This window comes from Clytia hemisphaerica, unplaced genomic scaffold (assembly GCF_902728285.1).
Source record: "Clytia hemisphaerica strain Z4C2 unplaced genomic scaffold, Clytia hemisphaerica genome assembly, whole genome shotgun sequence".
Taxonomy (NCBI): Eukaryota; Metazoa; Cnidaria; class Hydrozoa; order Leptothecata; family Clytiidae; genus Clytia; species Clytia hemisphaerica.
This window is the reverse complement of record NW_027103836.1, coordinates 2,271,921-2,386,028: the sequence shown is the minus strand read 5'-3', so window position 1 is coordinate 2,386,028 and position 114,108 is coordinate 2,271,921. Positions and strand designations below refer to the sequence as shown.

At 35.5% G+C, this 114,108-nt stretch overlaps 4 protein-coding genes and 1 long non-coding RNA gene across 5 annotated transcripts; 1 reads left to right on the top strand and 4 right to left on the bottom strand.

The window, feature by feature from the left end:
* Window positions 1-1,421: 1,421 nt before the first annotated feature.
* Window positions 1,422-3,258, bottom strand: LOC136807316 (uncharacterized). Its single transcript, XR_010846666.1, has 3 exons — window positions 3,128-3,258; window positions 2,138-2,346; window positions 1,422-1,562 (listed from the first exon to the last, which is right to left on the bottom strand). It is a non-coding gene; the product is annotated as an uncharacterized lncRNA (long non-coding RNA).
* Window positions 3,259-3,568: 310 nt separating this feature from the next.
* LOC136807291 (nucleolar and coiled-body phosphoprotein 1-like) lies at window positions 3,569-7,639 on the bottom strand. The gene is made up of 6 exons (XM_067063902.1): window positions 7,579-7,639; window positions 7,092-7,403; window positions 5,526-6,808; window positions 4,903-5,230; window positions 4,276-4,470; window positions 3,569-3,753 (listed from the first exon to the last, which is right to left on the bottom strand). Exons 1-6 carry the CDS (start codon window positions 7,637-7,639, stop codon window positions 3,569-3,571), a joined length of 2,364 nt encoding a protein of 787 aa, XP_066920003.1.
* A 1,003-nt stretch (window positions 7,640-8,642) lies between these two features.
* LOC136807221 (speckle-type POZ protein-like) lies at window positions 8,643-18,069 on the bottom strand. Its single transcript, XM_067063817.1, has 6 exons — window positions 17,792-18,069; window positions 17,118-17,269; window positions 16,705-16,832; window positions 11,674-12,030; window positions 11,159-11,301; window positions 8,643-10,802 (listed from the first exon to the last, which is right to left on the bottom strand). Exons 1-6 carry the CDS (start codon window positions 17,968-17,970, stop codon window positions 10,640-10,642), a joined length of 1,122 nt encoding a protein of 373 aa, XP_066919918.1. The 5' UTR covers window positions 17,971-18,069; the 3' UTR covers window positions 8,643-10,639.
* A 10,508-nt stretch (window positions 18,070-28,577) lies between these two features.
* Window positions 28,578-76,639, bottom strand: LOC136807229 (coiled-coil and C2 domain-containing protein 2A-like). The gene is made up of 42 exons (XM_067063824.1): window positions 76,555-76,639; window positions 76,383-76,415; window positions 76,087-76,158; window positions 75,838-75,898; window positions 75,408-75,586; window positions 74,833-74,904; window positions 74,393-74,587; window positions 73,973-74,120; window positions 73,167-73,306; window positions 66,339-66,470; window positions 65,849-65,891; window positions 65,134-65,294; window positions 62,028-62,152; window positions 60,958-61,098; window positions 55,758-55,829; window positions 55,211-55,295; window positions 54,765-54,816; window positions 53,837-53,926; window positions 52,652-52,718; window positions 51,965-52,057; window positions 51,451-51,535; window positions 50,656-50,809; window positions 50,123-50,294; window positions 49,200-49,279; window positions 48,183-48,241; window positions 47,435-47,647; window positions 46,697-46,786; window positions 45,426-45,517; window positions 44,643-44,730; window positions 44,265-44,447; window positions 43,613-43,722; window positions 43,066-43,162; window positions 42,366-42,464; window positions 34,314-34,624; window positions 33,548-33,698; window positions 33,219-33,333; window positions 32,729-32,862; window positions 31,914-32,095; window positions 31,212-31,277; window positions 30,532-30,567; window positions 29,754-29,835; window positions 28,578-29,272 (listed from the first exon to the last, which is right to left on the bottom strand). Exons 1-42 carry the CDS (start codon window positions 76,600-76,602, stop codon window positions 29,084-29,086), a joined length of 4,797 nt encoding a protein of 1,598 aa, XP_066919925.1. The 5' UTR covers window positions 76,603-76,639; the 3' UTR covers window positions 28,578-29,083.
* Window positions 76,640-97,790: 21,151 nt separating this feature from the next.
* LOC136807220 (uncharacterized) lies at window positions 97,791-99,130 on the top strand. Its single transcript, XM_067063816.1, has 2 exons — window positions 97,791-98,358; window positions 98,904-99,130. Exons 1-2 carry the CDS (start codon window positions 97,815-97,817, stop codon window positions 98,948-98,950), a joined length of 591 nt encoding a protein of 196 aa, XP_066919917.1. The 5' UTR covers window positions 97,791-97,814; the 3' UTR covers window positions 98,951-99,130.
* The last annotated feature ends 14,978 nt before the right edge of the window (window positions 99,131-114,108 follow it).

Here is a 114,108-nt window from a genome sequence, read left to right as displayed (position 1 = left end):
TGGGCATTAATGGCAAGTAGAGTCAAAGGCTGCTGGCATCAACTAATGGATCCGTGCTCCTACACTACCTGCACTGGTTTTTTAGAGGTCTGTGGATAACTATAGGTCTACTTAACCTTTGGGGAAGAAATTCTCGAAAACTGTTTTCCTTATTTTCAAGTTACTTCCAAAAACATTTTTTCATAAACAAAATATTTCATCCAAAACTATTCATCGTTCTCTGGAACCAACAGCTCATGGTAAGGATATCCCTCCTCGAATTCGTTCTCGATTTTTCTCAATTTCTGAATGATGTAATCCATGGACTTCATCGTCTTGAGCTGGTAAAATGTAAAGTAAGAAAATTTTTTTGCAGATAAACAGAGATAGCAAACTCATTGTCATTTCTTCAACCTTAATTGCGATGCTCAGAAAATATTGTTTATATCTAAACGGTTCGATTAGTTTTACGGTCATAACCAGAGAGAACAAAGTAGAAATTCGGATCCAGAGGAATTTCAGAATCTGGCTCCGCTCCGGAACTACCACGCTTTCAGTGTGCTCTTCCACTCGAACCCATTCCCCCATGTCGAGTAAATGACGTAAATAATTTTGATTACCTCTTGTTGGAATTCTTTGTTGTTTGTGATAAGATAAATGTACTTGTGAAATCAAGTGCGTATTACTAATAGGTAATGAATCAGTTGATTCATTACCTATAAATGTACTTCTTCAATCGTTTGTTGTATGCTGTGTTTTCAAAGACGAAAGAAAGGAAATGTGTGTGAGTCAGGTACTGGCTTTCAATGAAAGGAAGACGAAAGAAAGGAAATGTGTGTGAGTCAGGTACTGGCTTTCGATGAAAGGAAGAGGAAGGGAGGAAGGAAGGAAGGAAAAGGAAGTTTTAGGTCAAGTTGGTCCCTATAGTACAATACAATTCTATTTTCTTTATTTCAAAAAAGAAAATTAATACCTGTGCCATAATCTTGGAAAATATTAAGAAAAACAGAAAACTTAAACTAGATATTCTGTATTTGAAATACTTACTTATTTGGACGACATCGAACCCCTCCTCATTCAGAAACTTACATTTTTATCCTGTCAACGAATGAATACAACAAATCAATAACGAAGGAAGAACAAAAAATCAGGCTCAACATCAAATGCATGCAAAGTAGTCAAAGTCGCTCTCCATTCAGATTTTCATTCTGAGTTGATGAAGGTGGACTAAACTTTTTTTTCATCCAGGATATTGCTAATTACAAATTTCAGCCAAACATTTCGGATTCTACGTGTCCCTTAATTCAAGTGATACAAAGAAAACCATGAGCTTGAACATAAACATTCCCAGCTTATTTATCTGTCCAGAAGACTGAATGCATGAATGTATGAAAATCCCATTACCTTGTTCTTTACAAATGAGATTAATTTACCTCGGTGACTTCCACGTGGCAATCGAAAGCATGTCCAATAGACGTAGGGTTGACGTAGCCTAGCTTTTTGTGTAAAGCGTATGAAAGGTTTTTGGGAGTCAACACTTGCTCAATGCTACACACAATGCTTTGTGCTTCTGAAAATGATCACTAAGAATTGGAAATGATAGAAATATTTGAATTCTTTGGAAAATAACTGGCTGCATTTGCTCTATTCATATTTCTTGTAATGGTTAGAGGAGTAGGTAGTATTCGTTAACATAGCCTACAGAACAAATCTCAAACTCGGGAAATGGTGTCTTTTTTAAAAATATTTTATCGGACAATATTTCTGCTACTTCTACTTTTTGAAACCCTTGCTTGGACTAGGTAAAGAGTCTAGCACTCTATATTTTGTGTAATACATGTTTTTTCATAAGCATAACGCTTATAAGCATATGAATAGGTGTCATTTTTTATCAGTTTAAAAAGGTTTGGTAGAGGTCAAGTAAATAAAAGACATTCCACGGCTACCACTGCTCCCAAATCTGAGCAAATTTTTAAAGATTTTTTAAAATCTTGCTAAAACTTGGCTCGGGGTGAATTATAAGTATGATTCATAAGCATATAATAAGCATAAGCTATGCCTGGATGCTTTGATAACTTAAGCATACACGAGCCTGACCAAGGGGCATACACTTGTTTATAAAAAAAACATGTACACAACAATCATAAATAATACTTACCTTCAGATCGCCTTTTCTTGTAGACACAATGACGCGATAATGTTCGATATAATTCAACAACACAAGAACGCGACCGCCCTGTCCTTTATAAGTTGTTGAGTAAGCTGTTTCTTCACTCTGCTCTTCAGGTTTGATGACGCCTTTCCTCAACAAGTCTGCAAGATGCTCATCGTGGAACGTCAACGGGGAAGATTGTCCCTTGAAACGATCTGAAGTTCCGCAAAACAAAAATTAATTTTACCATGTTATAGAGAGAAGAGAGAATCTAACCCTCCGATATCATCGGACCGGGCCCTATCCCGGGATAGTTTCCTACCCCTAGATAGGGAAATCACAGCGCTTACCAGACATTGTACTCTGTGCTCGCGACACATCAGAATCGTGCTGTATCGATGATGATACTCGAACAGTACGGGAGAACCTTGCGTTCTTTCAGGTACTGAACATATGAGTACCATCACCACACCACATTCAATGTCCAGCATATCTCCCCATACTGGTATCAGAGTGATGGTACCCTATTCCCCTCACATGGTATGGGTTGACACGGGCCAAGGTACATTCACTTGCCAAGTGAATTGCAGCACCGAGTGGGAATCGAACCCTGACCTCCAGCACGGAAGTCAAGAACGATGACCACTCCTTACCATGTTATAGATATTATTTAAAACTGTTCTTCAAGCTGCTTCAGGCAATTTGGAGCACTGGTGTGGCAAACCTTCCAAAAAGTTTTGTACAGCCTAGGTGTAGGCGGGGGTGTAGGCAACACTAAATCACTAAGCCAATAAAATAATTGTTTTTGAAAAAATGAGATGTATTGGTAAACCCTATGGCTCTGATGGGTTAATCTTACTTTTTTAGTGAAGAAAACACAGCATAACCTGATTAACGAAGACTCGTGTCCGTGACTTGAACATGAATCGATTTCTGACTTTATAAAAAGTTCTTTATACACCACACGAGCTTAAACGATTACACCGTTTTACTTACCATTGAGCACCTTACAGCTCTTCTTGAGAATGTTGAGAAGTCCAACTCGTTCAGACTTTGCATCTGTACATAATTGAGGGAAATTGTGATTCGCCAAACATCGTCGAATGGTGATGTGGAAACTCTGCACTTCAGGGATTGATTTCTCTGTAAAATTATGGATCACGAAGCTTGTTAACCTCAAAAATTATTATTGTACACAACAAAAATGTTCTTGGGAATCTATACATCCTTACATCGTCTGTTAGCATACACTCATGCAAGCTGGCATACAGTATAAACTACAGCGCAAGACGGTGTTAACCAGACGACTCCCATACCGCTCAATACAGAACTGCGCATCCTCTGTGAAGAGAAGCCTGTCATCATCAAACTCTCCATCTCAGACGAAGATTTGATAAGTTTCAGATTGAAATAATACAGAAATGAAAGATGTTGAACTCACTTGACAGACTGATGAATGTCTGTCCGATTTCCTTTCATCAGACAAGTATTGAAATTCATGATCGTATCAGGATGTTTTTCTTGGAAAATAGCAGCTACTTCGTTTGCATGTTCATTATATTTGGGACCTCGGAGTGTTGAAAGTCTCCCCAGCCTCCTCTTCATGTCAGATTCTTCGTTTCCTGGAAGAAAATCAGTATTTTTCTTACTCTAATAACATGGATTTCACACATCACTAAATTCCTGTGCACCAATATAATTATAAGTTTAAGTTTCGCGCTGTAGATTACCAAACTGAAATTTATAACCTCTGGGACAGCATGATGGGTTTATTTGATACATGATCTTTTTCATAAGAATGGTGTTTTTTCATTTCATTCTTAACTTTTTGGGGAAAATCATCCTTAAATATTCTTACGGTATTCTCGGGTATTCTTAGGTTTGGATCCAAACCCTGTCTAAACCTAGCATGCATTACATACCTAAGGTAAGAATTTGGTATTTTTGTGAAACTTTTTTAGCATTGCTTGGGTATAATTGGCAATTAAAATACTCTAAAAATGGCATTCTTAGGTTCATTTGCCAAATTTAATGATGATGGTATTCTTAGCATATTCTTAATTTTTAGGCCAATTTCATCATGTTGCGTATATTCTTGTAAAAAAACGTGTAAACCGTCGCTTGAGTAGGGGAGGGTAACATACGTTTGTTTCGTGCAATGTCTAGTGAAGGTGAGAGCCAGTCTTGATCAGAAGGTTGTATAGGGCGCTTTGGGGTGATAACTGCAGGTTGGTCTTCATCAGTTTTGTGAGTTTTGACGGGTGTATTAAGCTCTTTCTCCTTTTTCTTTTGCTTCTTATTCTTTTTCTTCTTCTCCTCTTGGTCGGGTTTATTCGTTTCTAAAAGCAAAGAGAAGATTTTATTTCAAACAGCACAACAAAGCTTGACTCATTCGACTCTTCTTATTCCGCAGATAAAGTAGTGCCAAACTTTGATTGAGCAATCGCATGAGTTTCCTGAAGCTAAATGATGAAGTAGTTGGTATATTCTTAAAAGTTGGGAATGTAATATAGAATGGTTACTTACTTTTCTTTGGTGTGGTTTATGGTGGAAGTGATTCTGGAACTTGTTGTTGCTGATTTGAAGTTGACACATTCCCTTCTGTCTTTTCTTTTTCCTTCTTATTGGTGGTCAGATACAAGACCATGGCTCCTTTCTCATCCCCTCCTTTCGATAAGTTGCAGTATAAGGTATCCTGGTTGTGTTGTGGGATGGTGCAGCAGGAGGTAGCTTGACTGGTGATCCTTTCTTTTCGACTGGTAGAAAAAAACTGTCGATGTTCCCTCTCTTTTGTTCAACATTTTCGCCAGGAATATCTGATCTCGATTGTTCAATGTTTTCACCAGGAATATCTGATCTTGACTGGTCAATGTTTTCGACAGGAGATTCGGGTTTTGCTTGTTCTACGTTTTCAATTTCAAGAGTATTTGATCTTTCTTCTTCTTTATCATCAGAAGGGCGTTGTCCGACAGCACCGAAATCACCACCCTCCGGGCGGGAATCGTTCAAGGTGAGCGAAGAGTGTGACAAGAAATCAGACAAAAGGGTGAAAGACGCGATGCGTGGTAATTCTTCGGGTGAATTTACTTCTTGTGATGTCTGTGAAATGACTTAAAGCAGTTCGTTTGATAAGGCTTCCTTCGTCACGTCTCTTGATGTCCTGGAACTCTGTGAAACATGTCAACGGAGTGTTGACATCGATGCTGGGAAAGTGGACCAATTCTCTGGAAGGAGTCAATGCTTTCTATGGACATCCTGGGAGGTTGTATCGTTCAGGGATAACGCCATATTCTCTTAGGTTGTAGAAAGTTGTTTCAGGTGAAAAGGATTTTCTTTCCGGTCTTTTGACTAGAGATTCGTCCAGACATGGTTCGTCAGGTTAGCATGATGAGACGGTTTGATATTTGAATTGTATCTCTGGTAAAGAAGTAGGTTCCATGATGTGTCTACTTAAAGCCGCTGCTTCATCCAGATTTTTCTCAATGCTACCAGGTTGTCGATGAAACTGGTTGTCATATTCATTCATTTGGCAACGCATTTCTCGACGAATAGTATTCAACTGTTCAGAACCTGTTTCGTGTTGTTGTTCCTCGCGAACCTTTCTGTTCTCCAGGAGGATTTTATCCAAACGGCTGAGTGTTTGTTCTTCATGCACTGACGAGTCTGCCGACAACGAATCTTCGTCGTTCCCCATTTTCACTTCTTTTTCCTCATTTTGGTCATCTTCATAGTTTGCCATTATCGAATCCAAATCTTGAAGAACTGCTTCCAGGTTCTGAATATGCTCTTCGTTGTTTTTTAAATGTTCGCAAAACTTTTGTAGACCATCATTCTCATTTGATTGAGATTTATCTTTCGGTTTCTTCTTTTCTATTTTCACTGGAAGGGCTAAATCTTTTCTGAAAATCAGACACATTGGTTGGATGTCCTTAGGCTTTTCATCCTTACTCGGGAGCTCCGAGGACTGGGTAACAGGCCTTTTTGAAGGTGGTGCGTACTCTTCACAAAGCTGCTCACGCAAGTTGTCTTTATGTGATTGTAGAACATGTTCGTTATCTTTCGTAGAAAACAATATCTTATTTTTGAATTCTTCCCACTCTTTGTTTTGAACTTTTTCTGTATTTTGTCTTTCATTCATTGTCGTCTTTTTGGTTTGACTGTTTGTTGTTTTCGCTTTCGATTCCGTCGGAGTAAGACTGGATATTGGTTTTCTAGATTTCTCGGTTGGTTCATTTGGAGCTGGTGCCTTTGGTATGTTTTCTTGACTATTCGGTGACATAAATGATGGGTGGTCATTTTGTCTGGTGGCTGCATTTGTTTGGGGTAATAAAGTTTGTGGTAACGTTCTTCTCTGCACCCTTTGTTGCGGTGACACAGCTGTTGTTTGTTGTGGTGCGGTAGGATTTTCTTGCGTTTGAACAAGTGGTCTTTTCAATAGCGTTTTAGCCGGACTGTTGACTGATGGACTTTGAGGAAGTGATGTTGGCGAAGTTTGTGGAAAAGGCTGTCTATCAGGTGTCGTTTGTGGCCATGGCATGAATTTTCGATGCTGTGACACAGGTAAATTTCGAGCTGCTGTAGGCGGTGTAGGTGTTTTTTGCGGGGAAGCAGTTGCATCGTGCGGTAAAACAGTAGCCCCTTGTTGTGGCGAGGCTTCTTGTGATGGTGCAGATAATACTGGTGGTGACGAAAATTTATAATTGAAATAATCTTCTTAAGTTGCTTATATCTTCTTCAGCAAGACTTTACTTTAATTACTTTGACGAAGACTTTACAGTGCACAGTATATTTTTGTAAACTTGAAACGAATTTTTTGTATAGAATTTTTGACTGAAGATCGTGACGAAAAGTTGCGTGAAACTTTGAGTATCAAACAATTCTTATCTCAACTTCAATTTATTGTGTAATTGAAATAATCCAGGTTGCGCAGATAGTCTTTGTTGCGGTTGTATAGTTGAACCATATGGTGACAAAAATTCTCCTGGCGGTGGTGCAAACGCTCCATGAGGCATTCTTTGCGTCGCCCCCGAGGACCCTTGAGGTGGCTCGGTCGTATTTTGCGCCGATATAGATTCTATTTGTTGACGTTGTCGTAGAGCTGCACCAATTCTTTCTATTAATTCCGCAATGTTTTCGTCAGTAGATCGAATAGGTTTTTTGGCGGCTTGTTGGGTAGCTGTTTGAGTAGGTTGTTGGACGACTGGTTGAGTAGGTTGTTGGGTTGCTTTTTGGGAAGGTTGTTTGGCGGCTGGTTGAGTAGGTTGTTGGGTGGCTTTTGGGAAGGTTGTTGGGTGGTCGAAAAGTGCTAGAAAAGTGCTTCCCTTCCCAAAGATTTTGTATTTATTTGAATACTATACCCTATTATTTAAAAAAACATTTCCGTGTTTTATACCCATGCGTGCAACAAAAAGATTATTTATCAAATGTTCTGCTGATGAAAGATTTACATAAAGCTTTCGGTATTGTCCCTATGTCACTAAACACGATGGTGATATTATTGAGCTTCATAATTGTCGGTATGGCTACAAATAGTCTCAATATAGCTAGAAGTTAAACGTATTAACATGTTCTTATTCCTATACCAATATAGCCTCGGTGTAACCGATTTCACAAATAAATACATTTCGTCAATCTTCCTAATAAAGCTCATGGAAACTATGAATCCATTTATCAAGAATGTTTGATGATCGTGTGTATCTAATCAGGAAGAATAAAACAAATCTAGCTAAATACTACCCTCTTAAGGCCAAATCGCCGACGTTGAATATCTTTTGGCAAGGCATTTGAAAAGGGAAATCTTTAGTCATATTTCATGAAATTGCTGGAAGCTTCTCTCCCAATAGTCTAAGGAAGTTCAGTTAAAGGTGATGGTTGATATTGATTAAAGGAGGCCGACTATGTGTGGAGGGAACTATAACATAAACATCTTGAGACTTCATAACTTTCTTTGCTAGAGGATGCAATGTCAAAACTGTAGCAAGTAACATCCAAAAATAAGCTTCGATGTTTACCCTGGGATCGAGGGTGGAGGTCGGCTATACCAAGTTTTGGGAGGAATAAAACAAGGCTCAGGCGAATAGAATAATGCTCAAAAGCCTAAAAATCAGATTTCCAGAAAATCAGGATTTTGTCCCCACAGTGCACACACACTCCATCTAGGATGTCCTCACAGTGCAAAATTTTTAAATCTGGATTGTGTATAGTTCATGTCAAAAATACGATACACAACATTGTGGGGACATTTTTTCTTAGTACCAAAACGAGGCTCGCAGAGGGGTTAAAGGCTTTTTAACGTTATTTGCACTATGGGGACATTTTGTGTGTCCCCACAATGTAGGGAAAATACTTGCGTGTTTCCCCACAGTGTAGGTCGGGCAAGTACACACAGACACACATTCTCAGATTCTAACTCAACTGAAGTTGAGAAAACTGGGTGTAGTGGTATTGAATTTCAAAAAGTATATATAAATGAAACAATTTTTTCAAGGAAGTTCCATCTCAGGTCAAGGTATTTCTCATTGAAATTTTAAGTTCGTGATATTGAAAAAAAGTATAAATGATACAATTTTTATAAGGCGTTAGTATTACTACCAGTTTCGAAGGAAGGTAAGTATTTTCGGTGTAGCCTTGAAATTGAAAATCTGTACCGGATATATCCGGCTCCGGCGTACATATGCCCATTGACCTTTATATATATACCCTAGACAAAGTTTCCCAGCCAAGCGAAATCTTTAATCGGAGTTTTTTTGAAAGTGGTACCCTAATGGTATCATTACTCAATAGCGGTGTAAATGCATCGAGAGCGGTAGGTCTACTTCCGATCAAAGATGGCGGATATAGGTTGGTCCAGGGTATATAAAGGTCGGTGGATGCCTTGTTTTCAATACTGGTATTATTAAGGTTATATATACAACTATCAAAATAAAAAATGTTTCAATTTTCAAGGAAAGAAAAGCAATAGGCAAAGGAATTTACATGAAATAAATTTTCCTACTTGTGAGAGAATTAGAGATGTCCGTGTTGACTGTATTTTAAAAGCGTCTGATGTGAAAAGTTCGATAATTGTGAAAAGTACAAAATTGAAACACAGTAAAAAGGTAAAAGGCTAAAAATTTAAAGAGATTTTTCGAAAAACCATGAACATTTTGAAAAAGCGATATCAAGACAAAATTCAAATCAGGTCACCTTAAATGTTATTTTAAAGATATCTTGTTTTTTTATTGTCACATTTTGAAGGTTTTATCTTTTCATAAGTGTTCCCGTTTCATATCAGACACATATTTCATATCAGGACAATGTCTGCCCATTGTTATTTTGTGCTGATATAAACAAAAAAAAGCGTCATGTAACAAGAGAGTTCAATTCTATAAAAAAGAGCTTTTAAAGAAAGGACATAACAACCTTAACGTCGTTCGCCGACAGTCGTCGGAACGATGATCCGACTAAAGCTGCAATAACAATTATAAAGAACGAAGAGATTAAAATTCAGGCGAGGTAATGTAAAAAATCCTATAAATTTGAATAATATATATCTAAATAATTATTGTACATATATACTTTATTGCTATAATATCAATCAAACCTAAAAGAAGTCAATCAATCAATCAATCAATCAATCAATCAATCAATCAATCAATCAATCAATCAATCAATCAATCAATCAATCAATCAATCAATCAATCAATCAATCAATCAATCAATCAATCAATCAATATCTACTCACGTAAAAAGATTTCCTCTGTTATAGCGTGTCTGGAAAAAAGGATGAAAATCACTATGACAATTTACTATTTCAATATCGGTGCTTTTGATCCAGGCACGCTATATACCAAAAGATAATGTTAACATCTAAGAACTTTGGTAAGAAAAGAAAACAAAGCTTAAAAGGATTAAAACCATTCTAATAAAAGGCTAATAAAAATTCTTCTAATATAATACAATCTGCTCACACACAAGCGTCTAAAAAATACTGTCTGTCCGGATAAAGCACCCGTAATCTGCATGCAATTTTTTCCGGACACACTTTAAAGTTCAGTAACACAAAAATAAAACCTTTTCTCCCCATGTAATATACTTTCCATAAAATGTCAACACCATATACTTTGTAATTTTCGAAATCCAATTTGAAAATCGACACTTCTAACACACAATTTGTTCATTTTCGAAGTTCTTTGGTTATGTTACTCGTAAGACCATGACTTTCAGAGGGTGTCAAAGCAACATTTCGTAGTGTTGGTAAACGGATTCATCCAAATTTTCACTAGACCAGAACAAAATGACATTTCAAATTCTGGTATGACCCACTTCAAGTCCGGTTTCCAAAAAGTCAAAACAGATATTCCTTGAAGGATCTGATCAACTAAAAAGTAGCACTACATAACTTGTTGACCATCCATAACACCAACGACAATTTTCATTGGCTGAAAACCCTCCATACTGATACGTGATTGGTTATCGCGCTATCATAGTGACATATGATTGGTTCAGAACGCATCAACGAGTGCTCCATCAAACACACGGTTCCACACGAGCTGTTTTCTGTCTTTTCCTTGGTGGTGAGCAGGAGAAACTTTGGACACTGGCGAGAGCTCTAAATGCTTCTGCAATGATGTTAGCATGATTCTTCACCAATTTCTGCCATGAAGAATGTTCCATGACTTCCTGCGCATGACTGGTAAAGAAGAAAAAAAGAGGAAGGTCAGAATGGCAGGGAAAAACTGAAGACAAGTCTATACATAGAAAGATCCTTTATTGAACAATGTGCGTTTCTTTCTATAACTAATGCGTTATAGCATTCAAGCAGGCTCATTGGCGTCAGAAAAATAAGGTTTGGGTTTTCTCAAAAATGAAGGATATCGAATATTTATATTTTGTTAGGCTATTGGATATCCAAAGGGTTAATAAAAATATCTACAAGAGCGGAGATAACTCGAAAAATCAAAACATTCAAAAGACATTCGAAGTAGAAGATCTTAAAAGAAGAATTTAGAAAAAAACATTAGCAATACGAAATATGGTCACACTAACCTGTTAGTGAAGTCAATGGCAACAGATTTGAGTTGTTGAGCATTGTGAAGGTCAGCCAACACCAAGACATCACAAACATTGTCCACGTTCAAGTTAGATGCTAAAGCTTCCTCGCACATCACTTTCAACCGGTCCAGTGCATACTAAAAGTGGAAAAACAATGCCGCTACAGAGTACCTAATGCGATACGAAATAGAAGAGAGCAAGAGAGAGAGATTCTTCTTTTTATGGTTCTGAAAAGTGTATATCATGCATATTGATTTCTTGAGCACTATCGATTTGACCCGAAAATACACACGTGGTCTTTGACACTCTATAGCAATATGTCTCAATATTCCAATTGTTTCAACTATCCCTGGGGGTCCCTGGTTTATCTAGACGAAAATGTGTTTACGAGTATTCGAATTCTGCAAAATTCCTGATTTCAAGGCTTGTAATTGGGACAGAAATACAGGGTTGAAAATTCAATTGGACGAATTACCGTCTACACAGGGAAAAGTTGCAACACTGATTACCTTATCTGCAGCAGCGAGCAAGGAATCAGCCATCGCATCCAGTCTCGTCACTTTCCCCGTATAAATAAATTTCAACATTTCACGTAAAACGTCTATATCTAAATCAGTGATGGACACAAAACCCTGTTTATTCTCCTCCAAATCGTGTTGAAACATGGCAGCGAAAACCGGTGATCGTGCAGCTAATATCGCTTTATGTACCGGTATTGTCATGTTATTATTTTTCAAAGCCATGTCACTGAAATTACCAGTGTCTAATAAATTGTTCATGTTATCAGCCAGTTCTGAGTCAGGTACTTTCAAATTGGACATCAGCGATTGGCCGGAGACATTCACCGAGTCGGCAACAACACTAACCTGGGTATATGAAAAGGAAAAGATAAATTTATACCGAGTTTTTCGTTCTACATCTGCAATTTGAGTTTCACTAAGCTCATTTGACGTCAATCGATACTTCGATTATCAGCCGAATTGAGAGAGAGTGATATATAATAATAATAATAATGATATATTTCTGGCATTTCCAAAATTTACATTTGGCTCTTCACCTGAAAATTCTGTATATAATATATGTGCAATGTCTAGAAAAAAAATTGTAAAATAACCTGGTAGTATACTGAAGAAAAATTGGGGCCGTATGCGGACAAGCAGATAGGGACGAAGCGGTGGGCTAGTATGACGAATAAAATGATTAGGATTAAGAAGTATAAGGGGTAAAATGTGAATAGTGATAGAGCTAGACTAAAATCTAAACAAATCCGAGTATCTGAGTATGCTAGCTGAGGCCATCGCAATGTGTGCTATTATAAAAAATTAACGAATATATTTAAAAAAAAATACTAACATAATGTTATAAGCTAGACTAGACTAAGGTTCAAGTACTATTGGTGGCTAGAGGTAAAGTAAGCGACAAAATAGATCTAAGAACTCGGTGAGATAGAATCACGACAGAGCGTAAGATAGAATGAGTAAAACTTGCATAGATTGCAACACCGAAGGCTGTGTAAAAGTGTACTGGACCTTGCTAAACACGACCAGTATTTTGACATAAATAAGTGAGCTATCAACTATCTAAATTAAATTAATTGAAAATAATTAAACATCAAATGGAAAAAAAAAAACTTCATAGAACTAGAATATAATAAAGTCATATATATGCACTGAAGAAAATACAGACTAAGAAAATCAGAATGGAGACTAGGGAACCAAGGCTACGAGTAGGGATATTAGGAGAATTGAAATCAGAATTAATTTAAAACTAAAATGGCGCGTGAATCAAATAGAGAATTAGACTAAAACTAGGTATAAGAAATAATATAACATAGAAAGCACCAGCTAGGAAATAGCGAGTAGCAACGCAGGGACTACAGTTGGTAGAATATGGTACTACTGCAAGCTCCTAGCTAGGGCTTTGTCGAAAAAATATTTTTTTGTTTCTTGACAAAAGGCTTTGTAAGTTTCTGAGTCACGACAGTTAACAGGTAGTTCAACGGATTAGAATAGGTGGATTAAGAACTCATAGAAAACACTCCTCGTTAGGTTATCAAACTTTTTTACGAGTTTGCTAGCAATTAAAACTTGATAAGTTGTAAAAAAGTTGTAAAAAATCATTACTTTCAACATTTTCATTGGTCATTACGTATCACGTGGTACATTTTAAATAAGAAAATGCACTTTTTTAGCCCTTTCTATCCAATGCAGAAATTAGCCAAATAATTTGAAATTTATTTTCCTAATTCTAAATACAGTCTTCTTTCACCAGTATGCAACCCATTCGTGACCCATCGATAGTTTCTTAGTTATAGACCATACGTTAATTTTCACTTATCTGAAGATTGCCATTGACAAAAGATTAAAAATTTACATTAAAACTGGTCTAGCGTTTGTTGATGCTAAAACTTAAGTGCAGGATTTAAAATATTTGCAAAATCATCAAAATTGATCGAATCATAGGACAAATTCGTTTTCGAAACTGTATAAATTGGAAAATTGTTCTTATAAAAACAATGAAAAAACTAAACGAGGAGTGCGCAGAGTCATTTACAGATTTTTCTTGTAACAATGAGAAGACAATGGATCTCTCTTGGGAGCAACGAGAGAAGTTAATCCACCTATTCTAATCCGTTGGGTAGTTCATTAAAAATTTTAGAAGCTTCAGATTCAAAGGAACCACTAACATTACAGGTTTCACGCAATTTAATTCCACCAATTACATCCGTTCGAGTCTTGGCTTGCACATATTTCTCCATAGGGAGGAATTTGGGCCAGTCATTCATATTCACTGATTTCCACGCAAGTTTAGCCAAACTGTATTCGGTCCGTTCTTTGACAGGTAGCCATTTCATATCTATTACGTCAGACTTGCGAGAGTAGCTCTTCCGGACGAAGCTAGCTGTGGCATTTTGGACTCGTTGTAATTGGTTGAATAGATATTGTGGTGCGTTGTGAATTACGGTATTACCATAGTCTATTTTACTCAATACAAGAGATTCTGCCAATTGGCGTCGTACACGGTATGGTAAATATCGTTTGATGAGGGATAGACTCTTCAGCGTGCCATATGCTTTAGTGACGATTTTTTTGACATGTTCATTCCATGTTAGGTTTTCGGTGAAGATGATTCCTAACAGCTTGAATAGGGGAACACGCTCAATCACATTTTCGTTATTTGACTTGATTTCGAATTCAAAATTATGCCTCCTTGCATTTTGAGATGTGGCAAAGAGCATCGATTTAGTTTTTCTGGCGTTAAATATCAAGTTCGAATCCAGCGACCATTTCTCAATTACGCTAATATCAGAGTTCATTTCAGTGACACAATTTTCAAGCTCGTTTGGTTTGGTGTGGCGATATATAGTCGTGTCATCAGCATATTGAACACATTTTGCGGTGGTTTTTGTTGCCATGTCGTACACGTAAATGTTGAAGAGAATGGGTCCAAGTATGCTTCCTTGGGGGACGCCATTAGTAACTGTGAGAATGGATGACTTCTTGTCGTTGATCTGTACGTACTGAAGTCGATTGCTCAGATAGTTGGAGATAACATAGAGTGACTTTTTTGAGAATCGTAGTGTGTGAAGTTTTTTGATAAGAGTTTCAAAATCAACTGTATCAAATGCTTTTGAAAAGTCAGCGAGAACTGCAAGAGTGATTTCGCCTCGATTCATCGCTTTCAGGATGTCGTTTTTGATTTTGATGCAGGTGGTTATTGTGCAGTGACCCTTTCGAAAACCAGATTGATGTATTGATAGTAGTTCTTCACTTTCTAGATAGTTTGTCATTTGTGTCATAATCAGTCTCTCGTATACTTTTGAAAGGATCGGTAATATGGAGATTGGACGGTAGTCGCTCGGATCAGCGGGTGACTCAATTTTAGGAATAGGGCTGATTTTCGAGATCTTCCACTGGCTAGGAAAGACGGATTGTCGAATGGAAGAGTTGATAATATGGCAAATGGGACTACAGATTTCATCGATGGCGAGTTTAATGTATTTCGACGGTATCTGGTCATGGCCGGTTGAGCAGTCGTTTCGAAGATTACATAAGGCTTTACGAACGTCAGCGTAATTTAATATATGAGTGAAGGTAGAGAGTCACTATCACTATGTTTCCTTAACACCCTCTCTGGAAGTGCTTGGAATTCGAACACAGTTCATTGCGGTGCAAGTCTGTGATCGAAACCTTCACACTATAAATCGGCAGAATATCAGTGAAAAAAGTATAGTTTAACGTAATAACATTTAAAAAGCTATGTAGAAATCATTATGTAATGCTTTAGGTGGCACCTTAAACCTGCTGCCAAGCCATGGTTATGATGTGAATACTAACCTTCTTAAAGGAAACCATTTCTAAAATTGAGACACTCATGCAAGAAGGGTAGAATGGAGTTGTTAGGGTATGATAAATGTTTTCGATGATCAGAGATGTTTGGAGGACAGAACATTACTTTTTCATGAGAAACTTATTAAAATTCCTCTGAAAAAAGATTTTTCTTTTCAATCTCCACCATTTCATGTAATTTTCAGAAGATAGTTATTTTTTTTTACTTAGCAAATAGAGAAAGAACTTTATTTAAAAAGACCGATATGCTAAATATTTTTTTAAGTATCATTTGTGAATATAAAAATTCAGAGCTCCCTTATTAAAATGCAATCGAAAGAAATATTCGTAACATAAATTATATCACCTCCATTTTAAAGTTAAAAAAGAATTAAGGTTAATTTGCAGTGCTAAATCAGACAGTAAGGCTGTGACCATTCTACATTCTAAATGATGGTTTTTAAACACTTTTTATAAAAAACGAAAATGGGAGGAAAAATAAAGCACGCAAACATAACATACTGAAGTTTAGTAAACCAAACACATATATAAACAAGGAACTCGATACAAACAATTTTTTTTGTAAAATCGGTATAAATTCTGTTTGAATGAAGATTCGCATGAATGACAGTAAACTAATAAAATCTCAACAAAGTGATATTCATGAAATCATGAAGTGGAACCTTATTGTGATTTCGCACTATATTCTTTGAAAGATTTAATATTTATGCGAAGGAGTTTTACAAGCACATTTGACAGTGACAAAGCTTCAACTCAAAGCATTGTGTGCATAGTTTCTTTGACAAGCAATTTGTTTTTATAGGGGTATAACTTTTAGCTTCCACGAGAACGGAAACCCCTGGCTTATAGCGATTAAGCCTTCGAGTGAAATAACCGAATTCACCCCTCCGTCAAGACAAGTAAATATTCAAGCTTATACAACTACAATGACTGAGCAAAAAAAAAAACTAACACAAGCAACCAACCACCTGCTTAGAATATGCAAGCCAAATTTGTATAACTGACGTAAAATTCAAAAAAGTGCTGAATGCAGTGATTTTCAGAGCGGTATCATACTTAGAAAATACTTAGAAAACAACCAACAGATGAATAATTGAGAAAGCAGGAAACTATTGGAAAGTAGTATTGGATATAAGTATTGGAAAAAAGGTTTCTCCGTTTATTTTCAAAGCAAGATAAATTTGTACATACCTCGCAAAACATAGTTAACTTATCTTCAGGTAGTAAACCATTAGCTTCATCCATCAGAAAATCTCTCCTAATGAACTTCTTGAAACCCCAGTCTTTTCCCTGCACAAATCGGTATGCTCTTTGGCTCTCTATAGAAAACGAAATTGATTTTTGATTTTCAAGCCAAAAACTCTTAAAGAAACATAAATTAAAACTGAATGTATTTGCGAGGAAATAATAATTAAAACACGTGGGATAATTTTGAAAAAAGTCACATTGAAAATATGAGCAAAACACGTAGTTAGTTGGTGATTGTCATGCATAACGAGATAAAATATCTACAATGCGGAGTTTTTCCTGAATACTTTGCAAGCATGGTATAAGCCTAAATTTGTTTTGAAATCTACATTTCTTGAAGCTTTTATGAAACTTACCCATAGCTTTGGTTTCTTCACGTTTCGCATTCAGAATTGAAAATTTGAATTTAGCTCGAACTTCACTTTTGTTACATGCAAGCAACAATAAGTACAATGATAAATAATCTTTGCTTTCTTCATCTAATCCTTTAGGATTGATACGCAAACACCTGGGACAAAAGTGAGTAAAGTTAAAAAAGATATGCCCAGTAAAAAAAGTTTTTTCTCATTCCCCTGCACTTTCAGGCGTTCAAGATTCCTTGAAATAATCAACATTTTAACGAACATCAAAAGGGCTGGATATCCAAAGGGTCAGTTAAGATAATGACGTTGTTTTTCATTACACGCAGTATTTGTCGAGAACTTGTGAAAATACACAATTCGAAAAATTGAGGGAAAAAAACTGACGAAATCGACTTGGTATTTTGGACACCTTCAGTTTAACCAACTCCCTTAAAATATTTTCATTATTTCAATGAAATAAAAAAACAAGTATGGCTTTAGATATGCAATGGAATCCATTAAAAATTGTTTCTGAGCCGGAGGTACAGGATAAACAAGAAAGACAGGTCTCGTTAAATATCTCATTGAAAGAATTTTCTACTACATAACATACTATCCAAACTTATCTTCTTCTTATCAGCTTGGTAAAAGTCAGTATGGCTCAGGATTAGAATTACAAAGAAACATACCATTTTAATTTATCATTTGCACCAGCTGAAAAAGTTGAACTTTTCAATGTTTCACCCATTTCTTCACGACAGTAACTAAAATTATTGATTGTCCACATATAAGAGAATTTCACAACTTTGACATGTGTGTAACACCAGTTCTCTGCCACTGGTGCCGGCATTTTGGATGCACTTTCCATGCCTGCCACCACATTTTCACTTGTCACACCTACCACAGGATCCAGCTTGATTACTGATAGCTAACGACAGATACAATTTTTTTCAAGTTTAATTTATTTTGCTCTGTAAAAAAGGGGGTGTTCAAAATTAAAAAATTGATCACTCATTGTGTTTACCTCCTTTCAGATTTACTATGCATCCGTTAACATTAGACAATTATTGGTTAAAATTGCCCTGAAAACACCAAAGAATAGCAAATTAGAGTATTCTAGTCCACAATTTTAATTTCAAAAATGTTTGCATAATTTTAGGTTGGACCTACACCTACTTTAGGTAGATTGTACAACCACTTCATATAAATACTTTTTATTTTAGTTCATGAAAAATTCAGGGTTTGGCTACTTTTTATTTTAGAAAATTTTTTTCCTTATTGTGTTTATGTTTTTTGTGACCCTCAACCCAAAACCATTTTGTTTGAAACATGTTCACTGCCAAATATTTTTTTGAAATTGAGAATTTCGACCTCTTGGAATTTTATTGAGAGTTTGACATTCCAAGGGCTCCTGTAGCCTGAGTTTTGCTTCAAATACCTTCAAACTGTATACTGATTGACGCAGAACTTCATGTAAATTCCAGAAGTGCAATGAAAAAAGCAAGCAAAAACTTCTGTATCAAAAGTAATGGTTCTTTAAAGTACTACCAGTATTTTGGGTTGTACACTTTCTAGTCTGACAACAAAACAGTCCGAATCCAGACAAAATGGAATCAGCCCGGAAATATGTCTACTCTTGACTGCTTTTTTGTCCAACACTGATCGCAAAATTTTTTAATTATTTACGAGCCTCTTTTTTGTCTTGCAGCAGCCAACCCTATGTGGTACTATGTGCTAAATTTTAACTTTGTGTAATACCAAGACACATTATCTTTAAAATATTTATAGAAAAATCTTCTCTGAATAAGCTGTTTAAAAAATCACTCTAACTACGTGTAACTACTTTGCAGACCAGATAGTTGCTATGGCGGAATTAGACAAGGTATGTTGACATAACACAAAGCTAGGGAACATGCCCCTTGTTTGTCAGCATTTGTTTTAAAGTACCTCCCTTTTATTAGCCTGGAGATCCATGCTATGATTTCTTATTCTATATACTGATGGCAAAATATATAGCATGGTATGGGCTGAGAGTTTGAATTTCCCAGATCCTAATAACGGTTGAAAACATTGCCAATCAAATTTTTTAATTCTTTTACTGGTCACACTTTCTAAGAGAAACCGCAAGTTCCGAAATTTGGTTTTTATTTTAGTAAATGAGGACAGCACTAAATTTGAATTTCCTACTGTAAATCTTTTGAGGCAGAAATCTGCCTCACAGGTCATACCCGTCCTGTATACATCAGATTATAAAAATATGGGTCTCCTGTCTACCCTTTTATACCTTCGCTTTATCTCAAAGTTTTTATCCTCTCCAAATATTCCATCTCATCCGTAATCCTGTCTCTTATCACACCTTAAATTTCTGCTCTCTAATTATCTAATAATTGCTTAACATATAACATACACAATTATCTAATTAACAATTTTTTTTGGTTATCGATCTTCATAATAGACAGAGTTAAAAGTTACCCTCGTGACAAGTACCCCTACTGAAAGGCGAACGTACACAGATTGAATTGACCCCCCATTCGTTTTTGTTTGCTTTTTGGCTGACCCCCTTCCCCTTTGTCTCCCCCTTGGTGACGAACATACTTTTTGAATGCGCCTCTAAGGTATAAAGTATTATAGTAAGGCAGCTGAGGTCACAAAAAAATGGAGGGGGTGCGAACAATCCAAAACCAATTTCAATCGAAAATACACACCTCAAATATCTAGAAATCATCAACCGGACCTATCCTAATTATTTACCTGACATCTCTGGTAATATTTTAGGTCCCAGATGACATCATGTAGGCCTAAACATGATCATATTATATACCAAAAGAAGCGTCTTCAAACTTAGATTAAGAAAAATATCAGTAACCATAGGTGAAAATTTCTCTATAAAAAGTTACAAAGGTTTCTTTAACTACCGCAACGTCACTTTTACCTGGTCCGAGAGGCAAAAAGTCGGAAAATTCAAACTCTTCAAAATGAAAACCCAATACCACCATTCGAAAGCTCTCAAAAATCGATATAGAAGACTTTTATTAAGTGGATATATACGATTTCTCAACGTAACTCGAGAAAATTGATTCTGAAAAAAGGGTATATAATAATTGTGGCGCCATCAAAATTACACAGCGTTATAACGTTTTGTAAGCAAATTTTCAAATGTTGATCCTGACCTTTTTCTTAATCTATGTCAAAATCCGCGTTGATTGGGTTTGAAAAAAACCTGGCCCACCTCTCTGGCCCGGGCCATATAGCCTACCCTTGGCCTACCCTTTGGCCCACCTTCAAATTTTTTTTTCCCTGATTTTATTCTCGGACAAACAGGTTACAATGATATGTGAGCGTCGGGATGCGCTATGATTTCATTATGATTTCATCATAAAGCGCTTTGACGTTATTGCATCAGCCGTTTTACAACAAACAATTGGTCAAATCTTCTAAATGCTCTAAGAATTAAACGCTTTTTTTTATAAGAATAGTGTACTTTGGATGAGGGTCAAGTATTCTTAAGAAAGTGCCAAAATTGAGGGTGAAATATTCTTAACGTAGGTCTTGTCTAACCAAGGCATAAGACCCTTAAAATTTTAAATCATATTACCAGAAGTCAGCCTAATGGTAGGCATTGTGCTCTTGCATTAGGGATCCCGAGTTCGAGTCAGGTTCGGATCAACCTCAACCTTGCCAGGTTTTGATATTTTATGTTTTTTTGGGTGAAGATTCCGAAAAAAGGAGTCCGAAGTCCTGAAAAGTTGAAGAAACGACGCTACGGGGGGGGGGGGGTTTCGGCACCCATACAGAACTTTACCAAACCCTCTCCTCTTAATCTATGTCAGGTGTATAAAGTGGGGGGGGGGCGTACGGTTTTTCGGAATAGCGGAAATCAACCCTTTTTTCTTAGGAATTTCGGAAATCAGACAAAATTCCTTCAGTATTTTCTGAATTCTGAAATTGTTTCGGTATCGGAAATCCACAAATTTTTGCTTTGAAATTTTGGTATTATAAAGTTTTTATCCCCTTTTTTCAGAATTTGTATATCAAAAATCAAATTTGATGAAAAATTAGTCAGAACGAGGAAAAATACCCCAAAAATTGGTATTGAAATTGCAAGTATTTTTTAACGGAATTTCGGAAATTTTGGCAAAATTATTCGATATTTCGGAAATTGCAAACCCCTATAAATGCGGGAGCTGGTGGGCATTCTGTGAGCTCAATCCTCAGATCGTGCGCTAAAATAGTAGCTACATAGCTACAAAGTTGTTGGAATGTTTACAAGGCTCTTGACAGAATATCGTTTGTTTGATTGTCAATGATGACAGTGATGTTATTAATTTTGTTAGATCTGACAAATTGGTGTTTGTAAGTGGACTTATTTATAGTTTTGATTCCCATTGAAAAACCATATTCTGGTTTTCATGTTATTAGATGCTGTTTTAGAGCTTTAGAGCTAGCCTGCTCGGGCGTCGGGGAGTCTTCAAAAGGTCACACACTTTCTAGTGCGACAGCTAAAAATCCCAACAATGCAATCCAAGGTTAGGCCAGTTTTCCAAAATAAATTTTGTCCGACAACAAGTGATGAAAGAAATTAGTGTTTCCACAAGCACAACAACATTTAGTATTTAGCTATTAGTATTTATCCAATGAAAATGATGTTGACAAAATATGCACCGCATTGATTATGACATCATTAAATATGTCAATGTCGATTCAACGCCCGTTAAAGAAAATAATTTGTAAATATATAGTTCTTTTTATCGGGAAATTTAGAAATACGAACAAAAAAAGAATCAAATTTAATATTTGTTTCCTATCTAGATTATATTAGTGTTAGAATACGGTAAATTTTCACGAAAAATATTTCGCGATGGCGGTACGCCCAATCGCGCCCACGGGAAAGTTCCAAGTTTTAATTATCGGGAAATCGGGGAAACCGGTTCACCACATGGATAAAAAACGTACGGAATGAAACCTGACAGAAAGTTTTCAACCAGATTTATTCAGATAAAGCTATAAGAGGTTCATTACTTGTGGATTTTAAAACCTACATAAGCAAGAACGAAAGTTGTTGGGAAGGAAAGAGTAAACGCAAGACAGAAGGTTTGGTTGTGTTGATCAGGTATGTTTTTATTCTATACGAACTACTAATATTATAAAAGACCAATGAGGCCCTGACTGGCTGCGGTGGAGTGTATGACGTAACTCGCGTGGTAACTAATTCGCTTTTTGTTGGAAGATCATATTGGGCGTTTTGGCGAAGCTAACGGGCGCCCCTGTCTTTCCGCAACTCTTTCCACCATTTTAGATGGCCATAACAATGGATCTAAAAGGCCAGGGGATGTCAATCGAACGTTCGATTGCCAATCGAACCAATCAAATTAATCGAATTTACTCGAATCCAATTGAATGATTGATTTTCGATTAGCCGAATTGATCGAACACCAATCGAATTCTAATCGCCAGACGATCTCAATCGAACGGATTCGACGATCGAACCAGTCGAACCAAATCGAACGCAATCGACCGATTGAAATTCGATTGTCGAACGCAATCGAATCTCAATCGAATATTACCGCAATTTTCAGATTTGATTGATATTCGATTGCGTTCGATTGATGTTCGATTGCGTTCGATTGCGTTCGATCGTCGATTCATTGACCCCCGGTTTGTTCATCGCATAATTTCTACGGGAAATCGAAAGTAATTTCATTTGGCTTGTGATGTTTGAGAGCTTGGATGTTGGAAAGCTGCAAGAATAAAGCTAGACGATCTCAATCGAACGGAATCGACGATCGAACCAGTCGAACAACAATCGAACCAATCGAATATTCAGTGAGGCTGGAACTTCGATTTTTGAGGATTACGATTTTACCAGCTTTTTAGCGATTTGTGCCTCGCTAACCCAAATCTCGCAACCTCTTTACCTTTAAGGAAGATCGAAATTAGAGTTTTTCAGCGTTCCGAAAAAAACGCAAAGCAAAAAATTTTTCATCTTCACAGGATCGATTCTCAACAACAAAATACATCTTTTGGTCTTTGGGTTTGTTTCTGACGCTTTTCCTTCAAAGAATATCGATCACTTTCCTTTTCCCCTCGAGCGCGCGAGAAAAAAATGATTAGCTCACATTCTCGCGCAGGTGAATAAAGATGAGGCGGCAATCTTGCACTGAGGGTGCTACTTAGTTTCCGCCCTTTTTTGCGCCCACAATAGAATGATCCAAATACGGGGGTATTCCAAATGCTAAACGATGTCGTTTTGTAAGTGTTTATTTTCTAAGAGATACAAGTAGTATATTGAATATTATTAACTTATTTATTTAAGTATTTTTGAGCCCAAATTTAAATATCTGGTTAAATAAAAAACAAATGATAGCAGTTCCGTTTTTCCTCAAACCCCCGGGAAAAGTTTTTTTGCCGACTTAGCTATTTTACAAATTTCGGAAAAGAACTCCCATAGGAATTTCCGATACATAACCCGATTGGTTCATTTCGGAACGGCTTCAAGAAAGTCATAATGGCAGATGATTTTAAAAGTTTCTGAGGAAATGTGTGGAATTTATCGATGTTGATGGCTTGTTGATTCTTTAAAGAAAAAAGATAACAGGTATAGCTTTTTCTAATCCTGGAATATCGAGGTTCCAGCTACACTGATATTACCCAGAATTTTGACGTTCGATTGAGATTCGATTGCGTTCGATTGATGTTCGATTGCGTTCGATTGCGTTCGATCGTCGATTCATTGACCCCCGGTTTGTTCATCGCATAATTTCTACGGGAAATCGAAAGTAATTTCATTTGGCTTGTGATGTTTGAGAGCTTGGATGTTGGAAAGCTGCAAGAATAAAGCTAGACGATCTCAATCGAACGGAATCGACGATCGAACCAGTCGAACAACAATCGAACCAATTGAATATTACCCAGAATTTTGACGTTCGATCAACTTCGATTAGCGTTCGATCAACTTCGATTAACGTTCGATCAACTTTGATTAACGTTCGATCAACTTCGATTAACATTCGATCAACTTCGATTAACGTTCGATCAACTTCGATAACGTTCGATCAACTTCGATTAAGTTCGATCAACTTCGATTTTACTTTAAAAAGTTTAAATTTTGCGGGGCTATAAAATTTGGAAGATTTTTTGTAACACCACCATGAAATTCCCTTCCCACCAAAAGAAGTTAGCAGAAGAATGTTTGCTTTTAATTCCTGGTAAAATCAATCGAAACTAAATCGAAACTAATCGAACGTCAATCGAACACCAATCGAACAGTAATCGAATCCAATCAAAAAAAAGATGTGAAATTCGATTGACGTTTGATCAATTCCGCTAATCAAAAATCAATTATTCGATATTGGCTTCGATTAGGTTCGATTGATTCGGTAATCGAATTTTTCGATTGACATCCCCTGGAAAAGGGCTCCAGCTTTGGGAAGTAGCAATGTTTTTGGTTGTTTTTGATGGAAAATAGTGAGAAACTTACGTTTACAAGTGACATTTAGTTTTTGCTGGCTTATAGAATGGCAGGATCCTGGATGGTTTCCATCCCTAACTGCCAGTGGCAGTGGCGTGACAGTGTAGCTGGAACCTCGATATTCCAGGATTAGAAAAAGCTATACCTGTTATCTTTTTTCTTTAAAGAATCAACAAGCCATCAACATCGATAAAGTACACACATTCCCTCAGAAACTTTTAAAATTATCTGCCATTATGACTTTTATGAAGCCGTTCCGAAATTAACCAATCGGGTTAGGTATCGGAATTCCTATGGGAGTTCTTTTCCGAGATTTGTAAAATAGCTAAGTCAGCAAAAAATCTTTTCCCGGGGGTTTGAGGAATAAACAGAACTGTTATCATTCGTTTTTTATTTAACCGTATATTTAAATTTGCGCTCAAAAATACTTTAATAAATAAGTTAATAATATTCAAATATACTATTTATATCTCTCAGAAAATAAACACTTACAAAAGACATAGTTTATCATTTGAACTACCCCCGTGTTTGGACCATTCTATCGTGGGCGCAAAATAGGGCGGAAACTAAGTAGCACCCTCAGTGCAAGATTGCCGCCTCATCTTTATTCGCCCGCACGAAAACGAGCTAGTCATTTTTTTCTCGCGCGCTCAAGGGGAAAAGGAAAGTGATCGATATTCTTTGAAGAAAAAACGTCAGAAACAAACCCAAAGACCAAAAGATGTATTTTGTTGTTGAGAATCGATCCTGTGAAGATGAAAAAATTTCTTGCTTTGCGTTTTTTTTGGAACGGTGAAAAACTCTAATTTCGATCTTCCTTAAGGTAAAGAGGTTGCGAGATTTGGGCTAGCGAGGCAAAAATCGCTAAAAAACTGGTAAAATTGTAATCCTCAAAAATCGAAGTTCCAGCCTCACTGCGTGAAGTAGCATGGGAATCCAAGCTCATAATTTTAGAAAAAACAAAAAAAACCTCACCTCACAAAGTTCTAAAATTATAGAGCTTGGTGCAGGTAGATTAGTCTGACACAGAATGTTATAAACAGTCTGTGTGTGAACCCTTGTTGACAGAGTTTCTGAACTTTGGAAACCCAGGCAAACACACATAATCAACTTACCATAAAAACTCTTTCACAAGCTCTAAAGACAGCGAAGTCAAGTTTGAATATATTCTTTATTAGAAAAACAGTTAAAAGCAGTCAAAACGCAATTTACCTTACCTCCTGAGTTTGTCTTTGTTATGCTAAAATATAACAAACCTTTGTCATGCTGTCTAATTACAAAAACCTCAAATCACTACTTCCCCGCCATCTTGTTTCACTTTAAATGCCGTGTTTTAAAATTCCTTAGCTACATTATATGTAGGGAAAAGGTTTTCTCCAGGTTTTTTCAATCCCAGGATTAAACTACGAGGGCGGTTCCGCCCGCTTATTTTTCTTTCGGCGTTGAGCGCCCCGGGGATACTTAACAATAAAAGAGATTTTAAGATTAATGTTGAAAAGCATATTTTTTCGATAAATTTGGGCGATACTCAACAAAAAATAAGGTGGTTTTAAACAAATCTTTGACAAATTGGCGTTTCTTTCTGTTCTAATATATGCAAATCACGTCGAAAAAAGAATATATTTCCGCCTTTACTTTCACTTTCGCTTTCGTGTTACGCGATTCCAATTGGATGAATACCGCTCGCTAACAAATTCTGATTGGCTGTAAGTCTTTAGCTTCGGGATTCTGATTGGATCATTTCCCGCGTCACGGTTGAATTTTGATTGTTGAAAGTTTCTGAGCGTGAATTCTGATTGGATGAATACCTGAAAAGTAAACAATAGTATGTAAGTATTTTGCTTATCAAAACCTAAAGATTTCCAGGGGGTTTTATTTACTTTGCATGACGATAATTAAGCCTACAAAACACCGAGAAAAAAACCCAGCATAGAACAGGTGTATTTTGTGATGTAGAATATGATAGCGTGAATCTTTTTGAAATTCTATGTCAGGATTTTTTCTCAATGCCCCGTAACTATGCCCGGGGTACCTGTTGCTAAGACCTTATGTTAAAAACGAAAGCGATTACGGCAAAAAGTAGCGATTTTCGTAATACCTCAAATATTGATACTTGACTGTACTGAAAGACTTTCAAAACTACTAAAAACCACATCAAAACATCAGCCACATGTATTTAGACTTCCAGTCAACAGCCATTTTGTTTCTAAATGAATCTATGTTTTCATTTTCTATTTCTATTTCTATTCGATAATTTACAGGAGGTTACAAAACCTATTCTCACAAATATTATCTAGAAAAGAATATAAATATAAGGTAAATAAATAGTGATAAAAAATATATGTATCTGGCTTAAAAAAAAAATAAACTTAAAATTAAAAATTGCATATAAAAACAAGATTTATTTACTAAAAATAAATATAAAAACATCTTAAAAGGTATATAAAGCTTAGTGAGTAGAGAGATTCATTTGTTTTCCTTTTTTCTGCAAAGTCAGCTTTTTCCATAAATTATGCGCGCGCATCGAAATTATCAAAATGCGCGCGAAAGTACTGCTAAGTAATACGCCGAAAGCTGGCCAATCAGGCCAAACCTGCATTGCAGGGAAAAATGTCCCTGCAGGCGAGTTACCTGCACCAAGCGTTAAACCAGCAGCAAAAATATCATAAACTAGACTGTGAAAAAAGTTTAACGCTTGGATTCCCAGGCTATGCGTGAAGAATTGTTGATTTCTTAGATAGATGCCTTAGTTTTTGAGGTTGGTCATCAGGCAAAATATGACCCATAAAAGATTGTGCGACTGTTTTCGGACAAAAAGCAGTCGGAGTAGACAAACTTCTGCACTGATTCCATTTTGTCTGAATTCACATTCGGAAAATGTTTTGTTGTCATCACATCCATCCCGTCTAGGAAAAGGTCTATTGCTTTGCAAGTATTCCTCCTATAACTGGACTTACTGTTACTGACTTGTAAATCGATGTTAAAACATACTTTTACCGCAAACTTGAAGAAATAGAAACATTTTGACAAATTCTTGAGGTCAAATCAATTTCGTCGAATGTAGCCATGTTGAATCTCCATTTTGATTTTCGATTTTGTTTTGTTTTTACAAATCGGGGAAAAGTTGGTCTAAAATCGGGATTTTTTGTGGCGGGAAAAGGCGGAGCTCGATGGCGGTGTAAAATTTTTGGTCCGCCTCAGATCCTTACACTTAAACTTTCCAAACAATCACCCTTTTTGGCTAGGGATTTCGGCGGGGAGAAATTTTTAGCAGAAGTCCGACACTTGCTAGTCCGACCGCAAAAAAGTCCGACAGTATATTTGACGGTTGCGCCAGCTCTCCGAAACAGATTTTGTCCGACGACGAGTGATAGAAAGAATAGTGTTTCAGCAAAAATTAAAAAGTAATATTTAAAAAGATAAAAATTTGAGTGACGAGGATTGGCAAAATAGTTCGTTTCTAAGACGTCTCAATTTGGGGTCAGTCGCTGCTATACAAAAGAAGAGGATCGTCAATGATAAAAAATGTGCGACTAATGTTGGACAAAAAAGCAGTCGGAGTAGACAAACTTCCGGGCTGATTCAATTTCGTCTGGATTCGGGCTAGTGAGATGTACCGCTCTAGGTAACTTGGGACCCTGTGTACTACCCACTACCTGAGAATCCGAACTTCATCTTTCCGCAGTAAGCCAAGGTTCGATTCCTACATTACAAATCCTCTGTAGATAAAAAACATTCCTAGTCATCACTTTAACATGGCTTTGGGCTTTCCTTTAAGGAGTAATGGCCAAGTGGTCAAGGGTCTCAGTGTCTCAAACCAGGCAGGGGTTCGCGGTTCGAATCCCCGCTCCTTCCTATGTTCCGTTCAGTTGAAAGATAGTCAAGGCAGCTGGCTGTGGACCACCCCGTGAAAACAATCGAAAGACTGGCTTAAAGTCCTAGATTACTGGGCTATTCACGTAAAATATCGACTCTATCTACCTAGAAAGAAAGATAAAGGAAAAATTGAATGGAAAAAGCCTTATTTTTAGTTCTGTATAGTATTTAGAATAAGATAGATGATAAAAACTATAAATAATCAGTCCTATGTACAAAAATATACACTTTTTGATAGGGTGTTCAATATATATAATACTAGTGGTTGTAAAATCACCTCCGATAAAAAAACTAACATATTTATTTACATGGTAAATGACAAATGATATGCTTTTCTATTTCCAGCAAATTTAAATTCAAATTTGATAAAAGTTTTTAAAAATTGTTTTTATAAATCCTGTTGGGAAGGTACTGTTTCTTAAAGTGAAACTTTTATACGGCACAAATACAGCTCCATCCTCTCAAAGAGTCACATCAGTAATTCTGTATTCTGTACTGCTTCGAAAGGGAATCTAAGCCAATCAAAATACGAACACTACCTCAGCCAATGAGCAGTAACAATGTCTTCGAAAAAGAAGATCAATGTCTCATGCAAACTCCTCGTTTCAAACCAACTTGATTTACACAGACCCTTTCCTCAACTTTTGCGAGTTAAACGACCAATATAAACCCATACAGCGAGTACACTGTTTGGATATGGGTGCACGTGAGCAGCTAATGCAAACTCAATGTCGGTGTCTTCAGCATTATGAACACCAGTGCTGTATACACGTTCGATAACTGATTCAATATCGGTGAAAGGCATATGGAGAGGAAATCCAGTTAACTAAAACAAGAAAAATTAAATACGAAATTAGAAACCGTTATTTCCCACATTAGTTGCGCGGCCAGCGCGGCCAACGTAGTTTTTACAAAAACGTTAGACTATACTTTCGTCCACTAACGGATTCCTGCTCCTTTTACTACCTATAATACCAACGGATTTGTAGACCTCTGTGATTCCGAATACAAAAACGTTGGATTAAAATTAATTAAGGCCCCTTTTTGAAAAAGAAACCACACAAAATCCCAAGATGTCCCAAGATGTGGTACAAAATTAAAGGTTTCGCTTTTTCTTGCCTGACAAAGATCGAAGATTAGACGTCACATTGTTTATAATTACAGTTGACGCTCTCTAATTCGATTTTCAAGGGGAATCGAATTTCCATCGAATAAGGGAGTGTATCTTGTTGACGGTGACTTTAAAGATTATCGAATAATGAAGCGTAGAACGTCGAATAAGAGAGTGTCAACTGTATTACTCTAACCTGATGTGAAGAGAGAACTTGTTTCAATTGTTCATGGTGATCTTCTGTTGTCATTGATGACATCACAACTTTCGATTCGATCCTAAAAATTTAACCAAGAAGAAAAAGAGATAAAGAAGATGAATTCAATTGGCTGGAAAAATTTTATTCTGTTGTCTTTTTTTTTTACTTCATGTTCCCTCCGATGATGACAATCAATTTTGTTGAATTCGACTTTTAAAATTTGTCAACTTTTTTACTCATTTTAGGGATTAGTAGTTTTGCCTAAAACGTCATTATTTGCTATAAAAACTTTTGTCAGGCCCAACTTGCGGTCCCCTCTCAAAAAAGTTTCAGAATTTGAATCAAGAAGAAAGAGATACAGTCGACGCGAAGCTCCAAGGGGGGTAAGAATTTACTTCAAATAACCAGGAGTTCGAATAACTGACAAATTCGTTTTCTTGCCAGATTTTCAACATAACCTTAATGGAATGGATTCTTTTTAAGTACTCGAGGCGTTGTGGTAATACTCTAGACCGAATGAGAATATTGAAGAACTTTTGAAGAAATTGCCTGAAAAGTGTAAATTGCCAATGGAGATGCACAAGGAATTTAATTGACTGGACAAATGTTATTCTACTGTTTTTTTTAAACTTTCGACAATTATCTTCGACTCATTCTCAAAACAGGACAAAAACATTGGCCATTGGGCTGTCGCAAGCTTTAAAGTTGTTCACATGGATTCTGAAAGCATAAATGCCGGATTGATTCAGGGAAGATTAAAGAAAACTATACTTACGTCATTAATAAATTTTTGAATGCTTGTGTGCAATATCTAAAAAAAATACGATGTAATGATATTGATAATGACTGACGTTCAATAGTTATCATTACTATGGATTAATTTCATTTTGGAAATAGTCATAGATTAGCTTAATTTTTTTTACACGCATTTTTAATATAAGAACATCTTCTATAAGAATATCAGGGTGAAAATTGGCCAAATCGTAAGAATACCCTGAGAAAACCCTCTAGGGTGAATTCCACAGATTTTAATAAAAATACAGAAATTTTGTATTTGGCTAACAGAAAAAACTGGGTTTTTTGTTACATTTAGTTTGAAACTTTAAGGTAGAAATATAATTTTAGCTCCCAATGTGCACTCAAAATTCCCAAACTGTCAAACTGATCATTTCTCATGTTTGTATTAAAGTCAAGACAGCGATGTCTTCTTTTATCTCCTGCGAATGTTTTTAGCTCTTAGGATTTTTATTTTATTTTAAATCGTTATCATTAATATTTCCATCATGTATATTTTTTAGGCAAAGTTATTATATTATCGCAAAGACTTATTATATAAAAAAAGAATTAAAAAAAGTAAGAATACGTTAAGAATATATCACCCTCAAATTTGGCAATTTCTTAAGAATACTTTACCCTCATGCAAAGTACATTATTCTTATTGGAAACTTCCCTTACCTGTTAAATTTGGTTATATGACGTGGCCTCCATTCCATGAGTCGGTCACGTAATGTTCGTTCAATTCTACAACAAATAGAGTGTGAATATTTTCATCGATTTCAAGCGTTTGACAATACTGGCTTCAATTTAGGTAGTTTATGTGCCTAATGAACGCCGCTTGTCAAATTTTTATTAAATTTTTGATTTTTTTTAACCAGACCTTACTACCTTAAGGGAACTTATTTTGGCGGGAACTAATTTTGACGAGCGGCGAAAATCTTAAAAAATTTTAATTTTGGCGGGAACTAATTTTGGCGATTGACAGCGTAAATCTGTTCTATTATGCCTTATTTTGAGCAATTTTGATGAATTTCAGGGGTTATTTTGGCGAGTGAGCAAAATATTTAATTTTGGCGGGAACTAATTTTGGCGAATTTTGCCTAAATTCGCCAAATTCGCCAAAATTAGTTCCCGCCAAAATAAGTTCCTTTAAGGTAGGACGGGAGGGGTCTTAATTGTGGGGGGGGGGGGGGTATTTTTGAAATCAGCTGTATTAAAATTAAAAGATTTTCCAACGCACCAGTTTATTAGGCTTCTGTGAGTAATCAGTTATGAAGGACATTGTTAAACGTTAAGTTTCGAAACTTTATTTTTCGAGCAGAAATATGACTGATCAATGATATGATCAAAACCAAAGAAAACGAATTTAAAACTACATACTGGTCTTGTAGGTTTAGTGCATATTGATTATCAATAGCCATATACTCCAGCTGATCTGTTTGTATAGAAGCTAACCCAGGGTTTGGAAAGCTTTTGGTAAAGAATGGTTTCCATGCTTTTGTATTTGACAAATCGAAATTCAGTTTAGATGGTTCTTCAAATGATTGCATGTTCGCCCAAATCTTGAAAATGAGAAAAATAAAGACACAATAGTTATATAGAAAATTGTTATGCATGAGCCAGTATGAACGGGAATAAGGAATTCGAATCCTAACTACACATAGCAAACTGATTTTCTGGTGAATGACAGAAGGAAAACGAAAGTAATGTAATGCTCGAAAACATATTCAACTTTAAGTAAACTTTTTGTTATTTGGATTTTAAACATTTTTTTCTTCAAAATGGCAACCTCGTCAAATGCTCATAGTATACTTCACTGGACTCAGCGTAATGAAAAATTATTAGAAAGCAAAGTTCAGCCAAAAGTAGACTCTAGTCTACATTCAATCTAGCTCAATTAAAGTGACGTTAAATTTATGCATCAAAGCAATGGTATCTTTCATTTTAAGAAGAGCATCCCTACGCTTCTGTTTTCTGGGACAAACTGAGACACAGAATCTCGCTAACCAAAACAGACCGACACAAGCAAGTTTATTTTCTCAAAAAACAACCGCGGGCGGGGTGGTACAGGCTAGAAAACATATAGACTGTAACAAATTCAATCTAAGGAGTGTCCTAGTTTTAGTTGTTTTGAAACAAATCAGAAGTTTGAAATAATGCATATATATACGAAAGGGGCAAAATAAAGTACCTACATTTTCATGATTAATGAGACAGCCGACAGTTTGCAAGGGAGAATGAATGTCTTGTAATTCGTAACTTTCACCAGAACTCGCATTCCAAAAACGAAAGCTGTTGCCCTCTTGGGTCATCACGTACGCTGTATCTCCTGAGAATACAAAAATGAAAAAATTATGATGGGAAAGTTAATATTTATTTATTTATTTATAGAAGTGTATTTCTCAGCTCTATTGACCTCTATGAAACAATCTTACACTTAATATAATTTCAACGTAAAGACCGACTAAGAGCCCGTTTTCCAGTGATTTCAAATCGTCATATCTCAAGATTGGAGGTTTAAATAGAAGAAATCGAAATCGAAATAATTGTGCAAACAACTTTGGAGATTTTGCTCAGGACCAGGAAAATATAATCAAAGGTTATGACTTGGTAGCCTCATTGGGAGGGTTATCACCCAGCAAGAGATGGAGGGTTCAAAATAATGCGCCGTGTATAGTAACGAACCTTCTGGAATGCCATCACCAAGAAGGAGATATGCTTTTTGGCCAAGCCATAAGAAGTAGTTACACAACAGAATAGCATGTTCTTCTTCATCTCCCGCTAACATCTTCAGAAATTGCTGATAAAGAAAATGGTTTAACAAATTAGGTTTCACCCACTATGCATTTAATAATATATTCATGTCACTCGGGTTAGCTCAATAGTAGTGCATATCCCTGTGAAAGTCATCACGACATAATGTTTTGAAATAGTAATAACAGTAGACATTTTATACAAGCAGAGTTGTTCAAGAAAACAAAATTGAAGAATAACTCCATGTGAAAGAAACTTACATCAGAAGCCGTCCATATATCACAAAGATCAGGGAATTGTACAGAATCTGCAATATACGGTATCATGGAGACGTAACGTGCCAATAATTTCATCTTTTGCAGGTCTGGTATATCGTTATCTACAATCAGCTCCTCAGGTGGATTTTGTGGTCTGGTATTCCAATGGAAAAAAAGTGAAAAATCATGATACTTTCAAGAGATTACGCTGCTTTAACGAAAATACTCACTTAAGAAATGAAGAACATTAAACTCGCAAATGAAAGAAAATACCAAACTAATCGTTTCAAATTTCAGGCTGGAAAAGTTTCTTTCAGAACTGTAAACTATGAACGGTACAATGTGAATATAATCCCTTGACAAAATTGGGAAGAGCAGTCGAAGATCTGTTAGTTAGACACTGACAATCGATACTTATAATGTAGTATCGAAGACCATTTATAATTTTAATGTAACGTTAAAATCCTCATATTAAAGTTTCAGTCCAGATAGATATTCTATGTTCATCTGATTGTGAGTGAAGCAAGAAGAAAGGGATTCTTCCCCCATCTGTGTTTTTCAGCGAAAGAGGTAGGTAGCTTCTAATTTGTCTAGATCCTGACCATCTGAGGAAGACTGTAAATCAGCACTTTTAGCGTCATCGATTTTGCGGGTGAAAACTACGGGTTGTTTTAATTGGCGCCTGTCACTCCACCATCCTCAAAAGTACAGAAAAAACATAAACTCCTTCTTATATTCTCCAAAACGGTAATAAATTCAAAATACTGACCTTATGTAACGTGTCACGAAAACCTTTTTTCCATCCAAATCGGATGCCATAGCTTTGAAAGTGCGATCGGGATGTTTCGATCGAACAGCATTCAACCAAACTTGCGAGTTATGAACCAAAAGATCAGATTCACTGGTCTCGAATTTCTCTGGCATTTGAGGTGCTGGTTGGAGTTGAGGCTCGATCGTTATGAACAGTTGGATTAATGTTTTGTCTTGAATGAGGTTTAGTGAATTTCGGTTGTCTCGTTGTTGCGAACGGTTGTACCCTAATAATACGGGTGGGGCATCGACGTGTAGGAAACCTTCCACCTAATAAATGATAGAACATATTGAAAGTAGATAGAAAGGAGGCTGAATTTTAGCCTAGTTAACTAAGCCCGTATTCACAAGGCTAGGACACACGGCTAATATGGCAATACAGCATTTTCGGCGCTTTAAAGATTTTTTATATTTACGGATTTTAAGTTTGCCTTGAGACACTGTTGTTATTCAGTCACAACTTACCATCAGATTTATCCTAGTGGCCGAATCAAACTAGCTTAGATTTCTAGGCTACCTGAATCTAGACCTTTAGAGAAGTCTTTAAAAAGGCTGAAAATAATAAGAACATTTGAGGCTGTTTTTTGTTTGCATAGAAAAGTGTAATATCGTGACAATAAAGAGTTTGCTTAGTGTACCTTAGTGTTTAGTTGATAAGGCTGTATTTACATTGGAAAACATAGGGCCAACAGGTTATAATTTTCACATGAACATGAGGCTCCAATAAAATTAATTTTTGTTTACAGTTCATTTCAAATTATTTGTATTTTTAATGAGTAAGACCCATAGGTGAATAAATATTTCAAAAAAGATATATCATATATTACTTTCGCCATATAGGCGAATATTTGATACTTTACGTGGGTAGCCTAACTAGTTCTTTTAAGAGTCCCTTGATTGTTTCACAGGGTCAACGGTTATATATGAACTGAACAGGAAGGAAGGAGTGTGGATTCGAGCAGAGAACCCTGGATTGTTGGTACTGGCGTCATAGACCACTTTGCCAAAAGCTGTATAGTGACCAGAAGGAAGAATGAAGTGTTTGTCACACAATGTCATTTCAGCTTTTTTTGAATTCCATCCAAATAGCAACACATCTTGGGGACAACAGTTCAAAGAATCTTGGGAGAGACACCGTACACAAGAGAATTGGCTTAATTTTATCCTATCAGTTTTCTTATTGGTTTCCAACTCTGTGATGTTTTACGGCATATATAAAACAAACTTGAAATTCTCAATCCATAAGAAAATGTTTTTGTTGACTTGCATTTGTGGAGTGGCTTGTGGCTTGATTTATTTGTTTGATAAGATTTGGAAACTTCTACCATTTTCTGATGAATGTTTGCAGGAATCCATTAAGGACACTGCCTTGAATTTCATCATCTTTTTTGATTTTGGTAATCTCCTATGTATTTGTATTGTGCGATTTATTGCAATTAAATATCCATTGAAACATATACAAGAAAAGACAATCTACATGACTTGGTTCATTCAGATACTTATTGCAGCATTGATGACGAAATTGTGTTACCTGGTTAGCTTCTCTATTGGTGAAGCTGAATCTAATTATCAAGTTTACTTTTCCACTTATGGATCCATGATTGCCTTGTGTATACTAATAAGTGTCGTCTTAAATTTGGTTCTAATTTGGACCTTAAGGACCTCAAGACTAGTTCACGACAGTCTCGTTTTCGAAAAGCATAAAAAAGCGTCAAACCGGCTTTTGATTATAAATCTGGTATACGTAATGTGCACTCTACCTTTGACTGTGGTTATTTTTATAATTGTAGTGAAAATATCTCACCAAACAGACAAAACAGAGTCAGCAATGACTTTAGTGAACTATTTCATAGCTGAGTCATGGTGTTTTAATGTTTATGTCTTGTACAGTGGACTGAATGCTGTTATATATGTTAGATTCGATCAGAAGATTGTGGCTTTTTATGAGATCTGTTACCAACGTTTTTGTTGTCCAACGAAGAAATAAAGTAAAACACAAGTAAATTTTGCTTCTTATTTCTATAGTATATTACCTTGAGCCAGGAATTTTTCCTATTCAAATTTCATGATCTATTGCTTTCTACTCTTTTTATTGTTATCATTTTTTTGTGTGATCTCGTGACAATAAAGAGTTTGCTTAGTGTACCTTAGTGTTTATTTGATAAGGCTGTATTTACATTGGAAAAACATAGAGCCAACAGGTTACAATTTTCACATGAACATGGGGCTCCGATAAAATTAATTTTTGTTTACAGTTCATTTCAAATTGTTTATATTTTTTATGAGTAGTACCCATAGGTGAATAAATATTTCAAAAAAGATAGATATAAACATATATTATTTTGAAAGATGAAGAGCCATATAGGCGGCGAATATTTGATATTTTACGTGAATAGACAAGTAAACTAGTATTTTTAGAGAGTCTCTTGATTTTTTCACGGGGTTATATATGAACTGAACAGGAAGGAGTGGGGATTCGAACAAGGAGCCCCTGGATTGTTGGTTCTGGCCTCATAGACTGGCCAAAGCTCCATACTGGAGTGACCAGAAGTAAGAATGAAGTGTTTGTCACAAAATGTCATTTCAGCTTTTTTTGATTTCCATCCAGATAGCAACACATCTTGGGGACAACAGTTCAAAGACTTCTTGGATAGACACTATGCACACGAAAATTGGCTTAACTTTATCCTATCAGTTTTCTTATTGGTTTCCAACTCTGTGATGTTTTACGGCATATATAAAACAAACTTGAAATTCTCAATCCATAAGAAAATGTTTTTGTTGACTTGCATTTGTGGAGTGGCTTGTGGCTTGATTTATTTATTTGATAATATTTGGAAACTTCTACCATTTTCTGATGAATGTCTGCAGGAATCGATTAAGGACACTGCCTTGAATTTCATCATATTTTTTCGATTTCGGTAATCTACTATGTATTTGTATTGTGCGATTTATTGCAATTAAATATCCATTAAAACAGATACAAGAAAAGACAATCTACACGACTTGGTTCATTCAGATATTTATTGCAGCATTGATGACAAAATTGTGTTACCTGGTTAGCTTCTCTATTGGTGAAGCTAATTATCAAGCTTACTTCTCCACTTATGGATCCATGGTTGCATCATGTATGCTTTTAAGTGTCGTCTTAAATGTGGTTCTAATTTGGACCTTAAGGACCTCAAGACTAGTTCACGAGAGTCTGGTTTTCGAAAAGCATAAAAAAGCGTCAAACCGGCTTTTGATTATAAATCTGGTATACGTAATGTGCACTCTACCTTTGACTGTGGTTATTTTTATAATTGTAGTGAAAATATCTCACCAAACAGATAAAACAGAAGAGTCAGCAATGACTTTAGTGAATTATTTCATAGCTGAGTCATGGTGTTTTAATTTTTATGTCTTGTACAGTGGACTGAATGCTGTTACATATGTTAGATTCGATCAGAAGATTGTGGCTTTTTATGAGAACTGTTACCAACGTTTTTGTTGTCCAACGAAGAAATAAAGTAAAACACAAGTAAATTTTGCTTCTTATTTCTATAGTATATTACCTTGAGCCAGGAATTTTTCCCATTCAAATTTCATGATCTATTGCTTTCTACTCTTTTTATTGTTATCTTTTCAACCTATAATTCGTCATTTAAAGTTGCGAGTTGCCTCTTTGGTCATACAAAAACGTTTTGCGATCATGACTCATGACCAAGAGAGCTTCGGAACTGATTGGTCAGTTTTGTTGAAATACTAAGGAAAGAGAAAGTCGCCTGGTGAATAAAGTAAAGCAATCGTTTCTCCTTATTTGGAGATATTCAATTGGGAAGGTAAAGGATTTGAACTAATTTAACAAAAAAATTTCAATTCTAGCTTGATAAGATAAAGATTTAAATTAAAAAAAGTAATGTTTTCATTTTTAATTTATTCAACAGCCCAAAAGTAATCTAACAACGTAGATGTAGAAAAAAGTGGAAAGGTTTCCCGTCTAGATTACAAGAATGCTGATCCCTTTAAACCAAATACACCAATTTTCTAGCCATTCTTTTTTGGAATTTTCGACCCTTGCAATGTGCACTTTACCTGAAACACACCTAAGTTAACGCACATACCCGTCAGCCTTTCTTGCCTGACAGCAAATGAGCCAAAAAAAATAACTTTGAGTAGCAATGCAAAAAATACCTTTTAACTGTTTAATTAAAATTTTCATTAGAATTAGAAATAAATTTTAAAAACGAAATAATACTTTTTCATTATAAATCAATTTTCATACTATGATCGCTATTATACTAGAAGTCTGAACATTTGGCGAAGTTAAAAAAACCGTTTTTCACAAATTTAAAAAAAGTGAAAACATGAAATGCTTCGAAAAAAGTTTTTTTGTACTTTCCTAAATTTAACACCTCAGCAAAATGCATCATGGGAAAGGGAATTAAATGAATTCTGGGATAAACAAACGTCAAGTTTGATGATCTTTGATTTCTTACATATTGATGCTTTACGGGATGTGTGAAAACCAACAAGAAATTCTCAATTCACAAGAAAATGTTTATTCTTACTTGGGTCTGTGGTTTAACTAATTTTATCATCTTATTTTACAACAATATCAACAAGCATTTTCGTAGCGCTGATTATTGCCAACAATCTTGGATACTGCATTATCCTTTGTCACGTTTGTAGACTTTTCCAACCTTTTGTGTATCGGAATTGTCCGTTTTATATCTATCAAATATCCGTTAACAAGAATTTTGACAAATCTATTTCATCTGGTTCATACAATTTTGTCTCGTAGCAGTTATATCAGTTGTCTGTACACATACCCGATATCTACGGCTAATTTAAAAATTCATTGTCGTAGAAGCGATAAACATGAGACACACTCTGGTACAGAGTATTATATCAGTATATACTTATCGTATCATCTTTAGGACTGATATTACTGTATCAAGCTATATAACCTATCAATCAGTTAATGTAACTGTGATTGCGTTCAGTATGCTTTTATGTGCAATCTCAAGTTCGATTCTATATCGAACAATAAGGACATCAAGCCTGAATCTGAATAGCATTATCTTCGAGAAACATAGAAAGACTTCGAATCGCTTTTTGATTATAAACTTAGTATATATAATTTGTACGGTACCTTGGACAATTGTGTCCCTTCTAATCGTGGTGAAACTTTCCAGACGAACAGACAAGACAAAAGAATCCGTGCAGACTTTGGCGAACTATGCTATGGCAATGTTATGGTGTTTTGATATTTATGTCTTGTGCAGTGGATTGAACGCCGTCATTTATATCGTTTTTGACCAGAAGATTGTTGCTTTTTATAAGAATATTTGTAATCGCGTTCGGCAAAAATAAAATGACTTTCAATACTAAAGTCTGTCTCGAAATAATTTGCAGCTGGAGAAAAAAATGGCTGTAACCTTTGATAGAATTCGAATCAAGTTGCGATTTTGTGCTCGTTAAAAAGATATTCGTGAGTGGGATATTATCAAGTAAAAAAATTGAGAAAAAAAAGGAATATGAAAATGAAAAATGAAGAAGAAAAAAATCAACTTTTTGTAGAAATGTGGTATAATTACCATTTTCACAGGAGTGACTCTTCAATCTTAGATCATCATCAATGTGAAAAAACTTTTCAAAAATATTCATTCAATCAAAAGATATCAAACAAAGTTTATTCCTGGTTGATCGATTATCTGATATTCCGATGGCGTATTGGCGGCCGCCCACGCTAAAGCTCTAAAGGAGCGGGCCAATTTACCATCGGAGAGAAATAGTAGTCATCCATTGATGTGCCGACATAAGTTTAGCCCTCATTTTCGGGGCCGTGCTGAACGCTCAAAAATTGTTTTTTTGAGATCTGGCGTCTCAAAAAGACCGTCAAATCACTGTCGTTAGTTACCACGTCATGAGTATGTCGGCAAAAATTACAAACAACATGGCTGATGTAATTTTCAAAAAATGTGTGCCGTTATGGTTGTTTTTGGTTTTTTTTGATGGATTTTTTGTAGTTTAACTGTACTTATCACTCCCTGAATATTAGTTTTAGTATCCAGTGTAATTTCTATATGTGCACCAACCCAAAAAATGTGTTTCTACCACCCACAGAAAAGTTGATAATCATAACTTTTGTTTTTGTTTGTTTTGATGGCTGATTTTTTCTGAACTTTCTCAGATTTTATACCATTCAAAGACCAAAGAAACTAAAGCAGGTATGTTCCTATGGGCTTAGGCTTTTATCAGTAACTTTCATGTTGTTATATCTTAGACCGTCCTCCAAATATAACTGTTATTGTCCACCGGCCGACAACCGACAAACCGACTTCAGTGTTCCAGAACTGAAGTTTTTTGGATAATAAAATCTTTATTAAACTTCACAAAAGTGTTCATTGAGGGTTAGTATTCATTTGCTGTAGCTTTAGTTTTTCTTTTAGTGTTATTATAGATGCTGATTACAGTATGACTTTTCTCTTCTTTCAGGCTTTTTTGTGTACAATGTTATTTCTATTTTGTTTTTGCTTCTGTGATCAGTTTAAAGAAGGAAAAATACTTATTTGAGTATTTTTACATGCCCTCCTTGTGAAAAGAATGATAATATTTTGCATGATCCCTTCTCCAAAAAGTTTTGTATTTGAATTTATTTCGTGAAACCTTTTGAAGTTTTTTCTGACCTAAATTTTGTCGGCCATGACACCTTCCCTGTCCAAATTGCACTCGGGCCCATTTTTCTAAAAAATTACGCGGTCAAGCGAAATTCCGTAATGTATTTCTTCCAGATGTTGAAAATTTTCCCGACCTTCAGAGCTTTAGCGTGTCGGAAGAAAATTTCTACATCGGGTGCCAGATAAGTTGATCGACAAAAGGCTGTTTTTTTGTCGTTTTTTACCAGTTTTTACTATTTTTTAGAGTCAACCAGCAATAAACTTTGTTTGATATCTTTTGATTGAATGAATATTTTTGAAAATTTTTTTGACAGTGATGATGTTCTAAGATTGAAGAATCACTCCTGTGAAAATGGTAATTATACCACATTTCTACAAAAAGTTGATTTTTTTCTTCTTCATTTTTCATTTTCATTTCCTTTTTTTTTCAATTTTTTTACTTGATAATATTCCACTCACGAATATCTTTTTAACAAGCACTTAATCGCAACTTGATTCGAATTCTATCAAAAGTTACAGCCATTTTTGTCTCCAGCTGCAAATTATTTCGAGACAGACTTTATAATTAGTGAGGTTAAGCACGGGTTTATTTTGACCGTAAAGTGAGATAACGTAGGCCTGTACATAACTTGCCAAAGCAAACCATGCAAGTGAAGTCTTATGTACAGGCCTACGATATCGCATTGAACGGTCTAAATAAACACTTGCTTCACCACGCTATTATGATCAACATGTCTTGGCTTTACATAAATATTCGACGTTTTTTTTTATTTAAAAAGTTTGGACGAAAATGGCGATTTCACCACTTCAAACTGAACTATTTCATCTAACACTTTTCCCATTTGGGAGGGGTTCATTGGCACCCTTGTTATATTCTAAACCTCATAGGAACATTTCTGAGCTTTTGAATCCTTAGATGTTATGGTCGTTGTAAGTTAAATTGTTAGAGATAAATTCTACACTGCGCTCTTCGAGAAAATGTTCGTACATGGGGATGGAGGTGTAGGATATAATGCCGGGGGTAGTGAAAAATCTTTGTCTGGGAGGTAAACGTGCTCTGTTTGGGGATAATTTTGCTCTGTTTGAGGGTAATTTTAAATGTCCAGGGGTCAACTGATGCTTGTCCGGAAGGAGGGGGGGTGGATTAGACCTGCTGGCCGGAGTTCAAAAGTCACAATGCGCAGGGGGTTAATTTCCAAAAAATGTTATATTCTCCACCTTAAATATTCAATTTTTTCCTGGAAAAGCCATTTCCTGAAGTAACTTGAGAGTGCGGCCACTAATTAAAAAAACACATCGTGTTTGTAATGAATATTTCGGTTACTGTGTATATGTATGTATTGTCTTACCTTTGAATTGAAATAGACTGTTGAAAAAGGCACTTCAATACTTCCCAGCCATCTTTTCTCGATGCGTTGTTGGATGTTCGTCTCTCGCAGTCTATCGTCCTACAGAATACATAAAAAACCAGTGAAGATCAAAATCTGCGTACAGTCTTCTTTTTAGGCTGGACTGAAAAATTCTTGGTTTGCTGTCAACCGACCCTAGATTTCGGAGGAGGGTCGGTAGGAAAATTTTTTTCATTTTGGTCATTTATGGAATTTTTGTCTACATTTTGTAATTAAAAAAAATAAAAAATTCTCTTCATTGAAATTGCAATAAAAGTTTTTAGTTCGGCAAATTTAGAGAAGAGTCGGTCGGCTGACGGCAAACCAACATTTTTTTTAAGTCCAGCCTTATCAGAAACTGGTTCTAATTAACTTAATTGCTGAGAGGGGGTGACAAAATTTCGAGGCAAATGGCGAAGTTTTTACTGACGAAAAGTTGGAATCGGGTTTTCAGCTTTGACTTAAAATTTACTTCATTACTCTTTGCGATAAAACTACCATCAAAAAATTAATTTTTACATCTTCTGGCTGGTACAATTCGTGTTTGCTTTTAAAAAGTTTCACGTTCCTGAATGATCGTTTGTGTCTAAACTAAAGCTTAATTTAATCAAGTTAAAATATAATTGTTCTAAAAGACTCAAGAATAAATGCTTGATCTTACGGCAAGCATATCAATGACAACTTCATCGAATAAGTTGATGTATATCTTGTCTTTGACCATCTGCAGCGAATCTGTATTGTAGTCATCATTCGGTGGCCTGAAAAAGAAGATTTTGTAATACTCTCAGGTGCCTTAATAAACGCTAGACTGGGGTCGTTTATAATCCGTACAATACAGTAATATTGTTGTTATATAATGATATAATAACTGTAACGAGATAATATCAGTTTGTACAAACAGACTATGATTTGTTTCCTTCATTATTTTTTTGCTTGTTCATCCTATGTCTGAAAATTATTTCTAGGCTGTCAAAATAGTAATAATCCCTTATTTTGGACTAAATTGCCCGACTTTTACATAAAATTAGCACCCTTTTTTTTTTTTTTTTGGGGGGGGTATATTCAGAAGCATAATTCTACCCCCTGGCAATGGACTTTTGCAGAAAAAGATTTTACCCCCACTGTTGAGGATGTTGATTCTTTAAAGTATCGAACCCCTTGGACATCCTACTTTATTAGTAAAGACACACAATCACTAAGATACATACTTGAACGGTATTATAAGATCTTCATTCCAATTGGGGAAAGCCCCATCGGCCACAGTTGTTTTCAGGAAATTCCCTTGAAACATAACTTCGACGTAGGGGCGTACCATGCTCTAAACAAAGATAACGAAGTACTTTTTAAGCTTACAAACTTTCACAAGAAACTTTCGCGAGGTCAAAAACGCGAAATTTACGACTTTTAAGAAATTTTTCCTGGTCATAGATATCAAACATTGCTACTTTCTTAAAGGGGTTACACAAAAAGATTGGGAAGTAACCATCTGATTGGCCCTTCAAAATTTCAATATTCATTTCAATAGACAGGTTACAAAATTAAAGTCTGAAGACAAACCACGCTTTTACTCAAAAATTTTATGTGCTTGTCACATGACATTTATTTCTGATTGGTTCGAATTTATTGACACAAATAAAGTTATCAGCTGTAAGTTGTAAAGCAAGTAACATATTAACCACGTGAACTTTTTCGAGTACTCACATGTTTTCATGTTTTGGCTGCACTGATATAATTTTGCAACCCGTGTATTTCTAAGTGATTCAATTGATCAGATAACAGTAATAAATTAGACTCAGTAAGGATAACACTATTACATGAGACTCGTTTTCAGTCCAAGTATAATCTAATAAACAGCATTACTTTAACTTCAGCCGTTGCCGGATTATAGCCCGTCCTATCATCCGTGGTCGTAGTAGTGTTACTTGCGCTCGGCCGTGCACCAAGTTGAGTGTTGCGCGGCACAGAGCCGTCATCGCGTACTGGAATGTTGAAGGCACGAACTATGTTTACTAGGATGTTAACATCTTTGATTGAATTCAAATTCTAAAATGGAATAAAGAGTGGTTCTCTCAAATCTACACCATTTGTGACCGTGGTGCAGTGGTAGAACATCAGGCTACGGTGCGCAAGGCTGTGGGTTAAACTTTTTTCACTGATCCCCCTGGAAATTTTGAATAACAAATTATCCCCTGGAAATTAGGGGCTAAACAAACTGTATTAAACTTTTAAGACATATACCTGTCCGTGGATTTTCTTTCTCTCCTTACGCACGGGTTTCAAAGGTCTTCTTGGTTCAAATATCTGCACTAAACGAGCGCCCAGTGTTCTAAAATCGGGAAAAACAAACAAACAAATCAATTCAACATTCTATTATATACGTAAGAATAAATCGAAACAGCCAAAGTCCTTCAGGACCAGGCAGGAAGTTTATTTATGTTATATATAAATCGATAAATAAACAACAGGGCGTGTCGAGAAAATTTTGCATATATCTAACTCACTGTAAACAAGTAAACAACAATGGAAGTTTTTATTAGGTTTGATAATACTGTTGAAGCTCATAGATATCTTACATAAAACACTAGATAGAGCTACTCTGTATTCTCCCAAGCAACGGCAGGTGAAGCAAAATAATGCGCCATCTTTGCTGAAAGTAGGTCACAGTTCGGTACCGGCAATTTGTTCAACCAAGCAAAAAAATACTGAATGGCGCGAAGCGACTAAGCAAAAGATAGGGCTTGATCGATCAAATTGTAGGCACCGAACTATAGTCTACTTATCATAGATGGCGGGTAATTTTGATTCAACTAAGGACGGAGTACCTCTATCTAGTGTTTTATATAATATATCTGTGGTTTAAGCTCTCTATTTCGATTCTGATAGTTAGTTAATTTCATTGAATAAGGGAGTTTATAGAAAAGTAGAGCGGCTTTTATGAGGGTTTCTTGCTGACGGCGACTTTTAATATCATCAAATCATGGAGAGTATTGAATTGTAGAACGCCGAATTTAAGAAACATACCCAATATCAGGGATGGCTTCCTCAGTGACCATATCTTCAAGATCAAGTTGTCGTTTGGCCAGCTGTGAACGTGAATGCACTTGTTGTCGTACCTGAAGAGAAAACATTCTACGTCACCGCTAACAAAGAACAATGTTTTAACGTTCATTTAAAGTGACATAAAAGTAGTAAACATTGCGCGAACGACGTGTCATTAAAGAGAACAATTAAAATCACGTGTCCAAAACAAACTTGTAAAACAATTGAAACAATCAAAATCAGCCATATTTGTTTTGATTTTTTATTTTGACATGTGAAGTTTGTTTTGTTTTTTTAGCCCGCTGCATACGGTTTGTTTACAAATTTCCTTAGTACTTTTATGTCCCTTTAACGTTCAGGATGTTAGTTGGACGTTGAAACAACAGTGTGTGCCAACTGGGGTGGAAGACATCTCAAATTTGAAGCCCTTGCATCTTCAGCTGGGTAAAAGATATTATAATTTCTGAGTCTTTCTTTGATAATAACTCATACAACTTTAAAAATTATGATATAGAAAGAAATGCTGACAAAGCAGAATTAGCAAAAGAATTCCTCAAAAGATGCGTCCGCGCGGCGAGCAAGGGGGGAAAAGTTGTTCTTTCCTCTGTTTAAAATGATCTGTAAGCATAGTCCGTTTCAAGATATAAGGAAAAAATAGACCATGTTAAGGTATCACTTTCCCCTAATTTTTAGGGACAAGCTGGAGTTTTTACAAGCTCTTATGTGATTTGGTTGGTCGTGAAGATGTAATAAAAACAATTTTATTACTTTTTCTAAAGAACAAAGAACGCGTCATCTCTATTACTTCAAATGACCAATTAGTGAAGTATCTTATAAAAACTCCAGCTCATCCCAATTTTTAACCAGCTATGAACAAACAATGAATCATCCTGTTGTTTTTACTTACTCACTGTCCAACGTTCCAGTAAAAATATGAGTTGCAAAAAAAGACCCAAATACTAAAATTCGACCAATTAAAAACATCATTCAAGAAAGAGTTTCAAACAAACACACCCTTCTCACAGACCCGGTTTGGTTTTTAACGGACCGAAACTCGATGGGGATTTGAATTATATTGTTTTCGCGGCAAAAAAATTCAGTGGTGAAGGAAAAAATAACTCAATATTTTGCAGTGAGGATTAGCTATCTGATTATTTTCAATGAGGACAAAAATTAGAGTATAATTTTTCCAGCGGCAAAGGGTCCTAGTGGGTCTGTGAAAAGGGATTTGTTTCAAAAAAGATATATAATACCTTTGCCAGGAACTTGGCGACAGCTTTTCGTTGGGTGTATTCTCCCTCTAGATCTTCTTCATCCATCTCTGCCATACGTTTATCATAGCCCTTCCAAATAAGTAAAAATATTCTTGAAGATTCGCTTATTGTTATAGTTCGTAGCGGAAGATGGGATCTGTTTGTTCAGGTAACTTAAGGGAAGAAATTTTCGCGGAGCAAATTTTCGCGGAATTTGATTTCCCGGTTTTTCGACAAATCCGCGAAATTAAATTCCGCGAAACGCAAATATTCTGAGGATTAAAAAAATCACCTATAAAATTGGTCTTTTTAGGGCGAAACAGGACATATTTTAAACAAAAAATCCTCCCAACTGCGAAATTAGATTCCGCGAAACTGCCGAATTTTGAGCTAAGAACCGCGAAATTAAATTCCAGGAAAATTTCTGCCCTTAAGGAAGCAAGTATTTCTTATTAACATTTGTAAAATAAAATCTGATAAGAAAATCAGATCAGAATAAAATCAGAAAATTTTTGTATATCGAGAAAATAACACTATACGTTGAAAAGACATTTCTAAGTGGATGAGTTGGTATTTTTAAATCAACAACTATAAAATTAACATATTTTCCAAACTTAGGTATAACGGAAGCAATCAAATTCTGGTAAGGCGAAATATAGTTTTGAGCTTGGTCATTTTGAGGTGTTTGAAGGCTAAGCACTTTTTGAAAAATTCTTAAACAGTGTTTCGAAAACAAACCTCGAATACTTTATCGCTTAACAAACTAGCATCGGTTGGGATCATTGCAAAGTTTTTTAATTCCGGAACACCTTCGTCCCGTAATCGAATCAACCGGAACCGTTTGTTTTCCTCGATTTCGTCAGTCGTCGCAAATTCCGTTTCCATTTCCAATTGATTCAAACGGAAATATTTTGGCCCCGTAAGTTCGTTTAAATGAGATAATTGTGCCATCTAGAAGGAAAAAAACAGATTAACCCTTCAAACCCGAATGACGTGTATACGCGTTCAAAATAAGTCCCAGACTTAAGGGAATAACCCCTGACCACTTCATTCAATAGGGTATAAACAGAATGCTTTCTAATCTCAACTTTTATCCCAAGTTTGAAATTGAAATAAGAAAAAAAGTTGAATATTTCCGCATTGGTAAGTGTGCACTAATTTATCAAATGAATGAAAAATTGATGATGACTGGACGACGGACTCTTCAAGAAATGTTTGTACTCGTGGGAAGGAAAAAAGGGAAAGATTTGTACTCCCCTGGGATAATTTTGGATGTCTAAGGGTAAATAACTGAAAATACAAAATTTTCCAATTTCCTTTCCGTCTTTTAAGGAAGAACCCATCTTCCGACGACCTTCTTAAGATGCTTGCTGTTGACTTAATTAATTTCTATGATTTACATATCTGTATTATCTAAAACGATGAAAAAGCCTGACTGAGAATTGCACCAAACAGTTCAACCAATAACTCAATTTGAATGTTTTACCTTGATTAGTTGAATGATGTCAGCATTAGCTGGGTCATTTGGATCTAATTTTGAATTTCCTGAAATAAAATCATGTCCAATACTTTATAAGTCACCACGATAATAAAAAGTAGTTGTGACAAGTTTTGATTAATTCTTTTTTCCCTAGCATTAACAGAGTCTATACTTTTAATATAATTAATACCGAGGCTAAGAAAATCGATCTCACGAAACTGGTATACAACGTTATTCCAATTATCTGGTACTCGATGTAGAAATTTTCTTCCGACACGCTAAAGCTCTGAAGGTCGGGAAAATTTTAACATCTGGAACCTTTGGGTTACCATTTTTCATTTTTCTGTAAGGTTTCTCAGGCAGCAGAGATTTTCATGCTAAATTCAGTCGGGTGCAACCGATAGTCAAGCAAAAAGTGTAAGGACAGCTAGACACGACTGTGATGCGGTACATCAAACGATGACTACTATAGGTCTCCGATGGTGATATTGGCCTGCTCCTTCAGAGCTTTAGCGTGGGCGGCCACCAATACACCATCGGAATATCAGATAATTATTCCAACGTTTAGCTAATGTCCACAATGTCCATATATCGTTAGATGAACGTCGAAGAATGTGTGCCGGCTAGGAGGGTCTCAAAATATTTTGTAATACACCCCGCAGATGGCGGAGTGGCGGCCGCCCACGCTTAAGCTTTAAAAGAGCGGGCCAATTTCCCATCGGAGGGGAATGATTGTCAGCCTTTGATGTTCCGCATCCCCAGTCGGGTTCAACTACTCTTGCGCGTAAAGATAACAATATATCGGTTGGACCCACAAATCCCCGAAAACGAGGGCTGGGTTACCAGACCTCCAGCTGCAAAATCCTTGACGTGGTCTTGCAAAATTCCGTAATCTAAACCTTCCAGATGTTGAAATTTTTTTCGACCTTTAGAGCTTTAACGCGTCGGAAGAAAATTTCTGCATCTGGGTGCCAGATAAAGCTCACAGCCAAATATAAAAAGTCGGATAATAAAATGTCAAACCTATCCATGACAGAAGCTTTTGTAAATCGATTAATCCTGAAGCACCGATGGCTGACATCGCGTCGTAATGTTTTGCTGAACTAGAAAGGGAAGAAAATTGAAAGAAAATAATTTGTATCGTATCTCCTTCCATTTTGCTTACACAGCATTTTTTAACAAAACAAAGAACAACTTTTTATCCCTTACAGATAGTCTAGATTAAATGATTTAAAATTCCGGGTCAATAATCAACTTCACCTAAGTATCAAACACTAAAAGGTGAACAGTACTGCGCTCGTCAAAAGAGGAAAAATTATTCAAAACACGCACGGTTTTTTTATGGCAGACATACTCCTATTTTTTACTTTGTAGGAGAATTGCCCCTATTGTGCATAATAAGAATAATGGTCTGGAAATCGATACTACCTTCCAGGCCGTGCGAGCACAAATTTTGAAAAAATTCTTCCGTTTATTTTTCTTTGAGATGGCGACGCGCCCGACCCGGTATAGTAAGTACTTTGCTTTGTCAGTATAGAGGCGCGTCTCCTTTCTATGTCGTAGAAAAGAGTATCTTTATTACGAGTTTATGCTAAACCAGGAGTTTGTAAAGGCACGTTACAATACATGTGACCAGACGGTCGTAATCGATAAAATCGATCATTGATTACAATCGATTGCTAATCGATATTAATCGATGAATTAGATATCGATTAAAATCGATAATGCTAAAAAAAAAAAATTGTGAATATCGATTAGTATCGATGAGCCATCGATTAATATCATTTAGCTATCGATTTTAATCGATGATCGCTTTTATCGATTTACTGGGCTCTCTCATACTAAAGTCAAGGGTAGTAACAACATATGACAACAAGCTACCCCGTTACGGTCACAAAAAACATTTCTTCAAATTCAAAACGTTTGTATTATCAACAATCACTCACTTTGAAATCGAATGTTGAGTTTCAGTTCTGACAGGTGGTGCCAGACTATTGCCTTTAGCATCAACGCCCCAACACGTGGACGTGTAGAGAACACCTGACGTCAGTGGAATAAACGTTCCAGTTCCGTCCGCACTTTCAGCTGTATGGTTTGGTTGTAAGTTGACAAGGCCACCTATGGAAGGAAATAGAAATGGGTTTGAAAAAGATATTCTTTATGAATTACGCTTACCACGCCCATTGGTTTATCCTTGGCAACGCAATATCAACTAACAACATCGACAAGCAACGAACTTACACAAGCAACTAGATTTTTAAGAAATATACAAAAACAGCACAATAAACGTAGACGACCTCAGATCCTTTTCATCGTCCAAGATATTCTTTATGAATTGAGGGGAAATTCTTTTGGGGAAGAAATAAAGTTTGGAAAAAGAATTCTGCAAACTTTACCATTTTAAAAAGAAAAGTATTGTTGGATGATGTAAGAAAATCATATGGAAATTTATTGAAATAAAAAATAATTGAAAACTCACCACTTCCGACCCCGTCATGTCTGTAAGCAACTATCTGATCACTGCTAAATTCAAGTGGTTCCAATGTATGACTTTCAGTAGATGACGTCATCGAGACTTCAGGTATGAGCGCAAACAGTTCAGCTAACAGGAGATTGTTTGATGAATTGAAAAGCTAAAGTGTGAAAAAAAATGTTCAACTGGTCAAGCTGTAACTTATATGAGACTATATTCTTGTCTTGACGTTTTTGACTCTCATTACCATTGAGTTTAAAGCCCGAAGGTCTAGAGTAGGATCTCTAACCTTTCTTAGGCAAGAAAATGTGAAGCCACTTATTTGCCATCTAGAACGCGCCGCAATCATGACGACGGATTGTATCTAGTGGTTCCTTTGTTTTTAAGGACTGCATTTTTGGAAGCGATAGACTTTACTTTCAATTCGGCGTGCGTGTAAAAACCGCGCGCTGGCGTTCTGGATGGGGAATTAAGTGGCTTCATTTCCCATCCAGGAGTCTCGTGTCTAGCCTTTCGGGCTTGGAAGTCAATGTTCATTACAGGTGGTCAAAACAAGGTTTTTCGTCTGAAAAGGATTTGGATTTTGGATGGATTTTACACAATAAATTAGCACCTAATTATTGAACTTACGAGTTCTGAGACAGCGGGAAAGCCTCTCACTGAAAGTTTTAGCGGTTCATTTTAGTACCTTTAAAGGTTTATTTTAGGTACTAAAATGAACCGCTAAAACTTTCAGTGCTTTTTATACTTCAATGAGATGGAAGAAATTATGAAAGAAAATATCAAAATATCTTTATTTACCTGTAGTTTGATACTTTCAGGCCATTGAAGGATTTTGATAGTTAAAAGTTCACCAAATTGAACTGTAAACTCGTTCGATAAAGTTCTAAAGAGAAAAATTTATCAAGCCATCTATATAGTCAAGAATGGTGTACGGAGAATGTCTTTTCAATATCTTTTTCTCAATATCGCGACCTTTTCAAGGCCAACTTTAAGCTTTTTGAAAATTTTCAGAAAATAGAAATCACATTAGATTCAAACCTCACTCATGGCTACGGCTCTGGATATGTTTACCTTATTGGAACTAATTTTCGCAGAAACTAATATTCGTGGTCGAAAAAAAATCGGAAAAATTGCATTTCGCGAGTTTTAAGTTTTCACGGTTTTGCCCTTTTTTGGACAATTTTTTTTTCTAGGGATTTTTCAAATTTTTCGATAAAATTGGAAAAAATGTACTTCGCTTAATTCCCACGAAAATTAGTCCCGATACGGAATTAAACACAGGGAACAAATGGTTTTAAAACATACAACATACTTAGGAGACGTTCTGGAGACTTCGACGTCATTGAATAACACTTTGATGATATATTTATCATTCTTTAGCGCCACACGTCGCGCTTGCTCACTCCTGAAATATAAAATAGGTACTAGACTGGAGAATTGAGTTTAAAGCCCGGAGGGCTAGAGTAAAAACTCTAACCTCTCACAGGCAAGAAAAAGTGAAGCCACTTATTTCCCATCCAGAACGCGCCTAGAACGCACCGCAATTATGACGACGGATTGTATCTAGCTCTAGGCGGTTCCTTTGTTTTTGACTTGAGCGTTGAGGACTGCTTTTTTTAATCTAGCGATAGATTTCACTTTGAATTCGGCGTTTGTATAAGAACCACGCGCGGGCGGATGGGAAATAGGTGGCTTCTCGAGTCTAGCCCTTCGGGTTTGGAAGTCAATGGACTGGAGTCGTTTACATTCTGCCTAACACGGTACTATAGGTGTTATATGGGAATGATCGAGTGATGACTGGCTTCTCTTTACAGAGGATGCTCGGCTCTGTACTGAGCATTCTAGGAATGTTCTCGTTAGAATCGTCTTACTGCAGTTTATACTGCCTGACAGCTTGCAAGACACTGACACACAATTTTCAAATCAAGTGCGTTAATCCGGCGTGAACCACTAGGGAACAAGGCTAGCGCACTCTCACCTGAAAACATGAATTTCTTACCTTGGACACGCCTCGTTAGCTGATATAACTGCTCCATTTTGTATTTCTGGCACCAGTAGAGGCTCCCCTGCACAGAAAATCAATCAAAAGAATTTGAGGGTGTGATATAATGAATTTTGGAAAGTATTCTAATGAATATTAAAAGCTTGGTTATTTATCACAGACAGTTGTAATTTTGGGAAACCACAGATTTTTGTTAAGCCCGAGGGGCTAGAGGGCGTGCTTTTCCAGGCAAAAAAAGGCAATATCGCAAAAAATTATTGTTGCCATTGTTTTCGAAAATCCGCGAATCTTCTAATTGGTCAAGCGTAGAAATTCCAATATAATGTCACGTGAGCCAAGATGGGATTTCCTAACGGCAGACTTTTCAGCCAAAGGTCTCTATTCAGCCCTTCCACAAATCTGTGGAAGCGACAATAAGGCTCAATTTTCCTATAGCTCTGTCTACCTGAATGAGACGTGGGACGCTACTCTTTTCCCAAGATTTCTCACTTATAGACTTGATCCTTCTCTTTCCTTACTGAGTGTTAAGAAGAGACCAATTTCGGCTTAAATAATTTAACACACAATCTACTCGTTCATCGTCATACTGTGTTACGACAAAAGGAAGTAACTGCAAATTTTTAAATTTGAGAAAAACGATTAAAAACGTTTTTCTTTAGTCTGAATCGCAGATTTCCACAGGATATAACACAGATTACAACTGTAGTTTTATTTGGTATCGAAAAGAAAAAGACTCTCTGAGACATAGTTAAGTCCGAATAAAGACATCATACCTTTTCATATGCCTGAAAGATGTAATTAGTGTAATACGAAATATAGCTTTAAAAAAAAACATTTTGTCTTTCTTTGAGAATCAAGGAACTAAGATGTCTTGCTTTCGTCTTATTTTATCTGAAGTTATCAGCTTATCATGATATCGTTATGTCTCGTAATAGCGAGTTTATGTATTTGCTCTTTTGATGACGGTAGAGTGACTGAAGCAATTTGAAATAACCCGCACTTCTGACCCACAAAATCGAGGACGATAAAAGTGCTGATTTGCCGTCGTCCTCAGCTGGTCAGGATATAGTCAAATTAAAACCTTACCGTCTCCGTCGCTGAAAAACACACATACATAAACTCGGTAATAATATGATATGAACATTCAAAGGGATCTTTCTTTATGGCACGGTTCACACTTACCAGGTTTTCGCCGCAATTGACCATGTGTTTGTCGTAATTCTGCGGAAACTTGCTCTTCGTCGAATCCCAAAGGACGTGTTGGCTTTTCAACTAGGAGAATAGTATTAGGAGTAATATTAAACAGCGCCTGAAACCAGAGGTTTCTGTTTTGAATCTCCGCTTCTTCAAATTGGCCGTTCCATTTAAAATCCATAAAACGGGTGGACGAAACTTTCAACGCAAAGAAATAATTCTTGAAGATGTGTGGATACCCCCTGGAAATGGTAAAATTTGCTAAAAACCCTTGGAAAAATTCTTCTTCACACCTTTAAAGTTAGGGTGGACGAACAAAAACCTGTTTTTTATTTAGCCCCTGTAAGTTTTTAGTTATTTTTTACCTCATGGAAAAATAGAAAATCTTTCTTTAAACCCCCTAGAAATTCTTCTTATGATTAACCTCTTGAAAAGTTCGTCCAGGATATGAAATGGAATGGCCCAATGTTCCGTAGACCCCGTTAAAACAGTTTTTGGTATCAAAGTCTTATGTTCTTATTATAAAAGAAAAACGAGTATTGCATTATAATATAACACCTATTACTGTATATATAACTGTAAAAGTGGTTCTCAGGTATTTTAGCATATTTTAGAATTGGTTACACTGTATTGTGTTGTATGTAGGAAGCAAAAAAAATTGATGAAAGGTTCACAGGTTTTTGTGTAAGAACAAACTCTAGAACATAAGGCTTCGATGGTTTTAAGAACACTTTTAAGGTTTTGCGGACCCTAATACACCTTTCTTCAGGAAAATGGACAAAGATATTCACAAAATGGTGAAAATAAAAAAACATTGTAAGAACATTCGAAGGCTTAAACAATTTTTGAATGTTCTTATAAAAAAGACCTGCACTGTACTGCGTTGCATGTAGGTAACAAAATAAAATTGGTTCACCTGGTACTAGTTGCCGCTTATCGCCTTTTACAGATCCCTGCGCCATTTTCTTCTAAAAATACGACAACAGAGGGTGATTTTAACCAGGGGACGTCAATTGAAAATTTCGATTGTTGAACCAATCAAATCTAATCGATCGAATCCAATCGAATTCGATTGAGCTCGATTGTTATCCCCTGGTTTTAAGATGACGTGAAAAATCAACTGAATTCATATGAATCCTTTCGTAATCGCAGTAATTATTTCAAATAAGAGTAGATTTGTTCGACTAGAGGGCCCAAATTTCATAACCCAAAGTAGTTCTGTATATTATAGTGTATTTATGACTCAAAATTGTCAAAAAAAAACAACAAATCAAAACCTAGCCCAAATTAAAAAGTTCTAACAAAAAAAATTGTTGCTTTTTTACTATGGACTGGAAAAGTAAAAATGGCGAAGGTACAAACCTTTTTTCGCATATATTTTTTCCATTTTAACAAATTTTCTTCGTATTCTGCAATCTCACTCGCATTCTGTTCTTGAAAAAGTATCCTAAAGCCGAAAAAGAAGATTAGAATTTTGAGAAAAAAACTTTTTTAGTAGTCATTTAGTACTCTGCATCAATCGGTAAAGTGAAAGTTAAAGGCCAAGGGAGCCTCTGAAAGTCAACCTCTCAATGAAAATTTTTCGATTTCTAAAATGGGCCAGAAATGAATGTGCTTAAAACTATTCCAATCTATATAAACCTTGAAAAAATTCAATTTTTCACGCATCGAGTCAAGTGGTAAAAACAATACAGTCTAATCTCTCTAATTCTCTTCGAGGGAAAAGGGATTTTTCTTTGAACTATAGAAAGATTCCGATTACAGGGAATATTTTATACGACTTTCCAGCAGAAGGGACCGATGTTATAGAAAGATTTGAATAAAAATAGAAGTGAGTTGACTGTATTTCATATTTATCAGTTCTTGTTTATGAGATCAAAAGTTTAGTAAGTATGAATAAAATGGCCACCTTTGTTCGTCAAGTTTTTCCATGATTTCTTTCTGTATTCTTTCTTCATCGTCAGCTTTATTCGTCAATACTCTAAAAAAAAGAAAAGGATTGGTTTCCACTGTATCTTGGAGTCGTCGATAGTTCTTTAGAGAGGCGTCCAGGGGTCACCGAAATACAAACGAATTTTTCTTGAACCACGAAGCTATGAGAGAGCTTTCCAGAAATGTGAAAGTCTAGTTGTTCAACAGTTTAAGATCTATGTCATTGCGCTAGAAGCCTGGAAGTGCATGCATGTAGGACCAAGAATGTCGTATAGTCAAATGATTATGCATTCAAATACTTTCCAGTTTGACATGGAACCCTGATATTCATGCTAATGCACCATTGCAATGCCTTCCACGGACCCAATAGCTGATTGGTTGTAAGTGACGTAAAATCAGTCGATACGTCACTTACAACCAATCAGCTGTTGGGTCTGTGATGTAATGTCAGAAGACATTGCAATGGTGCATGTCATGAATTTAAGCAAAATAATAAAGGTCAAACTGAGCAAAATGAAGCAATATCAGTTGCACTGGTTTAAGCCTTGATATCCAGGCTTAAGCCTTTTTTAGTTAGCCAGTACCTTTTCACCACACCAAATTTTTTATTTGTTAAAACGCAGTAAAAGATCGGTCGTTGTCTAACAGGCTAATGTGTACATTGATACTTCAAACACTTGAATACATATGACCGAAGTCAAACTTTAACAATGATGAACTTGACGAATGTTATCATGATTAACCTTTATTTGTTTCAATATCTTCTTTTTTGAGTCGCTGGGCCTTCACGCACTACGGGATTCTTGTTTAAAATTGAAGTCAAACTTTCATCCCCATATAACAACTGCTATACTTAATAATAATAATAATGTTTTACAGATTTCCAGGCCACCGTGCAAGCACATGGGCCTCTATAAATCGCTCATACATTGGTTTGGTTTATTACAAAGGTTAACTTCAAACAGATATGCAACAATAGTGACAGTTTCAATCATACTCAAACATTTTCTCTTTCCAAGCTAGACCGAGGTTTTCTTTAAACTCTTGTATTGTAGATGATTTAACTACTTTTTCAGGTAGGCTATTCCACTGTTGAATGCCCCGATAGTAAAGGGAGTTACTCTGGGGTCCACGGACACCATCGTTCCCGAAAATTCTTACCAGTTCAGAATTATGTGTTCTCATTGGTCTTATTCGTTGGTTAAATTTCTTAGGAACACACGATTTTTCATAGTGATTTAAATGTTTAAAGATCTCAACCATATCACTTACCGCACGCCTATATTTTAGACTTGGGATTCCAATTCTTTGTAGTCTGCTTTCATAACATAGTCGTCCACATGTTTCAACCGTTTTTGTAGCGCGCCGCTGAACACCTTCTATAAGTTTTTTGTGTTTTTTCAGTTTTGGTGACCAAATGACTTGTGCATATTCTAGGTGGGGCCTGACAAATGTTATGTAAAGTTTACGGAATAATTCAGGAGTGAGATACGTGAAGGTTCTTCTAATTAGACCAGCCATTGAGTTTGCCTTTTTTACTTGGTTTGATATATGTTGGTCGAATGAGAGATTTTGGTCAAAGATAACTCCGAGATCCTTTTCGAATTGTACATGTTTCAGTAAATTTCCTCCGAGTGTGTATTGATGTACATGTTTAATTATATTCGGCTTACCTAACGTTAGTACATGACATTTGTCGGGATGAAATTTTAAAAGCCACGTATCTGACCATTGCTGTAGTCGATCGATGTCCTCCTGGATTATAAGTGCATCTTCAATTGATTCTACTTTATTGACAAGTTTAGTGTCGTCAGCAAATAGAAAGAGTTGTGATTTAATTGAATCCGGTAAATCGTTGATATAGAACGAAAAGGGTAGGCCCTAGGACACTACCTTGGGGTACTCCACTAAGAACTAATTGTTTATCGGATTCAGCTCCATTTACTTTAACTATCTGAAATCGATCCTTCAGGAAGTATCTGATCCATTCAAGCAACTTATTTCTTATTCCGTAGGCTTCTAATTTGATTAAGAGCCTTTGGTGGGGAACTGAGTCGAATGCCTTTGCAAAGTCAAAGTATACTGCGTCAACAGCTTTACCGTTAGCAATGTCTTCGGTACACACATCTAGATAGTTTAGCAGTTGTGTTACTGTTGATCGGCGATTGATAAAACCATGTTGCTTGTTAGAAAGTAGTTTCTCTTGCTCTAGATGTGACATAATATGTGTTTTAAGAATCTTTTCCATCATTCGACACACAATGGATGTCAGGCTAATCGGACGGTAGTTTTCAGCTATATTTTTGTTTCCTTTTTTGTAAACAGGTGATACATTAGCATGCTTCCAGTCGTTTGGGAGACAACTTTCGTTGAGAGATTTTGTCATTATAAGGAAAAGCGGTTCTGCAATATATTCAGCGAGCTCCTTGATCATCCTTGGGTGAAGTTCATCTGGCCCCATGGATTTGTTTGGATTTAGCGCCTTGAGCTCCTTTTTAATAGTTTCAGTTAGTATGTTTATCTCTACTTCTTTATCCGTCCTGGAATGGAATTCAGGGAGTTGTTCAAGTGGCTCACGTGTAAAGACACTACAGAATTGGCTCTGGAGTATGTTGGCTTTACTTTTGTCATCATATTTGATCGAATTTTCATTATTAGGGTTTTCGAGGAGAGGATGTATTCCCGTTCTTGCTTTCAGATTGCTGCGTACATATTTCCAGAATCTTTTTGGATTTGTTTTTGATTGTTCGCTGATCTTTTTTTCGAACTCTCTCTTGAAGCGAGTCAGGGCACTATTAGCGGCGTTGCGCCATCTTACGTACTCCCTTCTACGTCTCTCAGTGTCGTCATTTTGAAGTGAGATGATCCATTTTCTATGCGCCTTACGTTTCTCTTTAATTATCTGACAAATTTTTGGATCTAAGGGATGCTTCCCTTTCCTTCTTTGATTTGACAGGTTGTTCTTATTGTGGGTAAGTGGCACATAGAGGTTTCGGAGCTCGATCATTTGTTTTAGGAATAGGTCCCAACTCTCATTCACATCTAATTCAATCGAATTTTGGATGAATTCGATAGACCAATTGATATGGCTTAGATGAGATCTCATAAACTGGTAGTTGGCTTTGCTGTATTGATATCTATCAAGCTCGTTTTTAATTGTGAAATAGCCATAGAATTTAAAGGAGAGGACACTGTGATCACTGAGATGGAGTGGGGCAAGGTATTTTATCTCGGAAATTTGATTTTCTTCCCCTGTAAGGATGAGATCGAGTATTGACGGTTTGTCGGTGCCTCGTCGCCGTGTCGGCTCAAGGACATGTTGGTATAAAAAACAGTCTCTTAAAGCATCAAGGAATTTCTCCTCGTCGCTATCTTCTTCACAAGGTGAGGACCAATGGACCCAATCGATTTTCTTATAGTTAAAGTCACCTATAAGACATATATGAGTGTATTTCGGATTTAAGCAGAGATCTTTTATGAGCTTATTCATGTTCTTGTTATTTTCATCGAAGATATTTGTTTCAGTTTTTGTCGGGCTTCTATAAAGACATCCGAGTAACATGGTGTCTTTGTTCTCCATTGCAATTTCTAACAGACAAGTCTCTTCAAATTTAACTTTCGTTTGTATTTGTAGGATGAGGTGATCAATAGACTTGTGGACTAGAATGATGATTCCTCTCTTTTTTTGTATTCCTATGTTAGTTTTATTTGGTGTAGAATAATTCTCAATTGAGTAGTCTTGATCTTTTCTCTCAGAGATCCGTTTGGTGTTGACTTCGGTGATCGCAATTATATGAGGTTGTTCAGTAGCGACGTGCTTTAAAAGTTCATTTTTCTTCTTAGATGTCATTTGGTCTGCATTTGTGTAGATGATAGTAAGTTCACTAATTGTTGTGGTTGTGTTTTTTGAATCGTTTTTGTTAGGTGGGTTTTCATTCAAGCTGTCGTTATCGTTATCGATCGGTTTTATTGATTGATTGGGTTGTTGTATCGTTTTTGTGTTTTGTTGTACACCTTCTTTATGTCGAAGCCGTTTTTTGACGATCCTCGAACCCGATAAATAAATTCATCGGTTTCTAGGTCATCATTTAGGTCTTTCGCCTGTTGTGATAGCTCTTTATACTTTTCACGTTGGGACCTACATAGGTCTTCTGTGATACTTATGCCTTTATAAGTATCGTTACCTTTAAGTGATGGGAGATTTCCCATGATCTTAAGTTTATCATCTTCACTATCGAGGCAAATTAACAGTGGACGATTTGGTTTCTTACCTATTCTAAATATTTTTTTGATCTTAGAAGAAACATGCAAATCCTTAATTAATTGATCAGCCCATTCACAGTCCCTAGTATGATTATTTTTGTCACTATTATCGCATACCTGTTCTTCTTCTTTTATTCCGTGAACGATGATGTTCGTGGCTCTTCTCCTCTTCTCCATCTCAAGAGCGATCTCTTCGTCTCTGGCTTGTTTAATCGCAAGTTTGATTCCGCTCGTGTCACTCGTCGGTTGTTGAGGGAGACCAGATTTTGTGGCTTCTGAATACGATTTCATAGCTTGTTGGCATTCGTTCTTTATTGTTGACAGGATACTGTCCTTGAATTCGTCAAGCTTTCGTTCGAATTTCTTTTCAGCAAACTCGAGTGTATGCAGGCCGGGGTCAGCTTTCAGAGTTGGAGATCTGCGTCTTTATCTTCAAGCTGTTTCTTGAGGTGATCCTCAAAGTCACGACTACTTTTTATAATTCCTTCGCATGCGTCGATTTCTCTGCGAAGGCGTTTGATTTCATTTTGGGTTTGAAGCGATGGTTGAGCCTTTTCCTTCTTGGGGACCAGTTCGAGCAGCTTGGGTTCAACTTCAACGCAGTTGATACAAATGTATTTCTGGGTTCTGTTGGCTTTGAGTGTTTGAATATGGAATGCAGGAAGCATACAACATCTGTAGTGAATCTCTTACATTTTGCACAGGTTAGCGAATCTGAATCCCTGTCGTCAACACATCGATTTTCGGTGCATATAATGATATCTTCTTTCATTAAGATTTTCTTAGAAGCAGTAGATTGTTTTGGCCTTACGGATGATGTAGCCGATGCCATTTGGTCAACTAGTTGGTTGTAGTAGTTGAATTTGTTGGAAAAAGCAGCTTTTTAAGTGTTTTTTTATGTTTTTTATACTTACTTTCGAACTTTCAATGTTGTGGACGTATTGATGTAACCTTGAAATTCTCGCAATTTTTTCAACATTTGCCAGGTCTGCAGAATATGCATCAGCAAAGAACGTTCTTTGATCTCATCATTTTCAATGTTTGTTCGCAGCTCCCTGTAAAAAGCAGATGGTACTGTTTAGCCTGAGAATTCAAGTTGTTTTCTACTCAACAGGCTAGTGAAAGCATTTTCATATTGAGGGGAGGCAAAATGAGTACAGTAACTGGCATGCGGAACGCAGTTCAAATTATAAATCTTTTTCAGAATTAATGATTTATGAAAAAATTCAACCCAAATGTTTGTAATACACCTCCCAAATGGTTTTTACATCAAACCTGCATTCTGGGGGCCACCAGCATTTTTGGGGCCAATTAGTGTAAAAAAGCATCGTTTTGAAACCATCACAGAGGTGATATAATCATTTAAGCTGTTATTTTCATAAAGAGAGTACTTCTTATGAACTCCTCTGAAAGTCAAAAGCCATAGCAGTATTTTGAAAACGAGGTAAGCGTTGCTTGTGACGTAATTTATGATAAAGTTTGACTGTAATTTAAAGTGCTTTGTCAACAGTATAAGTTAAACAGCCATAAAATATCAACACCACGAGAAATATACACCATCGCCTTCTTTCAACTTCCAATTTCCCGATAAAGAAACTTCAAGAAAATGGCGGTGGCCAGAATTAAACCAAGATGTACCTCCACAAGGACTAGAACTTAAGTTTTCCAATAATTCAATTTCTAAACAAGGGGATGTTTTTTGTTTGATTTGACTTCAAACAGATCCAAGAGGAAAGCCATCTTACTTTGAATAATAATATTTTCAAATTATGAGAGGTTCGAAACGGGAAGTCTACTGTTTTAGACTTTTTAAAAGATACAGTCAACAGTCTCTTTAATTATTTGAGTCCTTCTATAACTCGAACTTGTTTCCAGTCCCCGTTTAGGAGAAATCTTTTAAACTGCTTTATTTTAATTCGAATCTCTCTTTGTAATTCGAACAAATAAAGATTCTCCGCTCGAGAGTTAACTATAACATATATACCTGATATCATTTTGGAATTCACGCATTCTTTTGTTGTGTTGTTGTGTTAAAAGTTCACTGTTTCGTTTCTCAATCTCCCGCGTAGAGTCTTTCATTTGTTGGTAAGATACTCGCAAAGCTTCAAGCTGGAAAGTAAAAAAACAAAAAGAATAATAAAATACAATCATGGACAAAAGGTTGTAGACAAATGAAATTTCAGTGAAAAATGATGAGAAATAGAGCAAAATGACTCTTCAATGTGTCTGAAAGGGAAGGGAAGTTAAGAAAAACACTTTTGAAGTCGTTGCATTGCTTTAGAATTGCTTTTGAGGGAACCACAAGCAAAAAATCAGCGTTTTGATACTGGTGTAAGCCAGTTAATCCAGCCTCTTGGGAACTTGTTTTTGATCGATATTAAAGTACCTTAAAGGAAGAAATTTTGGCGGAAAGAAAATTTTGGCGGAAAGAAAATTTGGCGGATTTGGCGGATTTGGCCAGAATCCGCCAAATTAAGTTCCCGCCAAAATTTCTTTTTTCCGCCATCCGCCAAATTAAAATTTTTGAAAATATGATCTCTTTTAAGGTTTTGCATTTGTTTTGCTAATTTTACGCCATTTTAAGGATACATTTTTCAGCAAACGCCAAATTAAATTCCCGCCAAATTTAGTTTTTTTGTCCATCCGCCAAATTAAATTCCCGCCAAAATTTCTTCCTTTAAGGTATTTTGCAAAGATTGCAGAAGTCTACAAACCTTTTGTCCATGATTGTACATCATCTTTTTGTAAGAACAATTTTATAAGAACACAAGGCTCAATTTAGGCCAGAGCCTAAGGACAAATTAAATTGCATGATGTCCTTTTTTACTTTTTTTAAGACATTTTATGCTCAAATTGTGTTCTATTCTAATCCAGATCCCAATTTAAAAGCCAAAGAAGAGTTGTTTGTTGCATTACCTATATTCTTCGTTTATCAATATTCCGTTTGTATTTGGTTAACAAGCTGAAAACGGTTTTGTGTCAATACTCTTTGCCTTTGACGCTAGAAATCAGATCGCTAAGGTTCAAAAAACATGAAAAGCCGATGAAAAGGAGATATTTTATCTTTAACTCAAATCTAAAATGTGTACAAAATTCCAGAAAGCTTCACAAATTTTCTCAGTTGTTTTTCTAAGTGAACTGATGTCCGTTGTCCTCAATGTGTTCTTAGGAATTACAAGCAACATGCTGAATGGACCTACCTGATGATGAAAGTTAGTTAGCAATACGAAAAGAAAAATGAAAAAAATCAGTCAGAAAATATAGCATTTAGCAAAATACACAACACAATAAATTCATCATTGATTGTTGATGGGGGGAGAGAGAAGGGTTGTAGGGAAAAAATAAATAGGAAGTTCTGGTCGCAAAAATCAGTTTTATTGACAATTGAATCATGCTTGATGGTGAGCATTGTTATCAATAATGTTTTTGTGTGAAAAACATAGAAATACAAGGAAAAAATCCAATGAAAATCTGCAAAAACGGCGATTTCCGGCAATCGGAAAATTTTTTTTCTCAAAAATCGATACGCATATTTCTGCAAAAAGTCAGAAAAATCTGAAAATGAAAATTCGAGAAAAAGTCAAAAAAACGGGTTTTCCGGCATATTTCCGGCATTTTCGGCCGGAAAAAAATGTTTTTCGAAAATCGGGCTCCGTCACATTTTAGGTATTGTCCTATTGCATCAGTGTGCAAAATTTCATAAAAATATATAAAGTACAGCTCGAGAAATTCAAGAAATACTGTCTTTCCGGCGAAAATAGGTTGTTCCGGCGACTTTTAAAATAGTTCCGGCTTCAAAATTCAATTTTATTGAAAATTGAAACATGCTCGGTGGTGGGCATTGCTATTGATAATGTTTTTGAATGAAAAAACAACCAATTATATGGAAAAGTTCAATGAAAATCTAGAAAAACGGCGATTTCCGGCATATTTCAGGCATTTTCCGCCGGAAAAAAAATTTTCTTAAAAATCGGACTCGGCCATGTTTTGAACATTGTTAATACGCATCTTTGAGCAAAAAATCAGAAAAAACTAATAATAAAATCTCGAGAAAATACCAAAAAAACAGTTTTTCCGGCATATTTCCGGCATTTTCGGCCTGAAATGAATTTTTTCAAAAATCGGGCTCCGTCACAATTTAGGTATTGACATTTTGCATCAGTGTGCAAAATTTCATGAAAAATATGAAGTACAGCTCAAGAAATTCAAGAAATGCCGTTTTTCCGGCGGAAATCGGCTGTTCCGGCGATTTTTAGAAAGTTCCGGCTTCAAAAATCAATTTTATTGAAAATTGAAACATGCTTGATGGTGGGCATTGCTATTAATAATCTTTTTGAATGAAAAAACAACCAATTATATGGAAAAGTCCAATGAAAATCCAGAAAAACGGCGATTTCCGGCATATTTCCGGCATTTTCGGCCGGAAAAAATTTTTTCTCAAAAATCGGACTAGGCCATGTTTTGGGCATTGTTAATACGCATGTTTGAGCAAAAAATCAGAAAAAACTAATGATGAAATCTCGAGAAAATGCCGAAAACCAGTTTTTCCGGCATATTTCCGCCATTTTCGGCCGGAAAATTTTTTTTTTCGAAAATTGGGCTCCGTCACATTTTGGGCATAGCCATTTTGCATCATTGTGCAAAAAATTAGAAAAAACTAATGAGCCGATCCCGAGAAAAGCTGCCAACAGACGAACGGACGAACGAACGAACGAACGAACGGACGAACGAACGAACGGACGAACGAACGAACGAACGAACGGACAAGGGTTAATTTAAAGGACTACCTTAGGTAGGTCCAAAAAGAGTGCGTAGAGAATTAAAATGTGCACAAAATTCCAGAAAGCTTCATCACAAAATTCTCAATTCATGATATGCACCACTGCAATGTCTTCTGACATTACGTCATGGACCCAATAGCTGATTGGTTGGAAGTGACGTAAAAGCAGTCAATACGTCACTTTCAACCAATCAGCTATTGGGTGGAACGGAAGACATTGCAAAGGTGCATATCATGAATTGTTATTCCAAGCGTACTGATAACTTGATGTTCTAAATTTGTTCTTAAAAGGAGAATGGTAAGAACAAACCTTTGTGTTCAAATGTTCTTTGAGTCCACTTTTCTGTCGTAAAACGAATTGATTATACAATTGAAGGAGTCTGGATTCTAACACATGTTCCCTACTGAACAAAGGGTGATGTGTAAATTTGATCATTGATACGTCAACATCGAGTTGATAGTGAGAGTTGCCTGGAGTAGAGAAAAAAATAATTATGTCGGCCGTTTCAAAAAAAAGAAGTGTATGAAGTGTCTACTTGAGATTTTGAGACTAAATGTTTTGTAAAGGGTCATTCCAAGAAAATGTCAATCACGAATGTAGATTGAGCCACCTCTATGGTTGCTATAAAATGGTTCATGGGTCACGGCGCTAGTAGGTCCCTACTGACGGTATCCAATCAAAAATGAGTGTGACGTAACGTTTTTCATCATAAAAAGAAAGAAAGACTAGCTTTAATGTATAATTGTCAATAATGGCCCTTCCCAGCAGCATCCTTCAAAAGTCATAACGCTAAGTTTTTGCTCCAGCACGATCACACATTTCACTACGTTGATTGCGCAAAAATAGCGAAAGATAACCCTTTTCATGCTGGTTTTTCCTAACACTACCACGGGAGATTATCGGGTTTTAGAAAAATTTTAATTACAACATGATGCAAACGTCTGGGAGCCTCTTTTAGGTTACAAAACAAATCAATTAGGCTATAGTTTCGATATCGTAGATAAGTTAGAGAAACGATACGTACCATACTCGTCAATATATTTTGTATCAAATGAATTGATTTCAGCCTGAAATGTAAAATGAATAGTTTTTTGCTTAGCGTGAAAACTGATAGCGGTTCACTAATTGGCTCGATCTAGAAAAAGCATTAATTTGAGAAATGATGGTAGATTGAAAGTTTTGGGAAAATTGGATATTTAAAACTCAGAGACTTCAATGATTGAAAGGTGACTACCGTCGTTTTCCATAAGATTTTCCCGCCCTAAGATTCTCCTTACTTTTCCGGGGGTTTTCTGCTATTTTTTCCGAGATAACCGGCATGAGATTGGAAAGTGTTTTTTCTAAAGGTACGGAAAATCTTGTATTTACTTACATAACTACCTAACTTTCCGACATTCATCTTTCAACTACTCGGACTATAGAAAAGTGGCAGTCGAAGCTTTGTGCGGAAAGCGACGGTATGTCAATGATTGAAAGGATTGGGCTATGTCATAAAACGATAATCAAAATCAAACCTTCTGCCAGTCTAATTCAAGAAGTGGGTCAATATTTTCTTCATCTGTGATAAGTCTTCGAACAGATTGCTTTTTCAACGGGTTGGGTAAACATTTCAATCTTCCATCTTCGTTAAACCAACTGTGTGCTTTCTAAAATTTGATACAATAGTAGGGGAGGGTTGGGCTACCGTTCGTTTCAAGCGTTAAACTCCTACTCTTCGGAATAGGAGCACCATAGTATAAGAAAGCCGCGGCTGGAATATTTACAGCATTGTCTTTTAAGTTAATTGCTGTTCTATCTCTGTCTCCGAGCTTTATAAGAACGTCAAGATTCTCAGTTTATAATGGTAGATAGTTTTTGAAATGTTTCCCTTATTTTCCATTAAAAAAAGTTTTTTTATTGCTAGATATCTTTGAATATGTACCTAATAGAACACTTGAACTAATTTTGGACATATTTTAGGGGTATTTTGTGGAAGCAATAGTTTTTCGCCAAAATTGAAATTATAAGAACTATATTCAAGATGAAAACTTTCCTGTCAGTTTGAATGATGAATTTTGAAGTTGCTGGCTTGAAATTTTCACAGTATTATCTTGATGTACTTTTTCATTGATTTCTAAAAAGATTTTACTGAAATTTTGCGAAGGCATCCGAGGCACTTTATTAATTTTTGAGTTCTTTCAGCACAGCCATTTTGTGCTTGTTTAAATTTCTTATTGTTGATCTTTCCTTTACAATGATTTTATAATGCAAGTGTATTATCAAGGGCATATCATTAATGTCTAAAACGCGCTAAGAAGTAAGTATTAACGACAAACCAATAAAATCTACCATTAAAGATGCTACATTACTGATTTCTTGATCAACAAATAGTCATCAAATACGACAGAGATAGAACAAGAGAAGTTCAGATGTTATCATTCCAGCCGCGGCTTTCTTATACTATGGGAGCACTGATCTTGTTTTGAATATTGAATTTCTCCGGATACATCGAATGCGCACTGAGGTTTTGATGAAACAATAGAGTTTCCAAACCTAAGCCAATCAGCTGTGTTTTAAACATTCTTTTATTTTAAATCTCTATTGATAAACTTCTTTTTTATTGTGTTTAATCTTATTAATAGGTGGATTCACGGTGGGGGTCACTTTTGGCTGCCCATAGCAGTGTCTATAGACCAAGAGTAAGGCCTAAAAGCCTGGTGCTTTCTATTGTGTAGACTAGGGAGTGTAGGATGGCAACCTTTAGGATTCGTCATCTTTTTTAAGACACAACCTAGCACGATCATGAATTTTATTAACTGTTTTAAAGTAATTTCTCGTAAAAATGGGGAAAATTGCCAATGTTTAAAAAGCCCCAATATGTACAAAAGAAAGAAAGACATTTCGTGCTATTTCACATGAAAACATTATTGTAACAACGAACAGCAACAAAATAGCCCGTTTAAATCAATGCCGATTTTTTGTCGCATTTTTTAAGTCCAGCTAAATTTGCCATGCTCAAATGAACGAACTGAGTTTAAATTTGGATTTAAAGTCGCTTTGCTATATTCACTTCGACACGGCAAGAGATCGGTTGCATAAGTTAGGCCCAGATATAGATGACCTGAAATACACGATTTTTTATAAGAATACACTTTATAAGTATGTCCATGATGAAAATGGCCAAAAAATTAAGAATATAGTAAGAATATCACCATCATGGAATCTTGCTACTCAAGCTAAGAATGCCATTTTTAGAGCATTTTTAATTACAAACTCTCAATTACCCCCAAGTAATGCTCACTCCTTTCACAAAAATGCCATTTTATGCTTGAGACGTATGTACTAAATTGTAAATTTAGTCTGAGTTAGGATCCTAACCTAAGAGTGCTGTAAGAATATATTAGGATGATTTTCCCAAATGAATTAAGAATATCCATGATGAAATGGATTTACACCATTCTTATAAAAAAAAGCGTGTAACGGGTGCACCAAAAAAAAGTATACAACTTTGTCGAGATATTGTGAGCTTCAGGATTAAAATTTTTTGTTCATTCTTTTTTTATCGCATAGAGGATGTTCTAACTTGAATTTTGAGCTATCATGCATTAGGTTTGAAAAAGTAATTCGAAAATTATTTCAAACAAACGGACTTTTTTTTAATGTCGAAATTTCAAAAAATCATCAAAAACAGCGAGCAAACTTTTCTCTTGGCACTTACCTTCTTTACACATAAAAATACCAAAAAATGCAACTGTGTTCATCAAAACTCGTTACGGAATTTTCCATGTGGAAAAATATTTTTGGTAAAGCTGAAAATTTTTTTTGGAAATCTCCAAGAGAGGTGTGGTGTGAAAACGTTTAGAACATCCCACCGTTCTGCTCGCTACAATATAGCGAGTTGAACCTGATTGGTCGAAAAAAGCTGTGAAATATTTGTAATAATTATCGGAGCCGCGAACTCACTCACTAAACAATTATGCGCAATTATCTGATTTAGCCGCGGCTTTTTTATCTTAGTAAGAGTAACCACGGTAAAACATATCAAAATCAAAACATTCAAATCAAATCATTGATTCAATAAGTAGTAGACCTTTCTCAAAGCTATTCACAATTGCCTGTGTGTTATTTAAAGCTTTTGTAATCCTTGTAGTTCTTTTCATTCAAATGTCCTCGTAATGATCTTAAAAACTTAAATATCCACTAAAATGCTCCAAATAAAAATCATAAGTTATGTTTCGACCGATGAGTCCATGGGTATTGATGAAACAGCCCGATATAAGTCGAAATGCATCATTTTTAAAACCTAGCTTAATTTGGTAGAAAAGCTTGATCAATTCATGAGAGTAATTCGTATGATCAGTTGCTTTGAAATAAAGAAGTATGCTATCATTAATATTTCGCAAAATCATGTTGATTGATAACAAAGCCCCCTTTCAAGCTCTCTTCTTTGATCCTTGCAAACCTTTCAGTTCGTGATTGAGAGAGTGAGATATTTTTTACTTCTGTTTAGTTGATAAAAAGGTCTGACAAACGCTTCATCGGAGAGTCTTTAAATCGTGAGCTTCCCTTCAAACTTTAAAAAGGATAGAAAGAGAACGGAGAGTGTATTCTCCTCTCTCTGAGCTAATGGTTTGTTTGCTCTTTCCATTGTTGGCCAATTACCTTACGAATGGTTTATGTAAATCTAATAGCGAGAGATTGATCTCTCGCGTTCTCTTTCTCTTCAAAAACATGTAAAAAACCTAACAAACCGACACCCTGGACACTCACACTGCTACTCTGGATTCTAAGAGATTCTAAGTTCTGTAAAATGCAAAGAAAAATAAAAACATAACAGTAAAGATTGCTGTCAAAGTAGCGATATAACCTTTCAGATTAAAAACATTGCTGTAGGGCTGTATTTTTAGGAAGAAAACAGCTCTAAAACGCTTGAAATTGAGCTTTTTTATCGCGGTTTTTTTGTCGAATCGCCATCTTTGTTTATGCCAAAGGCGCCATTTTTAAAGGGACATTTTACGAATAATTAATACGGTTAATAAACAATAGAGAAGTTTCTGATTCGCCGATTCATTTTCTTGCAATTTTTGACTAAGTCTGGGATGTTCTAAACGTTTTAGCCAACAAAAATCATAAAAAAAGAAATAAGTTTATACCTAAACTTTGTGGTGTGCTACGTGAGAAAATTTTTGAAAAAATAAATCACCATTCCCCAACTAGTTGCTCAAAGAACTTGGGTCTACATTGAGTTTGTTGGTGTTGGAAATATTCTTGACGTGTAAATAAGATGGACAAATCGTTGGCAAAATATAAGATAGGACAAAAAAGAATCAAAAAGACAATGAAATTGTGTTTTTGTCATTTTGTCTTATTTATAGCGTGATTGCTGTTTTTAATGATTTTTTGAAATTTCGACATGTAAAAAAAGTCAGTTTTTTGGAAATGACTTTCGAACTACTTTTTCAAATTTAATGTATAATAGCTCAAAATTCAAGTTAGAGCATCCTCTATACAATAAAAAAAGAATGAACAAAAAATATAAATCCTGAAGCTCACAATATCTCGGCAAACCTGTATACTTTTTTTTGGTGCACCCGGTATATAAAAACTCAAGAAAAGAAATTGAATAACTCCGAGTAGAGCTAAAAAAAAAAATTTTTATAGGAATGATTGGGTTGGCTCGACTAGGGCTTTAAATTCGCAAACACGAGGCTTCGAAGACACAAAGAAGGTCTCGGGTACTCACAATAAATTATGTAATGTACGTCATAAATAGCCTAGACTGAAATAAGTATATTCAAATGGCGAGAGAAAAACCTTACAAAAGAATAAGATATCACAATTATAGATAGTGGTTTGAAATGTAATCAAGCTTTTTAAACAGCTTTCAAGTATTGTTCAAATTCATATCATTTTTGAGTGCAAAGCGTGCTTTTTTATCAAAGATTATGTGATCTTTATAATAACATAAATGATTTAATGGCGTGAGATTCTATTCAATTCGATCTGCCTATCCAAGATAGTTGCACAGAAAATTCTATGAATTTCTTCAAATAAAAAAGGGAATTGGCATGTCATGCCAGATATTTTTACCATGAACTTTCAGATATTCTTCATGAATTAATGGAAGCTAATTCAGTAATCGTAACAACTTCACTTTTCATCTATTGACAGGAAGAAAACATACACGAGGAGACATGTCTGTTTCATCAACAACAACAACAGAAGAGACATTAAACCTTCTGTCCACACTAAACCAAGATGACTATGAGGCCGAAGTAGCTTTCAGAACTCTGGATTTTTCAGAAACAGTTCCATTTACAGTGGAAGGTTATGAACCGTCCCATGTTTTATTTCCAACCCCGATACAGAGATATTTAACAGGAAGTCGAGCTGAATTTCTTTACACAAATCAATCAGACTATGATTATCTTTATGAAATAGGTCCTGGTTTGGTTCGTGATTTTCGTGAAAAGCAACACGATGTCCCACCTGGAGGGTTTTATTTTAAAGCGACAGAGAATCCTGGCTTCTATACTATCGAAGATGCGAATGGGAGATATTTGTATTCACATATTGTACAACAGAAACTAGCACCTTTGTTCCTAACAGGTCAAGAGCCTCATAAAAAACAACAGTATAATTTTGAGGACACCACAAAGATTAGAGCTGCGATAAGTTATTCCAACAAAGACTTCGTGATTGGATTGCGATTAGCAGAATGGCCTAAAGAGATACTGCAGGAGTTTCCAATACCAGAAGCTATGGACAAACTTAAGAATATACCATTATTCTTGATTGCCAAGAGTTTTCCTGGTAGTCCTCTTGCTAAACTAGAATGGAGGATTTCATTTTCGTTAGTTGAGTTAGAAATTCTACTTAATTTACCCTATTATCAAAGAAAAGCGTTTTTACATTTGAAACACGCTTTTGTAAAAGATGTAAAGGAGATACCATCATACTTTTTAAAGACAACGTTTTTAGCTGTATCTGCGTATTTTGAACAAGAACATCCACAAACAGAATGGACTACCCAAGTCTTTTTTAAAGAGCTCATCGATACCGTACATAGGGCAATAAATGAGAAATGTTTACCAAACTTTTTCATATCCACACAAAATCTATTCCAATTAACTGATATAACAAATATAGACTGTGTGGAAAATAAAATTCAGAATTTTATCTATCTGGAAACGCTAAATAGTAGAGGATCTGAATTTTCGATAAATTTGGAAAATCGATATACAAGCGATGACGAGGCTCTCCTTGGATGTCTTGCCGAAACATATTTTCAAGTGATACGACTCATTTATGACATGGCTGAATGGAAAAGAGGTGTCAAACTAACGTGTGAAATGATGCCCCATAAATTTACAGACCAGATTCGAGAGCCTTTCCAAAATTTAGCCAGAATTAATTTTTATTTTGAAGATTTGCATATTAGCGAGTACGATTTTTCAGCGTATATCACAGATTTGACTCTGGTGGATCTTAAGGAATGTAAAGGAACAGATGCTTGTTTAAAGTGCTGTTCCCGAGGATATTTTTCATTGAACGGTCATGTTGCAAAATCAATTGACACAATCAATGAACACCATCAAGAGGTTGTTGACTGGCTTGATCGAATAGCAACCCGAATAAGACGAGAAATCAAGCAAAACAAAACATCCCTCATTATTACGAAAAAGAAAAAGACAATGGAAAAGAAAGAGTCGCTGAATCAACTTTTGAAGAATCCTGGCGAGGCGTTAAGAGACTGTCATATTTCTCAAGAGGAGAAGTTGTTACGTAGATGGTGTCTGAGAAGGGCTTGTTGGATTTTATTTACTGTTATCTTAGGTACAATTATTTGGTTTTTTATGTTTTTCAGTTTAGGGCCCGGGTTTTAGGGTGAGAGTTAAAGTATTATAACATAGACATTTTTTATCTCCACAGGCACCTCTAACTATGTACATTTTACGGACCGTAAACCATCAATTATAACGTTTCAAAACATTTTTAAGATAGAGTTAACAAATTCCCCAATCTCTTCACTCTAAACTTCGAAGTCTTAAAAAACTCTCAAAAGATCTAGCCTTTGAAAAAGATATATCAAAACAAAATTGTTCTAATCAAATTATGAATGCGTAAGCAACAAAATTAAAGTATTGAGAAGAAATACACCGTTTTCTTTTATCTTTATCAAATAAACAATAAACATAAAGTAGACTTCTATTATTCGAATCTTTCTATAATTCAGACTAATTTCCAGTCCCTGTCATAGAGAAACTCTCAAAACATTTTCTATAATTCGAATCTCTTTACAATTTGAACAAATAAGATTCCTTGTCTGAGTCCGAATGAGTGAGAGCCAACTATATTTATACCTCTTTATCAGCAGCCAATATCCTGTTTTCCATTTTGCTCAATGTTGATAGTGGAATACGGGGTGGTTCACCGATGAAAAAACCTTCATCCTCCAAATTTCTTGGTATATTTCCAACAGGTACTTTTGTTTCAGCAGGAGCTAAAAAAGTGAAAAGGAGAATAAGTAAAGTAGTTAGTAAGTAAGTATATTCATCTGATGGCTTTCGGTGGAGCCAGGAGTCTATCATCTTTTTCATTTGTGCTAGACATGGGAGATCGAATGCTGAGGTGGAGCGCCACACCTACTCACAGCTTGCAGTAACTTACCGCCTAGATCAGATCAGCCATTCTTAAATGCTCAAAAGCTGAGCAATCGAAACAAAAGTGACTTTTGTTCGCGTCATATCTAGGCCGCCATCATGCAAAGTGCAATAAAGGTCACATGGTTTTTTTGGATTTTTTGACGGTAAAATTACCGTGAGTACTTTCAGAAAATCAAAAGAAACCCATATGACCTTATAGTTGCAACTTGAAATGTTACCTTAGTTGCAACTTGAAATGTTACCTTAGTTGTTGCGACTTGAAATGTTTTCTCTAAAAGTCAGAATTTTACACTTGGCAAAAAGCCAATACTTCACCTAGCCCTCAAGCTGCCATTATGGATTTTTTGGGCCCAGAGTTTTTCACTATTTTTTTTTCCAAATATCCAAAAACAAAATTTCGTACTAACAAAATTGTCCAAAACTTCCAGTTCTTAGAAAATATGATTCTTTAAAAGGTTGCTTTAAAAAACTCCAATTTGTAGTCAGAGAACATTTTTTCATACCTGGTACGGGTGAAGGATAGTGAAAAATTTCATCTTCGATTGTCAGTCGTTCTTTTTGTGAAACATATTTTGGCTTCACGTTATAAATAAGGTGGGCTTCTTCGACATCAATCAATATATCATGTGATTCGTGTGACTCTTTAACTACCTACACGTGTAAAAGATAATTGTTTTACATCAAACTTGAAGATCCTCATGGTCTAGGGTGTTTAAAATGACCTATATGACACAAAACTAAAAAGGAATTTTTGAGTGTAATCTTTTGAGGGCATCAAACTTCACAGTATGTGGTCGACCAGAGGCGATAGGATCATAAACTTGCCTTATTTGGAACATGCACAACTCTAAGAATCCTAAAGTGAAAGCCAAACTTTAAGCCAAAAATAAGACCTATGTAAACTAAAAAAAATCATAATTTACCAGTTCCTCTTTGATAATGCTTTTATCTTCATCATCTCGATTCTCATCAAATGCACCAACAAAAAACAGAAAAGCTTCTTCATCCGTAATGATTCCAGCATCTCTCTCCTTTTTCAGTTTCATTTTTTTCCATTGTTTGGTTGTAGCAAGACTCTCTTGTAGCTGTGGGTCCAATTCTTCGTTCAGAGAAAATTGCTAAAAAAAATAAAAAAAGCTTTCTTATTAACACCTTGTTGTTTTTAACCTTACTTTAAATGATCATCCAGTAAAACTACAAAGAGTCTATGCGCAACAATTTGTATTTTTCAAAGTTTCCATATACTTTGTAGAAAAATTCAAGGTTTGTGTACATAGGATACAAACTTCATATATATTTAATAGTTATACATAAGATCGACATATGCAATAGCTACAGAATGGTAGACAATAAAGTCCCTTACAGCCGATTCTTCAAATCTTGTAGGTAGCACTCTATCCCTCAACCCTCTCAGTTTTCGACTCGGTGCATTTTGCTGAAATAATAAAAAGAAATTTAACCAACATCGGGTAATTTTAGACCCAATATAATTTAGCTTCTTTAGATTCAGACGACCAAATATTCTTATTAACACTTGATTTGATAATTGTGACAGAACTGTCTTATAAAGTGTATATCTTTTAAAAAAGAAATCATGAACTTTCTAATAATATAACTTTTTAAATATCTAATATTTAATTTAATTTTCATGATAATAGCTGTTATCAATCAAATTAAAGTAAGTATATTCAACTGGTGGCTGTCAGCGGAAGTGAGGCTAGATCGTCCTGGAGATGAAATGCTGAGAAGGAGCGCCGCATCTAGTCTCAGCTCCAAGATACTTCCCACCTAGATCAGATTACTCAATCTAAGCTACTCATTTGCTAAGTTGCGGTGACCAGGGATCGAGCCCACAACCCTTGGATGGTAAGGCAAATGCTGTACCCACTAAGCTACCCGGTCACAGTTGCAAATTAACTTTATGTAAAATCTGCTTACATCAACAGCCTGTGATCTCACACGATTTCGTAACCGTTCCCTAATTGAATGATTTAGATTGCTACTACCAGGTGACAACATCTTTGTGGTATTGATTTCGTTTTCAGTAGCAGATGCTTTTCTCGGTGTCATTATTCTTGGTGATTCAATGGGTAAAGGTTTTAGAGCTTTCTCTTTTCCTTAAAAAAGGCATAATTTTATATGAATCAAATAACACTTAATAAAATTTTAATTTTTCACAATTTTTATTGTATACTTTAATAAACTTTTTCCATGTGATAAATGAAACCTATTTTGTTTAGAGCCGCACAATAGTTATTAACAGAGGCAGAAAATATCTATATTTTTATGAAGACTTCCACTGAATTCCATTGCTAACTGCGTAAAGTAAAAGTTCATAAAGTAAGAAGAAGGTAGTTATTAAAAAGACCTCTTGGTGTAACAGTTGTAGGTCTTTTTGCTTCCTCGTTTGTCTCTTCCTCTTTTTCCATCTAAAAAATAAAATAAGAGTCTTTCAATGTGTCAAAATTTGACTTGACCATTTGCTTTTTAGTTTCTATATCTACTGTACTGAAAACAATAAAAACATAAAATGTACTTTCTTAAAGTTGGTTGAGAGCTACACTCAATAAAAAATAAAAATGAATGGCAGTATCAATCATAATTAAGAAATTATTACCTGTTTCAAAGTTATTGTACGACGATTACGTAACTCAGTCATCATACCATCTTCATTTTTATCACCAATGACCTGAAAATTAAGCAATACCGTGGAATACTATTTTCTTTTTCAAGGCTTAGCAAACAAAGTCAAAATAAGCTGTATAGCCATATCTGTGAAAATTTTCAAGTACAATTCAAAAAAGCAAAAATTTTATCCTATGAAAAATCACAAATAGTAAAGTTAGATTGTAGTTAATCCAACTTTGCCTACACCAAGGCAAAAAGTTTTGTTAATTGTAAATCTTTATTTACCCCAATGTCATTTACTTCTTCGTTGAAGGGGATCTAAAATATATAATTGATAAAACTATATCAATAGAAGAACAAAATTTTTTATTCTTGGGTCCCACTGTTCATGGCAAGTATATAATATCCACAAAGTAATAACAGACATACACAAATAAAAATTGTACAAATTCATTACCATTGGTGTTTGTGAACTGGTTGAAAGTTCTTCAACATCTGAAGCCATCTTTCGTGTTTTTATTTCAGTTTTGGTTTTCTTACAAGCCACTATCAAATCAATGCAAAAAGGAAAGTTAAATTACATAATATAATAGTCGTAAGACAGTTGCAAGTACAATATGAGAAATCATTTACAAGTTCTATAGTATTTTCTGTATAATAATATTTTTGGAGCCTTTAAGCTGGGTGTCCACTGAAGAGCTGTCGTAAATAATTTGCGATGGATAAATTTCATGTTGCAAACTCTTTTGTTGCAAACACCTGTTTACAATGTCCACCAAAAAAATAAAAATTTATGCAGATTTATGAATTTTTCAAAAACAGAATTTGATTTTTCTAAACCAGGGTTATTAGATCAGGAAGTTAGTAATTTGGGGATAAAACCGTGAAAAGATTCAGTGCTGCAAATAAGGAAATTTCAGTTGGCCGGTAATTTTTTCGAGTGTAACGAGCAGGGGGTTTGGTGGAACCATCTTAGAAAATTTTGTAGTATGTGATGACCTAGATTGGTAAAACACCAATTTTAGTTTGAAAACTGTTCCTCTTTTAATTAGAAGCGCTATTAAGTATTTATCTAAGCCTCTAATCTTCAAATTTTAACCGGACAAAATGAAAAACTGAGCCTCAGAATGACCGGTAGAAACTACAAAATGACCGGTAATTACCGATCACCGGCCGTTATTTGCAGCACTGAGATTTAAAGGAAGTTTCTTTAGAATGATCCTTAATGTCTTTATTTCTAATCTATCCAGATTATTTTTGTATTTTCTTCTGTACTGGGAGTTTGGATACAAGCATTGATTTGAAGGTGTCACAATAATATTATGGCCATGCTAAATTTTCAGTTCTGTTTCAAACTTAAACCCATAAAGACCCAGTGCAGGTCAGAGTCACTTCTTCCATGCCTTATTGCTACATACAAAATATATTCCTATGTCTTAAGAAAGCTAACTCAACGTCATGGTAACACAAAACATGAATTTATTTAAATAGATCAAAAAACAAAGAAAATATTCACCAAGTTTTGTTTACTTAATCTTTTCTTTTGTTTTCTTTCTCATTTTTTTCTTCTCCCTCAAAAAATAAGTGATGAACTAAAAAAAATTTGTGACAGAAAATAAAAACGTTTTCATTTTTTTCGCAAATCTTTTAGAATTAATTTTGATTCTAGGACAAAAAATTTTTTGTGATGAACTGTGTCCACTGAATCTTTTTTGGCGACTGACAAATTTTTTTGCGATGATCATGATCAAAAAAAATTAGACGTCAAATATTTTTCTCGAGTTCAGACGTTCTTTTTGGAGCTCTGAGTTTTTTCAACAGAATTTTTGAAATTTTTCTCAAAAATTTATAATTTTTGACCAATCTTTCGAAAATTCTTTCACCATCAACCAAGATGAAGAAGATTCTTCGCAGTAGCCGAGTCAGTCCACCATCACCATCACCCTCTGCATCTGGCGAGCTCAATACAAGCATAGAAGAAATTCAAACATGCCGACCATCGCATTGCATCACAGATCGTAAAAAGGACCGTTTTAACTGTACCGAATGCATGAGAAGTGTACATTACTCTTGCACTGAACTTCCAGCTTATTATATACAGCTTATCAAAGATAAAAAGAAGGGCATCAAGTTTATTTGCATAAACTGTGTCGAAATGTCAAAGAATATTGCCAACAAGTATCCTTCTACAAGTCAACAAGTCAAATCATTAAAAAGAGACGTTACGAACTGTGAAAATATCATAAAGGTGAAAGCAGAAAAGGAGAAAGAAATTCTCAAGAAATGTGAAGCTAGCAAGACTGAAGCTGATTCAAAGAAAAAAGAACTTGCAGAACTGAAGAAAAAAATGGACAAGAATCCTGCACTCCATACTTTGGAGTACGTCGAACAAAAAATGGACGCGAACATGGAGAAGTTCAAAGAGGATGTAGAAACACTGATCAAAACTGAGCTAAAATCCATTTTAAATAAGTCGTACGCTGACGCTACTAAGATCTCGGGAACATCCGAATCAAAACAAACAACAATGAAGGAAGCAATTCGTGAAGCATGGCGAGAGGAGGACGCGGAAGAGAACGATAAATTCAAAAGGTCTTCCAACATCATTGTTCACGGATTAACTGAGCAAGAAACTAATGACGACCTCAAGTGGGCAAAAGATCTTGTTAGAGATACACACTCCCGGGTTGAAATCAAGCGTGTCACTCGTCTTGGAAGTCCATCACAAGAGAAGAAGCGACCTCTTTTGGTTTGTCTCTCAAACGAGAGAGAAAAGTCCACACTCTTTGGCAATCTTTGTCTTCTTAAGGGTATTGAAAAATATAGGGCAGTCAGTATCACTGAAGATCTAACACCCGATGAAAGAAACCAATTAAAAAAACTTTCGAACCAAGCTAAAGAACGTAACGCAAATAATAACTCTGAAAATGAAAAATGGAGAGTGCGGGGAAATTCAAAAAACGGATTCTTCCTCATCAAGATCAAGACGAAACCCCAAATAGAGAATGCAACCAAGAAAGTTGTGTTCAAAAATCTCACTCAAACACAAAAAACAAAAGAACAATAAATCAAAAAAGTCTGAATCAAGTCCCTCGCCATGATCTAACAATAAATGGTATCAAGTTTTATTACTGCAACGCTGATATTCTAACATCAGGCAAAAAGAAAGAACTTATACAAAACGTAGAGAAACAACAACCACACATTGTTGCCATATGTGAAGTAAAACCAAAACATGGAACACTAAGAGAACTACACGAGTACGAATTCAAAGATTATAAAGTTGTTTGTCATACGAATATGGATACCTACATTGGCCGTGGAGTTATCATTCTTGCCCACGCATCAGTTCAGCATTTGATTGTTAATGTGACCAAATCAATAAATCAAGTCAACTTTATTGAAGCTTGTATCATAGAAGTTCGCCTAAGTGGTAATGACTTACTGGTTTTTGCATGCATGTACCGCAGCCCTACCAGCAGTAACATGTCGAATGAAAACAACATCAGACTTAATAAGCTCATTTACGATATTTCATCCATCAAAAAATATTCCCATAAATGCTTTGTAGGGGATTTCAACTTTCCTACAATTAACTGGGAAAATTGGACGACAAAACATCAGGAAGAAAGCAAAGAAGAGAAGTTCTTAGATACTCTCCGCGACTCTTTCCTCCATCAGAACGTAGACGAACCAACACGATGCCGTGGAACCGATGAACCATCTTTGGTTGATCTCATTCTAACAGGAGAAGCCAACCAAACACAAAATCTGGAATATCTCAGTCCATTGGGTAAAAGCGATCACAGTTCCCTGACCTTTAGCATAAAGTGCAATGCATATGTAAAGCCCACATCGGAAAGGTACAATTATGATAATGCTGATTTTGAAGCAATGAAGCAAAATCTTGAAACAGGTAACTGGCAAAGGATTTTTCTAGATGCGGCTAATGACAAATCAGTCGAGGAACTTTGGCAAGTTTTCAAGAATAAAGTAAGCGAATTGCAAAACCGTTTCATCCCGCTCAAAACGATTGGAGGCGAGGGTTGGAGAAAGAGAGGAAGAATTCCTATTCCAAAAGATCTCAGAACTGAAATAGCAAAGAAAAAGCGTCTACATAGAAAATGGATGAAATCATCGCCGCGAGAGAAAGACGAGAATCGCGTGAAATACACCCGTGTACGCAACCGAGTGACGAAAATGATGACACAAGCCCATAGAAATTACGAACGGAAAATCTGCAACAATTCAAAAACAAAACCAAAAGTTTTCTGGTCACATGTCAGGAGCAAAATGAAATCTTCCAGTACGGTATCATCATTACTTGAGGCACCAAATGACAAAAATTCTTTGAAACATGAAGACCATGAAAAGGCGAATATACTTCAACGTCAATTCTGCAGTGTTTTCACAAGAGAGCCTCCTGGGGAGCTACCGGACTTCGAGAAAAGAACTGAGTCCGTAATCGATGAAATCCATATAACAAAAGAAATGATCCAGATCGAAATAAAACATCTAAATCAAAATAAATCATTTGGTCCTGATGGAATACATCCTAAGATGCTACTGTCGTTATCTGACTACGTCTCTGAACCTCTTGCAGTAATAATGAACACATCATTAAAGGAAGGGTCTCTACCAAAGGATTGGAAAGAAGCTCACGTAATACCCATATATAAGAACAAAGGTGCTCAAAATCTTGCAGTAAATTATCGACCTGTAAGCTTGACATCAATAGTATGCAAACTGATGGAGTCAATAGTGAGAAAGCATATTATGGAGCATCTTCTTGATCAACATCTTTTATCGAACAAGCAATATGGTTTTATCAAAAATCGATCCACCGTTACGCAACTGTTGTATTACTTGGATACGTGCTGTGAAAGTACATCGGAGGGAAAAGTGATTGATAGTATCTATTTTGATTTCGCAAAGGCCTTTGACACTGTACCTCATCGTCGTTTATGCCAGAAACTATTAGCATACGGCATAGATGGTCCGATAATGTCTTGGGTAAAATCATTTTTAAATGGACGAACCCAATCAGTGAAAGTAAATAAATCATTTTCGACAACGGATCACGTGGTTAGTGGTATCCCACAGGGTAGTGTCCTTGGACCGTTATTGTTCGTTCTTTACATCAACGATCTTCCTGAAAGAGTGATATCATCATTTATACTCCTTTTTGCTGATGACACCAAAATCTTCCAAGAGGTCAACACTATCGAAGACTCTATTTCCATCCAACAGGATATAGACGCGCTAGTTAAGTGGTCGAAAGAATGGTTATTAAATTTCCATCCCGACAAATGTCACGTACTAACTATTGGCAAATTCTCTGACATCAAACATGCCTATCCATATTGTTTGGATGGAAATCAGCTTGAACATGTTTTTGAAGAGAAAGATCTTGGGATTGTGATCGACTCAGAACTTACATTCGAGGAGCATATTGCAAAGCAGGTAAAGAAGGCAAATTCAATACTAGGAGTGATTAACAGGAGCTTTGAACATCTGAATCCATCCATCTTCCTAGTACTATATACTTCGTTTGTCCGTCCGCACTTGGAGTATGCTCAGTCGGTATGGTCACCTAAACTTCGAAAATATGTTAATTTGATCGAGGGTGTACAAAGACGCGCCACAAAACTCGTGCCTATCTGCAAAGATATGTCCTATGAAGAACGCTTGCGCATACTTGACCTCCCCACGCTTGAATTCAGGAGACTCTTTTGTGATATGGTCCAAGTATACAAACATCTCCACTACTACGATAAAAATACTCTTCCAAGTAAATTATCGACTCGAACACGTCCGAACAGGAGACACAAAGATGAGCTGATACCAAATTTTGGTAAAGATGGATTCCGAGGCGCACAAACCAACTCGTTCTTTTACAGGAGTATACCAAACTGGAATAGATTACCAAGATACGTTGTAGAGGCAAAGACTGTCAAAATCTTTAAAGAAAGACTCAACGAAGCTTGGAAAAAACATCCGAAAAGATTCGAGACAAGACAATTGTAATCAAGATCCGGTTCTCAGAGGCCCTCGTGTGCCTTGAACTTGTTATTATTATTATTATCTCATTTCTTTCCTTATATAAATTCAAAAGTACAATAGAGATTTCCTGTTTATAAATCATAAAGAGTACATCTCGTACTAAATAGTAGCAACATAAATTACCCTGAGGTGTATTTGATCGAGAAAAAAAAATCGTAGCTTAGGTTTTTACACATCAGTTTAAAAACGTAAATTGATAATTTGATTTGAAGAAGCTATGGTTGCTTCCCTGATGCTAAAATGCACACTGTGATTTGAAAAGCGAAGTGGGAATAATTCCGCTTCAGATCGTTAGATAGGTTTCGTTCCTAGATATAAATAAACTGATAGATATAAATAAACTAGAAGATATAATAAACAGTATATATTAAATAATATTTTCTTATTCAGGACTATAATTTCAGGATTTTGGGACAAAATTTATGTTCGAAAAGACGCTGTAAAACACTGAAAAGATTCACAGAACATTCATTGATGACTCGAAAATGATTCTGAACAAGCTTGATTGCGTCTCATGATTTATGATGTTTGTCTCATACGAATAGAATTAGTTTTAATAAATTCCTAATCAAATAATAATATAATTTTTTTTTTTTTTTTATTTTCTTAACCTATGAATCCTTCCTCAGGCAGGCTCTCAAACAAAAAGAAATTTTGCGTGATATGGGGTACTGTTAGCTAAACTTCTCCCATTCACTTTATTTCTTCTTGTTATAACTTCAATTTCACATTTGTCTCGCGCTTGTGGAGAGAATCGGAAATTGAAATTATATCAAGAAGAAATGAAAAAAATCGCATCTCAAAGAGAGTTCTAAGTGAATCCTGTACGTGGATTCTCCCAAAAACTCTGTATTCATGTTGCAATATCAATCTATTGGGCTCACGCTTGTGGAGCTGTTCAGAGATTGAAGTTACATCATGAAGCTGTGATATTTCTGAGAAATTAAGAAACTTTATTTAGGAGTATTGAATGTGGATAAGATTCTAATAGTAGTATAAAATTAGACTAAGTGAGAAAAATTTCGCACTATATGCGCTGTCCCTAACAAGGCTATTTTTTGAGCTTCAAATTTATCAAATTTATGTACCTCAAGATTTAGTTTTTCAATATCCTTATCAAAGCATTTAAACATACAACCCATAGCACCAATAATGACTGGAGTGATATTAACTTTTGACAATCGCCAGAGAGTTTTTATTTCGGTGGAGAGGTCTGAGTATTTTCTTAGCTTCTCTAGGCGTTTTTGGGCAACACGGTAATCGATTGGGATGGCAACGTCAATTATGTTGGCGGTTTTATTGATTTTGTCTATAACAACGATGTCCGGTTTGTTGTATTGGATACGGTGGTCAGTTTGGATCGGAAAATTCCACAGTATCCTAACATGATCGTTCTGTTCGACAATTTTTGGTTGATGTTGGTACCAGGGAATCACTTTATCGAGGATACCGTACTCGTTCAGGAGAAGCATGTGGATGTACTTGCATACATTGTCGTGGCGTTCAAGGTATTTGGTGGGTGCTAAGGATTCGCAGCTGCTTATGATATGGTGGATCGTTTCTTTTTCTTTTCGACAAACTCTACAAATGTCTGATTCTTCCGTGTGGAAGATGTGCTTTTTGATATAATTTGTCGTTATCGCTTGTTCTTGTATTGCACATATGGCTGACTCGGTCGCACATTTAAGTGAAGCTGCAGTTAGCCAATGCATCGAGGCTTGTTTGTCTATGTGTGGTTCGTCAAGAAGCTTAGCGTACTGCCCGTGGAGATTTTTCGACTTTAGGGTTTCAACTTTCATATCAGTTCGTTTATTTTTAATTTTGTTTTTCCGTTGTTGTTTGTTGAGGGTAGACATTTGTTCAATTTCAAACTCGAGCTCCTGGCAATAGATTTGCGCCCTTTCATGTATCGATTTTGCGTTTCTAGAGGTCTGCCAATCAGAAACCAAGTTGAGGAGGGCTTCATTGGTTGATAGCAAATAGGTACTGAAGTTGATGATCGAGTTTTTGAAGTGTTCAGTTAAGTTTATCAGACCTCTACCACCCTCCTTTCTTGGGATGTATAATCTCGTTATGTCGCTTTGGCTGTGCATTGCGTGGAACGATTGCAGCATCTTGCGTGTCTCGCGGTCGATGATTTCAAGTTCGGTTATGGACCAATCCAGTATTGGAAAGCCGTATGACAGTGCCGGTACTGCCCACATGTTGATGGCGTTGATTAGATGTTTACTGGAAAGTTCACTTTTTAATATCATTTTAAGTCGGGAGAAATATTCCTTTTTCAATGACGATTTCGTTTCTTTATCAGTCGTAAAATGTTCTTTGAACCCCAGATATCGATATTGTTGGTTCGGTTGAAGAGATGTTAGGAGCTCGCCGTTATTGAGAGTGATGTCTTCTGATGGTTTGATCTTTCCTCTGATGATGGTGGTTTTGTTGCATTTATCGATCCCAAACTGCATGCATATGTCATCACTAAAGGTTTTGACGATAGCAATCATTTGACGCAGTTGTTGGTCGTTTGATGCATACAGCTTGAGGTCGTCCATGAATAGCAGGTGGGATATGGTGTTGTTGGCGAATCGGTATCCGAGGTTCGATCGTTTTAACAACCATGACAATGGTAGCAGGGACATGATGAACAACATTCCGGACGGGCTGTCTCCCTGGAATATGCCTGTGTTGATTGAAAATTCGTTTGTCGTAATCGTGCTTTCGTGAAATGGAAGTGTGATTGAAGTTTTCCATTCTTTCATGGTTGTTTCGATAAAACTGATGGTTGTCGAGTCGAATTTATGCATCTTCAGGACATTGATGATCCAATCATGCGGGACGGAGTCGTACGCTTTTCGATAATCGATCCACGCCGTAGATATATTACGCTTCTTGACTTTGGCGCTCTCCATAATCATCTTGTTGATTATCAGTTGGTCGATTGTGCCGAAGGTATTGCTGGCGTTGCCTTTCTGCTCTTCAGGTATCAAGTTGTTAGCCGTGATGTGGTGATTCATACGGGTTGTTATGATACTTGAGATGATTTTATACATGATGGGTAGACAGGTAATTGGTCGATAGTTAGATGGGTTCTGGGTTGGTGGTTTCTTTGATATTAAGGTGGTTCTCCCGGTGGTCAACCATTTAGGGCACGTTGTTGGGTCGACAATTGTGTTGTTGGAAAGCTCAGCAAACTTGGCATGAATATTTGGAAGGTTGCACCACCAGAAATTTTGGATTTTATCAATTCCTGGGCTTTTCCAATTGGCGAATTTGTTTGTTGCAGACATGACTTCATCTGGCGTGATATCACTGTACTCGGACTGCGCGGCATCGATAGACTCTTCATACTGTTGTAGCCAGACGGATTCTTTGTTGTAGCACTTCCGTGTTTCGTACATCGGTTTCCAGAACTGTTCGATACTTTCTTTCGATGGTGGGTCTTTGACTTCGGTCTTATTTCCTCGAAGCTCGTCGAACAATTTCGAAGGTTTCTCGATGAAATCGTTGTTCTGGCGGAATTGTGTTTGGCGTTTTTGGTATCGTGACAGTCTGTTGTTTAGAGCTAGCATGCGTTGCTTCAAAGTTTCTAATATTACTTCTCTTTCGTATTCGTCAGTGATGTTGTATTTTTGCCGCATGGCGTTGTTGTTCTTTTTCATTTTCGTAGAGGGATTTGGGTCTCGCATCTGTGATACTCGGCTTACGTCTCCTCGGATGTTGTCAATTCTCATTTTCATATTGAACACCCAGTTATCCCCCTTTCGTTGTTTTTTATTTGTTTTTCGGTAGATACAACATTTCTGCGCACTGATCTCATTTATAGCTGTGATCGCGGCCGCGTACGTCAGATTGTTGAGTTGATTGACGTCAGAAATGTCAGTTAGCACTGTAGCGTCTTCGAGAACTTTGTTTACTTTTCCCAAAGATTTTTCCAATGTTTTTAGGGTCTTTTTGTTAGGTTTTTTGAAATTATACCTTTCTTCAAAGGGTGTGACGATACTATACGCATAGTTTTCGAGTAGTCTTTCCTTTAGTTGTAGGAGTTCGTCTTCCTCTGGTTGATTTTCGTCCAGAATCTCGATATTTTCCGGTTCTTCTTCGGGTTGTCGAGGCGGTTCGTTTTCAGGTGGTTGTTCGTGTTCTGGACCGGTTTCTGCCTCTGGTTGTTCGGTTAGTTGGTTTCGTGGCTGGTTTCTTTCGTTGTCGATCTCATCTTGAATCTCATTTCGAATTTGTTGGATTTCCAGCTCGGTTAACCAGCTTCCTCGTGTATTTTCTCTGGTGTTGACCTTCTTTGTGATGACTTGTTTCCGGTCACAAATCTTTTGTTCTGTACACCGGATTTCGGGGTGAAGGGCTTCCCATCTACGGTGGAACTCCTTTCGGTAAGGAGCGTCAGGGTAGCGCAGAATTGTGTTGAAGAAGCAACGGATAACATCTGAGTTTAGGTTTTTCGTCCATTTCATCCGTACCTCTCTTTGATGGTTTTGCGTGTTGTTTTCTTCTGAAATAACAGCAGGCTCGTCATCTCGGTTGTTCTGCAGTTGCTGTAGGTGTTGTTGGTTGTTTCTTAGTTCATTTTGTTGAAGAATCACGTTGCGTTCGTGACTTTCAAGAAAACTTTCGTTCATTTTCGTCAGAGCACAAATAGACACGTCTGCACTCTTTCGACGTCAATTATTATTACTAGTCATAGCTTTCACTAAATGCCCACGCAGAAGATCATGTCATGCACTTATAAAGTTTTTAATGCTTTAAAGATTAAAGCATTAAAAGTAATCAGGGATAATTGATTGATTTAATTATTGAATGGTTGATTAATTGATGAGGCATATGCTTGAAAAAAAAATTATATTCCATTAACACAATACTTGAAGAATTTGTGCAGCTTGATAATTTGATAAAATTTAAGGAAAAGCTTCTCAAAAATATATTTCAAAAATTATGGTACATTAGCTTACTGGTTTTCACATCTCCTGTTTGTTTTTTTCTCCCAGTTTCTTTCTTACAACAATACATGTCATGATTATTATTCACAATAGACCTTTCCTGATAATGCTGCAGACATCTTAGATTGTAGGCAAAATATATAGCGGTGAATAAATCAACAAGGCAACCAATCAGAAATAGCTTGCTTTTTTCATTGGCTGCTATATTTCAACAATTCTCTATTGCTACTTTGCATAATAAACAATAGTCAAGAAATTACTACGTATAAAATTTATCAAAAAGTTCGGCGCCATCTTAAATTGGGTCAAATAGAAACCAATCCTAGTTAAGGCTCGGGCTCCTCTTGTGTACGCTGTGATTTGCTACTTTGCCTAATAAACAATAGTCAAGAAAATACTACGTATAAAAGTTACCAAAAAGTTATGCGCCATCTTAAATTGGGTGAAATAGAAACCAATCCTAGTTAAGGCCCGGGCTCCTCTTGGGTACGCTGTGATTTGCTACTTTGCCTAATAAACATAGTCAAGAGGATACTGCGTATAAAATTTATCAAAAAGTTCTGCGCCATCTTAAATTGGGTGAAATAGAAACCAATCCTAGTCAAGGCCCGGGCTCCACTTGCGTACGCTGTGATTGCACTTCTCAAGCAAAATCTTCTATGTTGTTGGTCAAAAGAAAAATAAAGGAATGCCATTGTGGTCTATTCAGACTTAAAGTCGAGAAAAGTTGAAATGCGCTTTAATTTTTTTTCAAGTGCATAGTACTTTTTCATGATGTAATCTTTTCTCCGAGCTGAAAGGATCGAAGCCATTAAGATGATCGCAGCGCAGACAATGAAGAGACGTGCCTCCAGGAAGCTAGACTTTTTGAGTTTATAGCTATATACTTTCACTTTATTGTGTTTCCGTATGAATGTCTGTGTATCTAGTCTAACCACCGTTAAATGCCTTCGGGAAGGTCCCTCTTAACTTGGAAAGCCAGAATTGGAGCTATTTCACCAAACCACTGGAGCATAAGTTATTTAGAAAAAGTTGAATATGCGCATGTAAAGTTAAACGAATGTTAAAACAGTGAATACACTCTAAGTGAGGTAAATCTATTTTGAAGACCAAAAGAAAAAGTTTGTTTACGTTGATTGACATTCAACATTCATTCAACCACTTTTGGATTCAACTTTACATATGGCCATATGCATACATTCAACATTTTTTAACTTTGCCAGTACTGTATTTGTTTTACTAAGTTAAGAAGGACTTTCTCGAGTTACGACCATATGATGGTATTTAAAGCTCAAGAAGCTCTGTAAACAATAAAGCTAGTTATTAATATAATAACAGACAAAGATAAATTACAGTTTGAACAAAAATATCAAATGTACATACATTAAAAAACTTGAGCAAATTTCTTTAAAGATTCCAGAAAAAGAATTGAAATCATTGCTGAAATTAACTTCTGACTAAATTACAGTATTTAGTATTCAGTTTCAAAGACAAGAAACAAAATTTGACATACAAAACACTTTTTCCAGTCAATGATCATCATAACCAGTCTGCCATTTTGTTTGTTTTGATTTGCACAAGTAATATTGTAATTCGTGTTATACACTGTTATAATTTGCATTCATAACACTCGATTCAGCTTTTCAAAGCTAGATCAAAACTAATAAATTGTAATATGTAACAATGGTAATAGCATATAACGTAATATGAAAATATTCATACTACTGTCCCGAAAAAAAAACCGAACATTTATTACGGAAGAGACTAACTACGGGGATGCCTGCGCGACAAAAAACAACAAAAACAACAAAATTTCGAGATTCCAGTCCAATATCTATGCGTGAAACTATGAGTGCCTCCTCGTCGCTGCGCTCCTGCGGGGGCAATTATTAATTATTACTTACATAAACATCATTATGGATTTGTGAAAACTACCTAAAATCAATGGGATTACCCCCCTTTGATCTTGGAATAGGTTCCTAATTGATAATTCAGAACTGATTCGGAGGAACAAAGTATTCTCTGACAAATTATATTCTGCCATGCTCTCTCAAGGGAACAATTTGGCCAACAGTGCACGTGAATATGGTCCTTCAAAAGTATTCAATGAGTTCCCTTTGATTGAACAAATAGTGCTGGTATTGTTTGATTGGGAACTTTTCAAATTAGAACAAAATGTTCTTTTTCATTTAAAAGAGAACATAATATTCATTTGAAATTGAAGGAAAAAATTTAATATAAATAAGGAAATTCTTTTACGAGAGAACAAAGGGTAATGTTTGAAGATTATAACAATGATTTGAGGATTCTAACAATAAATAATGTTCTACAAGGGTATATTCATTTTTAAAAGGAACATGTCATACACTATATATACATATTCCTTTTTTTAAGGATCATATCATACTGTATATAAGTGTTGTTCCTTTAAAATTGAATATAAAGAGTAATTTTTAAAAGGAATGATTTAAAGATTATTACAATAAGTATTTTTATACAATGTTTTACTCAATTTTTAAAAGGAACATGTCATACACTATATATACATATTTCTTTTTTATAAGGATCATATCATACTGTATATAAGTGTCGTTCCTTTTTATAAGGAACAGATCATACACTATATCTATTTGCATATTCCTTTTTTATAAGGAATATCTCATACTGTATATAAGTGTTGTACCTTTAAAATTGAATATAAAGAGTAATTTTTAAAAGGAATGATTTAAAGATCATTACAATAAGTATTTTTATACAATGTCTTATTCAATTTTTAAAAGGAACATGTCATACACTATATATATACATATTTCTTTTTTATTAGGATCATATCATACTGTATATAAGTGTTGTTCCTTTTTATAAGGAACAAATGATACACTATATTTATATGCATATTCCTTTTTTATGAGGAATATCTTATGCTGTATATAAGTGGTGCTCCTTTAAAATTGAATATAAAGAGTAATTTTTAAAAGGAACGATTTAAAAATTATTACAATAAGTAAATTTATACAATGATATATTCCTTTTTATAAGAAACATATCATACACTATATATGTATATTATAAGGATCATATGATACTGTATATAAGTGTTGTTCCTTTGTAAAAGGAATATGAAGGGTAATTTTGAAAAGGAACAATTTAAAGATTATTACAATAAATAATTTTATACAATGATATATTCCTTTTATAAGGAACATATTATGCTGTATATAAGTGTTGTTCCTTTTTAAAAGGAATATAAAGGGTAAATTTAAAAAGGAACAATTAATTTTAAGATTTTTACAATAAATAATTTTATATGTTGTAATTATAAAGTAACTGTTTGTACTTTATATTTGTATTATTCATATTTAAAAAACTATAAACACTAAATAATTTTTTAGAGAGAATAATTTTAATATCATTGTCAAAAATAAGGAATATTATTAGGTTTATTCCTATTTTCCCAAAACAAAAAGAGAAATACAAAATTGGGTTCTGATTGGTCCGTTAAGAATCAGCGCTGGTGAAATTGTAGCTCTTGAAAAAGAACCAATGGAAAAAGGCAAATTTTGGCGGGGACTTAATAGTGCCAATTTAAAGTGGAACGATGTTAAATGGAACTAATGGTATCATTTAGACTTTGAACCCATTGAAAAGAACCAATGAAATCGTGCAATCAAACAAAAGGAATTTTGTGCATAAATAGAGGGATCATTCGTTCTTTCTAATCATTAGACTCAGTCAATATGAAGAGGACGTTTCATAAAAAAGAGTGGAAAAATGTTGAGGGTGCCAGCGAAAAAGCCAAACGACTGAAATTACAACCAGATATCAATGGTATTTATCTTTGTCCACTCAGTGAATGTGACAGCAACGCTTACAAAAGTCAGAGAGGTTGCCGGAAACACGTCACAGAAAACACACGGCTGGTTTTCTTTTTGACGAAAAACCCAAGATAGAAGATAAATTTCCAGAGAAGCTTTTGAATCCAGCAACCAAACTTTCACCGTTGAGAACAAAGACCTGGGATATGCCATCCTTTTCAAACAAGTGTGGATTAGCTCAAGACTTCGTTAATTGGATTTGCAGTGCTGGTGGTGGTGGAAAGGACAAAGTTCAAGCTGAACAAATCGTCAAGAGAATACTCAAATTTGCAAAATACTGTTGTTCAGATCTTGATGACTCGTGTGAACTGACCAAAGTCATGATGGAATATTGCATTGGTTGCGTCCAGTTTATCGAGAGATTTGTTGTGTTTATTGAAACCGAATGCAAAATGGGTAAACCAGGTATCATTTCATATTTACAATCTCTTTCTCATTGCCTTGACTTTATGAGATACAAGGGAGTAGACTCTACAAAACTTTCAATTTTCATGACGAGTGAAGTATTTCTATCTCGTGCTAAACAATGCCTACGGAGACAAATGCGAGTGGAGTGGAACACGTTATTCAGTATTGAAACACTTGAGAGCAAAAACAGCTGGGCCACTTTGGCAGAGCTTCAAACGGTTTGCCATACCACGAAACTAGATATGAACAGATACTGAAACTGATACACAACTAAAAACCATTCCTCTAGGGATTTGTCATTTGCCACTTCATTATCGTTGCAATGCTGTTCCTGAGAGTAAGTCAAGTAGGCCAATGACTTACCAATTTATAACGATTCCCATGATGAATTCGATCAAAGAGGATGGTATGATTGACCAAACAAAATTTAAACAAAACTCAACATATGCATTTGACTCTCTACTATTTGAAAAAACTGTTTTAGAAAAAGTGAAACAGTATGTTGAAATTGTGAGACCAACTTTCAAACCATGTTGTCAGTATCTTTTAGTGAACGGAAATGGTACACAGCTGAAGAATCTTGGTGATATCTTTGGCAGAATGGTCTATCAAGCGATTGGAAAATATGTGAATCCAACGAGATATCGACAAATCATTGAAACTGAGAGCGCAGAACGTTTGACTACAGAAGAACAGGCAATCGTCAGCTTGGACCAAAAACACACATCAAACGTTGCAAAAGTCCACTATCAAAAACAAAAATCTCGAGATGTTGCGCGAAAGGCCAGCGAATGCATGAAAATACTGATCAATAACAGTCCTAGCTCTACCATCACCGACGATCAGGACAATAGGAAGGTAAGCGTTGAAAACACAAGTGACATGTCTATCGATAATTCTCAACCAGACGACGAATCACCAAATGTCGAATCTCAAGAACCTAAGAAACCTACATCAACAGCCAAACCTCCAAAAAGCACGCAACGCTCACCAACAGAACGAAAGCCAAAAAGCTCTTTCACAGCAGAAGAAGACGATTTTATTCTTAAAGGACTGAGGAAGTATGGCCAAGGCAAATGGACGCGCATTCTTAAAGATCCAGAATTTTATTTTCACCCTTCACGAAAAAACGCTACTCTCATGACAAGAGCAAAAGCTAAAAACTTGATTTCTTAGAATAATTACTAGTTGAACTATATAAAAAATTATTTAAATTAACTTTTTTTGAAATTTTTTAATTACTACAATTAGTTGTAAATTTCATATAAACATTTATTATATACTATTCATCAACTATAAGAACATTTAACAAATGAAAACCAGAAGTCTTGTCACCCTCTCTCACCCTTAATAAAGTCTTATCACACTCTATCTACACTATTCACTGGTTTGGAAGAAACTAAAAATTTGAGAAATCGAAAGTGGAAATCTTGTCGCACCCTTTCACCTTTAATAACGTCTTATCACACTCTATCTACACTATTCACAGGTTTGGAAGAAACTAGAAATTTGAGAAAACGAAAGTTGAAATCTTGTCACCCTCTCTCACCCTCAATAACGTCTTATCACACTCTATCTACACTATTCACAGGTTTGGAAGAAACTAGAAATTTGAGAAAACGAAAGTTGAAATCTTGTTACCCCCTTTCACCCTTAATAACGTCTTATCACACTCTATCTACACTATTCACAGGTTTGACAATAACTAGAAATTTGAGAAAACGAAAGTTGAAATCTAGTCACCCCCTTTCACCCTTAATAACGTCTTATCACACTCTATCTACACTATTCACAGGTTTGACAGAAACTAGAAATTTGAGAAAACGAAAGTTGAAATCTCGTCACCCCCTTTCACCCTTAATAACGTCTTATCACACTCTATCTACACTATTCACAGGTTTGACAATAACTGGAAATTTGAGAAAACGAAAGTTGAAATCTTAGCACCCCCTTTCACCCTCAATAACGTCTTATCACACTCTATCTACACTATTCACAGGTTTGGAAGAAACTAGAAATTTGAGAAATCGAAACTGGAAATCTAGTCGCCCTCTCTCACCCTTAATAACGTCTTATCACACTCTATCTACACTATTCACAGGTTTGAAAGAAACTAGAAATTTGAGAAATCGAAAGTGGAAATTTAGTCACCCCCTTTCACCCTTAATAACGTCTTATCACACTCTGTCTACACTATTCACAGGTTTGGAAGAAACTAGAACTTTGAGAAATCGAAAGTGGAAATCTAGTCACCCTCTGTCACCATTAATAACATCTTATCACACTCTATCTACACTATTCACAGGTTTGGAAGAAACTAGAAATTTGAGAAATTGAAAGTGGAAATCTAGTCGCCCTCTCTCACCCTTAATAACGTCTTATCACACTCTATCTACACTATTCACAGGTTTGAAAGAAACTAGAAATTTGAGAAATCGAAAGTGGAAATTTAGTCACCCCTTTTCACCCTTAATAACGTCTTATCACACTCTGTCTACACTATTCACAGGTTTGGAAGAAACTAGAAATTTGAGAAATCGAAAGTGGAAATCTAGTCACCCTCTGTCACCCTTAATAACATCTTATCACACTCTATCTACACTATTCACAGGTTTGGAAGAAACTAGAAATTTGAGAAATCGAAAGTGGAAATCTAGTCGCCCTCTCTCACCTTAATAACGTCTTATCACACCTCTATCTACACTATTCACAGGTTGAAAGAAAACTAGAAATGAGAAAATCGAAAGTGGAAATCTAGTCACCCCCTTTCACCCTTAATAACGTCTTATCACACTCTATCTACACTATAATATACTCGAGTTTTTGCAAAGCGTGTGTTCAGAACAGTAGTCGAGAAATACCTCTTTCAAAAACATTAAAAATATGACTTTTCAGCTCTACAAAAAGTTCTTACAAAATTTAAAAATTCTAAAACTTAAAATGTTCGTTTGTTTTGTCCGCATCCAAGAGCTCTTCCATTACGTCACTTTCGATTTCCCGATAATCCTTTCTGTCTTAAATGCGTGAAAAGCGTAGATAAGAATGTATAACGAGTAATACAAGTGGATACAGGGTGATAGATCTAACCCCATTACGGCACTTTCGATTTCCCGATAATCCTTTCAGTCTTAAATGTGTGAAAAGCGTAGATAAGAATGTATAACGAGTAGTACAAGTGGATACAGGGTGATAGATCTAACCCCATTACGTCACTTTCGTTTTCCCGATAATCCTTTCTTCCTAAATGTGTGAAAAGCGTAGATAAGAATGTATAACGAGTAATACAGGTGGATACACGGTGATATATCTCTCCCATTACGTCACTTTCGATTTCCCGATAATCCTTTCAGTTTTAAATGTGTGGAAAGCGTAGATAAGAATGGATTACGAGTAATACAGGTGGATACAGGGTGATAAATCTCTCCCATTACGTCACTTTCGATTTCCCGATAATCCTTTCAGTCTTAAATGTGTCAAAAGCGTAGATAAGAATGTATAACGAGTAATACAGGTGGATAAACCGTGACAGATCTCTCCCATTACGTCACTTTCGATTTCCCGATAATCCTTTCAGTCTTAAATGTGTGAAAAGCGTAGATAAGAATGGATTACGAGTAATACAGGTGGATACAGGGTGATAAATCTTTCCCATCACGTCACTTTCGATTTCTCGATAATCCTTTCAGTCTTAAATGTGTGAAAAGTGTAGATAAGAATGTATAACGAGTAATACAGGTGGATAAACGGTGATAGATCTAACCCCATTACGTCACTTTCGATTTCCCGATAATCCTTTCTGTCTTAAATGCGTGAAAAGCGTAGATAAGAATGTATAACGAGTAATACAAGTGGATACAGGGTGATAGATCTAACCCCATTACGGTACTTTCGATTTCAGAAAAATCCTATTCTTCCTAAATGTGTGAAAAGTGTAGATAAGAATGGATTACGAGTAATACAGGTGGATACAAGGTGATAGATCTGTCCCGTTACGTCATTTTCGATTTTGGAACATCCCTTCAGTTTGAAACTTGTTTAAACAGTAGAAAAGAATGAATGTTTGGTCTTAAGAGTCTGAAAAAAGGAACAAAATTATTATGTTAAATGATTATTATGTTATTCTTATTGTCATCATTAAATCATTGTTATTATATAATTATAAAATTTGAAAAAAAGGAAAAGGATTTGAAATTTCTTGAAATGGTTATCTACATAAACATCATTATTGATTTGTGAAAACTACCTAAAATCAATGGGATTACCCCCCTTTGATCTTGGAATAGGTTCCTAATTGATAATTCAGAACTGATTCGGAGGAACAAAGGATTCTCTGACAAATTATATTCTGCCATGCTCTCTCAAGGGAACAATTTGGCCAACAGTGCACGTGAATATGGTCCTTCAAAAGTATTCAATGAGTTCCCTTTGATTGAACAAATAGTGCTGGTATTGTTTGATTGGGAACTTTTCAAATTAGAACAAAATGTTCTTTTTCATTTAAAAGAGAACATAATATTCATTTGAAATTGAAGGAAAAAAAATTAATATAAATAAGGAAATTCTTTTACGAGAGAACAAAGGGTAATGTTTGAAGATTATAACAATGATTTGAGGATTATAACAATAAATCATGTTCTACAAGGGTATATTGATTTTTAAAAGGAACATGTCATACACTATATATACATATTTCTTTTTTATAAGGATCATATCATACTGTATATAAGTGTTGTTCCTTTTTATAAGGAACAGATCATACACTATATCTATTTGCATATTCCTTTTTTATAAGGAATATCTCATACTGTATATAAGTGTTGTTCCTTTAAAATTGAATATAAAGAGTAATTTTTAAAAGGAATGATTTAAAGATTATTACAATAAATATTTTTATACAATGTTTTATTCAATTTTTAAAAGGAACATGTCATACACTATATATACATATTTCTTTTTTATAAGGATCATATCATACTGTATATAAGTGTTGTTCCTTTTTATAAGGAACAGATCATACACTATATCTATTTGCATATTCCTTTTTTATAAGGAATATCTCATACTGTATATAAGTGTTGTTCCTTTAAAATTGAATATAAAGAGTAATTTTTAAAAGGAATGATTTAAAGATTATTACAATAAGTATTTTTATACAATGTTTTATTCAATTTTTAAAAGGAACATGTCATACACTATATATACATATTTCTTTTTATAAGGATCATATCATACTGTATATAAGTGTTGTTCCTTTTTATAAGGAACAGATCATACACTATATCTATTTGCATATTCCTTTTTTATAAGGAATATCTCATACTGTATATAAGTGTTGTTCCTTTAAAATTGAATATAAAGAGAAATTTTTAAAAGGAATGATTTAAAGATCATTACAATAAGTATTTGTATACAATGTTTTATTCAATTTTTAAAAGGAATACATATTTCTTTTTTATAAGGATCATATCATACTGTATATAAGTGTTGTTCCTTTTTATAAGGAACAAATGATACACTATATTTATTTTCATATTCCTTTTTTATGAGGAATATCTCATACTGTATATAAGTGTTTTTCCTTTAAAATTGAATATAAAGATTAATTTTTAAAAGGAATGATTTAAAGATTATTACAATAAGTAATTATATACAATTGTTTATTCAATTTATAAAAGGACATATCATACACTATATATACATACTCCTTATTTATAAGGATCATATCATACTGTATACAAGTGTTGTTCCTTTGTAAAAGGAATATGAAGGGTAATTTTTAAAAGGAACACTTTAAAGATTATTACAGTAAATAATTTTATACAATGATATATTCCTTTTATAAGGAACATATCATAAACTATAGTTAAATGCATATTCCTTTTTATAAGGAACACATTATTCTGTATATAAGTGTTGTTCCTTTTTAAAAGGAATATAAAAGGTAAATTTAAAAAGGAACAATTTATTTTAAGATTTTTACAATAAATAATTTTATATGTTGTAATTATAAAGTAATTGTTTGTACTTTATATTTGTTTTATTCATATTTAAAAAACTATAAAGACTAAATAATTTTTTAGAGAGAATGATTTTAATATCATTGTAAAAAGTAAGGAATATTATTAGGTTCATTCCTATTTTCCCAAAACAGAAAGAGAAATACAAAATTGGGTTCTGATTGGTCCGTTAAAAATCAGCGCTGGTGAAATTCTAGCACTTGGAAAAGAACCAATGGAAAAAGGCTAATTTTGGCGGGGACTTAATAGTGCCACTTTAAAGTGGAACGATGTTAAACGGAACTAATGGTATCATTTAGACTTTGGACCCATTGAAAAGAACCAATGAAATCGTGCAATCAAACAAAAGGAATTTTGTGCATAAATAGAGGGATCACTCGTTCTTTCTAATCATTAGACTCAGTCAATATGAAGAGGACGTTTCATAAAAAAGAGTGGAAAAATGTTGAGGGTGCCAGCGAAAAAGCAAAACGACTGAAATTACAACCAGATATCAATGGTATTTATCTTTGTCCACTCAGTGAATGTGACAGCAACGCTTACAAAAGTCAGAGAGGTTGCCGGAAACACGTCACAGAAAAACACGGCTGGTATTTCTTTTTTGACGAAAAACCCAAGATAGAAGATAAGTTTCCAGAGAAGCTTTTGAATCCAGCAACCAAACTTTCACCGTCGAGAACAAAGACCTGGGATATGCCATCGTTTTCAAACAAGTGTGGATTAGCTCAAGACTTCGTTAATTGGATTTGCAGTGCTGGTGGTGGTGGAAAAGACAAAGTTCAAGCTGAACAAATCGTCAAGAGAATACTCAAATTTGCAAAATACTGTTGTTCAGATCTTGATGACTCGTGTGAACTGACCAAAGTCATGATGGAATATTGCATTGGTTGCGTCCAGTTTATCGAGAGATTTGTTGTGTTTATTGAAACCGAATGCAAAATGGGTAAACCAGGTATCATTTCATATTTACAATCTCTTTCTCATTGCCTTGACTTTATGAGATACAAGGGAGTAGACTCTACAAAACTTTCAATTTTCATGACGAGTGAAGTATTTCTATCTCGTGCTAAACAATGCCTACGGAGACAAATGCGAGTGGAGTGGAACACGTTATTCAGTATTGAAACACTTGAGAGCAAAAACAGCTGGGCCACTTTGGCAGAGCTTCAAACGGTTTTGCCATACCACGAAACTAGATATGACCAGATACTGAAACTGATAACAACTAAAAACCATTCCTCAAGGGATTTGTCATTTGCCACTTCATTTATCGTTGCAATGCTGTTCCTGAGAGTAAAGTCAAGTAGGCCAATGACTTACCAATTTATAACGATTCCCATGATGAATTCGATCAAAGAGGATGGTATGATTGACCAAACAAAATTTAAAACAAACTCAACATATGCATTTGACTCTCTAATATTTGAAAAAACTGTTTTAGAAAAAGTGAAACAGTATGTTGAAATTGTGAGACCAACTTTCAAACCATCTTGTCAGTATCTTTTAGTGAACGGAAATGGTACACAGCTGAAGAATCTTGGTGATATCTTTGGCAGAATGGTCTATCAAGCGATTGGAAAATATGTGAATCCAACGAGATATCGACAAATCATTGAAACTGAGAGCGCAGAACGTTTGACTACAGAAGAACAGGCAATTGTCAGCTTGGACCAAAAACACACTTCAAACGTTGCAAAAGTCCACTATCAAAAACAAAAATCTCGAGACGTTGCACGAAAGGCCAGCGAATGCATGAAAATACTGATCAACAACAGTCCTAGCTCTACCATTACCGACGATCAGGACAATGGGAAGGTAAGCGTTGAAAACACAAGTGACATGTCTATCGATAATTCTCAACCAGACGACGAATCACCAAACATCGAATCTCAAGAACCTAAGAAACCTACATCAACAGCCAAACCTCCAAAAAGCACGCAACGCTCACCAACAGAACGAAAGCCAAAAAGCTCTTTCACAGCAGAAGAAGACGATTTCATTCTTAAAGGACTGAGGAAGTATGGCCAAGGCAAATGGACGCGCATTCTTAAAGATCCAGAATTTTGTTTTCACCCTTCACGAACAAACGCTACTCTCATGACAAGAGCAAAAGCTAAAAACTTGATTTCTTAGAATATTTACTAGTTGAACTATATAAAAATTATTTAAATTAACTTTTTATGAAAATTTTTAATTACTATAAGTAGTTGTGTATATCATATAAACATTTATTACATACTATTCATCAACTTTAAGAAAATTTAAAAAATCAAAACTAAAAGTCTTGTCACCCTCTGTCACCCTTAATAACGTCTTAAAACACTATATCTACACTATTCACAGGTTTGAAAGAAACTAGAAATTTGAGAAATCGAAAGTGGAAATCTAGTCACCCCTTTTCACCCTTAATAACGTCTTATCACACTCTATCTACACTATTCACAGGTTTGGAAGAAACTAAAAATTTGAAAAATCGAAAGTGGAAATCTAGTCACCCCCTTTCACCCTTAATGACGTCTTATCACACTCTGTCTACACTAATCACAGGTTTGGAAGAAACTAGAAATTTGAGAAATCGAAAGTGGAAAAATAGTCACCCTCTCTCACCCTTAATAACGTCTTATCACACTCTATCTACACTATTCACAGGTTTGGAAGAAACTAGAAATTTGAGAAATCGAAAGTGGAAATCTAGTCACCCCCTTTCACCCTTAATAACGTCTTATCACACTCTATCTACACTATTCACAGGTTTGAAAGAAACTAGAAATTTGAGAAATCGAAAGTGGAAATCTAGTCGCCCTCTCTCACCCTTAATAACGTCTTATCACACTCTATCTACACTATTCACAGGTTTGGAAGAAACTAAAAATTTGAAAAATCGAAAGTGGAAATCTAGTCACCCCCTTTCACCCTTAATGACGTCTTATCACACTCTGTCTACACTAATCACAGGTTTGGAAGAAACTAGAAATTTGAGAAATCGAAAGTGGAAAAATAGTCACCCTCTCTCACCCTTAATAACGTCTTATCACACTCTATCTACACTATACAGGTTTGAAGAAACTAGAATTTGAGAAATCGAAAGTGGAAATCTAGTCACCCCCTCTCACCCTTAATAACGTCTTATCACACTCTATCTACACTATTCACAGGTTTGAAAGAAACTAGAAATTTGAGAAATCGAAAGTGGAATCTAGTCGCCCTCTCTCACCCTTAATAACGTCTTATCACACTCTATCTACACTATTCACAGGTTTGGAAAGAAACTAGAAATTTGAGAAATCGAAAGTGGAAATCTAGTCACCCCTTTCACCTTTATAACGTCTTATCACACCGTCTACTACTATTCACAGGTTTGGAAGAAACTAGAAATTTGAGAAATCGAAAGTGGAAATCTAGTCGCCCTCTCTCACCCTTAATAACGTCTTATCACACTCTATCTACACTATTCACAGGTTTGAAAGAAACTAGAAATTTGAGAAATCGAAAGTGGAAATCTAGTCACCCCCTTTCACCCTTAATAACGTCTTATCACACTCTGTCTACACTATTCACAGGTTTGGAAGAAACTAGAAATTTGAGAAATCGAAAGTGGAAAACTAGTCACCCTCTCTCACCCTTAATAACGTCTTATCACACTCTATCTACACTATTCACAGGTTTGGAAAAAACTAGAAATTTGAGAAATCGAAAGTGGAAATCTAGTCACCCCCTTTCACCCTTAATAACGTCTTATCACACTCTGTCTACACTATTCACAGGTTTGGAAGAATCTAGAAATTTGAGAAATCGAAAGTGGAAATCTAGTCACCCTCTCTCACCCTTAATAACGTCTTATCACACTCTATCTACACTATTCACAGGTTTGGAAGAAACTAGAAATTTGAGAAATCGAAAGTGGAAATCTAGTGACCCCCTTTCACCCTTAATAACGTCTTATCACACTCTATCTACACTATTCACAGGTTTGAAAGAAACTAGAAATTTGAGAAATCGAAAGTGGAAATCTAGTCACCCCCTTTCACCCTTAATAACGTCTTATCACACTCTGTCTACACTATTCACAGGTTTGGAAGAAACTAGAAATTTGAGAAATCGAAAGTGGAAATCTAGTCACCCTGTGTCACCCTTAGTAACATCTTATCACACTCTATCTACACTATTCACAGGTTTGAAAGAAACTAGAAATTTGAGAAATCGAAAGTGGAAATCTAGTCACCCCCTTTCACCCTTAATAACGTCTTATCACACTCTGTCTACACTATTCACAGGTTTGGAAGAATCTAGAAATTTGAGAAATCGAAAGTGGAAATCTAGTCACCCTCTCTCACCCTTAATAACGTCTTATCACACTCTATCTACACTATTCACAGGTTTGGAAGAAACTAGAAATTTGAGAAATCGAAAGTGGAAATCTAGTGACCCCCTTTCACCCTTAATAACGTCTTATCACACTTTATCTACACTATTCACAGGTTTGAAAGAAACTAGAAATTTGAGAAATCGAAAGTGGAAATCTAGTCACCCCCTTTCACCCTTAATAACGTCTTATCACACTCTGTCTACACTATTCACAGGTTTGGAAGAAACTAGAAATTTGAGAAATCGAAAGTGGAAATCTAGTCACCCTGTGTCACCCTTAATAACATCTTATCACACTCTATCTACACTATTCACAGGTTTGAAAGAAACTAGAAATTTGAGAAATCGAAAGTGGAAATCTAGTCACCCCCTTTCACCCTTAATAACGTCTTATCACACTCTGTCTACACTATTCACAGGTTTGGAAGAAACTAGAGATTTGAGAAATCGAAAGTGGAAATCTAGTCACCCCCTTTCACCCTTAATAACGTCTTATCACACTCTGTCTACACTATTCAAAGGTTTGGAAGAAACTAGAAATTTGAGAAATCGAAAGTGGAAATCTAGTCGTCCTCTCTCACCCTTAATAACGTCTTATCACACTCTATATACACTATTCACAGGTTTGAAAGAAACTAGAAATTTGAGAAATCGAAAGTGGAAATCTAGTCACCCCCTTTCACCCTTAATAACGTCTTATCACACTCTGTCTACACTATTCACAGGTTTGGAAGAATCTAGAAATTTGAGAAATCGAAAGTGGAAATCTAGTCACCCTCTCTCATCCTTAACCCTTTCCGGACGCACGGGCCACTGGGTGGCCCATGAATCGTTTTCCTATATGACGCACGGGCCACCGAGTGGCCCACAGCTTTGTAAAATATTTTAACAGTTTTCGCGCCAAAAGACAATAACATGGTTTTGAATAATGATTTTGAGATAAATTTCCCGTAACCTGCAAAAAACCGCTTTTCGATATCTTGTTTACAACTAGAATTATAAATTTTCAATGTTTGTTGTAAATTTACTCAGGCTAAATCTGTAAGTGAAAAATTGCTCAAAAATTTGGACAAAAAATCACTTTACTCAGATTCTTGGAAAGCTTTTGACATGAAATTTTTTTTACCCGGTCAGTAATTCAATTCAGTAAATCATATTCAAAGTTCAAGGCGTAAAGAAAATGCCTTTTACTCTATTTTTTTATTCAAAGTCAAAAATTTTGCTTTTCCGAAAAAAAATCTGCCGATTTTTCGGTCACGTGACCAGGTGTCAGCCATATTTAAATATTTTTTTTTTGTATTTCAAATCCCCTATTACATGTGAAAAAAATGAGGTATTACTTATCGTGATATCTTTGATCAATCACTTTCTATTGCAATTTTAGTGAAGCCAGTCAAAAATCAAATTTTTGTTTGCGTCATATAGCCGTGAAATCATGCGTCCGGAAAGGGTTAATAACGTCTTATCACACTCTATCTACACTATTCACAGGTTTGGAAGAAACTAGAAATTTGAGAAATCGAAAGTGGAAATCTAGTGACCCCCTTTCACCCTTAATAACGTCTTATCACACTCTATCTACACTATTCACAGGTTTGAAAGAAACTAGAAATTTGAGAAATCGAAAGTGGAAATCTAGTCACCCCCTTTCACCCTTAATAACGTCTTATCACACTCTGTCTACACTATTCACAGGTTTGGAAGAAACTAGAAATTTGAGAAATCGAAAGTGGAAATCTAGTCACCCTGTGTCACCCTTAATAACATCTTATCACACTCTATCTACACTATTCACAGGTTTGAAAGAAACTAGAAATTTGAGAAATCGAAAGTGGAAATCTAGTCACCCCCTTTCACCCTTAATAACGTCTTATCACACTCTGTCTACACTATTCACAGGTTTGGAAGAAACTAGAAATTTGAGAAATCGAAAGTGGAAATCTAGTCACCCCCTTTCACCCTTAATAACGTCTTATCACACTCTGTCTACACTATTCACAGGTTTGGAAGAAACTAGAAATTTGAGAAATCGAAAGTGGAAATCTAGTCGTCCTCTCTCACCCTTAATAACGTCTTATCACACTCTATATACACTATTCACAGGTTTGAAAGAAACTAGAAATTTGAGAAATCGAAAGTGGAAATCTAGTCACCCCCTTTCACCCTTAATAACGTCTTATCACACTCTGTCTACACTATTCACAGGTTTGGAAGAAACTAGAAATTTGAGAAATCGAAAGTGGAAATCTAGTCACCCTGTGTCACCCTTAATAACATCTTATCACACTCTATCTACACTATTCACAGGTTTGAAAGAAACTAGAAATTTGAGAAATCGAAAGTGGAAATCTAGTCACCCCTTTCACCCTTAATAACATCTTATCACACTCTATCTACACTATAATATACTCGAGCTTTTGCAAGCGTGTGTTCAGAACAGTAGTCGAGAAATACCTCTTTCAAAAACATTAAAGATATGACTTTTCAGCTCTACAAAAAGTTCTTACAAAATTTAAAAATTCTAAAACTTAAAATGTTCGTTTTGATATGTTTTGTCCGCATCCAAGAGCTCTTCCATTACGCCACTTTCGATTTCAAAACAATCCTTTCCTTCCTAGATGTGTGAAAAGCGTAGATAAGAATGGATTACGAGTAATACCAGTGGATACAGGGTGATAGATCTAACCCCGCTACGTCACTTTCGATTTCCCGATAATCCTTTCAGTCTTAAATGTGTGAAAAGCGTAGATAAGAATGTATAACGAGTAATACAGGTGGATACAGGGTGATAGATCTCTCCCATTACGTCATTTTCGATTTCCCGATAATCCTTTCAGTCTTAAATGTGTGAAAAGCGTAGATAAGAATGTATAACGAGTAATACAGGTGGATACACGGTGATAGATCTCTCCCATTACGTCACTTTCGATTTCCCGATAATCCTTTCAGTCTTAAATGTGTGAAAAGCGTAGATAAGAATGTATAACGAGTAATACAGGTGGATAAACGGTGACAGATCTCTCCCATTACGTCACTTTCGATTTCCCGATAATCCTTTCAGTCTTAAATGTGTGAAAAGCGTAGATAAGAATGTATAACGAGTAATACAGGTGGATAGAAGGTGATAGATCTAACCCCATTACGTCACTTTCGATTTCCCGATAATCCTTTCTGTCTTAAATGCGTGAAAAGCGTAGATAAGAATGTATAACGAGTAATACAGGTGGATACACGGTGACAGATCTCTACCATTACGTCACTTTCGATTTCAGTAAAACCCTTTCCTTCCTAAATGTGTGAAAAACGTAGATAAGAATGGATTACGAGTAATACAAGTGGATACACGGTGACAGATCTCTCCCATTACTTCACTTTCGATTTCAGTAAAATCCTTTCCTTTCTAAATGTGTGAAAAGCGTAGATAAGAATAGATTACGAGTAATACAAGTGGATACAGGGTGACAGATATCTCCCATTACGTCACTTTCGTTTTCCCGGTAATCCTTTCTGTCTAAATGTGTGAAAAGTGTAGATAAGAATGTATAACGAGTAATACAGGTGGATACATGGTGATAGATCTCTCCCGTTACGTCACTTTCGATTTCCCGGTAATCCTTTCTGTCTTAAATGTGTGAAAAGTGTAGATAAGAATGTATAACGAGTAATACAGGTGGATACACGGTGATAGATCTCTCCCGTTACGTCACTTTCGATTTCAGGAAAACCCTTTCTGTCTTAAATGTGTGAAAAGCGTAGATAAGAATGGATAACGAGTAATACAAGTGGATACAGGGTGACAGATATCTCCCATTACGTCACTTTCGTTTTCCCGATAATCCTTTGTGTCTTAAATGTGTGAAAAGCGTAGATAAGAATGTATAACGAGTAATACAGGTGGATACACGGTGATAGATCTCTCCCATTACGTCACTTTTGATTTCAGAAAAACCCTTTCTCTCTTAAATGTGTGAAAGGCGTAGACAAGAATGTATAACGAGTGATACAGGGTGATGCAGGTTGATAGAGCTCTCCCATTACGTCACTTTCGTTTTCCCGATAATCCTTTGTGTCTTAAATGTGTGAAAAGCGTAGATAAGAATGTATAACGAGTAATACAGGTGGATACAGGTTGATAGAGCTCTCCCATTACGTCACTTTCGATTTCAGGAAAGTCCTTTGTGTCTTAAATGTGTGAAAAACGTAGATAAGAATGTATAACGAGTAATACGGGTGGATACAGGTTGATAGAGCTGTCCCTTTACGTCACTTTCGATTTCAGGAAAGTCCTTTATGTCTTAAATGTGTGAAAAGCGTAGATAAGAATGTATGACGAGTGATACAGGTGGATACACGGTGATAGATCTCACCCCATTACGTCACTTTCGTTTTCTCGATAATCCTTTGTCTCTTAAATGTGTGAAAAGCGTAGATAAGAATGGCTTACGAGTAATACAGATGGATACAGGGTGATAGATCTCTCCCATTACGTCACTTTCGTTTTCTCGATAATCCTTTGTCTCATAAATGTGTGAAAAGCGTAGATAAGAATGGATTACGAGTAATACAGGTGGATACACGGTGATGGATCTCTCTCTTTACGTCACTTTCGTTTTCTCGATAATCCTTTGTCTCTTAAATGTGTGAAAAGCGTAGATAAGAATGGATTACGAGTAATACAGGTGGATACAGGGTGATAGATCTCTCCCATTACGTCACTTTCGTTTTCCCGATAATCCTTTGTGTCTTAAATGTGTGAAAAGCGTAGATAAGAATGTATAACGAGTGATACAGGTGGATACAAGGTGATAGATCTCACACCATTACGTCACTTTCGATTTCAGGAAAAGCCTTTCTGTCTAAATGTGTGAAAAGCGTAGATAAGATTGTATAACGAGTAATACAGGTGGATACACGGTGATAGATCTCACCCCATTACGTCACTTTCCATTTCGAAACCCTTTCCTTCGTTAATATGTGAAAAGTGTAGATAAGAATGGATTACGAGTAATACAGGTGGATACAAGGTGATAGATCTGTCCCGTTACGTCACTTTCGATTTCAAAAAAATCTGTTCCTTCGTAAATGTGTGAAAAGCGTAGATAAGAATGGATTACGAGTAATACAGGTGGATACAAGGTGATAGATATGTCCCGTTACGTCATTTTCGATTTTGGAACATCTCTTCAGTTTGAAACTTGTTTAAACGGTAGAAAATAATGAATGTTTGGTCTTAAGAGTCTGAAAAAAGGAACGAAATTCTTACCAAAACAGTTAAATGATTATTATGTTATTCTTATTGTTATCATTAAATCATTGTTATTATATAATTATAAAATTTGAAAAAAAGGAAAAGGATTTGAATTTTCTTGAAATGGTTTAGGTGAGACTTATTATTATTATTATTATTATTGCCGCCCGTAGCGAGCTTGCGAGCGAGGGTGGCCTACATAGCTTCACGCAAGGATATTGGACAGGAATCTCGATTTTTGCGTTTGTTTTGTAATCGGTCTTCCGGTTAATTAGTGTTCCGTAATTATCCGGCAACGTTTATAGCTTACCAAACTAGCAAGTAGCTTTCGCTAAATTAGCCTCCGTCTCAGAACGCGGTCAGAAAATTTTGCGGATAATTTCACAGCGAAAATGCATCCAGTGAAATGTAAGTAATGTATCATGATTCAAGTCGACTGACATAATTATACACATAATACATGTTACAAGTTCTGCCTAAGGATTCTCAAGCTCAGCTATTATAAAACTATTACATGTTAGTAGCAGACCCGACTGACCAATGTTTTGTAGCAGGTTGAAACATGAGTTTCTACTGGAAAGATACAGTTTGTTTTCAAGTTAAATCTTCAAAATAAAGCAAACTGTGTGGGTTTCTTTACTTCCAAGCAACCTACCAATAGTTTTGGAACACTCCATAATAAAGGAAGATGGCTCTTCTTGTGGATTGGCTTTCTGGGCTTTCTGATACCCCATATAAACACGATGTGACATGAAAGTGAAGAGACATGATTTGTTGGTTTTTGTTTGACTTGTTGACTCATATATCTCATGGCAAATGGGATAGCAAATGACTTTTCATGTATTGCTTGGCTCTACATTATGATACCTCTAACTTTGAACACTTCCAGAATGTTGAAAAAAGCATTTTACGAGATAAGTTTCAATTATAATTTTCATGGAAATTTTTAATCGCCAGATTTGGCTTGGCGTCAGTTTTGTTTGGTTGATGTTTGGTATTGTGATCATTAAAAGCAATGAAATGCCGCACAGTCACTCTACGCATGATGCCTCCAGCCATGATTGGTATCAGAATGTTGGAAAAAAACATTTTACGAGAAATTGTTGATATAAATTATATTGACTTATTTTTACAATTTTGGCGGTGTGGGTTTAGTTGGTTGATAATGTTTACACTGTGGGATGGTTTTCAAAAAACTGTTATATTGATTATTGTTTGTTGGAATTGATTACCAAAAAAATTAAGAGAACCTTTTTTTGATAAATACTTTATTTTTTTCATGAATCGAAAAAACCGTGTGGATAGTATGTCTTGTAGTAACCAATGCAGTTGTCTGTTTTCAAATTTTGAAAGCTCTAAACCTACTGAATCTGTGAATTGAAGCTCTGACTAGCTCTATGTTTAAAACTTTGAGCCATGTTTTTTTCTTTGTTGCTATTAAAGATAGATTTTTTAAATTGTCGTAATGTAAATTTATGGTAAAGTTTTAGTTTTTGAGTTTAGTTCATCAGTAGTACATACAGTAGTATTTTTTCAGTAATCCTTTCTTGTAAATATAGTAACATTTAACCAGACTCACTGCCCTCATTATATTCAAATTTGTATTTTTTTAGGACTGATAAGTACATATTTTTAAACACCAAAACAAAGCAAACAACATGCCAGTTCTTTCTGGACAAATATATATGTATACTTTATTATGTGCTTTGAGTTCTATTTAATCAACCCTCTCAACTGCTGATCTTTCAACTATCATTTAGGAGTATAGAATGGGCTTCCATAGTACCATTTTCTCTAAGTATTTTGTGCAAATTTTCAACAATGAAGTAGACTTCTTGATTGTCCTTGTCCCTTATGTTAAAGTTGTTCTGATGGAGGACATTGCTATTTTTGGTAGCCTTCACATATCGATAAGGAGCTTTGGTGTAAATGTTTTTTTTGATGAAATCATACTAATCTGAAACTATTAGGCCTTTATGAACTTTCTAGAACAATAATCTTGCTCCAATCTTGAGAAACACTGGAAAAATAGGTTAGCATTCCCTGCCATAATTTCACAGATTCCCTCTGCTTTCTGCTTGAAAACGCTGTCGTATAGCCGAAAACGAAAGTGAAACTGTGAAAACGTCCGCAAATTTGGGCCCAGTCCTCTTCCGAGACGGAGGCTAATGCGCGGCGGACGTTTTTCGTTATTTTTCCCTTCGGGGTTTTTTGTTTTTTTCTGTTGTGCGTTAATTTGTGGATTAAGTTTTCAAACGCAGGTAATTCTATGCACATTTTCGATGAACAATTATAGGCATCTACTTTATAAGAATCAAATCAATAACTCTTGATTGAAGGAAATAGACCAGCGGCCGAGGCAGTGGATTGTGTCACTTCGTAGGGCACCCCTTAGATCAGGGCAAATTTTTGATATTATGCTCCTAATAGGGTGTAGAATTAACAAAAAAAATTTGCCCTTCGAATCTCCTGCAGTTTTCGAGTGAATCGATTTTTAGTTAATCGATAGAACTTATCAAGGGTCCCCCCTTTACTAACGGTTTTTTCGAAGTCTGAAAATCAAATATCTGAGAATACCAACGCATTCAGCGTGAAAAGTAGATAAAGAAAATGGGGTTATTTGTTAAGTTTCGACCACCTGATGCTGAGAAATGGCATTTTTAAGGCGAAAAATCGATGTTTTTGGCGTTTTCCGATGACGTCAGCATTTTCCTATGAGCATTTTCAGAAAAAATCATTCCCACAGCTGGATAGCCCTGAATTAGTAGTATCCAAAAATGGTATGGTTTGTCAACTTTCAATGTATAGATCTCGAGATAATTCATTTTTAAGGTGGATAAATATGCTGAAAAACTGCTGACTCAGCAAAAAATATCGATAATTTTCAATATTTAAACTAAAATATCTCGAGATCTAGACATCGAAAGTTAACAAACCATACCATTTTTGGATACTTCTAATTCAGGGCTATCCAGTTGTGGGAATGATTTTTTCTGAAAATGCTCATAGGAAAATGCTGACGTCATCGGAAAACGCCAAAAACATCGATTTTTCGCCTTAAAAATGCCATTTCTCAGCACCAGGTGGTCGAAACTTAACAAATAACCCCATTTTCTTTATCTACTTTTCACGCTGAATCCGTTGGTATTCTCAAATATTTGATTTTCAGACATCGAAAAAACCATTAGTAAAGGGGGGACCCTTGATAAGTTCTATCGATTAACTAAAAATCGATTCACTCGAAAACTGCAGGAGATTCGAAGGGCAAATTTTTTTTGTTAATTCTACACCCTATTAGGAGCATAATATCAAAAATTTGCCCTGATCTAAGGGGTGCCCTACGAAAACCATTTTAAAGGCCTTTTTTGAATCTCGGACGCTGGTCTAAAATATGCCTTTCGGTAATTAGTTCTTACTAAGTAAACAAAGGATGGCGAAAAAGAAGAGCATATTTATTTTTATTATAAACATCTACTTTATAAGAATTAAATCAATAACTCTTGATTGAAGGCAATATATCTTTCGGTAATTAGTTATTAGAAAGTAAACAAAGGATGGCGAAAAAGATGAGCATATTTATTTTTATCATAAGCATCTACTTTATAAGAATCAAATCAATAACTCTTGATTAAAGGCAATATACCTTTCGGTAATTAGTTCTTACAAAGTAAACAAAGGATGGCGAAAAAGATGAGCATATTTATTTTTATTATAAGCATTTTCTTTATAAGAATCAAATCAATAACTCTTGATTGAAGGCAATATATCTTTCGGTAATTAGTTCTTACAAAGTAAACAAAAGATGGCGCAAAAGATGAGCATATTTATCTTTATTATAAGCATTTTCTTTATAAGAATCAAATCAATAACTCTTGATTGAAGGCAATATACCTTTCGGTAATTATTTATTAGAAAGTAAACAAAGGATGGCGAAAAAGATGAGCATATTTATTTTTATTATAGGCATGTGCTTTATAAGAATTAAATCAATAACTCTTGATTGAAGGCAATATATCTTTTGGTAATTAGTTCTTACAAAGTAAACAAAGGATGGCGAAAAAGATATGCATATTTATTTTTATTATAAGTGTCTACTTTATAAGAATCAAATCAATTTCACAATTTTTTGCATTTTCACTGTGATTAATGTGAGCGATAACTTCTCTTTTTGAGATGTGAGCGACCATCTATCCCATGTCATCTCAAAAGTAAAGTTGAAACCAAGCTTTCTTCGTCCAACTTAAAATTTATCGATAAAACGAATTTAAAATCTACACATGCGTAATTTTGCTTACTTAGGGATATTTCGATAGGAAGCTCTGCGGGGCATTCTTAGCGACAGCTACTTGCTAGTATATGTCGATAATGACCTTCATTTTTAAGGAAATATTTAGTCGCAATTTTGCGATTCTTGTTCCTAATAATTTTCGAAACTTCTATATTATAATACGCTTAAATCGGAACTCTCCCATTCTCGCATGAGGCTTTTTCGCTAGCGATTTTTAAATACACGGCAATTTTTTTCGCGCCTTTTTGATTGTATATTCAATTCTATTCGCCAAGTGCACTTCCATTCAAGAGAGCACATTTCTCCTTGATGGAGAAACACAACTGACTGTGCAATAGCACTATCAGCATAATTTATAGTTTTTTAAAAAAAAGTTTATGTCGGTTATGAAATAATTTTGATTCACATGGGAATACGTCGAAGATAAAATTTGAGTTTTCAAAAAGACATCATATTTATGATTACCCTTGAGATTAATAAAGCTCCGATGACATTTCCCTTCTATTTGATACTCTGATAAAAACATTTCAATTTAATGGACTTGACAATATGAGAAAAGTTGATGACTTATTCCCAATTCAATTATGAAATTTTTTAATCAATGTTTGCTATTTTTTGTTCTATTGAGATAGCAAAATGAAAACGCTTTTACTTACGCATTGAGTTTAATTGTTAAATAATTGTTGACTCTGTTAAGAGGTATTGAAAAAAGGCACTCTTTATATTCCACCGTAAAGCACTGTGGTCTTTGGAGTGATCGGTGTTGCCAAGTACCTCTAATACTGAATTTGAATTTCTATTTGTTTTTTATCTTCATCCTTGAGTGAGGAAAATAATAGTCTTTCCTCTCCCAAAAACCCAAAAAAAAGCACGTTTAAAGTATGACCGATTTCTCGCGAGAAATTTTTAACTCAATTTTCACCAATATTTGCATGAGCATTATTTTTAGCGAGTCAAGAACATTATTGTTTGAAGGTTTTCAACAAAAGAAATTATGACAAATTTATACAATTTAATAAGGAGAAGAAAAATCAAAATTCAACTAAAAATACTTTCACCATATTTTTTAATGTGCATTAATTTTAGTGTCCCCTTAAAAATTTTAAACATCAATTTTTACGAAAAAGGCCTAAATTTAAGAACATTTCTTCTCGCAAAATAAGTACATTTGTATACAAATCCCTACAAGTTTCTGAAAAATAGAAAAGCGAGCGAAGCGAGCGTATTAAAAGGAGTAAGAAGTCGTCTCGGACGACGCCGGGACGGCTAGTTCACTATAAAGCATTCACTATAAAGCATTAAAAAGCTTTAATCAGCATTTAGTCGTTATAAGCATTTGTAGCGGGTGGCAGTTAGTGAAAGCTATGGCTAGTTAGTATTGGTATTATTAGTATTACACGCATTATAAACGACTCCAGTCTATACATAATGACGTCAATGTTTGGTGGCATACCTGAAAATAAAAGCAAAAAGATGATCATTATTTTTGTATGAATTACGCTACCTTATACGTCATTATAAAATTATACAAAACGAAAGCGACTCTAGGCCGCCCGCCTAGAGAGCGCGGGCCAAAATATTTTTTTCTCTTGCGATCTTCAGGGGAAAACGAAAGTGATCGATATTCTTAGAAGGAAGAACTTGCCAAAAAAAAACCCTAGACAAAAAGATGTATTTTGAGGTTGGGAATGGATCCTGCAAAGATGAAAAAAAATTGACTAGGCTTTTTTTTGGCAAACCCAAAAACTCTAATTTTTTTCTTCCCTCAAGCTAAAAAGGTTACGGCTTTGGGCAATGGAGGCAAAAATTAGCAAAAAGCTGGTGTTTTCCGTAAATCTGAGAATCACGATAAGATCCTCACTGCTTGTAAACAATCATAATTTCCAAAAAAATGTCAAAAAGAAAAAAAGTTGTCATGCCAGGAAATCACTTGAAAAAATTGTCAATTGACACCAAAATTGTCTTCATTTTTTAAATGCATGTGGAAGAAAATGTCAAGTTCACAACAAAAGTTTTCCACGTTTTAAATGCACATTGAAGAAAATCTCCAAATTCACAACAATTCCAGGTTTAAAACGCACGTGGAAAAAAATCTCCACAACCAAAGTTTTCCACGCTTTAAAAGCACAGGGAAGAAAATCTCCAAGTTCAAGACAAATTTTAACTGTATAAAGTGAGGTGGTTTCCAATTGTTTACATCCATATTCAATACCGTCAACTGCTCTAACTTGGGACGATTTGGTCAAAACATTGGACTGTTGGATATCTGGCCTGTATTTTTACTTACTGTTAAATCTCTTTGACAACAAATTTGTTTTGATAACTCCATCAATTTTATCAATCATACTTTCACGTCAAATGCTCCATCGTTTTACCACTAATTTGGTCTTCTTCGTTCCAGACATTTGCGTGTATTCCACTACGGATTTTTTTTGCTTTAAAAGCCTACTCGGTGCGAACGAGAAATTGTGTATTTTTTAATACGTCGTTCATTAACTCAAATTAAATGACTTTGGAGGTTCGGTGAAATGGTGGCTGAATTGTCGTCCCATGTTTTGTCAGATAGACCCAAGTTAGAGCAGTTGACGGTACAATAAACATTTTATGAGTTAACATTCTTCATATTGGCCGTGGTGTTCCGGTTATCAGCTTAGAAAGTTTGAAATTACAGTTCTGTAACCGCAACAGAATTTTTTTCCCACAAAGAGTTTTCACCACTTAAATGTCACTAACCGATCAATTCATTATTTTGATATTGTAGATAAAACACCAACGAAAATTCAATCATTAACCAGTCAATT

Coding starts and splice junctions, on each gene's coding strand:
- LOC136807291 (XM_067063902.1), bottom strand. CDS start 7,639: ATGAAGCTCAATAATATCACCATCGTGTTTAGTGACATAGGGACAATA. Junction 6,809..7,091: donor AGAATTTTTGTCACCATATG/GTTCAACTATAC, acceptor CGTCACCACCAG/TATTATCTGCACCATCACAA. Junction 3,754..4,275: donor AGACATTGCACGAAACAAAC/GTATGTTACCCT, acceptor ATTTTCTTCCAG/GAAACGAAGAATCTGACATG.
- LOC136807221 (XM_067063817.1), bottom strand. CDS start 17,970: ATGGAAAGTGCATCCAAAATGCCGGCACCAGTGGCAGAGAACTGGTGT. Junction 12,031..16,704: donor AGTTAACTATGTTTTGCGAG/GTATGTACAAAT, acceptor TCATATACCCAG/GTTAGTGTTGTTGCCGACTC. Junction 11,302..11,673: donor TGCTCGCTGCTGCAGATAAG/GTAATCAGTGTT, acceptor TTCCACTTTTAG/TATGCACTGGACCGGTTGAA.
- LOC136807229 (XM_067063824.1), bottom strand. CDS start 76,602: ATGGCTTCAGATGTTGAAGAACTTTCAACCAGTTCACAAACACCAATG. Junction 55,830..60,957: donor ACAACATTGAAAGTTCGAAA/GTAAGTATAAAA, acceptor TCTTTTTTTTAG/AGTATTGACGAATAAAGCTG. Junction 44,731..45,425: donor GAAGCCATCCCTGATATTGG/GTATGTTTCTTA, acceptor TCCCGATTTTAG/AACACTGGGCGCTCGTTTAG.
- LOC136807220 (XM_067063816.1), top strand. CDS start 97,815: ATGAAGAGGACGTTTCATAAAAAAGAGTGGAAAAATGTTGAGGGTGCC. Junction 98,359..98,903: donor ATGCAAAATGGGTAAACCAG/GTATCATTTCAT, acceptor CCATCTTGTCAG/TATCTTTTAGTGAACGGAAA.